Here is a 144,179-nt window from a genome sequence, read left to right on the forward strand (position 1 = left end):
TTGGGTCTCAGGTCCAGATGATTAAGCAGGTAAGTCCAATTCACAATATAGCAAAAGAGGGATCCACAAAGCACCTACACGTTTCGCTGACCCCTGTCAGCTTTGACTGACCTGTCAAAATTGTGCTGTTGTAAACTATACCTGCCAAAATTGTGCTGCTGTAAACTATTTTGTATACCTCTGTGATTTTGACAGGTAGTAAATATTGTATATGGATTAATTGTTCAGGAAGATTTATTATGCATCTGATATAATAATGTATGGCTAATGTATGGCCAAATGGTTCTGGAAGATTTATTATGTTAATACATTCAATTTCCCTACCTGGTCAATAATGTTAACATTTTTGCCTATTTTGGTGGCAACCATAGTTCTTAACACATCTCTGATATTTAAAGTGTTATGAGCACATTACATTAAAAAAAAAAAACCTTCAGTCGGTATGGCTAAAACCATCACACATATATTTTTTTAGGTACAAATCCCCCTCTTTTTTCAAGTGCCGTTGAAGATGCTCTTCCATATCGGGTATGTAATTGATATTTGTCATCAATTTTCATGCACTCTCCTCCTCGTCTGTCCACAACCTCGTTTTTAGAAGTATATACATATTTTTTGGTTCAAATTCCACAGATCTCTATAGAGCAGACATTCCCAACCACGGTCCTCAAGGCACACCAACAGTGCAGGTTTTGTAGATATCCAGGCTTGAGCACAGGTGACTTAATTAGTATCTCAGGGATTCTGATTAAACCATCTGTGCTGAAGCCTGGATATCACTAAAACCTGCACTGTTGGTGTGCCTTGAGGACCGTGGTTGGGAATGCCTGCTATAGAGAAACCAAATTTTTTATGAAATTTAAAGAATCTATTAGATCGACATACCGCTTATCTTGGTATGTAAAATGTTATATTTATTTTTTATATTTATTTGATAATTGGTTGTTATATTATATTGTATTCATATGGCATTCTGTACCACCCACAGTGTACCCCTGAGGAAGTCTCTTCAGAGACGAAACGCGTTGGGTTTTTGTCTTTGCGGTTATCCATCATTTGAATTGGAAACAAACGGATGTCTTTTTATTTTTAATAAATGTTATCAAATTGTATACCATTGTATCATTATTCACCTAAACTATTTACTTAAAGGTGGTGGTACTTGTATTAGCATCCTCTACATCAATGGATGGGTCTATTATTGGTGAGTATTTATTTAAATGTATATTTCAAACTCGATACTCTGTGACAGGTGCTAGTACTTTCTATATCCTCAGATAACCTCCGTACGAATGTATATACAGTAGCTACAGTAGACTTAAAATACCATCAACATTTATAAAGCTCTTGTTATTATGTTAATTTCATGTTGCACAACCACATCCAGGATGCACCCTTTTTTGGGATGGAAAATTGAATGAACTTGACCACCCTTCTACAACTTAAAATATATGGACATTGATAGTTCATCATGATGTTATTCCCTCTACATACCATGTATACTTTTATAGTACCGAAGCCGACTGCTGATCCATGTTCCATGTTCAGTGGGTTCAGAAGTGCCTGCAGGGCAAGCTGTGCAGTGCAAGCTGGGGGGGTGGGGGGGGGGGGGGGCTCTTAGCAAATACAAACATATTACAGTATGCTGTATGCAATATAGGTGCTGGCTGGTTATCCCAGGAACCGGCAATATGGTGTGTGTAAGAGGCATTGTGCATTGTGTGGCACCTGGGTTTCACAGGAGGCTGTGGGCAGGCTTAGGTGCAGAGTGAAGTCCTGCTGCCGCATGATGCCTGTAATACACACAGCAGTGGCGATCCCCAGGACAAGCAGTTTGTAGCACATATATTACATATACCTTCCAACATTTAGAAATCCTGCATTGGGACCTACGCGCGTCCCTACTAGCCACTCCCAAAAAGGGGTGTGGCTTCATGGCAATGGCTTGATCGTGTAGCCACTCTCCGTTTTCGTCACTGTTGGGATGCTTTGTGAGCTGCTAGCCATGCCCCCTGTCCCACTGCCTCCTTCCACAAAAACAGGACTGTCCCACAAAATAGGGACAGTTGGGAGGTATGATTACATACAGCATGATATGTGCTAAGCAGCCCCCATGCCCACTGTGCTTTCTATTAGGCAATGCATACCTGGTAGCCCACTGCTGAGGAGTAAAGCAAATAAGAGCAGGTTCATCTGCACCTTGGTAAACTATGCTGTACTGCAGTTGGGAAAGATTTAAAATGAGTAGAGAGAATTAGATGGGAAAGAGGTGTGGCCAAACTAAAATTTGCAGAGTAAAATAAATGTGTCCAGAATTTGTGTTGTTCTGCTGCAATGTTACTTCTTTTTTTGCTTTACTTACTTCTAGAAATAAGGCCCAGTATATAATGTAATGGATGTTAGAAATAATGAATAGAGAACCCGCGCACCAAGCAAAGGATGCTGCCCTATCCAAATAATGGTATGCAATACCTAATGTCATAGGACTTCTCACCAATGCAGAAAATACAACTTCTGGATTGCTCCGCACACAGTCATGATCTTGACCAGGTCTGTGCAAAATTCCATACACGCCTAGAGGTTTAAACCATTGTGCATTCCAATAAAAGACCCTACCATTGAACGTCAGACAAGATGATGATTTGAGACAAGGATATATTGGCTTCTCCACCATAACATTAGCTCAACGTCTAAGAGAACTACTTGCCTATGCTCAGACATCTGTTAAAACACTACAAAAAGGTGTGAATTAGGAAATTTCAGTGTTTTATTCTTGGGTTATTGTATTATCTAATTTAATATGCACCCAAAGAAAGACGGGATGAAAGTTATGTAAAATATGCCCAAACCAAGACCAGGCGGAAATTCCAGGCATAGCCCAAATTGTTGAACTTGTGCCATAGTTTCCTTGATAAAAATGTAATAGTGGCTGATCCTCTCTATAACTTACTTTCCAAAGGGGTTAATAGTAAATGGAATCACCATCACGCTGGAATGACAGTAGTTACTTAAATCAGATTCTGTATTTGTTCCTTATGATGAAAACCATTTTTTTCTAAATACACCTGTTGACTCACCTTATGCCCTATGAACCTGTTCTGGGGCACATGATGCCACAAGTAAAGGGAGTACACATACTGTAACTTACTACTCCAGGAACATCCAACACAAAAATCACATGGCTATGCATTTGTAATTCACAGGTAATAAGTGACTTTTAGGATTGCCGACAAGGGGCCTGATGTATCAAGCTTCAAAGAGGTGATAGAATGGAAAGTGATAAACAGCTAGCCAATCAGCTCCTACCTGCCATGTTACAGGCTGGGTTTGAAAAATGACAGGTAGGAGCTGATTGGCTGGTTGTTTATCACTCTCCACTTTATCAGTTTTTGAAGCTTGATACATCTGGGCCAAAGAAACATACCAACCTATAGTGGCCTATTCATTTTCACGAATGGCAACTTCAGCAGAATTCGGCTGTACAATTGAATACACCATCGATAGAACTTGGCCGAATATGGCCATAGAGTTCTATCTGATCGACTAATTTGCAATCATTCGCCTACGAATTTAGCGGTAAATACGACTGGAAAATAGACCTTATTTTCCAGGTATATTTGGCTGAAGCCTGCATGGATCAGTCAGATCTGTGCAATGGTTCTCTGTGTAGAAATAAGAAAAATAAATAATTTAAAAAAACTGTGTCTGTCTCCGCCCACGAGCATAAACGGCCTTGGCTCCTTGAGCCGGACCTGGTTGCAGAAATTGGTGGGGTTCCCTTGTATTTTCTATAACCATCACCAGGCTCTAAGTCCAATGGAATTATTTCCTCTTCCATTTTTGTGAAGCCCACTGATAGGAATACTATCTTAAAATCTAACAGTTTTCACCCTCCCTCCCTCAAAAAGGGACTCCCATATTCCCAACTGCTAAGAGTTCGACGAATTACTTCTGATCCTATTCTGACCAATATAGCACTAGATCAGATGGTTACTAAATTCGTAGAGAGGGGCCTAATAAAAAAGAAAGTATTAGCCACACCCAGACAAAAGGCTATGGAAGTGAGACCCACTTAAAATATGGGTAATGTAATTCCATGGGTTAACATATTCACTACTGACACGGGAACCACCATCAAAAAAGCGAAGCGTTGGTGGCCCATGATTAATCAAGATCACAAACTGCCTCTGTTAAAAAATAACAGACTACTACCTAGTTATACCAGAGGTAGAAACATAAGGGATCAAGTAGTGAAATTAGATGTAACCTCCCTTTTGAAGAAACAGCATTCTCATTTCCTCACCCAGAAGATGGGTTGTCATAGGTGCCTTGGGTGTACAACGTGTAACACCTTAACTCCTAGTAAGACCTTCAACCACCCCCAAACTGGCAAACGCATCAAGATACTGCACTCTGTGACATGTACCACCACCCACGTTATCTATATGTTGACATGTCCATGTGGCTTGTCATACGTGGGCAAGACACAGAGGCAGTTCCGTGAACGCATGGCACAACACCGCAGTGCCATAAAACAGGCACTGGCCAGCGGACACAGCGAACAAGCCGTAGCCAGACATTGGGCACAAAAAAAGCATACCATACCTAGCATTAGGGCCATCATAATAGATCATGTCCCATTGACCCTAAGAGGAGGAAATAGGGATAAAGCACTTTTACAACAAGAGTGCAGATGGATTTATTCATTGAACACCCTGGCACCCAAAGGGTTAAATGAATCCCTGGGCCTACAATGCTTTTTGTAGATGAACTAGTACTGTGTATTCCATTATGCCACTTAGGTATTCGGCGGTGCGCTGACTTGCAGTCACAGCCATGCCCCCTTTTCAAGCAAAAGATCATATTGGGGCTGGTATTGAGCCTATTTATTAAATCATTAAACAGCGTTATATTATTGCCAATAGGACTCAACGCTATGGGACATGCTAGTCTGTTGCAATGTTTTTAATTTGTATGTCGTTTTTAAGTTCCATGCAATCAGTACGTTGTCAGCTACATATTCGTTAACACGCTGGCTTTGTGTTTGTTTTTGTTTCAGCCAGTTGTATCATGTTGCCTGCCAACCAGGCTGTACTTGCGATGTGATGTCACAGCCCGGCGCCGCCGTCCAGCGTGATTGACGGAGATACCCAGGAGGGAGACTTCCGGAGCGGGCGGCGACGCCGGACAGGTGAGATCACTTGTTTTAATCTAATGTTCATTGTTACCATGCTATTTAAACCCAGTGTGTAGCATAGATTTTAAGCCACGAGCCCCTGAAGACGGGGGAGAGATCCCCGAAACGCCGTTGGGCGAAATAAAGGATTTTTATTCACCTTAAAAGCCTTCCGAGTGCCGCTTTGTGTACACCCTTATATATCTATCTATCTATCTATCTATCTATATATATATATATATATATATCTCTATCTATATATATATGAAATATGTCATCATTGACCAGGTCCCTGAAGACTTAAGAGGCGGTGACAGAAGCAAGCGGCTACTCCAATTGGAGACGCAATGGATAGCACGCCTTGACACTGTCAGACCGAAAGGTCTTAATGAACAATTGTCTTATGGAATGTTTTTTTGACATTTCCCCTTCGTGTATCCCCTGATGCCTTCATGATGTTGTTATCGTTTGCATTTATGCTCACTTTTGTATTTTTATTCACTGTTCTCATGTTTTGGTTACTAACATGTGGTGCGCTGTCATTTCAGGGCTGCCCACGCTCCCTCCGCGTCACCGTCGCTAGGCAACCTGACGCTCTGTGTATGGATTCCGGAAGTGGTGAGTGACGTACTCCCACTGAGCAGTCGCCCAACCCGGAAGCATCGAGGGACGCCGGCACGCGACGGGAGGCTTGTGTTTGGAGGCGGACCCAGATACGGCTTAAAGGTATGTGTTGTCTTGTATGTTATTGTTCATTTGCCTAGAAGACGGATTAAAGTTCCGAAACGTCGGCCACTCGCTGTGTCCCTGTGCCTTGTTTATTCAGCCCGTGGAGTGCCGTAGCTCTCGTTCTCCTGTCTACCCCCTTCTGCCTGTCTGCACCCCGGCACGTTGTTCTCAGTCTCCGGAGTGCCCTCACCGGCCTGCTACATTTGGACTGTGTTGTTCTACTTCACTGTCCTTTGAGTGTGCACCTGGACCTTTTCCATACCGCCTGCCTGCTTTTGAACAAAACCCTAAGTTCAGTGCCACCGCTGGTAGTCTTACTACAGCGGTTGATGTTTTTAACTGTTGGTGACAGATTCCCACCTTTCACCCATTGTGCAAGCGTGTCCACACCATCATGTCGACATCACAGCCGATACCCGCTGCAGCTGACAACTTTTTGGGCCCGATGCTCCCGCTAGGTGAGCGGTTACATTATTCTGAGGATGAAGCATCAGCTGCCCTATTTACAGAGAGATTGCAGGAGATTGAAGGAGCACCCACTATTGATATCTTATTCGATAACCTGCTGAAGCTTAAGAAAAAGGAAGTGGAGTTCCTTTTGCATGGCGTGACCCTCTCGGAGTACTTCAGAGAGAAGAAGATCCCGAGAGGGTTCAGAATTAGAAACATGCCCACTATAGGGCGCTACAACCACGATTTCTGCAGGAAGTGGTGTGCTATTTTGAACAATTGCTCTTTTGATTTGATGACACTAGTCATCAGTGAGGCTGCTAGAGAATTGAATGTTATCAAAGAGAAAATTAATGTATTTGAACATCAGCACTTGACTACTTTAATCGAAGACACAGAAGGTGATTGGGTTAACAAACTGTCGACACAAATATCGACTTTCAAAAAAGATTTGATCGAGTTTAAAAAGAACAAATTTCAGAGGGTCAATCGTGACTATACTGAAATGAATGTGTATAGATGGCTGACAGGCCCATCCAAGTCCTTTAATCGAGAGAGACGCCCAAGAAGGAGAGGTAATAGATCATATACTGACCGAGATTCCAATAGCGACACTAGATCATCTGCGAGTGACGCTGGGGCGAGAACAACAACGTCAAAAAACGAGATGCGCCCCAAGACTGGGGTAAAAACGAGAGCAGGAAGGGCAAAAGACAACGACCCATTAGAAGAGGCGGACAGTGTAGAAGATCCCAAGCGACGCGGCAGAGGCAAGAGGACCTAACATTCAATATTTCCAAAAGAGTGTTGTCACAGACCGAAATAGATGTCCTGAATAAAGGGATGTCTTTCGTTCCAACCAATAAATTTGATCCCTTCAATTGGAAGGTTGAGACTTTGAAATTGAATAGGACCCTTCGCCTCCGCGAGTTCTTCGCACGCGATGATATTGTGCCTCCCATCAAAACTCCATCCATCTATGACAGCTTTAAAAAGAAGTCTAGATTTGATCCCATCTCGTCCAATCAAGCAATTAAAAGCTTTACAAGTGTCTTGGAATCTAAAGTATGTATTGACCACTCTCATAAATGCAAGACTATTCATCCGAATCTCACCAAGGATGAGAGACTGGCGTTGCGTAATTTACGCTCTTATGATGATGTCATGATCCTCCCCGCTGATAAAGGGGGAGGGATCGTTATTTGGGACCTGGATGACTACAAGTCTGAAATCTACTCACAAATTAACAAGAGTGAGATTTATAAAAAACTCCCTGCGAATCCTACCACAGCTTACAAGTTAGAAGTGGACAAAATACTGACTGAAGCAGTACAAATGGAGAAGCTTCCAGCATCGGTGAGAGACTATTTGACCACTGAGACACCTCGTGTGCCATTATTGTATTGTCTCCCGAAAATCCATAAAAACTTGTCGGCTCCCCCTGGTCGCCCGATAATATCGGCGAGGGATTCACTGTACAGTCCCGTGTCCAGTTTCCTCGATCACTTTCTGCAACCCATCATCCGTGAGCTCCCTACACATCTCCAAGACACCACTGACCTGCTGGTCAACCTGAACAGATGCGACATTCTACCTCCTGAAACATGGCTTATCACTCTTGACATTTGTAGCCTGTACACCAGCATTCCCCATGAAGGAGGAATCAGTGCCATGAGGAATTTGCTGTTGTCTACATCCGACTATGTGGGCCCAGATGTGGACTTGTTCATTTCACTCCTATCACTGACCTTGAATAGGAACTTCTTCTTATTCAATAAATAATTCTTTCGTCAACGATCTGGCTGCGCCATGGGATCTCCCGTAGCTCCGTCGTATGCCAATGTGTATATGGCCGAACTGGAGCAGAATCTCTTTTTTAGATCCAATTTGTCATCTTATATTCTCTTTTACAAGAGATATATAGATGACGTCATCTTGTTTTGGGGTGGCTCCCAAGATGCCTTTGTGGAACTGATCGCTGGCATCAATGCTCTTGAGTGCCCGATCAAATTCACTTTCACGATGAGCCAAGAATCTGTTGATTACCTAGACGTGCACATTGCATTACAGTCAGGACAATTAATTACATCTATTTATTCAAAGAAGACAGATCGAAACAAGCTTTTGTTGGCTCAAAGTTTTCATCCACCGGCACTTATCAGAGGATTGCCATTCTCCCAACTTTTGAGGGTTAAGAGAATCACGAGCTCCCCTGCCGCTCTCAATGCTGACCTCTCCAAGATGCAAGCTAAATTTAAGACCAGAGGTTATTCTGATACTATCCTGACAGCTGCCAGAAATCGCATTGATAAAATCGAAAGAAGCGATACCCTTAAAAGGAAATCTGTTGATGGAGCTAAGAAAGATGTGATTGGCTGGGTAAGGTCATTCAACCCCGCCGACCAAGTGATCAAGACCACCTCTAATCTTTTATGGCCTACTATTCAGCACGACAGAAATCTGAAACAGCTCAAAAAACACCAACCTCATGTCATGTTACACCAGAGGGAGGAATATCCGAGATTGGGTGGTGAGGACGGATATTTCAAAGAGACTCCCCCCTGGTACTCAATCCAAGCCTGGAGGCTGTTATAGGTGTACTGGTTGCACTACTTGCAACTCAATGATGTCCACCAAGTCATTTTTTCATCCACATTCGGGCCATGAATACAAGATTAGGTACCCCTTAACATGTACTAGCTCACATGTTGTCTACATAATAAAGTGCCCTTGTGGCCTTTATTATGTGGGCAAAACCATTAGGGCATTTAAAGAAAGAATTGCCCTTCATCGTACCGCTATACGTGCTGCGATTAATCTGAAACCCATGGACCAGCCGGTAGCGAAGCATTTCTGCTCAGCAAAACATAGTTTGGCCAGTTTGAAATATGTCATCATTGACCAGGTCCCTGAAGACTTAAGAGGCGGTGACAGAAGCAAGCGGCTACTCCAATTGGAGACGCAATGGATAGCACGCCTTGACACTGTCAGACCGAAAGGTCTTAATGAACAATTGTCTTATGGAATGTTTTTTTGACATTTCCCCTTCGTGTATCCCCTGATGCCTTCATGATGTTGTTATCGTTTGCATTTATGCTCACTTTTGTATTTTTATTCACTGTTCTCATGTTTTGGTTACTAACATGTGGTGCGCTGTCATTTCAGGGCTGCCCACGCTCCCTCCGCGTCACCGTCGCTAGGCAACCTGACGCTCTGTGTATGGATTCCGGAAGTGGTGAGTGACGTACTCCCACTGAGCAGTCGCCCAACCCGGAAGCATCGAGGGACGCCGGCACGCGACGGGAGGCTTGTGTTTGGAGGCGGACCCAGATACGGCTTAAAGGTATGTGTTGTCTTGTATGTTATTGTTCATTTGCCTAGAAGACGGATTAAAGTTCCGAAACGTCGGCCACTCGCTGTGTCCCTGTGCCTTGTTTATTCAGCCCATGGAGTGCCGTAGCTCTCGTTCTCCTATATATATATATATATATATATATATATATATATATATATATATAGATAGATAGATATATACACACAGTCATGACTGGCAAAATGAAATACCTTCTGATTACATTACGTGTGTTTCACTTAAATTAAAAGTGACAGCTGAGATGATATAGCAGGTTCTCACAAGACACACCTTTAATATTTTACATGCCAGCGATTTACTAATGTATGCTACAGTGACGCACCCAATGTTGGATTGTGATACTGACTTATGAGAACTGCAGTTATAGAACTGCAGTGATAGCACAATGCCTGCCCCAGAGAATGAGAAAATGAGATGGGGGCATTACTGCATACCTGCAAAACTTCGAGAGGCTGTTAGCTGTCACTTACTGTGTTACACTCTTGCTGTGACTTGCATTGAACTTTGGGAACTTAAATAGTTACAGTATATACTGTATAGAACCCACTTTCTGTGGACATTAGGAGAACCGAATGTAAACCATTATAGGCACTACAGCATTAATGTTTTTCTTTAATATTTTTATATTATTAGCTGCAGTAAACGTGACTAACTATAAAATGATGCAACCGCAGTTGGTGTCTCTCAGGTTAGCTTCTGCCCATATTGACTTTTACTTGTATACACAAAAGATAGCAAAAGCAGCAAGAAAAGAAAAACCACACCCCAATGAGCATCTGTGTGCGGCCACAAAATTGACCAAGAAAAAACCTTGAGCGCTAAAAATGTTGAATCCTGCTGCAAAAAATTGTTCAACTGTAAACACATGGCAAAAAATGTCAAAAAAATTTCAGGACTTCTCACAGCTCTGAAATTTATGGGTTTCAAGCAATGTTCCCTCTAATTTTATGAAGGCTGTGTGCGGCTAAAGATTTTGGCTGTGCAACTTTGGAATGAAATTTACATTTTTGTGCGTCACATATAGAACTGGAAAATGACGTTCAGCATTTGTGTTAACTTTACTTCAAAATTATATTAAACATTTAAACATTCAAAACACAGCACACCATGTAGTTAATGGATGAAACACACATTAATTGAGTCCACAACTGCAAACAGGGACCACTGCTGCTTTGTGCGCTCAGTTGTAATGTATGTGCGCATGCTCATCAAGGTGTGTGCGCGCGCACGTGCGCACAGCTTAGAGGGAACACTGGTTTCAAGTGAACTAGTTGCATATATCACACTTATAATCCCTCTTTCACTCTGAAGTCCAAACATAAACAACAGAAGTCTCTATTTATCAAAAAGTATGTCCCAATTTTATTACATTCAGAAAAATATACAGTACTGTACATTGCTTTCTTAAAAAACTTCAATAAAAAAAAACACAGAAAAATTATAAATAAAAAATGTAAAAAACACTCCACAAAAAATACCGCTTTGCAGGTGCACAATCTGCCACAGGTTTGGATGGAATAAACAGGACCTTTAAGGATGTTTCCTCTCTATACTAGATGACTTTCCGGGATTAGATGTTATCACCGGGTATCCCGTCACAGTCAAATGCATGAACTTAGAGGACCAGTTTATGAGAGAAAGGAATACAGACACTCTCACCCAACTGTTGGAGGTCTTGATTTTTTCCGGCAGAACCTCTGAGTCCTCTGCCCGGAATGATCTTATGCACAGGATTGATGTACTGCCACTGCAGCTTTCCGTGTCCCCCTGCTTTCTGGACCTTAACCCTTGAAGGGGAGTAATGTTCCAGGTGGCCGTACTGCCACTAATGTCACCGGCGTCTCCCCTCCTCTGGTACCGGGTTCTTCTCTGGTCTCTTCAAGACACAGCCGCTAATGTGACAGTGGACTTCAGCGCGTTACTTCTATGTATGAATTAGGAGGACAAGGGAGCAGCTCCGGAGACGGATAGCCTTGATAAAGACCCGACAGGGTGGAAACGCGTTGGCAGCAGCTTGGAGTCCGTCGCTCACTGCAGTAATTACACAGGAGAGAAAGGTGACTTGTGAGAGTGGCTGATCTCCTAAATGTGTTAAGGACCCCCTTGCTGATAAGGAGAGCTGTTATGTTCTCAGTTCACAGCTCTCCTTATCAGCGCCTCTGCAAGGACCGCACATGCACCTTTTAAAAACACAGCTCCCTCTCCCCAAGCCAGCTACTGGGCATGCGCAAGATCTTGAGCGCAGCCCGGAGCCAGCAGCAGGGCTAGCATTGTCCCTGCTATGAGAATAGGTTTCCACTAGCTTGGGGCCTGTAAACCACAGGGGGATTTACAGGGACAGCTGTGACGAGCGTTGCGGTGGGCTGTTCCTAGTGCATGTTAAGTGCATTCTTAACACATTTGAAACACCCCACACACACACACATACACACACCCTTATGACCAGTGTTAAGTGCAGCATATGCATTTAACGCTGGGTAATACATCTACCCCTCAGGGCTCAACAGGGCAGAGGGCATCTGTGTCTGAATACCCTCTGAAGTCTTTCTTACAGAATATTTTTTTTTTTTTTTGAAACTTGTGTTTATTGGAATAGAGATGAAAAAAATATATCACTGACATACATTGTTTGCAATAAAGATATAACAGTGTGTAACATTCCGAGTCCATTTTGTCTGTTATTGTATTCATACAGTTTAGCAAGTAATAGCAATATCATAGTACATAAAATACAAAATTAACATATAATGTATAGTACAGAAGCTTTCGTCCATATATAGTCCCTATATGTCTAAAAAGGTGGCGTGCCTTTAGCAAGTGTTTCTGTATTATACCAGGTTGTTAATCTCACTACTTTGCGAATGTTTTCTTTGGTGGGAGAAGGTAGTGTTAGTATATATGGGAGCCATATAGCAAAAAATTTTGTTGAGCGCGACTTTGCGTCTAATGAACATTCTATCCAGTCCATTTGATACAAAAACGTCAATCGGGGCATCATTAGGGTCTTACAGAATATTTTAATTAAACTAATCTTGTAAACATTATAAAATGTAAATTCCTGAGGCAATCCGTGTTAAGTCTTCCAGCTAGGCATGTTTATACTTGTTTAAGAAGTGTTTAAAAATGACACATTAATATAACGTTTACTCTTCTATATAACATGCAAAATATATGTTATTATTTAGCCCACCACAAAATATACACATTTATATTTCCAAATGATAAATCTGCTAAAATGTAAAGTATTACCTCCCACAAACACATATATATAATATAATATAACAAAGGGAAAATGTGTCCTTCTGTCTTTCTATATAAAAACCACAGTTTACAAGCGATGATCATGAACTTTTTCATACGAGAGGAATAAAACACGGCCGAGACAACTAAAAAAATTAGAAATCGAAATTAATTACTGTTCTTTTTTTTACTGTACACTCATTGTGGGGCCTCACGGCATGTGGGTAGGGCCTAGGAGCGAGCCTTTTGTGTTGTTGTGACATCCTACAACATGTTGCTTGTACATATGTAAATATTTATTAGGGCTCATGAGAGTCTGTCTTAATTGTATGCACTGTTAATATGAGCAGCAGCAGCTTCCTCTGGGAAGGGCACAGGTCTGCCACTGCTCTGCCACCTGCTACTTGGTTGGGACTGAGAATAGGAAAGTCCCCGTGCTCCAGGAAGGATGTTTGTGTTCACCGGAGCAGTACACATAAAGTTTCCCCAGGCGTGCATTGGACTGGAAAAGGGCACGCGGGGAAGGAGTTAAAAGAAACAGCCTTAACGGCTGTGGCGTAGTTCTCCGGGGAGCAGTGAAACAGGCAGAGCTACGCAGCCGGAAGCGGTACATGGAGGTGCTTACAGGGAAGATTGGACTTACCAGAGAACCCTGAAGCCTCCGGTACAGCGGTGCTTCGGCGGGGACAGGCGTGAAAGACAGCGGGAGGCGGTGCGCATCCATATTGAAGAGAAGTGTGCCGGAGTGCACAGCTGCGTTGGAGCCGAGTTCCCCAGCTAGGAGATCCGGATCACACGTCATCCGGGAGGCGGCACGGAGAAGAAGGATTTGCAGGCTCTGAATCGACGGACAGTGTCGGGGAGTGGTGAGTAGTGAAACCGCCCTTCAGAGCCGCCCAGTACAGCCCACGGTACAGCCCATTCCACGGTCCAATCCTCCCGGCTGCTATATTGTAGCACACTGAGATATAGGCAGCGATTCCACTGCAGCTACATTGCAGGAGAAAGAAAGTCACCCCTGCGATTCAAGGATGCCAATGGTCACTGCTGTATGCCATAACACAGAACGGAAGCCACTGGTTTCTTCCAGGCCTTTGTGACCCAGGGAGAGAGAGGCTAAACCCGACATTAGTTGCTGTCAGGGGATGCCTGAAGAGGGACAGTGACAGTCAGTCCACCTGCAATTAGAAAGCACCCAGGGAGAGAGAGAGAGGCTAAACCCGACATTAGTTGCTGTCAGGGGACACCTGAAGAGGGACAGTGACAGTCAGGCCACCTGCAATTAGAAAGCACCCAGGGAGAGAGAGAGAGGCTAAACCCGACAATAGCTGCTGTCAGGGGACGCCAATCATCACAGGAACGCCTAGGCAGCTGAATACTAAGACAGAATAAACCACTGTGTCTTCAGTCAAATAACATCCTTCACCAGTATCCAATTAGCGATTGGTTATGTACTGAATAATAGAACCGCCGGACTAGACAAGTAACTGTTTGGATTGGAACTCACTATAGACTTACCTGGAACTGGGTGATAGTTGATACATCATTGCACCAGAGGTTATCTGTAAAGTAACATAAATTAGTAGCTATACGTTAGTTTCTGTTACTCCTTATTGCGCAATAAGATTATAGTTCAGTGCATTAATTAATGGTGGAAGGCCTATCACTTAGGAGTAGTAACATTTCTAGCGTTGTGTTAAGTATTGTTTGTAAGTGTTATTGCGAGCACAGGTAAGGTTAAACTGGTGATCTTTGCATATACGGAAGGATCACACCTCATTGGAGCCAGTGGATCAAGTTCCAGTATAATAAAACACACCTTATTGCTCTCTGTGTGAATATTTCATGTAAATGTACTGTTCTTCGTGATATTGTTGGCATATATCTGTTTGTTGTTATTTTATTGTTGCACAACTGTTCAATAAAACTTTCAAAGAGCAAATCCTGTGTGAATACCTGCAAGAAATAAAGAAGACCTTAAAACTTACCATTTCGGACAAGGTGACATTGTCATGTTGTTAATGTTTATTTTCGAAGAGAGCTTTAGCAGGCTATCCCAGCATTCTCAGCTCTCTGACTATACCACATTACTCTTCACAATCAGAGGTTGTGTGTAAGCAAAATTCGTTTGTTGCCAATATTACTTCAGAAATTATTTTCACAATGTTCTATTGTTTTAAAAACAAAGCGAAGATTATACTGTGTGTTTCAAATTTAAATTGATTTTTGTAAACAAACATTCATAAAATTCCAGGCAATGCCGGGTACTCCAGCTATATATAAATATATTTTCAAAACTTCACGTATGTGTGTATGTTCCAGCATAACTCTGAAATGCCTGGAGCAATTTACATCAAACTTAGTACACACATGACTTACCCACTCAGTATTTTTTTCTAGATAGTAAGACACCCCTAGCTCCCCTTTGGTGGGCCCAAAAAGGCATCTGGCCACTACACAAATTAGGTCAGGTATCAAGGTATGCTAACTCTGGAATTCCTGGAACAATTTACACCCAACTTGAAGAGCTTCCTGAAAATCGGCAAGATGGTGGCGCGAGCAGATCGCGAGGCCCAGCGTCTCCAGATACGCGGCATACTGATCATTCAGAGGAAGCATGGTCTACGTAGGGCGCATAATATCCTAAAGGACGAAACCCACCCGGCTAATGGGTTGTTTGGATTACTGCCTTCGGGTAGACGGTTTAGTTGCATGAGGAATAGGACCAGTAGGATGAGGAATAGTTTTTTCCTAGGGCTATTTTAGAAGTAAATGCTAATTTGGGTCATGGGGGGAGGGTTAATGGGATTTAAGTTTTATTGTAAATTGTCTGTGGATCATTTTGTATTTTATTATATGTATGTATTTGGATGGATGCTAAACTGAGTTTTGTCACCCTAATTGGGGTGATGACAATAAAGACATATCTAATCTAATCTAATCAATTTGGTACGCATATTACATACAATCAAGGAAAACAAATATTGTGGGGGTGTCACCCCTAGCACCCCTGTGGGGGGGTCCATGGGGCACAAAAAGTGGTCCGGACACTCCATAAAGTGGGTCAGGGAAGCAAGGTATGGCAAAGTTGCATAACAGGGGCCCATAAAGGGGTCCGGCCACTACACAAAGTGGGTCAGGAAAGCAACATGTGGCAAAGTTGCATAACCTAGAGGGCATATAAAACATTGATTGGGTCAAGATTAGGTTCTCAACCACTAACACCCACGACCCAGACACCGCTGGGGTCCCAGGGGCCCAAAAGGGGGACCAGCCACTACACAAAGGGCCTTATTCTAGTTCACTCTTTCTGACAAAATCCTTAGTTGAACAAAACCATGGGGGTTATTTTGGTTCACTCTTTCTGACAAATTCCTTCTTAGATGGACAAAACCATGTGCACTGCGGGTGGGGCAGATGTAACTTGTGCAGAAAGAGTTAGATTTGGGTGGGGTTTTACTTCAAAGTGAGATCTATATTGCAGTGTAAAATAATGCAGCCAGTATTTACCCTGCACAGAAACAAAATAACTCACCCGAATCTAACTCTCTCCGCACATGTTATATCTGCTTCACCCGCAGTGCACTTGGTATTGTCCAGCTAAGAAGGATTTTGTCAGAAAGAGTGAACCAAAATAACCCCCCATGTGCACTGCAGGGGGGCAGATGTAAAATGTGCAGATAGATTTAGATTTGGGTGAGTTATTTTGTTTCTGTGCATGGAAAATACTGGCTGCTTTATTTTTACACTGCAATATAGATCTCACTGAAGTAAAACCCCACCCAAATCTAATTCTCTCTGCACAAGTTACATCTGCCCCACCTGTAGTGCACATGGTTTTGTCCATCTAAGAAGGATTTTGTCAGAAAGAGTGAACTAGAATAAGGCCCAAAGTTAGTCAGGGAAGCAACATATCGCAGAGCTGCATAACATAGAAGGGGAAGAGGACACTGATTGGGTACAGATTAGGTTCACAGCCACTAACATCTGACAGCACTGACAGCGGGGTGAGACGGCTTTCTCCTGCTAAGCTAACACCTACTGTAGCGTGAACAGCGCTACAGACGAGGCTGATAGCATCTTGGGCTTATGCGTCTCCATGGAGACGCATAGCTCAGCCAATCAGGGCTGAGCTATGTGTCTCCATGTAGATGCGTCGGCCAATCACGCTATCAGCCTCTGTAGCACTGGAACAGCGCTACAGAAGGCGTTAGCTGTGCAGGAGAAAGCCGGCTCACCCCGCTGTCAGTGCAGGATGAGCTGGCTATGCAGGAGACAAACCAGCGCTGGACCCTGGATTGCTAAGTCTATTGGTGTAAAAGTGAGGTGTGTGTGTGTGTGTGAGTGAAATAAAGTTATACTTTTCTGTGTGTGTCTTTTCTTTTAAAATTCTTTTTACAGGTGGACTACAAGTCCCAGCAGGCTCATTAATGCCCTGCATGCTGGGACTTGTGGTTCTCCAAGTCCCAGCATGCGGGGTAGGTCTGCTGGCACTTGTAGTTCTCCTGCATAAAGCAATGTTAGGAATGCGTGAATTAACCCCATCAGGCCGGCGTCCACTGGCCACAAACGCCGGTGACAGCCCTGGGCTTCAGCCCTGGATGGGTGAAGCATGGGGGGGGCCCTTTATTGGGGGGGGTCCCCACTCCTCCAGGTACCCCGTCCAAGGCTGACCAGCCACGGTGCTCATGTTTCGGCTAGGGGACCTTATATAAAAAGTGTCCCCCAGCTGTGGCATGATGCCGCGGGCTGTTGGAGCCCGGTGCTGGTTTCAAAATACGGGGTACCCACAGATTTCTTTGTCCCCCGTATTTTTGGAACCAGGTCCGGTCCAAGAGTCTGGGGCTGGCTTCAGAAATACGGGGGACCCCTATGCTTTTTGTCCCCCGTATTTTTGGAAACAGGTCCGGCTCAAAGAGCCTGGGATGTTCAGGAGGGGGGACCCCATGCCATTTAAATAATAAAAAAAAAACCACGGTACTTGTGTATTATCACGGCGCCCCCGATATTGATCGCGCAATGTTTTTATCGCATCGCATGCCATGCATGCGATGCGATTTTAGCCCCCTATTCGATTAAAAATTGTATAATCACCCTAATGGGTACTTACAATGTTAAATGCACCCCCACACCACCCCCCACTATAAACGTGAACCCGAAGCGTGGTGAGCGCAGTGAGCCCGCGAGGGGCGGCGGTACGCGTCCTACGACCTTTTCATACCCCCACTATCCACGTCGGCGTGCAGTTGATTTTATAAAGTGTGGCGAGTGCAGCGAGCCACCGAGCCCGAAGCGTGGCGAGCGGCCGCGTATACCTGTGAAGTTATGCGCGTCCGCTCGCCATGCTTCGGGCTCGCTGCGCTCGCCACACTTTATACAATCAACTCCACGCCGACATGGATAGTGTGGGTATGAAAAGGTCGTAGGACGCGTACCGCTGCGCTCGCCACGCTTCGGGTTCACGTTTATAGTGGGGGGTGCCGTGGGGGTGCATTTAACATTGTAAGCACCCATTAGGGTGCTTATACAATTTTTAATCACATCCCATCGCATTGTATAGCATTGTATGCCATATACAATGTCATATGATTTTAAAATTGTATGGCATTGTACAATATCGCATGCCCTATGGTATGCGATGGGCGCCGTGATAATACACAAGTACCAAAAACACTTTTACACATTTTTTTACACAGGACTATGCACAGATCGCAATCTGTGCAGGGTTTTGGCCAATTTGTCTGTCAGAACCTGGTCTACATATGTGTCGAATTTTAGACACATTTTCTTGATTTCGCATCTCATTAAATATTCGAATTGTATATTTCCAATGGGAAAACATCTGTGTGCGAGTTCCGGCGCGACTAAAAATCGCACTTCCAGAATGTGCGATTGTTTTTTGCATCTCATTAAATATGTGAATTTGGGAAATAGTGCGATTTCGGGCGTTTTTGGAGGAAAAACCCCCGCAAAAAACACATTTTCGCATCCTATTAAATGTCACCCTAAGTATCTGATTGGTTGCCCATAGCAACATCCCACATGAAATAGAACTCCAATCTTAGTAAACAAGCCACATATACCATTGCTGTCTGTGTGCAAACCGTGGCTGGCACAACACAGATGAGAAACATTGCATTCCAATTATTTTCTTTTTCAGGAGAAATTATGCATTTGTAAGACCCTTAAGGTGCAATTAACCTTTAATTGTTTAAGATCCTATTGATAATGATCTGTTCTTCAGTAAAAGCATAGTAAATTAGATAAACGTGCTATACAAATTAGCTACAAGTGATTGAGTGTATTATAAATAATTCAAAAGAAAAATGCAACAGACAAAAACAAAGTGCCGACAGATTTATTACTTTTTGTACAAAGTATAAAATGTGTCCCTAACATTTCTATTGAACTTATAATTTATGCAAGCAGCAGGTTTTTTCTTCTGAGGTATTTTTATACAGTAAACAAAACATCTCCTCAATAAATAAAAATACCCTAAGGCAATGTTTAAATTCTAAACAAGGTCAACAATAAAGCGGTTCTCTAGGACGACAGACAACAGCAGTTGCCGTACATGTCTTTAACATACATTTCAAATGTTCCACAAATGTTTTTATGCAGAAATAGATACACCGTTGGAAGAAAGAGTCAAATTGCTCAGCAATTGGAAAAAGCACAAACACTTTATATAAAGTCTCCATTTCTATTTACATTAAGGCTCCTTTCAATTTTTTGGAACCGGTCATTTATCAACAATAATTTTTTATAATGTAAACAGACATACCACTCCTATGAAATATTTTATAGGGTTCATCCTGCTGACTACATAATATATTGGGAGGGTAGAGGCCACTTATATTGCATTAGGCATACAGTGCACCTGCTGTACTGTAGGCTGCCTCTAATGTAAACACAGGCCTAGGTACTGTACCTCCTGTTTGGTTTAGTAGGGAAAAAAATGGTCAATTGAGCATCTTCATATAGATTAAAAGCTTAGAAACATTAAATGGAAAATAAGGATATTCTTACACATGAAGTAAAGAATGCATTTGTTTCTAATAGGCTACATTTTAGTGTTTTCACTAAAAATCAATCTGTAAGAAAATTTGAAAGCAAAAAAATAAAATTTTGATTCATTTAATAAAATTGTACCGAGTGAATTATCAGACCAGAGTAAAGAATATCTAAACATCCATCGCTCCTAAATGAGAAGTCTCTGCCGGTTTCTGAAAGTAAAAAGTGGATATACAAAGACAATATACTGTGCTTATTGGTTGACTAGCTGGAAATTACATCTATCTGATACATTCTTCTGGGGCCTACACACAAGGTGATTTGAGGGCATTTTCTAAGCAATTTCACTGGATCGCTTAGAAAATCACTGTTTGTAGGGTCCATAGCGTTAGCGATGCATGGCCCCGCGCGACCCTATCGCCCAGCTTGCTGGATAAATCTATAATCACCGGTGAGAGCACTCAGCACTGACACATCGCTGTGTGCTGAGCGATCTCGCTGAAGCGTTCTGTGCGAGCTAGCGTCACTCAGAACGCTACAGCATCTCCCCATGTGTAGACCCCTTTGTAACAATATTATGGCCCAATAGTGATGCCAGACTCGGACTCCTCGAGGGGAGATATGATAAGGTTATACACAGGAAAATGTGCTTTCTCATATGTAGTTTACAAATGGTAAAATACTGTAGTTCAGGATATAGAATGAGAAATCAACAAAGTGGCTTGTGGAACTGAAACTTTCAGCCAAGAGATTTGCTACAGCTAAATCTTTACAACACATTTGCAGATTCAGTCCTTTTGATTTGGAGATATATATATATATATATATATATATATATATATATATATATGAAATAATATACTCACTATATATAGAAAAACATCACTATTACCAGAAAATAATGAATTCTAAAACAGAAGAATGGACCAGCTCAGACTATAAAAAGGTAATTGGCTGTTATTTTACTCTTCATTCTCATATAAATAAGATGCTCTTCCTTAAACATGATAAATAATACAAGTAAAAATTGTTATATATTCACGTTCACTAACACTGCATCAAAAAAAGAAAAAAACTCTAAATCTTTTCTCTGTAATAGTTTCTCCCCATTGAATATGGCAATAAGGTGAAGTCAGTAAATTTTGAAAGAATTTTTAAGTAGTGCCCCGACAAAAAGAGTCACCCTTTTTTTCTCTTTTCTTGCGATATATAGTAAATTGTGACTCAAGGGAGCACCACCAACAAAGAAATCCTTAGGGACATTTAGATCCTGTGATATATAACATGTTGGTTCTGAGTATTGTAATGTGATATATCCTACCGGGAGTCTGTGCTAGTCCCTCCTATCTCCTTCCTTAAACATACCAGTAGCAATTTATTGTAACAAACAACTCTAAAAGTGGTATCCAAAAAAAGCTAGAAATATACAAAATGTAAGTCTCTGTTGTAATCAACAACATCATCATTTCAATACTAAATAAAAACTGCCTGTGAGGCTTGGTCATACATGGTTAGCAAAAATAAACTCATTTGTGTTATCCATCCAGAAAGTACTATTCCTAAGAAACAAACGGGCAGATTTATTAAGCTCGGTGAAGTGTTAAAGTGTCTGTTTTTTATCACCGGCCAATCAGCTCCTACCTGTTATTTTTAAAACCAAGCCTGTAACTTCACAGTTAGGAGTTGATTGGCTGGTGATAAAAACCAGACAGACACTTTATTACTTTATTATTAGCTTAAGAAATCTGCCTCATAGATCCATTCAATTGTGTGGACTGCGTGATCTTAAAGAAGGAATACAACTACAAAAGTATTCCACAACTATGTTAATGTTATAAAGTTCTATTTAACAAACTGAAGTACCCTTCCGATCATCTAAGGCAGTGGTTCCCAAACTTTTCAATAACGGAACCCTTGATTATCAGAATTGTATTCATGGCATGACAGGCCAAAACTTTCTTCTTAAGAAATGTAGAAGTAAAATATTAAATGATGTAAATTATGTTTATAGGTCATCCTAGGTTCAATTATACGGTGAGGAATAAGATCACATCTGTTTGTGTATATATTTTATAATATGTAGCCACCAGCACTGGTTTTGAATATTATATTAAATATAAAAAATTAGAATTGGTCCTAGACCACCAATCCAGGGCACCCCTGCAAGTGTCCTGAAGCACCACAGGGTGCCATAGCACACAGTTTGGCAACCACTGGTTTTAAGGTATCCTGTGAGATGCACATATCCCAGGTTGTGTGCTTCGACTTAAAAACACAATATGTAATTGATTCAAATAATGGCCAATATGAATGAAATAAACAATACGTGGTTTGAGGGAATGATTTCCATCATTCCCAAAAGAAATGTCAAATTTCTTAATGCAGGACCAGAATGAGTCCTCAGTGTACTCATTGGTGCTTCTCTACTCATAATTTCAATATTAAGGTATTAAAACAACTCCTGTTTAAGAAAATCAGCAATATAACAATGATCTTTTATCTCTATCAAGTATCTACCACTAATAATTGTTGTCATTATTTAAAGCCACTGCTGGTATAGAGTGGCAATCCTGTCACTGTACTGTATGACTCATCAGAAAACACTGTGAAAGAAAAAGGTCTTATAGAAACCTATGTTTTGTATTTTTATATTCATACCACTGACAACCCAGTCTTTCAATACAGATTCACTCTGAGTGGCAATCACAACCATTTCTGCTAATGCGTTTGTGTCCAATATTTGCAACACTTATGCAAGTTGCAGCTGATTATTTAAAATTATGTGCGTGTTGTTGTTTTGTTGGCCAAAGCAAATGATCTATATTATTATTTTTGTTTGCAAAGCAACTCTAAAGGGGCATACACATGGAGTGATTTTGTGCTATTTTCTAAGCAATCTGACTAGATAGCTTATGGTGCCCATACATTAGTAAGACTTATTTTCAGATCTGGCTGGTTGGAACAAAAACATGGTTATGGTTGAGTGACAGTTTATCAATTTTCCAGCATTTCCAAGCAAATGGTCAACTGTTATTTGCTCTCATCCATAATCTTGTTTTTGTTCCAACCAGCCAGATCTGAAGATAAATCTGTGTGTATGGCCACCTTTAGAAAGTAAGCACAAATCTCGGTACTTATGTATTATCTGGGCTCCCATGTTAAATGCACCCCATTTTTTCATACCCCTACAATCCAACTACGCATGGAGTTGACCGGGCCGGCGCCACCACTAGGCAAATCTAGGCATTTGCCTAGGGCGCCAGCCACTGGAGGGCGGCACTTCGCCCCTCGCCTCTTGAATGGAGGCTGCAGGGGTGTCCGTGCCGGGTACCTGCGGCACTGTGTGATCTGGTGGCGGGGGTCCCTGCAGTGATGCGCGCTATCCGGCAGCCAGGCGGCGGCGCGGAAGCGCTGCTGGGTTTGAAAACATTCCGCATTCTGATTGGCTGAGATTCAGCCAATCAGCGTGCAGCGAGTTTTCAAACCCATCAGCGCTTCCCGCGCCGCCGCCTGGCTGCCGGATAGCGCGCATCACTGCAGGGACCCCGCCGCCAGATCACACAGCGCCGCAGGTACCCCCCCCCCCGATCACACAGCGCCGCAGGTACCCCCCCCCCCGTAGGCACCGGGGCGCCCCACCCCCCCTCGCCTGGGGCGCTCCGGCCCTGGGAGTTGATTTTATATAGTGTAGCAAGCGCAGCGAGCCACCGTGCCCGAAGTGTGGCGAGGGGACGCGGTCTCATAAGAAAAACGGGAGCCCAGATATTACATAAGTACCCAAATCTCTCTGTGTGTACAGAATGAGAGATAGTGGTCGAGATCTCTCATTCTGAACCACTACCTGGGCCTTTTTTTTGCTTAAGCAAACTTAGCACAAATCTCTGCATGTGTTTGTGCTCCCCATGGGAGATCTGGACACCAGGAAATTGCCCACCCTAAATAGCTTAGCAAAATTGCTTAGCACACATCTCTGTGTGTGTATGCCCCTTAACACTGGCAGAAAGATTATGCAGTTCATAGTACAACTGTGGTCACAAAAAAAGAGACACGTCCTTGGGTACATGTCCTACACCTATTACTCGAAACAGGACACACAGCATTACAAGCTTATCATACAAATAAAATACAGAACATAATAGGACATCCTCATTTGCTGTATATGTCTGCAAGCTGAAAACACAGGTTTGTGCTCTCGCTTTTGTCATATACATAGCTACACACAAAACTACATAAACCACATTATAAAATGCGTACTTGATAATAAGTGTAATGCCATTTATGACCTGAGAAACATGGTTCCAAGGCCTTTAAATGTTGTCAAAATGTTTTGTAGCTTGTCCCTCAAGTATGTCTGTAGCTATAACACAATAATATAACCTAATAAATCTTACAATAGCTATATTGCCACTCCAGGAATTTCTATAACCAGTATTAGATATTTAAGACAAAATATTCCAAAAATCTTTCTGCAAAAATAAATCTGTTATGGAAACACTTTTACAAATTATACACTAAGAACACATAATCCATCATCAAATAATATGTATTTTAAGATGGCATTTTACTATATTGCTTTTGTTCTCTTTATTTAAATCCTGCTTTTAACAGGTTTATTTAATTACAAGGTGCAAATGGCACACAATAACCGATTGCAAGTGATCATTATTGATCTGAGCAATGTACAATTATATAATTGGATAATTGGACTTTAATGTGCCTTACAAATGATGATCACTCAAAGTACTTATACCGTTTAAAGGTCAACTAAACCTACAATACAGGTTCCTTTATATAAATAGTGGCATTAACACTGCTCACACTGATAAATGCAAATATTTTTGTTCATACCTCCTAATATCGTGAAGATTGGGACAGGGCTGTATCTGCATCACAGAGATGGCATGACTAGTATATGAGGCTGCCCTTTATCCCCGCTATGGTCACCTGAAATGTCAAGATGTTTGATGTACAAGACATTCATTCACTGCTGCTTGCAATATAGAGCAGCGGGAGTTGGGACATACCTCCCAAACTGAAAGTTTGGTGCTGTTGGGTGGTAAGATGTGTGGGCTTATCAGAACTAAATATATAAAGGGTCTGTCCGGAAAGTAATGAGACTGATTTTATCACGCCACGCTGAATAGGTGCATGGCGGCACTGTAGAGTGGGATGGGTCTCCTCTACACATTCACGTTGGTGGCAGCTGTCTGTGAGCCTTTACAGTGAGATTGAGCTGTATTACTTCGGTTGAGGTTCAAGATGGAGCATTCCAACGAGCAATGATATGCAATCAAGTTTTGTGTTAAACTCTGGAAATCAGGTACCAAGCTTGCCATGCTTCAAAAGGCCTTTGGGAAGGAATCCTTTTCCAAGGCGCACGTTTACAGCTGGTTTCAATTCTCTGAGGAGGGCAGAGAAAACATTAAGGACAAACCACATTCTGGCATCATTCAACAAGCAGAAATTAGCAAAATGTGGAAAAAGTGAGTAATGTTTGAAACACTGACCATTGTTTGAGTGATAGAATGGTAGCAGAGAGGTCGGAAATTCCAAAAACTACTGTGCAAGAGATTGTGACAAACGAGTTAGCGATGTGAAAATTGTGTGCTCGATTGGTTCCAAAGGTTTTGACTCAAGATCAAAAAGACAAGCGTGGGGCAATTTCCCACAAACATTTGGAGCATGTGCAGAGTGAGCCTAATTTTTTTGACAGATTGATAACAGGTGACAAATCTTGGATCTTTGAGTACAATCTGGAGACCAAAAGGCACAGCGCAGAGTGGCACACACTATAGTCATCTCACCCCAATAAGGGCCGAATAAGTAAATCAAAGACCAAATCCATGATCATTGTCTTTTTCGACTCGAAGGGTGTGGTCAACAAGGAATTTCTACCTATCGGTCAAACTATCATTGATACATTTTACACGGGAGTGCTCAGAGAAGCAGGGTCTTCCTCGTCGGCAATGACATTCATCATGACAATCTGCCAAGTCACACATTGCTGCAAGTGAGAGTTTTTGGCCAAGCATAACGTGACAATGATGCCTCAACCAACCTACAGTTCGGATCTGGCCCCAGCTGATTTCTTTTTGTCCCCCCCGATCAAATGTGGCCTGAAAGGACACAGTTTTGCAGACCATAGACAACGTGGAAGTGGCCACGACAAGGGCACTCAAGGATGATCCGTTTAATGCCTTTCAATAAAAAATTTTTTTTTTCAGATTTAGTCTCATTATTTTCCAGACAGAACTTGAACATTGGGGATTTCTGCATCAGGAGGGTCTCTTTTTTCCTGAGCACATGACACTTCCTTTTAGTAACTTCCTTTGAGGGGCAGAATCATTTTACTTTTATCTAAAGTGAGATACTGTGGATAAAGGATACCAAATTTGAAATTAAACTTTTAAGTCATGGGAGTGTAACACATATCTTCATAAAAGCTGTAGTAACATATTGCTCTATTCTATATAAAATAAATTACACGGACATTGTGAAGTATACCTTCTTCTGGTCAATATGTGCACAGTTCCATGATCAGTCCTATTAGGTTCCCTTATACTCAACTTTGAGGCCTATTCATTGCTTCTCATACACATACTGTACATACATACATACATACATACATGCATACACTCACCCACACAGAGGCATACACATTAACTCACCAACTTTGCAATAGCATTGCAAGACAAACAGCCATATTGTGGCCTCATGCAATATTGAGGATATTGCAAACTGAAGCCGATAAGACTCTTGATTGCATGTAGGCGATGGATAAACATTAAAAGGACCATTAAATCCATCCTAATACATTCATAATGAATTTAGTGTAACCCTGACATTTTCTTTCTTTATGCCATGTGTCAAAGTTAGTCTTGCCATGGACGCCAACAGTTAAATATGTAAAAGCAAGCACCCTTATTTACAAAACATATATCAAAATCTTGTAAACTACTGTAAGTAACATTATGTACAACAGTATTAAGAATTGCTAAAGATCCCTGGCTTATTTGGCATCAGAGTGTTACTTCCATATTTACAATGTAATTCCATTTAAAATGCAGAAGCTTCAAAAAAAAATCCAATGTACAGTAAGTGCAAAAAACACTTGTACAGTGCAATAGCTATACAAAAGCATATTGAATACTTAAATAATTGTGTGTGTGGTCACCTAGCATCAATAAAAGCATAAGCAACGGCTCGGAATTAAGTTATAGAAATGAAACCTTTCCATATTTGAGGTCTCTGCAAGTGTCGTCCTTCGTTGCACACTGCACTAGGATTACGCCCATAAAACATTGTCATGCTCTGCTATGTCCATTACATATTCTGTTGTAATGACAATTACACATTATACCACACACCATATTGCACATTACACATGATGGCACACACAAAGTTCTTGGTGGCATCTCAGCGCGGTGGGGGTGGGGGGGCAGCGTAAGGGTGCACAGTGCCACACACACAAAAAGGGCAGGGTGCATGTTGACGTTTTAAAAACAGACAGGGAGTGGCATCCTGCAAAAGAAGCTTAGAGGGAACACTAATATATATATATATTAAAAAAATTTTATAACATGCAGTAGAACACTATCCGCATGAATCTTTTCCCAACATTATTAAAGAGTGAATAAAAGGCGGAGTTCTACAGTTACAGTTTGGTGGACTGTACTCCGTTTTGTCACTGAAAAACGAATAAAGCATATTCTGTAAAGGTGAGCTCTGTGTGATTTACAACAGGAATAACCCTTGTAACATTCCGTGGTTCTCACAAAGTTAATCTTAAAAAGGACAGACAACGGAAGTGCGGCCGCTAGAAAGAATACTTTGAAAAGTTTCCGCCTTTTACATCAGTCGTCTCATGTGCATCCAGAGGCGGCTGAGCAGTCCGCACTGCTGCACTCTTTGCACAACTGCGATGATCACTGTATTTAGGAAATAAGTAGGTTTGAAGTCTACAAACGCTTCTGTGTCTCGTCTCACTGTAGCCCAAATCCTTCTGTGTTGGAAATGGCAATTGTAAGCTTTTGCTTCAATTCTTTCTTTGTTTTATACGGAGGCAAACATAGTTGATTAAAGCACGTATGTGCTGTTGGCAACCTGGAATAAATGAAAAATTTATTCACGTATTGATATTAAAAAAAAGTTAAATAAAAGCTATATAGGTATATTGAAGTGTATTTATACTGAAGAATCCAGTCTGTTTACTTTCCAGTTGGTCACTTTATCATACAGTATGTAATCAGCAAAACATTTGGTAGCATGCAGATACAGTATGGTCAATAGGTTCAGTTGTTGTTTAAAACAAGCACTAGACAAGAGAATAAGGGCCGGATTCTGGTTCACTTGCAAAAGCAAATTCTCTCTCTAATGGACAAAACAATGTGCACTGCAGGGGCGGCAGATGTAACATGTGCAGACAGAGTTAGATATGGGTGGGGTTTGTACTTCAAACTGGTATCTATATTGCAGTGTAAAAATAAAGCAGCGAGTATTTACACACAGAGAGGTCAGAGGAGAATGCCCAGGAAGGATATAGTAGTAACCATACAGTACAACAGTAATGCACAGAAGAACATGCCGGAATGCACAGAACATCTACAAGAGTGGAAAAAGGCCACGTTGGGTACCACTAAGGCTATAGTGAGTACAAAGCCAATCTGGAAAGCTAAAAACTGAAACAATGTTTCTTTATCTGACAAATCTTATTTTCTGCTGCAACACTGAGCATTTGACATAAACAGCATACATCAATCCTGCCTTGAATCAATAGCTCAGGCTAGTGGTATTGGTGTAATGGAGTCTAGAAACCAAACAGAAAGCGTGTGAAGACAGGCCATAGTCTAGTACTGATATAGTGACAATATGGCCGTTGAGATGAGGCTTGATGTCTTTGTGTCTCCCAATCTCCTTTCTAGCAGCAGGGTGCAGTTGTATTCAGCACTAGAGAACATGGGTTTAGAAAAGTTAGCTTTGCTGCTAAATTTATTATGTACAGCACAGGGGATGGGCTAATTGGAGAGAGAAAAAAGCGAGAAACACTGCATGGCTACAGCAACAGTGGTGCAGAGACCCACAAGCACAGTGGTGAGACACATTAGTGGGAGAGACAAGGACACAGTGGTGAGAAACATTAGTGGGAGAGACAAGGACACAGTGGTGAGAAACATTAGTGGGAGAGACAAGGACACAGTGGTGAGACACATTAGTGGGAGAGACAAGGACACAGTGGTGAGACACATTAGTGGGAGACACAAGGACACAGTGGTGAGACACATTAGTGGGAGAGGAAAGGACACAGCAGTGAGAAACATTAATGGGATAGACAAGGACACAGTGGAGAGAAACATTAGTGGGATAGATAAGGACATAGTGGTGAGAAATATTAGTAGGACAAAAGGACACAGTGGTGAGGAACATTAGTAGGAGAGACAAGGACACAGTGGTGAGGAACATTAGTAGGAGAGACAAGGACACAGTGGTGAGGAACATTAGTAGGAGAGACAAGGACACAGTGGTGAGGAAGGGATGCAGTCATTTGGTCTACAGCATGATGGTCGACAGGTTGACATGGGAAAAGGTTGATGTGGTTCTAGGTCGAAAGGTCATTAGTTCGACAAGTCATTAGTTCGACAGTCAAAAGGACGACATGGGTATTTTCACTGTTTTTTGAGCCGACAGTCAGTATTTCATGCCCTACCATCCACTAGGCAAGCAATGCGAGCAATGCGAGGGGATGCAGTGCACTTTAAACTGTGTCCATGTCGACTGTGTTGACATTCGTGTCAACAAAACAGTCAAAAAAATCCATGTCGACCTTTTGACTGTCGACCTAGAAAATGTCGAACTAATGACCTGTTGAACTGACCTTTCGACCTAGAACCATGTCAACCTTTTCCCATGTCGACCTAATGACTGTCGACCATCATACTGTAGACCAAATGATCCCAACCCATGAGGAACATTAGTGAGATAGACAATGACACAGTGGAACGTTTGTGAGAATAGTATACTCAGCACATTATATCATTATGAATTTAGCCACACAAAGCAATGTACTGAAAAGGTCTTGAGTGCTTTGTAAACGGATAACCTGAGTAATAGTGGGAGGACATAGCAAGATAACACTACGTATTACATGATTACCAATTAGTTGGTGCTTCGTTCTTTGATATCTTGAAATTCAAGTCCGCCATCCCTCCAACTGGCACCCTGTCACTTCCTGTAGCAAAGTGTAGTAACTTCTTCTGAAGATCAAGAGGGAATCCGAGAACAACATCCCAAAAATATCTGTAAAAGTATTAATAGTGTTAGGATTCTATTGCATAGGGTTTGTCTGCCATCTAATGGTTTGATCTCATATCGATTAGGACACACACCCACATCATTATCATGTAGAACACTACTAAGATGAGTATATTTATCAATAGCTTTGTGTGTCTTGGCACTCCCACCGTGTAGTCAAGTGACTGATGTATCACACTAATACAGGCATTCCCAACTACGGTCCTCAAGGCACACCAACAGTGCACGTTTTAGTGATATCTAGGCTTCAGCACAGATGGTTTAATCAGAATCCCTTAAGTCACCTGTGCTTGAGCCTGGATATCTACAAAACCTGCACTGTTGGTGTACCTTGAGGACCATGGTTGGGAATGCCTGAACTAATAATTGCAAAGATACAGGAAAGTAAAAACGTTTTTAATAGGATCCATGACAAACATTCAAGCTTGACTGACAGATTTAGGAGGGAATGAAAAGAGATTCAATATTTATTTATTTATTTATTACCAGTTATTTATATAGCGCATACATGTTCTGCAGCACTTTACAGAGAACATTTGAACAGTCACATCAGTCCCTGTCCCAGTGAAATCATTATTCCTTACCACGTTTTCACGCGCACACATTCATTCTAGGGTTCATTTTGTTGGGAGCAAATTAATCTACTGTACAAATAGGGTTATATAACTAAAACTAACACCGTTAAAACATTCCCATTTTTAAACTTTAGGTGAGGTCCGGCATTTAACAGTCATTGGGGTTGATTTACTTAGATGGGAGTTCTATTAAAGATGGGATGTTGCTATGGGCAACCAATCAGATTGCATCTATTATCTTCTAGAAGGGGCTAAATAAAGCTGCCCACACACTAGAAAGATCTGTGATCTTAAGATTTAGCTTAAGATTTCCGAACTCTACCGACCAAGCTCCCGAACTCTACCGAGCATGTGAATGCCCCCAAACACCGAAGTGCGTGAATGTGCCAAACACCCGAATCCATGATCTCCTGAGCACGCCCGAACACCAGAATCCCTGTGCACCCGAACACGCCTGAGAGCGCGAACATGCCTGAGCGCCTGAGTTTGTGAATGCACCCGAGTCCCTGCGAGCGCACCAAAGTGTGCGAACACGCCCAAACACTCAAATGCATGAACACAAATGCACTCAAGCATGCAAATACACCCAAACACCCGAGCGCACCCCAGTGTGCGAACGCGCCCAAGTGAACAAACTTCTGAGCATCTGAATGCGCCTGAACACCCAAGCGCCCCAATGAAGCCAGATGCGCCTGAACGCACAAGAACACTTGAGTGCCCCAACTCCCAAATACCCAAACACACGAATACCCATGTCCCAAAGATAAGATCAAAAAGATCCATCTAAAAGATCAGCTGCCAATCGAAAAATTGGCTGAACGGCCGAAAAATCGCTGTAATGTGTGGGCACCTCAAGTAGTGGATTCTGATTGGTTGCCCATAGCAACATCCCATCTCTGTAAATAAACCTCATTGTATTCTCCCTCAGCAAGCTGCTGGTTCATACAAAACAAACAGCATGTAAGAGATTGCATTTGGCCCCAAACGTTTTCTTTACCATAAGCTACTTGCACTAGAGGGTTGTATTCACCTAAACTCACAGTGCCACCTACAGAGTGTCTCATGTGTTAGTAAATAGTTTAGAAAGAATTGCCTAAATGACTTCAAGTGCAACCAATATGAATTCATTAAATTATAATAACAACAATTTAGTAAATATATACATAAATAGATACATAAATTTAACAGTTTAAAAATCCGACAATTAAAGAAACAGTATTATTATTAATAATTATTTTCTCTCTTAAAATCCAGTAACCAGGTAGATAAACTTCACATTGAACCAGGGCTGAGAAAAGAACAAGCCAAAAACTCTCAAAGTGGTGGCAATACACATCTTCCCACACAGGTTATATATACCCACACTGGGAACATGCACGCGGATGTTGTGTTTCAGTTCCCCGAGAGTTCCGCTGTTTGTCTAGAAGCCTGAGATATACACTGGGCATCAGTAATCCATTTTAGTATTCATTTAATACTCCTCCAAAGCAGTTAGAAATGTAGTATTTCAGCAGAGACATCTACTACATATGTGCACAGAACAAAGATGAGCATTTGCATGAAGTGACAGCTGGCTCCTGTCTGCACAATCACATGCAGTCAACATCTAGCTGGAATTTTAGTTTAGATCATGTCTGCCACACGGCAAGTAGTACCAGGGCTTCTATATACTGTATGACTTCCCAACTAATGGTATTGCATGTTAACACATGCTGTTCCTGTTTAAGGCAAATGATCATGAATAAATATATAATAATCAACAACAAAGTTAAAAGAGGAAAAAGTAGACCAACAACAACAACACTTAATTATACTTGCTATTATATTCCAAAACATACATGAAACTTCCATAGGGATGTGGTTCATTAGGTCGGCACAAGAAAGGTTGACACTCCTTAAGGACCCTGTCGACCTAGGTCGACCGACAGACGGTCGACATGGGTTTTTTCCCCACTGTGCTTCCAGAACAGACGGTAGTTCATGCCCTACCATCCACTAGGGCAGGCCTGGCCAACCTGTGGCTCTCCAGATGCTGTAAAACTACAAATCCCTTCATGCCTTGCCACAGTTTTGCTATAAGGGAGTGTTAAAACTGTGGCAAGGCATGCTGGGATTTTTAGTTTCACAACATCTGGAGAGCCACAGGTTGGCTTGTCCTGCACTAGGGCCTGGAGGGAGAATAGAATATTGGCAAGCACATAGAGAGATGCTACGGGCTACAGTACACTTAGAACATATCCAGAACTAGACGTCTAGATCTAGACGCCTAAAAAATATTTAAAAATACATGTCCACCTTCTGCATTTTTGACCTCCGCCGGTCGACCTAAGGACCCTGTACCGTTTTACGTTGTCTTCGGAGGTACATACACCAACCCCAGGATTGACGTGAAGGGATCTAGATACCTTAACACCATCACCCATCGGGGAGACAACAGGCATTGCCTCACCGCGGGACAGCTTGCAATCATCTAGTCAAAGATCGCCTTCCCGTCACTCTCATCTTCAACACCAAGCCAACAGTTATTGCTCCCAGTTTCAACACCAACACCCAGCCAACAGTTATTGCTCCCAGTTTCAACACCAACACCCAGCCCACAGTTATTGCCCCCTGTTTCCACCAGCAGAACACCCAGCCCACAGTTTTAGCTCCCAGTATTTGACAATACACCGAACCAACCACAAAAAACCCCTGAGCGCCAGCACTCCACCCTTCTATTTTTGCCTTTGTACCTACAGGGGAACCGAGACTTTTCCCCAAGGAGTGCGGGCCGCTAGGGGTCTCCATCCTCCGAGCGCTGTGTAGTCCCCCTTGTTCTTTCTCCATAAGGACCCTATCAACCTACAGTCCCTCTCGACCTTCCGGTGTCGACCTAAGGAGTGTCGACCTTTCTTGGGTCAAGCTAACGATCCATACCCCTTCCATAAAGGTGCCTATAGTTGTTATCACTGTAACCTTTATACATCACAGAATAAGCGAAGGAGCATATTGTTTGGAGACTGATTCGTTAGTAAAGTAGCTATGGGATATACCACAAAACAACTGGATTTATTTTTATATACTGTAAGCTGGTACCTCACATAGGGCTTGACTCTGAGTTGGACACACCTGTGAAAAGAGACATATCTTCCGACTGTCTCTGCATCTGTATGGCAAAACACTGTGTAAGCATGAGCCACACAATGTGTCTGCAGTCGTAGGTTGCTACGTACGTGCCGCATCTTGTGCACACCAAGAGCGCTGCAATTCTGTATCTGTTTATGAAAATCTCTTCCACCTATCATAAGATATGCTTGCAATTGCATACACAGATATGCAAGTTAGTTTTGCCCACTGTCGCATTAGCACATGAAAGAGTACAATTCAGTGGCCGTAGTTGCCACAGAAGAATGCAACTCTGTCCAATCGTTTTCATTTATTCAGATGACCAGAAAAGTTGTCTTGGTTAAAGTTAAAATATCCCTCATTGGGATACTGCTGTGGTACAATCCCTTAGCACTGAAAGGTTTTACATAAGGTATCCTTAGAGATGTGGTGGTTTTGCAAGAAGACACAAATCTGAACAATAAGCGATATAGTATAGTACTATATGCAAAAATTGAGAACTGTCCTGCTACGGACTGCAAGGGCCATTATACAAGAATAGTGTCAGGTTTTGACTGGCCCGAAAGGGAACTGAAGGGATTCACTGGTAGGCGAAGGTGATTTTGACCCAGCCTACTTTTTTAGGTGGGTGCAAACCTTTAACACCACAGGGCAGTCAACAGCTATTGACTGACACAGCGGCAGCTGCAGGCTGGGAACGATAAGAGGAGCCGCGCGGGAGGGCTGAGCTCATGACCTCTGCTGCATCATGACATCACGGACCAGACCTGCCAGTGACGTTACGTCACACGCCGGAACTCCCCTGGTAGGCCCGTGCCCTCCCAGTCTGACACTGAATAGTGCACAGGTCCCATGCCACACACCAGCATATATATGTGCATGTTTGCAATGAAAGAAACCTGCAGAAAGCTTTGGAGGTGCATTCGGCATGTGAAATAACACTTCTTAGTTAAGTGTGGAGCGAGTTAATCATTGCAAGTAGAAAAGAAAATCAATTGTTTATATTTGTCTCTAATACAGTCCAAGTAACAGGGTGTGCGTATCTTACCCATACATACTCTACCTGGCACACGCTGTAAGGCTTTATCTCAGGGTAGTAAAACTTCATATCAGGGCTAATAGGGAGAGCTCATAGGTGTCCTCCTGCTTTACAAGTAATCCAGGCTTTCATTACAGTCGTTACATACTGTACCAAGCTACTCACCTAGGGCAGTGTTTCCCTGACCTGGTCCACAGGACCCCTAACAGTCTATGGTTTTCAGACCACCTACTGTATGTATCTGCAGAATATGCCATTAATACACGTAGAACATATTATAAAAGGGATGTAGTTATTATTAAATGTCAGCATTCTGCATGGACCAGCAGCATGGTCAACAAAATATACTACACCCTTTTAAAAGATGACCGCTAGCAATGAATACCCCTGGACACCAGCTAGGTGATCTGGGCAAGGTGAGCTTTTATGGTTCCAGAGGACATTGAGGAGTATGAGGAGATACAATCCTTTAGTGGCAGGATATTTCCATAGTAACATGAGCAGAATGAGAGTACTGTTTGGGGTGGGTCAGATATAAAGGAACAAAGAATTCCATAGCAAAATGCAGTCACTTTAGAGCTGGCAAATATTTAATTCAATTTTTGTTTCCATGAATATTTTCTTGTAACGTGTCCATTGTCATTTGCCGGCCACAATGACGAGCTACTGTACTGTTTGAGTGTTTGCCCTGTGGGCAGAGCGGTTATTGCCTGGACCTGACTGGTTAGTAATTTCCATTTCTTTGTGTATTTTTTTTTTTATTCCAACTCACCTGACTGTCAGATCTGTTCTCTGGTAGCCATCATATTGGGTATTTTTTTGGAGAGCGTGCATGTCTAATTCTGGGCTCCCACAAACAAGGATCTCCACTTCTTCTGGTCGGAGTAACTTGAACAAACAGAAATGCGCGGTTTAGTTTGGTGCAGTGAAGCCAGGGCGAGGTAGAGCTGGCTGCGCGGGTGCCACAAAATTACAGGCAGCCCTTATTATAAAAGTCACATTTACAACCATAGCAAAGCGGCAACTAAATTAAGTTGGCAACAGTAGCATACAGTATTCGCCTGCTTCTGACTACCTGCAGTAATAAGGTGCATATGGATCTTTATTCTAGTCTGCATGTGTAGAATTGTGCAAACATACCCTCCTTCAACTACTGCATATTACGCCTATATTAAAAAGCTCTTTCTCTCCCCGTACCCCCTATTCGGGGGTGCCGAACATGCACGGGTGATCCCAAAATCACCATGCACTAGTAAGCACTAGCACTGTGCACTTCCCTCTAGGTTAGCGCTTCACGTCCTTACCTCGTCCTTTTGGATGGGGTAGGACAATTGTTCACCCGCCCACCCCGGCCTTCTGGCTGGGGTCCTCTTTATTATTTATTTCTCTTCTTCTTCACGTTCGTGCACTTTTCACGTTTTCTGTAGTTTGTCACTTTTTTTGGGTAGTGTGGTCGACCCTTACGGGCCTTCCATTTCCCCAATGTGCCGAAGCTCTCGCCTTTTGGGGAGAGCTTCGGTCCCCTCGAGGACGACCCCGAGCCGCAAGGCGGAGGGAAGTCTACTGAGGGTCTCTCCAAACTTTCCGGGGGTTGAGGAATGAGGGTCTCTCTAAGCTTCGGCGAAGAGGACCCACCGTTCCCTATTTTCCCCTCTTCGGCCTTATGGTTGAGAGGGGTTAGGGGAAAAACGGGGCCCTTCTCCTTCGGGAGAAAGCCCACTTCGATCGCACGGCCCCCTTTGCACGTGTTTAGGCACAGCACTAAAAAAAAATTATGTTTGAAGCAGCATAACCAGAGACAGTGGCATTCTTACCATTAAAGCATTGGAAGAGCAGACACTGTGAAAACCATAGTAGAAAGCCGAGAACTGCTTGTAGATGGATTTGTTCAGGAGGAAATCTGCATAAAGTTGGACATATTCTGAAAGTGAAAAAAAGACAAATGTACACAGGATTATTTTTAGAGAACTCATTAGTTGATATTCAACAGTTAAACGACCGGTGGAACTGAACCAGTGGAGAAGTTGTGCATAGTAGCCAATCACAATGGAGGTAGCATTTATCGAGAACATTCTAGAAAATGACAGGTAGAAGCTGATTGGTTGCTATAGGCAGCTTCTCCATTGGTCCATTTTATAACTTTTTTCACTGCTTATTATATCAACCCCACAGTGCACAATGTTGCCAGACCAACCTTTTCTGTTGTGGTTTGTGACTGGAATTTTATCTCCACCAGGTTTAAGATTGTATGATTTAATGATTCCAAATTCCTCTTGAAAGACCTAGAAAGTAGAATTAATATACACATATTCATTATGCTAATAAGTCTATTTTGTAAGGGAAATATTTATTTTGTGAATCACTTCTTGACTACAAGGTACGCCCATGATTGGACTAATTGTTTAAGGGTTCATGCTTGCTGTAAAATAATGCGCCCATGAATGCAGAAGGGAATGTGCCACTGGGCAGATACCAGTATAAATGTATAGGAGCAGTGTAGTAAGGAGAGAAAAGGTCACAATTACTGTAAGCAGAGCGAGTCGATAAAAGATGGGAATATACTTTTACAAATACTGAAAAAAAATAGGATGGCCAGACCAAGGAAAGGAAGACAATGAATTTGAAGTTCAGCATTGGAGAAATGAATAGCTATAATGGTGCCAATGCACAGCTGAATGCAAGCTGTCCAGTATTTAGATACATTTGCAAAACTGATAGAGGAACAATAATTATCCCATGTTCAGTCTATTTCTTTGCAGCACCTTATTACTCAATTATGGACTTTTAAGAATGACAAATAAAGGAGATGCAGCACAAGGGGCTGATTCCTCCAACGGGGGCAAGATTGCTCACCAATTCTACTGTATGCATGTTGGAAGTCATGTTCTACTAGAAAAAGAGCCCACGCAGCACACTCTGCTCAGCACACGCTCACATGATCACCTACGGCACCAAGGTTTTAGGAAGCATCTAAAACACTAAATCAGGCATGTCCAAACTATGGCCCGCCAGATGTTGTGAATCTACACATCCCAGCATGCCTTGCCATCGTTTCAGCATCCACAAATAGCAAAACTGTGGCAAGGCATGATGGGACTTGTAGTTTCACAACAGCTGGAGGGCCATAGTTTGGACATTCCTGGACTAAATAAATAATATAAGGTCAGTCAGTCAGTGTTATCTACCCTGTAACACCTAGGACCATTGAGATGCATGGAGGGTTTGGCCGCACCAGCTCCTAAAAAGATTCATTATGTTTATAGTGTGCAGGGGAGGGGACATTTCCCCAGCTTTATAGCATGTCCAGTCCCACATAAAAGTCCAGGACTAGGTAATCCGTACCTGCCACATTCCCCTGGTGACTTCCTCACACCTAGTGCTCACCTTGACATGCAAGAGTAGCAACCAGGGTACTTATGTATTTGCCGGGAGCCCGCTAAGCAAATAGCTTAGTGGGCGATTTTGCGTAAGAAAATCGCATCGCATGCGCTTTTTGCATGCGATGCGATCGCATGCGATGCGATTTTGTTATGTAATTTATTCACTGCTCTCTGGCCTGGTGCGTGGTGAGGGGACGCAAATTACTTTACATGTATTCCGCTACGCTCGCCACACTATATAAAATCAACTCCACGCCGACGTGGATAGTGGGGGTATGAAAAGGTCGGGAGGACGCGTTCCGCTGAGCTCGCCAAGCTTCGGGTGGTGTGGATAGTGGGGGGGGGGGGGGGGGGGGTGCCTAAATCCCATTTTATTTCATACAAGTGTATAGTACATTAAATGGCATCGCACCCTATAAAATCGCATACAATCTCATCGCACCGCCCAAGGCCAGAGAGTAGTGAATAAACTACATAGGAAAATGCAATGCGATATTCCTATGGTGCCGTATGTATGTTAATTGGGCGCCCAGCTAATACATAAGTACTGCAACCAGCAATTTTTTACAAGTGAAGCTGCTAGTGGCGGCTTCTTCTCCATGTCAACTATCTACTCCAGTGTGGCGCTGGATGATGATGTCACATCCCAGCTTCACACTTCTAGCCCAAGTAGCAGGAGATAATGCTGCACATAAAAACATCGGGTGGGTCAATGTGGCTGCATAGATCACCCAGTGCGCCAGCCCCAGCCTTGCCTGGTATACATCTCCGGCATGTGTAGTACGAGCTGTTGAACTTTACTCTTCTGATAAAATACCAGACAGTCAAATGATAAGACATGGTATTTCCTTTTACTTCAGCCATATAATCAATATAGCAGATATTAGTCATATCATACTAATACTTAGCAGTTATTCTGCACAAAGCTAGGACCTCTGCTCAGAATAACTGAAATACTTGGGCAAAGAATATCACAGGGGCTCTTTATTACTAAAGATTAATGTGACACCAACGCTTAGTGAATTAATCAGCTACATTCTTATAACGGGTTGGGATCGTTTGGTCTACAGCAAGTTGGTCGACAAGCGTCCGTCGACATGGGTCAAGGTCAACATGGGTGTAGGTTGAAAGGTCAATAGGTCGACAACACAAGCAATAGGTCGACGGGGTTTTTCACTGTTTTTTTACCTGAATGTCAACACAGTCGACATGGACATAGTTTCCAATGCACCGCATCCCCTTGCTTGCTTCGTTCGCAATGCTTTGGGCACAGTGCCTCGCTGCACTCGGCACACTATTTTATTTTCCCACCACGCCCTAGTGGAAGGTAGCGCATAAAATACCGCCCTGTTGGCACATGTCGGCTCAAAGAACAGTGAAAAACCCCATGTCAACCTTTTGACTGTCAACCTAGACCTGGTCAACCTAACGACCTGTCGACCTAGACATGTGTCGACCTAGAACCATGGTGACTTAACGCTTGTCGATCAACCTGCTGTAGACCCAATGACCGTATCCCCTTATAACTACAGTATTGGATTGATTTTCTAAATAACCATTGTATTTAGGTGACCGTTATCATGCATAACAAATAAGGAAAAAATCAAAGTCTTGTCTGCATTCTAGAAGAGGGGTTGCCTTCTCTGTCCTGCAGTAATGTACTGTACTGTAGGATGGATGTACATATGGAAATTCCATTTTTAACTATGGTGACTGCAAAATGTATTGCTACCAAATATCAGGCAGACATGAAGAAGAGACTGACCTGAAATGTTGAATAGAAATCTTCTTCCACATTGCCTTCATATGTTAGTAGTTCATTCAATCCATGAGCAAGCTCCTGAGAACAAGAGTTTCATCTTTATAATATGGTGAGTCATTTAATTCAAACACAGTTTTATATCGGACTCATTTGATAACATGATGTGTACAGCAGACATATGCTATAACACAACACATCTGCTTCAAATACAGTATATCAGATGCAGCAGTTTCTCAGTGAAAGCTCTTTAGCGCCACCAAGAGACAAACATTGGAATATTTTCTCCATGGGACAAATGTAATCGGGTGTGAGAATCCCAAACTGAGAGATTTTGGGAGAGTTTTACCATTTCTTTAAAAGCGGCAATAATTTACACTGAAAACCCAGATTGATTTTGCCATGTAAATAATTGCCACTTTAAAAAAATTGGAAAACTCTCCCAAAATCTCCCACTTTCCAATTCTCACAACCTATATCATTTGGCCCCAAAAGGACCATATTCTTTGTGCATGTAAATACACACTGCATGTTTTAAAGGAATACTGCTGAATACTACTTTCCACGCTCTAATTAATTCATTACAACATTAACTTGGACAGTGACTGAGAACTTCTAAACACTGATGTGTATGCTGTGACCATTGCGGAGCTCTACTCCTCTACAGATGTGTCCTTCTGCATCTAGCCTTGCAGCGCGAGATATGGATCCGGACTTTGGGTCGACATGCATTAGGTTGACAGTTAACTGTATGACCACTGTTTGTCAACACAAGCAAAAATGGTCACTAATTGGGGATCTATCAGTGGCGTAGCTATAGCACCGCAGCCCCCGCAGTCGCGGGGGGGCGCTGTGCATATGGGGGCGCCGGGGGGGGGGCTGCGGTGCTATAGTAATCCCCCCGCCCCCCAACCCCCCCCGCAGGCTTACCTGTCCGCGCGTCCCGGCTCCCCTCCTGGCTTCAATCAATGCTATGGAGACGGACCACGATAAAATGGCCGCCCCATAAAGCAGACTGTTCTCTGAAACTGTCTGCAGTATGGGGGCGGCCATTTTATCATGGTCCGTCTCCATAGCATTGATTGAAGCCAGGAGGGGAGCCGGGACGCGCGGACAGGTAAGCATGCGGCGATGGGGCACGGGGGGGGGGGGGGGAGAGGGTGGGCGCCCCCCCATTAACGGTGGGGGGGGGGGGGGGGTGCCCCAAACAAAGCTACGCCAATGGGATCTATGTGCTCAAATCTACAAGTTGACACAAAAAAAAAAAATAGAAAAAATCATGATGACCTTTTCATGTGTCGGCAATTTCTGTATCACCATTTTGCTTGTTGACCTTTCCACTCATGTCGACCTTTTGTGGGACGAACTAGATAGTGAACTGAAAGGTCCCATGCAACTCCGCTAGCGTCAGGTGTCTTTATTTTTACAAAAATGTCTGACCGAGTCTATAAACAGCGGAACTTGGTACGCGGCATCCCAGCATTTCATACGAGTTAGTAGACTCTGAGGAACATACTGCAGTTATACATGTGTCACATATCAAATTAATCAGCATTGCATTGCAGCCAAGACACTTTTTGAAAAAAATAAAATAATGCCCAGTTGGCATTTCCCTAGGAACGAGTCTAGTCGATGCCTGACGTCACATGCCGTTAGCATCCGGACCCAATATGGACTGCAGTGGCCATTTGAAAAGTAAGTATTGACTTACTCTTCAGGCCTGAAGGCTGCAGAAACAATTCAATGGTCAGCGACCATGGAACGATTTCTCTCCCGGGCAGCTACATGAGAGGAGTTGTGTTCTTGTACACATCCCCTCACATGCTAGCGAGGGGATTAAGGTGACGTGGGGGGCTGAATCAGGCCCATAGTGTGCCAAGAGGGACTGTTTGGCGCAACTGCAGCCAAGAATTCTGAGGACACATTTGTATGACTGAAAGGATAATGGGCCCCTAAAAGAAGCTGTAAAATATAGGTATTGTATTATCATCAGTATTCATACAATATGACTGGATTAGGAATCCTTGGAGGTACAGGTACATGCATTTGTTTATTAGTTGCAATATGTATGCTAAAAATTATTCAATCAATAACTCACATATATATGATTACCTGGTTTCAATGAAGAGGTCAACAGTAATTAGGTTGACAGTTAATAGGTCAATCATTATTGGTCGACAGGCAAATGGTCAACATAGTCAAAAGGGTGCGTGTTACACTAATTTGGGGTCCATGTTGACAGAGTTGTGGACTGACAAATCTACAGTGTCTAGACAGTTATTAAGTAGACAAGCAATAGGTTGATAGGGTCAAAATGTCGACAATCAAAAAAGTTTGACATATTTTTCTAATTTTTTAGGTCAATGTTGACACCTGCACATGGACCATCCATTAGTCAAACACAGTGGTTCCCAAACTGTGTTTTGGGACCCTTACAGTAGTGCCTCGGGTAGGTCCTCCAGGATCAAATGAATTATGGTCAATGTAACAGGCAAAACCAATGCTTGTGAATGCCAATCATGAAATATGTGGACAAACTGAAGTAAATCTTGTCCCTCACCACATACTTAAACCTAAAGATGACATATAAACACAAGTAACTTAATTCATATTTTATTTATCAATACACCTTTTGGCCTAGGGGTGCCATGATAAAATTCTCATACTATAGGATGCCGTGATTCAAAAATGTTTGTGAGCCACTGGTCTAACGTGTACAGTGGCATGGCTCACTTCGTTTGCACACTATTACATTTTCCCTCTATGCCGACATGGATGGTGAACATTGAAAAAGTCCATTTAGTGGGAAAAATCTTTTGACCTTTTGACCATGCCGACCTTTGGAATATCGAACTTTGTTTGATAGAAATAACATGCAAGCTCCAACAAATTGAGAAACGTGCCAATTGCATATTGGGATTTCTTGCGTAAAGGATGGAAGGTGGTACGGTTTGCTCATTAGGTGGTGATACGGATGGTTCGGTGGTTGGATGGTGTGATTTGGTGGTTGGAAGGTATTGTGGAATGTTGGGGGTGTTCTGCTGTTTGAACTAAATATTGAAGCAGGATTAAATATTGTACTTACCGGCATGATCTGAGAAAGATCATCTAGAGTAACAGATCCAATGCCTACAGGAATGTTCTGGTCACAAGGTACTACAGGAGGACTCAGCAGCTTCTTGTAGCAGCAGGGCGGGAAGCGGATATCCAATGTGATGCTGTTATATACAGCCAGCCCCATCAACTTCCAATGTTAAGTATAAACTCAAAGGGGAGAAGAAAAATATCCTAACATCGTTGTTGCATCCTAATTAGAATTGTTTTTCCTGTATGTCATATTAGTAACAATAGATAGAGATGGTTAAGCGGCCATGCCATATCTGTTTTTACTAAACTGCATAAAGATATGGGAATTTTGGCAACATAGGAACATGGGAAGTTTTTGAACTAAAACTAACCACTTGCACCTGTAGGAAGATATCCATTAAACTCTGTATAAGGCCATCTGGGAGGAGGAGAGATGATAATCCCTGCTTTGCACATGTAGAGTTTTAGGTAGCATAGTTGTGGTGTATGCAGAAACACAGTAGATTACAAGAGATAGTACAGAAGAGCAAAGATCATGTGAGGAGAGGTAGATCCAGTGTACAGGGGGTACTGGAGGCCTAATTAGCAAATTAATCCCCCAAGAGAATAGGTGTAGATGTACTGTGAGGAGATCTGAAAAATAATGCTAATGGAGGTGCAGATGACCCAGAGATAGAGACACTGCAGGTGTCATTAGATAGGTAAGACGTGACCCAGGAAAGAGCTGTCAGAGGCCAATGCAGTGAAGGTTGTGCAGGTGAAGAGGGCACACATTGTTGAAAGCAGTACACAGATAGAGGAGGATGAGAAGTGACCCCCTAAAATTGTCTGTAATTGGGTCAATTATCACTTTTGCAAGTGTAGTCTAAAGACCGACTGTGGAGAGATGAGAAATGAGCGAGAGGAGTAGTGTGGAAGCACAGAGGAAGGAGACCAAGGGAATAGTAGTTGAAGAGAATGGATGGGTTGAGGAATGTATTCTTAATTTTATTGTCATTTATTTATATGGCGCCACAAAGGTTCTGCAGCGCCTAACAATAAACAAATGAGCAAAAACAGATAACGAATTACAGTACAAGACAATTTGGGACAAGTACATGGTAAATATGGATAGTTGCAAGGATGGATGCAGGGCTGGACAAACCGGTCCTCGAGATCTACCAATGGTCCATGTTTTCCAAATCACCTAGCTTATGCACAGCTGCAGTGACTAACTGTCACTTCAAACATGCTGCATTCATTACTACTGTTGGTAGATCTTGAGGACAGGTTTGGCCACCCCTGGATTGATTAAGGAAATGCTGAGTTAACAGGAAAGTCTTGAGTTTGTTTTTGAAGGAGTTGAGGCCGCACAAGCGGGAAAATTAGTTTTATAGAGGCAAAGGCATGGCTAAAGTCTGAAATTATGGGAAGTCAAAATAAGAGACTCGGTCAAATGTAATAGCCTCCGAGTTCGGCGGCAGTGTGGGTTGCTGGAGGAACTTTTTTTTTTTTTAAAAGCACCCTGGCTGCCGAACTTGGAGGCCATTACATTTGGCCACCTGTGTCTAAAACTAAGTCTAGTGTAAGTATTGCAGTTAGTTAATATAAAAAAAAAAAAAAAAAAATGATATTTATATTTTAAATATAATGGAAGTTTTGGAAAAGTGAGCCTTGGGGAAGAAGTAAGTAAAAGGGTATGGTATAACTTACTGTCAGCTGGGATTCCGATGGTCGTTTCTCAGACACTGGAATCCCCGACTGCACTCGCCACCTATTCTATACTATAGGGGCGTGGACCCCCACAAGGGAAAATAGCCAGTGTAAGTCAGGATTCCAACGGTCAGGCTACTGACAGTCAGGATTTCGATGTCAGAGAAACAACTGTCAAATACCGACTGTCGGTGGCTCTCATCTGGCACCACTTTAAAAGTGTAACACCAAATACAGTAGCATGTAAAGTAAAATGTTTTCTCTTTAATTATAAGTGAATATTTTGCTAGGCTAGTAAGCAGTTTTTGAAAGTAGTAAATAGAGACACACTGCTTTTGAGCACTCTTAACAATATCTTGACACCATCACAACACCAGTTTTCGAATTGAAAAAAGGATACAGTTCCAACCAGACGAAACTCTGAATAGTTATCACACTTAAAACTGCTAAACCAGTGGAAGTTTGAGTCTTTGTGATAGGTAAACATACCTGAAAAACAAAAGATTGACAGTAATACTATAAATGAGAAGATCTTAAAAATGATAAAACTTGAATTTTGTGACCAACCAATTATCAACACGATTGTGTGCATGCTTATATTCTGTGCACAACCGTGGCTATATCTGCATATGAAATGCTATGCTGCAGGGTTTTTCCTAAAAAACATTGTAACGTCCAATTTTGTATGCAGAGACAGCCGTGGTTGCACACAGAATATAGGCAGGACGTGTTCTGTTTTAATCAGCAAAAGATTCTTGCGCATCCTCATTGCATAGCTTTGCGAATAAGACACATTTAATGGAAAAGGCTGTACGGAGAGATGCCGGTGCCAGGGCTGCCACTAGGAATTTGGGGGCCCGGACTGATTTTCAGGAAGGCAATATTGCACTTAACAGTCTGATACGTCAACATGATAAGGGATGCACAAAGCGCTGATCAAATTAGGCAGACTGGTGGACTTCTATATAACCACAGAGGCAACAGCTGACAGATGACATTCAAAATGCTTTCAGAGGCAGGCAGTGCTGAGAAAAGATGTCCAGCTAAATTAGAGAGACAGTCAGTGCCGATGGATGACTTTCAGTATGATTGTAGAGGAAGGTAGTGCAGACATTTGATATACACGTTGGTAGACAATGTTGATTGAGGTATTTAACATTATTGGAAAATGCAGGCAGTATTGCAGTGCTCCCAGGTAACGTGATTAGAGATGCAGCTAGTGTGAACTGAAATAATCTATATAAGGGAGAGTCAAGCAGTGCTGACCTAGGACAATCAGTAAGATCACAAAGACAGGGAGTGCTGGCAGATGACAGTAAGATCAGAGAGATGACAGATGACATTTACAATGATTGGTGATGTAGGCAGTGGTGCTAGCTGATGACATTTAGCATGACTGATGATGTGCGCAGCACTGACTGATGACATACAGCGTAACTGGAGAGGAAATACTGAGTAACTGTATCTCGTTTTGGGTTGCTGGTGTACAAGCTAACAGTCAAGCAATCCAGCCAAAAAGAAAGATCCCATGACACTGGATCAGTGTGTGCACATGAAGTCTACATCTGGTAAATAAAGAGACATTGTGCTTTCCTCACATAAATAAGACTTTGTTATATTAATCATTATATATTGCGTAAACTTTTAGATTATAAAAACAAATTTACTGACAAGAGGGTAATAAGAATTTGTGCTCATCTGAATGTCATTGCATAATGCTGCAAAGATTGTCTGCTAAAGACTGCTCTCACAGAGCCCAGGTGGTCCCCACTGATCTTGCCCAATGTGCCCTGGCTAACCTTGGAACATCATGTTCATTCCAATGATAGGTCTGTTAGGAAACCTCTCTTATAAGTCTTGACAGTGTTCTTTTGTAAGGAACGTGACCCTATAACCAGATCCAATCTATGCAATATTTCTTTATGCACCTGTTCAGGACATAAAGCTGTATGAAAATCTCTAGGTCAATGTGAGACTTGGAGACCACCTTAGGCAAGAAGGCTGGATCTTTTTGCAGCACTTTATCTGAATAAGTATTTGGCATGCAGCCATACCTGTGGGTTAGATGGGCTTTCCTTATACATTTACAAGAGCAAAGCCTGTAATCTTAGCATGACCAGCTATGTTCAGTAAGGTATTTTGTAATGAGTAAGAGGTATGTTCCGTGTTTCAGAAAATGATTTGGTGGCAGCAGATAGACATCCACAATTTTTAGAGATAATAATCCCTGCTTTGCACATGTAGAATTTTAGGTACCATAGTTGTGGTTTGTGCAGATATACTTAGGTCTTATTTCAAACTCACTATGTTACTATGTAACAATCATAAATTTGCTCACAAACCCAGTAAAATGAACAAAACTATTCAGCTAAATTGTTTCAATAAAACAGGTTCAACTACAGTTTTTGTCCATTTGCTAATTTTGGGAGCAAATTACTGAATTTATTCAATTGGAGGAAAGTTGGTCTGATATATGGCCACCAAGAGTTGCAGTGTCAAAATAAAGCTGTCTAACAATTGTGGGCTACATGCAAAAGCAGTCAGTATTTACCCTGCAGAGAAAAATATAACCCATGTAAATATCTCTGCATGTTGCAGTGCAAAATAGTTTCCACATTTTCATATAATGAATTAAGGTATGCTGGTGATAATGCTCTGACTCAATAGGAAATGGATTGGTTTCCTGTTCCCTGTGACAATCACTTTGATGCAGAAAATAAGCCATATTTTCTGCATTACTTATACAGTCAGGACCATAAATATTGGGACACCAACTCATATTTTGGGCTCTATACACCACCACAATGGATTTGAAATTAACCAAACAAGATGTGCTGCAGACTTTCAGCTTTAATTTGAGGATTTTAACATCCAAATCAGGTGAAAGGTGTAGGAATTAAGTTTTCTATGTGCCTCTCACTTTTTAAGGGACCAAAAGTAATTGGACAAACTAAACAATCCTAAATCAAACTTTCACGTTTTAATACTTTGTTGCAAATCCTTTGCAGTCAATTACAGCCTGAAGTCTGGAACCCATAGACATCACCAGACGCTGGGTTTCATCCCTGGTGATGCTCTGCCAGGTCTCTACTGCAAATGTCTTCCGTTCCTACTTGTTTTTGGGCATTTTCCCTTCATCAAGTGAAACGCATGCTCAAATCGGATTCAGGTCAGGTTATTGACTTGGCCATTGCGTAACATTCTACTTATTTGCCTTAAAAACCCTTTTGTGCTTTTGCAGTATGTTTCGGGTCATTGTCCATCTGCACCATAAAGTGCCGTCCAATGAGTTCTGAAACATTTGACTGAATAGGAGCAGATAATATTGCCCAAAACACTATAGAATTCATCCTGCTGCTTTTGTCAGCAGTCACATTATCAATAAATACAAGGGAACCAGTCCCATTGGCAGCCATACATGCCCACACCATGACACTACCACCACCATGCTTGGCTGATGAGGTGGTATGTTTCGGATCATGAGCAGTTCCTTTCCTTCTCCATACTCTTCTCTTCCCATCACTCTGGTACAAGTCTTATCTGTCCATGGGATGTTGTTCCAGAACTGTAAAAGCTTTTTTAGATGTAGTTTGGCAAACTCTAATCTGGTCTTCCTGTTTTTGAGGCTCACCAAGGGTTTACATCTTGTGGTGAAGCCTCTATATTCACTTTTGTGAAGTCTTCTCTTGATTGTTGACTTTGACACATATATACCTACCTCCTGAAGAGTGTTGTTGATCTGGCCAACTTTTGTGAAGGTTTTTTTTTTCACCAGGGAAGTAATTCTTCTGTCATCCATCAAAGTTGTTTTCCATTGTCTTCTTTTGGTGTTGCCGAGCTCTCCGGTGCGTTCTTTCCTTTTAAGACTGTTCCAAACAGTTGATTTGACCACACCTAATGCTATCTCTCTGATGGGTTTCTTTTGATTTTTCAGCCTAATGATGGCTTGCTTCACTGATAGTGACAGCTTTTGTATCTCATATTGAGAGAGCAAATGTCACACCTGGAATCAACTCCAGACCTTTACCTGCTTAATTGATGATGAAGTAACGAGGGAATATCCCATACCTGTCCATGAAATAGCTTTTGAGTTGATTGCCCCATTACATTTGGTCCCTTAAAAAGTGGGAGGCACATATAGAAACCGTTGTAATTCCTATACCGTTCACGGTGGTGCCGGGAAGCCGGAAGCCAGGCAATGAAATCTGCAGTCTGGATGGGAGGGCGGCAGCGCTGATGGGGCTGTGGGGCCTGCGCAGCGTGACCAGTGACCTCGTCACTCTTCGCAGAGCCGCACTGCCAGGACGGGAGAAGCTGGGCAGCGTCTGAACACTCAGCCGCTTGCAGGCATTAGACTGCGCATGCGCAGTCTAATCCCAAAATCCCGAGACTGGAAACTCCAATCCCGGGACTGAAATACTGGCGTTTTAGGGGCCAAATTAGCCACCCTAGTCACAATATTTTGGACCGGACTGTACATTCCAGCTATCTACACTGCACAATGAGGACATTTCATTTGACCTGTTAGGATAGTATACCTCACAGCATCGCCATTCCACAAGTAATTTACCCAGTAACATGTCCCTTACTGGAAGCATACTGTACCATAGTCAGGATGGAAAATCTGTCTGATGAGTACAAGGAACCACTCCTTAGTCAGACCGCCCATGTCAAGACCAGCTTCACCTATGAAGGTCACCTTCAGTTTTTTCTTCAGGTCAGCTCGTTTTCTTGTAAGCTGGAAAAACATATCATCATTAATAGGCTTTACATGTCAGGGGGCAGTTTCATCAAAAGAAAGCTTTTACAGAACCTATTTCATCACCTTAATTGAATGCCAAAAACGTGGGCTCAGTAAAGCAGATAAAAAGGTCTGGCTCAATAAAAGTCTGACTTTGACCCAAAGTCAAAATACGAGTTACGTGTCTGCCTAACTAGATAAACTCTACTTGTTGACATTAAGAGCTGGCACATCATCAATGTCCATTTGTTTAGACAAAGGTATTGCTGGTAATCCAATATTATTTTTATGAAATGTTAGACTATTCTGTGTACACTGTCTGCCGGTAGTGTGATACTGTACCTGCTGGAAACTTACACAACATCAAACTCACTGCACTTAAAGTGGCAGGATCACCTAAGCCCAGCAGAGACATTCTGTGCCTTGAACTAATATTATGTTTTGTTGATGATCCAGATACGGACAGTGAATATGTGAACAATTGAATGGTGGCTCCTTAATAAGGACACACTTGAAATGTTACTTATAGCCAATGTTGTTCTAATGTGCAGACTATCTGTGCAATCACATGATGCACTCCGATCATGCTGCTGCTGGATCGTTCCGTAATTCGCAAGAGACCTGTGCAGATTTTACCGTGTCTGTGTGGTACAGACTTCAGCCGGCAGTAACCATGTGAGGTGGAGCTGATACAGAGGCTAAAGCTGGGTACAGACTTGAACAAATGCCCGGCAGTCCAGATTGTGTGTACACACTGGATCTACGGTATGTTAATGAAGGATGAAAACATCATGTTCCGTACCCCATTAGCATAGTACAAGACACTAGCGATATAGTGTCATGTTTAAGATGCAGCACAGCAAACCTGACTGCTTGAGCAAGCAAATTGGGCATACAAAATGGGCCTAATTCAGACTGGATGACAAAGCACATTTATTCTCTAGTGTACAGAACCATGTTGCACTAACATATCCAGAGAGAGTTAAGGCCCCCTTACACTTGTCAACTTATTGTCTCAACAAATTGAACCTGATTGACTCGAGATTTATCCTATGTGCAGGAGGTTCAATCTCTTCCAATCTCTTGGTTATACCCAATGGCAAAGGATTGTGGATTGTGTCCTACACATCAGGCACATAAGATTTTGTCAGACGGCACATCAGATCTTGTCAGATAAATTGACTCAAATTGGATGAAATCTCACAAAATCTCACAAGTGTAAGGGGCCCTTTAGATGTGGGCGAGTTATTTTGTTTCGGTGCATGGTAAATACTGGCTGCTTTATTTTTACACTGCAATTTAATTTCTGTTTCAACACACCACACCCAAATGTAACTATCTGCATATGTTACATCTGCTCCGCCTGCATTGCATCATGGTTTTGTCCATTAGAGAAAAAAAAATGTGCTTTGCGATCCAGCCTGGACTAGGCCCAATGAGCGAAGTAGACGATAGGTTGTTAAGAAATGGTGTGTAGGCCCAATATTGGTCCAGTAAGTTCCTGCTCCAAGTCCATAGTGACAGGTGAGGCTTCTGCATGCATGAGTGTCTTTCAATCATGCTGCACACAGCAGCATGCAGGGACCGAGCAATGGGCGGAGACTCTTGTTATTGGTGGCCATGATGTTGTAGGTTTTCCTGCCTGGTAAGGTTAGCAGGGGCTTAATGCTGTTAATACCAGAGGTGGGGGGTGGGTGCTGGTGTTTTAAATTCAAGGCTCCCATTTTTTGGGGCGTGCACAAAAGTCCCATCATCTACTACCCAAAAAGAACTACTTGCACTGGCAGCCAGACTGTTTAGTTTTGAGAAACCTGCTACCAGCATCTAAAAATTGTCAGCATTATAACTTTAACCACTTAAGTGGTATGCCCGAAAATTTTTCCGGCTCAGCTGCGCTGCCGCAGCGGGCTGTCCCGGAAAATTTCCGGGCATACCACTATGTAGGTGCGCGCCAGTGGTGTCTCCATCGGAGCACCACTGGTGCACTACCTTAGGGGTCCCCCCCTCACCCCTCTTGTTGGCCCCCCCCCGGGTCCCTCTGCTCCGGCGTACACAGCGATTGTACGCCGGAGCTTCTCCGCCACCAATCATCCTGTAGTGACGTAGGCTGCAGGCTCGGGGATGTTCGGGGCAGCTCGGGAGAGTTCAGTCACCAGAGTCCTCCCAAGCCGCCGTGAAACATCCCCAAGCCTGCCGCCTGTCTGATGACGGACAGGCGGCTGGGGCAGCGGTGGCAGGGGAGCTCCGGCGTACTAACGCCGGAGCAAAGGTGAGGGGGGGGGGGGCTTATGATCTGTGGTGGGTTTTGCTGGGGCAGGACAAACCTGCCCTGGTAGGTTTGTCCTGCCCCAGCAAAACCCACCACTCAAGGGGTTAAACATCATTGTTAAGCATTGTGTTTAACATTATAATGTTGCTTGCCACGGTTAAAATGATGTAAGATTACTTAGCCGATCCCATGTCACCTACCAGGCATCGTCCAGGACCATTCCTTACATTTCTGCTAACATGCATCTAAATATGATCTGCAACTCTGTATGAGCAAAATCAGGACGCATGGCAGTACGACTCAGAAGCACGCATAGATGAAAAACATTGTTAGACTGCACAGGACCAAGAATCAGGCCCATATTGTGAACTTGGTGCAAATCCAGCAATCAAAGCAGACATTTTGTGGTTGAACCAAAATTAATCAGAATATTAATATCAATATTTGAACCAATGTCTCATGAGTGATTTAGTTATCCCTGATCAAAAGGTTTGGTAAACTGCAATATATTGAATAATATACTATATAATCTTCCAATTCTGCCTAAACTTGTGTACCCCTTTAAGAACTTGGCAGTATGTAATCATCTGATGTTCATTTAATAATGTACAACTATTTTTTAAGAAAATGCATTAAAAAATATACATATATATATATATATATATATATATATATATATATATTTTTTTTTTTATTTTTTTTTTACCTCATCAAGTGAATCGCTGACCAGCTGCTGTCGTCTCACTTTGATATTCAGGAACAACATATTCATATCCGGTTTCTGCCGCCGAGACACTTTGTCCACAAGGCTTTGCTACAAAAATAAAAGAACATAACTGCAGATCCAAACTCAAAAAAGTTATTTATTTTTGAATCTCTAACAATTAAAATCTGCATAGGTTTTATCAAGATCACCTGATCCAACATTGATTTGAATCCAAATTAATCCTAATTTGACTTTAAAATGATGAAACCCAGGTTAAAATGAAGTCAAGTTACAAATCAACAGATGGAATTTGTAATGTGTACATTGTGGATCATCTCTTGTGCAAGCTTATGTCTTGCATCACACAGCTGATGTTCATAAGGCGATTTCTAGTTGGATTTTTAGTTACCTGTTACTAAAACTATAAAAGGTTATCAACTATTAATATTGAATAATTTTTCTTCATTGTTTTAAGAAAACAATGTACTGCAGCCTACTGTATATCCAACTTCTGTACTTTGGTTGTAATACTATTTTTTCGCTATACCAACCTGTACACATGTGGACTGATTCAGAGGGGGGAGCAAAGAGAAAAAATAGTATCTTTAGCAAACCCATGTTGTGCAGCAGGTGGACAGACTAAAATATGCTGTGCTACAAGATTTAGGGGCTGATTAAATTCTATGTGAGCTGTCACCAAAGTGACCTAGCACCCATGACGCAAAGCTCCTTGTGTGTATCGCATGCTGCTTTCACATCGCAAACACAGGTCGGAGCCAGAATCGTGATTCCGGGTCCCCCTCTGTATAATGGTCGACCCAGGTATAACCCTTCTTATAACCTGGGTCAAATTTCCGGATTGCTCGTCCCTGGTAATAAGGTTTGGTGCTTTCATACCACGCCTCGACCCGTGTCGTTACCTCAGCAATTTAGCAATATCCCAGGTCCGAGGTGCATTGTGAAAGGGGCCTAAATGTGCCCCCCTGAGAGTTGAGAGCGGCATGTGGAAGCTGAAATCGAAATTGAATTGTAAAATAAAGTTGTCTGGTATTTTGGAATACATGCAAAATGAGGCAGTATTCGCCTTGCATGCGATAAAAAATGTATTTGCAACCCTTGCATTGCAACAATGGCTAGGTGCAACATCACCCTTTTTTGCTTTGCTCCCAAATCTATATAAGCCACATAATGTAAAGACTACTGTATCTCTTATGAATTACTGCTAGTAACTTTCTCACCTAATATGACATGCATTAGTGCATATAGGGGGTTATTCTGGTTCATTCGCTCGGATGCAAATTCGCATCCTTGCAAGTGAACCAGATCCAGCCTTGCGAATGGTGGTACACCGGCCCACCATTCGCAAGGTGTGTACGTTCGCAATGGCTGCGAATGGATGTTTTACATAAACATCCATTCGCACGCCACTGGGACCCTCCCACATCGTTCGATGGTCGCCGACCATTGACAGATGTGGAAGGTGCACGCATATGTAAGGTTGCTTTGAGCAACCTTATATATGCGTGTAAGCTCGGAGGGAAGTGGGCGGGCAGCTAACATCCGGTGATGTCAGCTGCCCACCCCCCTGCATGTTCCCGCATTGGCCGCATTAGCATGAGAACCAGATCTGCTGCCCGGCTAAACATTTATACTTATTCATGTCAGCCAGGAGCAATATGACGAGCGACACGCATTAACATCATAACATAACTTTCCACTTGCTGGATAGTAAGTTACTAATGTAAAACTTAACTAGTAAACAGCTGTGTTTTTCTCTTTATATAATACAATACATGTCCAACTCCCCAAGTAACAGTTACTATGTTGGCACCGCGGGGAAGGTGGGTGGCTCAGATACCAGTGACCTAAAATGGGAGCTGCCCAAGTTACCAACTGTAGGGTAAATGTGGCAATAAAGTGCGGTTTATGGCTTTCAGTATTCCTTATAATCCCCTTAGAGTTCCACTGGATTCTCATGTCCTTTCTAGCTCGTGATTTCATCTTCCCCCATTCTGACCCGTATCCGTATTGGAGTAAATTTCTAATGTTCCTTGCTTAATAAATAATATTTATGCATTGTGTACAGCCACCAAGCATTGTTAGAACAGACGTGCCTTGAAGATTTACTGTGAGCGGATGAATGAGACAGCCAGAATTCCTAAGGAAATAAGGAGATTACGGGACAGAGACATGGACATTTTTCTGTAGGCAACACAGACTCGGTACCATCTTTATAGAAACAAGAAACATTCCTGCAACAGGAAAATGATTATGGGACAGATGCACTAATGGTGCGTACACACTGGGCAATTTCAGGGCATTTTCTAAGCGATCTCACTAGCTCGCTTAGAAAATTCCCCTACATTGCTCCGTGTAGTGGCAATTGCAATAGCGATGCGCGGCCCCGCACATTGCTATCGCCCATTGGTTAATATTCAGCATGCTGGATATATCTAGTTACATTGCCGGTCAGGGCCAGTGTTCTCACCAGAGAACACTGGCCCTGACAGATCACTCAATACACGTCACTGCTGTGCAGCGCTGTGAGCTGAGCGATCTAACATCGCTCAGAACGCTCTGCAAATCTCCCCGTGTGTAGACATGTTTCACTTAAAAAAGTGATAAAGTGCACAGAGCTAAACCAGCTCCTAACTGTCATGTGGTCAGCTGGATTTAAAAATGACAGTTATGAGCAGAATGGCTAATCACTCTCCACTTTATCACTTTTTGAAGCTTAGTGAATCTGGCCCTATACATTAAAAAGTGTCATTCAGGCATTAAAAAGAATGTTAAAATTGTGTGGGCACTTGTAATGTATAATCCCCAAACATGTTTCTCACCCTGCTGAAAAGCCATGAAATGAGGTTAGTGGCACAGGGGTAACAAGCTAATAGGTTACAGATTAACGGAATCTTAATGTAACAGGAAATGATGTTGATGTGCAGTTACTATACTGATCCAAATGTCATGATCTGTACACTGAATGGCAGAAAGGTCAGTGCACACCAATGCCTTTCACAATACATGTTGTTTGAATTTAAAGGCCCATACACACTGGGCTATTTTAGCTGTAAGCAGCTCACTGTTACCATTTGAGCTGCTTTCAGCTAAAAAGCCGCCCAGTGTGTATGGCCCGGCGATGAGCGCTGCTGCGCGATCCCACATCATCGCCGTATTACCAGCAGATGAGGTGCGGGGTGGACGGCTTTCCATAGCGTCCTGCTATGGTAAGCCATCCACCCCCTCAAAAATCACTTGAACTGGTGAAAATCGCTCAGTGTCTATGCACTGAGTGGTTTTCAGCACAGCCATCATTGTTTTCCATACACGCTGGGCAAAAACACCCAGTGTGTATGCACCTTTAGTAAGATTTTACTGAAAGATGGAAGCGCAACTGCTATAAATAGAGACACAGGCATTTTCAAAGTAAATTGCATTACTATAAAATTCTGCAACACAATAAAAATTTGAATTGCAAAATTGATTTTCAGCTATACGAGTGCATTGATCGTTCTATACACCACTGTGTAACAAATTCTGCAGGCCATTCGATACTCAGGATGGAGCCCCAAACCGAGGAAGCCCAGACTTATGTATGGAAAGAGGAATAGAGGTGCGCTATAGTAAATACCACTCAGTGGCTATATAGAAACCATGATACAAAATAATTAATACTTTTTAAAAACAAATGGACATTTATTGAAGGTTCTCCAGAATATAAAGCACCTCTATTCCTCTTTCCATTCTTCTTCCAGTTGTGCCTTCATTAACAGCAGGGCACTATAGGGGTGCTGCTTCTTTAAGCGAATTATTAGGGCCACAATTTTTTCTCCAGACATGTATGTTTACAATGTAAATAAGTTTGGCCTACCCGTGCAATGCTTATCATCTGATGCTCCGAGTCCTTCTGAATGATGACTTTTTTGGCGGCTATGGAGATGACAAACGGAAACTGGCAGAATGAAAATCTAAAAGAAATAAGCAGGCACACTGTTATCTAATGGAGTACAAATCATAGTCAGGCCACTTATGTGTGACACATCCCTGAGAGCTCGGGGGCACCAACCTCTCTGGGAATATTTTGCTTTATTACATGTTTCTGTGGCCCCTATTTCACAGAACTGGTTATCTATCTATCTATACACACATATATATACACTGATGGCTTATGTTTACAATAAGGTTTACTGTATTCTATTGCTTAGTTAGTTTATATGGTTATACAGCTTATTAATAGGGAAACAAAAACTACACTATAATATAAAGGTTGCTGATGTGTGGCTGATGGGATAGATACAAAAGAATAAATGTTACCATAAAAGGAAACACTAGCACTAATAGCTTTTTAGCGTGGCTGCTATTCTTGGTCACCAAATTGCTACATGAGGAGGAAGACATTATTCTCTGACCACATAACCACTTTATTATCTTGTGCCACTTAAAAAAAAGTGCTACAAAACACATTCGTTTTACTTTGTTAATATTGGGGCAGATGCATGAACTAGCATTAACTGCATATGCTGCACTGAACGCTAGTTAACTAAGGGGGAAAACATTTTTAGAAATGTATTACCAGCGCACCTGACATGCACTAGGAACAGCCTGATGATTACAGATGGCCCCTTCAATCCCCCCAGCATTTACCAGAAAGGGCGATGTATGAACAGCCTTTTAAGCCGTCCCGCCACTTCACCAGCCCATGGCTAGCATCCTATTCCCGCTGCAGAGACAATGCTAGCCCTGCTGCTGTCTCGGCATGCCAGCCAGGCAGGCAGAGACAGAGCGTCAGTCTGAACTGATGCGCTGTCTCTAGGAGGGGACATCGCCAGAGGGGGGAGATTACGCATGGCCGCTTCAGCAAGCAAGATGTTAATACACCTTGTCATTGTCCCTTCCTGCTTAGCTTTGTTAATGAGGCAAAGCAGGAAGTATTATAGCCATGTCGATAAGCCCCGCTAGAATACATGTACCCCAATATTATATATGTGCCTTTAATGTTACCAAGTAAAAGTGCACCAAGGTGCATACACTCTAAGCCATTTTCACCCATCCAATCAATTTTCCTCGTGGCGGACGGCTTTCCATAGCAGGACACTATGGAAAGCCGCCAATCCCGTTGCTCATCTGCTGGTAATACCAGCAGATGAGCGACCGGCCCAGTGATAATGCAGGAGCGCACATCAGTGTTCACAGCTCATCGCTGTGCCATACACACTGGGCAGCTTTTGAGCTGAAACCAGCTCAAATGGCAAAACTGAGCTGCTTTCAGCTCAAAATCGCCCAGTGTGTAAGGGTCTTTAGATATAGTCAGCATGGCATCTTAGTATTTACTGCCACCATGTGGCCAGTGGAGCCCCCTGCATTTTTTAGAAGATGCTGAAATGCTTTTCTAAAAGTACAGGAGAAGTTGACAAGGAATATGAGTAGCAATATTTTGGCTTAAGGTATAGGACATACTGTAGGGCTACATGTGCTAAGCCTTGAAAAGTGGTAAAGTAGAGAGTGATAAACTACCAACCAACCAGCACCTCTCATTTTCAAATATATATGTACATATATCTCTGCCACTCTAATAATTGCTTCAGTGACCAGTCCCCTAATACAACAGTCTTTACTTTACCTTGTACCTGTCCAAAGTGGGTGCCGGATGACTGCCCGACAGGATTCTGCCGGTCAGTACTCCGACATTGGAATCCCAGCTGTTTAAATGCCCAACAGTCGGGATCCAGACTAACAGGGGCTATTCTCCCATTTGGGGCTTCTTTGCGCTCACCCCCCGTCGGAGCAAAATACGCAAAATTATTAGTACAGAATGAAACTTTATCTCCATCAAGGTGCGATTGTTTAAAACCGAAGCCTTCTGCGTACCAGAAATACGTGTGCAACTCTCCAAACAACAAGGACTCCGCTAAAAATAATCAATCTCCATCCCCTTATCTAATTGCAAAACCCAGACTTTTATTTTCATGGAATTTCTGCTTTAACGCTAAATATATTGGGTTGGACAAATCATGAGCAGACTAGATGGGCAAAATGGATCTTATCTGCCATCAAATTCTAGGTTCTATTGATCGACTAAACCATTATCGGTATGCGAGTAATTCTTACACACCCACAAACATTACTTGTCTTCTGCCAGATAAATAACTTTTTAGCGTAATGGCATAATATATAGGCCGGCGAACAATAAGAACTGACCTGTGAGTGTTTCCATAAAACTGCCAGGTTTGATAGTCTTCGATGAGATCAATGTGATCCAACGTCGAATTATAAAAATCAGTGTATGGAATTAGTAGTGGATTGCAAAGTGCATTTGCAGCATCTGTGGGAGCATATTGGAAAGCATTGGAAGAAATTAACAAACATGAATAAACATTGTAGTCAACATATAATATACTTAAAGTTATGTAGAATTTGCCAAAGTTCTAAAGCAATGTTAGCCAACTGGCAGGCAAACTGACCTTTTTCATCGCTCTACGGCACTTGTGATGTAAAAGTGCCAGCATCAGGGCCGGTGCAAGGCACCGGAGCGCCCCAGGCGAGTCGGGGTGGGGGCGCCCCGGTGCCGGGGGGGGAGGGGGTGGTGGTGGTACCTGTGTAAAAAACTTGCGGCGCCGGCTTCCCTGCAGTGCTGGAGCGGGCCAGGGTGTCCGTGCCGCGGGGTACCTGCGGCGCTGTCATTGTGTACAAAGCTGGCGGTGGCAGGCGGGGTCCCTGGAGTGAATAGAAAATAACTAGCGCTATGCGCGCGGCGGCGCGGGAAGCGCTAGTTATTTTCTATTCACTGCAGGGACCCCGCCGGCCGCCGCCAGCTTTATACACAATGACAGCGCCGCAGGTACCCCCGCGGCACGGACACCCCTGCCCGCTCCAGCACTGCAGGGACGCCGGCGCCGCAAGTTTTTTACACAGTTCGCTAACCCTCCATGCTGGGGGTGAGGGGCGAACTGCCGCCCTCCAGGTGCCGGCGCCCTAGGCAAATGCCTAGAGCTGCCTAGTGGTAGCGCCGGCCCTCGTCAGCATACATAATACACATGCATAGTTATAGTGGTGCATAATCTATACAAGCAAGTCCTGACATGAATTAGCTTCTTATGGGTATATTCAATGCCGTTTTGGCGAGCTATGATGGCAAGCAGTGCCTATTGGTCACTGTCATAGCCCGCCCTCAGTATTAAACCCACCCACCTGCACTCGCCATTTCCACCTCGCTGTTTCTAAAAAGCCAGCGATATGCAGCTGGCTCGCTGCATTAGCGGTAAACCTTGCCATTCGGGTTGCGGATTTCCGTGGAACATAGAATAGGGTGAGTGGCCGGCGAGGGGGTTAAAAGGCAAGGATGGCTTGTTATCAGCAATCCTCGCCAAAAACAAGCCATCCTCGCCCATAAAACTCCCTCACCAGCCGCACTGACTACACCAGCTGCAGCCGCTGTAGGTGTACTAAGATTTGTGCTGAAAATTGTGCTCGGTTTTTGATCTTCTGTCGCTGTTATGTCTAGTTCTGTATACCCTGTACTGTTCTCTGTGTACCGAGCTGCGTACCACTTGTACTATAATAGTAATCAGTGCCGTGTGCTGAGCGGGGAAAGAAGCAGCTGTAGCAGTTGTTATTTAAACAGGGGTGTGGCCACACCCCCTCCATCGGCCATGTCTTCTGTTGACCATGCCCCTTTTATATCGGGGTAAGGCGGCGCTGGTTGTATTCAGAAAATCATTAGCTTTCCAAAGACATATAACAATGCGTGAAAACAACAGAAATAGCGTGGACCCTTATGACAGCACCCTTAAGGGGTTGTGCGATTAAACCCATCTTTGAACTTAGGTTGTCCTTTAAGATGATAATGTACTGTAGTGTGTACATTCCACTTATTGCTCAACTGATGGTTTTATATTATAATTACATTATACATTCTGTAAACTTACTTAGCAATGCTAGAACTTTGGTTGCAGATGGAATCCACCAAGTACATTTTGTTAGAGGTGGAAACTCTTCAGGTTTGGCAGGGAAGAGGCGCAAGGAAATAAACTGTAGCAGTCGGTCAACCAGTTGCTTGAACCTTTTCTGTGACAGCCTTAGAAACAGAAACCTTAATATTATACATACTGTACAGCACCATGTATTAAGTCTATGTTTAATCTATTATACACAATGATCATTTCAGTTTGTAATTTGCTATGAACGATAAGTTGGGGGAAAAAAACATATACTACAATAAATATATAAGCATCAGGAACAGAAAGCTTGTATGTGCTGTATAAATCGATCTTATATCCCATGTCTTATACTTATCTGTCTCCAAAATGTCATCCTTCTTTATAAACTTGTAGATAGCCTGGTTAATCTGTCACTGGCATTAACCCTTTGAGTGCCAAGTGAATTTGTTAAAATAGGTGTGAAAATTGCCACACAAACATTTTTATCTATCATAATGACCTGTAATGTTTACCTTATATAGGAATCAATCTTTTATAACACATTTCTTATTTGAATTTATATAACAAATGTGAGCAACGCTGGCATTTTTCGTGGATATAGGACTGAAAACCTTCCAGTAAAATTGCTCAATCTGGTGATGAGATTTTGCCTTTTTCTCACTGCTCAGTGAAATTTGCAATAGAAATTGCCAATGAAGGATTCATAATCAAATATGACTTCTATATAAATGAGAACATTGAAAATGGAAAACAATATTTTTCTTAAAACTAAAATGGGTGTTTTATTTGTGGGTTCCATCTTGGTTAAATTGTAGTACAAAACTAATATATACTGTGCAAAATAATAAGCCGGTGTTGCTGACTTACAATAGCTCAATATTAAACTATTTAATTATCTGTCCTGAGCTATTTAACAGGCTTTCAGATTTAAGTGACAGGTTGAAATAGTAGAAAATGCCAATTTCATGCCTATGATTAGGTTATTTGCCCTTTTCAGTGCTTTCACATTCAGTTCTACATTTTGGTTAATCACACAAAAAATCTAATAATTTTCCGAAACTGTGCAACCTGCATTCCCATCAAATGCATTACAGACACGAATGTTCCTTACTTTTTGAACCAGTGAATTAATAAATTGTGGTCTGCATCTGACAGGGCGGCAATTTGTCTGAGTAGATGGGCGTAGATTACGTAGGTAGATGTGCTACCGAACTGCGGATTCTGAAAGAGGACACATACAGAATAAAACAGTTAATAAAAAACATGCTGGAATAAAAAAAAAAATGGAAATAAGATTCTTAGAAGGTTTACCTGTGTCAGTATAAAGTAGGCTCTAACGTCGTCTTTTGTTCTTGGCCTAAGAAAAGAAGTTCAAATTCTAAATTTGCGGGGAACAACAATTGAATATATTGCAACTGCTTATTTGCAACACATTTTCTTAAAACTTATAAACCGGATGTTGTTACTAACGGGCCTGATTCTTCGTTGTGGTCATATCGATGCAGCTGCCTGCCATTAAGTTTGCTCAGAATAAAGGCCATTGTGTGAGAATTCACAAACAGGACTCTTCAACAGTTTTGTTACCATACCAACATTGTCTAACACTTTGAGTGCCAACATTGCTTTGATAGATCCTCAAAATTCCCACTTAAAGAGCGACTGCTCTTTTAGTATAAATAAATACAGCCAAGTCAATTCATTGAATTTTAGTTAAATATTGCACCCAAAAAAAACTGTCATTGTGAGTGGCGCGGATATTTTGAGGATCTCTCACAGCAACGTTGACACTCAAAGGGTTAAATATAATTTTGTTTTGATCGATTGATGTTTTATGATCAAATTAGCTTTAAATATCCTAACATAACATCTTTAAACAATAGCACAGCTATTTTTCCTAAAAAAGCTTTTTTTTTTCAGCTGAACCAAGACAAACCAATTTAGTAAGAACCAGTCACATCACAAAGGGGGAAATTTACTAAGATGAATTCGTAAAAAATAGGTGTATTCGTATGCAGAAATACACCTATTTTTTACACATTCATATTTTCGGGATTTACTATCTCGAAAATACAACAATTCGTACACCTATGGATGGGACATTCGTATTTGTATTTACAAATACGAATGTCTACACCATCGATAGGATACAACAGGAATCACCATTCAAAAGAATGGTGGTTCCTGATTTACTAAGCGGCCGTATTGAAAATACAGCTGCTAATTGGTGTGAAAATGCAACAAATATATGGCAGGAAAATACACTTTATTTTCCTGTCGTATTTGGCTTTAGCCTGCATGGATCAGTCAGATCCGTGCAGGCTGCAGTGTGTAAAAAAATAGAGAGATAAATAAATAAAAAACCGGCGTAGGGTCCCCCCCACAAACGTAACCAGCACCAGGCTGACAGAGTCGGGCCGGTAATTAAAAATCAGGGAACCAGACGAATAGGGGTTCCCCGATTTTTAACAACCAGCCCCAGGTCGGGGGCTGGTTCCCAAAATACGGGGGACAAAATGAGTAGGGGTCCCCCGTATTTTAAGAACCAGCCCCAGGCCAAACCAGCCCGCAGGGTAATGCAACAGCCGGGGGAGACTTTTTATACAAGTCCCCCCGGCCAAAGCATTAACCCCCTGACAGGTCAGCATGGCCAGGGGCCCTGGGGGAGTGGGGACCCCCCCAATAAAGGGGTCAATCAGGAGTCGAGAAAGTCGCCTCCTGATTGGCCGCTAGGTAAGTATCAGTATGTGTGTGTGTAATGTATGTATTAAAGTTTTATTTTTCTGTGTTGTCAGTGTGTGTTTATTTAACAATTTTTTTTACTGTGGAACTACAAGTGCCAGCGGGCCCTTTAATGCCCCGCAGGCTGGGACTTGTGGTTCTCCAAGTCCCAGCTTGTGGGGGAGTCTTGCTGGGACTCATAGTTCCACAGTTAAAAAAATAGTTTTTTATTCTATTTTTTTACACTCAATCAGCCGGTGGCCACCGCTCCAGGGCCACCGGGGACAGCACGAGGCTTCAGCCTGTTCAGGTAAGTCCTGGAGGGGGGATACCCCTTTATTGGGGGGGTCCCCACTCCCCCAGGGTCCCTGGCCAGGCTGACTGGTCAATAGGGTGATGTTTTGGCCGCGGAAACTTATATAATAAGTGTCCCCCGGCTGGGACATTACCCTGCTGGCTGGTTTAGCCTGGGGCTGGTTCTAAAAATACGGGGGACCCCTAGTCATATTGTCCCCCGTATTTTGGGAACCAGTCCCGGACCTGGAGCTGGTTGTAAAAAATTGGGGAACCCCTATTGTCGGGTTTCCTGATTTTTTATTACAGGCCCCGGTTCTTTCAGTCTGGTGCTGGTTACGGCTGTGGGAGGGACACCACGCTGTTTTTTTATTTATTTATTTTTCAATTTTTTTTTTACACCTTGCAGCCTGCACGGATCTGACTGATCCGTGCAGACTGCCTACACTAATTCGTATCAGCGGCTGTTTATATGGCCAGCTAATACGAATTAATACGACATCAGAGGGTTACAAAGCAGTCGTATATGACTAATTTGTAAATTCCCCTCCAGAACACGACTTTGCATACGGCTGAAACAGCCGTATGCAGTCGTAGTGAAAATACTCATACGAAATTTTAGGTTTTCCATTTTAGTAAATTTCCCCCAAAGTGTCCACTCGTCAGTGGTTCCTAGTACACCAATAGGCTAATTACAGGCTGCCTAACATATAAATGAATTAGCCCACTGATACCGCTTTCACACTGCCAAAAAGTTTCAAAATCCGGTATTTTTAAACAGTATTTAAAATGGGTCTGAGCCTTCACACTGCAGTAGATTACGGTTTTAAATACCCTTTAAGTACCATTCACATCAGTCAACCCGTTTAATCCCCTGAACACGTTTCAAGGCAGAATGCAGGGGACAGCCTATCACAGGTCTGTAATCTGTTGTTTTTACTAAATACCGTTTCAGAGCCATTCTCACTGCATGAAAAAATGGCTCTGAAACGTGTAGGACTCTGCTTTTTAAACATTTTGAAATATCGGTTATCTTTAACCTGTAAATCAACTCTGGCGCTTTCCCACTGCAGCCTTAAACATTTTGAAATGGGAAAAAAACGGCAATATACCGTTTAACAAGTGCGGTGTGAAAGGGGTATGAAAGTCAAGGTGCACAATTTCTAATATTTACCTTTACGTCAAATGTTTTTTATTATATTACTCCAACACTCCATAAAGATTTTTTTTTTTTCTTAACAATACACAAATTTATCTCACCCTTTCCATTCCCGTAAGAGGCTGTTAATAATTCCTTTCAGGACCGTTTTCTGGATATCTTGAGTCTGAAAGAAATATACACTTAAAAGTAACTGTAACACAATATACCCACCACAGCAATGCTGGTATAACATATGTAAAAAAAAAAAAAAAAAAGACTATTGTAAATAAAAAACAAAATTCACTTTTATAACTAGTGCACCTCATTTATACCCCTTTCACACCAGCCTAATTTCCAGCGACTAGCGCTGGTGTGTAAGGTTCCCGGGCCAAAATCCCAGCAAAAATTGCTAGGATTTCAACCCTGGTTGAAAGGCAGGGTTGTTCCCAGGTTCAACCCGGGAAATTAGGCTGGTGTGAAAGGGGTATAAATGAGGTGCACTAGTTATAAAAATGACAAGAAAGGCGGCAGATGAAGATGACGCAGCTCTCCGGTGCCCTCACTGCCGCCGGAGAGCTGCGTCAACTGCATCCACCGGCTGACCTGTCATTTGCACCCACTGCCTGTGTGGATCCCCAGCCGGCACCAAGGACCAGCAACAGGGGTGAGTAACTACTGCCATCAAGCCACCTGCCTGCCGCATCCTCCCCGCCCCCTTCACACACCAGAAAATGCAGGGACTTTTCTGGTGTGAAAGGGGCCAACCCAGGAATCGCCCGGCATGATCCCTTGGCCATACTCCTGGGTGGGTCCCTGCTTTTTCTGGTGTGAAAGAGGTATTAATAAGCACACCTAGACTTTGTGCCAGTCACTCTTGATGGCGTTCCCAGCAAACACTGTCCACCCACACCCCATCTCTACTCGAAAGCTCTGCAGACTAGTGCTAACCGATGTGTAGAGTAGTGGTACAACCTTTAAGGTGTCCACTGTGAAAGCCCATCCTTCTACCCTTTAGTCCAACTCCTTTTACTTTAATTCGTTTTCCTGTTCTATAGCAAAACCCTGCTCGGTTTAGCTTTATTTTTAGTGAATATAACTCATGAGAGTGATGGAACAAAAGGGATTTACTTTTTGTTTCGATTAATTATGCAAAATGCATTCAACAAGGGTTACTGGAGATCATCTTTGGTAATTCTAGTCCTAAACTATAGCGGTGTTTTAGAGCAGACACTTTCCACTTCCTAAGAAAAATGTATCACATTTAGGCATCTATAAAAAAAGAATCATTCACGGATTAGAATTTTTTTAATGGCAAAAGTATTTCTTACAAATAATGCAAAGCACTTTTAGGGTGGGTTCACACAGAGTACTATAGTGCGAAAATAATTTCTGCAACAGCAATTATTTATTTTTGTTTCTTATTTTATTTTTAGAACAAATTTGAGGATAAATAAGAAGTTATTTCATATCTACATGTCTTAATTAACTGCCACATTACAGATGTGTCCTTGTCCATTTAGGGTGAAATTTACTAGGATGAGAGATTCAAAAAGTGAATTTGGTAAGAAATCTCTAGTTTGTTTAAAGCGGCAATCATTTACACTGCAAATCCAGTTTTATTTTGCAGTGTAAATGATTGACACTTTAAAAAAAACGGGAGATTTCTTACCAAATCTCTCATCCTATTAAATTTGACCCCTAGCAGCAATATACAATAGAGCGTTATATGACTAGGGTGAGTGATCCAACAAGTCTCGCACTGCTCTGTTATTGATGGGTGTATTTTTTTGTTGAAATGTGTCTTAGTCAAAACACAAGGCCGTAATTAATGTGTCTGCATACGCCGCTTCCCCCCCACTCCAAAAACCTAGCGAGGGGGAAACGGTGTGTGCAGGGGGTCAGTTGAATACTGGTGGGGAGTTAAAAATATATAAATGACAGGAAAAAAAGCCAAGTAAGCACTACCTGGAAATATTAATATATACTGTCAAATGCAAAGTGTAACATACAGCCTTTATTTGTGATACTTACGGTAGTTAGTAAGGCATCATAGACAGTGTTTAGAAACTTTGTATTGATTCTGGAATCTTCAACTGTATTAACAGAAGCATTTACATCTCTCTGTGAAAATCAAACAGAGAATAATCCAGTGGTGTTGATGCAGAGGAAGGCATTATTAAATGTTAGTGCAGTGGTGGCCAAACTCTGGGTCTTAAAGAAGAACATATTTACAATGACATATCACTCAACTTATTTTAGAATGCAGTCTCAACAGAAGAGAGGATGTAGCCTTGTGTCATGGGTGTATAAATCATGAGTTCCGCCCCCCCCCCCATTTTCATCACTCTGGGGGCATACCCAGTGCTCTGAGAGTCGCCGGCAATGCCCCCTGTCCCTCTCTCCAAGCTTCAAAAAGTGATTTACAACCAGCCAATCAGCTCCTACCTGTCATTTTTCAAATCCAGTCTGTAACATAGCAGGTAGGAGCGGATTGGCTGGCTGTTATCACTCTCCATCACTTCATCACTTTTTGAAGCTTGATACATCTGGCCCCATGATTCCAAGGAAGAGATGCTGTGCACTGCTAAAAAGCTAGTCAGTGGGCCTCCCAACTTCCCCCAATCCCAGTAACGCGGTAAAAAATGTCCGAAAATGTGACTGTGCCACCAAAATCCAGACAGTTGGGAGGTTTGTATTGAGTTACTTAAACCTTAAAATATGTGCAGCTCAAAAAAAAAAAAAGCAGGAATGGGGATGCATCCATATACAAGGAAAGCATATATTTATGCACTGTAAGCTCATAATAATGTGGCCACATGTAGGGGACGTCATGCCCTATTTTTTCAAATAAAAAGAAACACAATTCCCCTCCCCACAATCTAAGCACAGCTCTTGAAATTTAGGCAGCCATTCTTTATGCTAATCTGGATAGTAATTTGCTACAGACAAAATGTCAAACTGGCTACAATGCGGTAGATAAATGTACGGTTATACACCTACTGTGTTATCAACTGCTGAATTTACTCAGCAAGTGGAATACAAATGGCATATAATGTAGACATAATAATTCGGAGAAATATGAACAGCATCACGCATCGCCTGGCAGGTAGCCTAAAATGTCACCACTACTGTAGTTACAAATACAGAATATTCAGTAACCATTGGATTAATAGAAGAATTAGGAGATACAGTGGGTTCTCAGCTCTGGTCCACAAGTACCCCCACCAGATCCAAGAAAAAATAGATCAACTCACGTGTGTACGATTAAAGAAACCCATATAACATGTCCTGCTGGGGGTACAGTGATTGAGGACTGGAGTGGAAGAACAAGAGTCATTTGAGATACTCGACGCTACCCCTCGCTGGCTGTAGCATTTGATAAATATGATAATGCTATTTATCAAACACTACAGCCAGCGAGGGGTAGCGTTGAGCCATGATCTGCTGATATGACTTTTTTAGAATTGAATAGACTCATTGGAGAACACTTTAAAGATCCTTCCTAGGAATTCAGTATAAAAACTTGCTGCTATTGGATGGTATAAATTGCGTATTTCCCAGAAATTCTGAATAGGTGCTGACTGGCTTATTTATACTGTATGTAAACTCTAAAGCAAACAGAAGCCTTCACACTTGGGATATGATGGATAAGAATAGATAAGCCATTAGACAGCAATGGGAGCAAAACTGACTATTGATTGGTATTACTTCTCATGATAACACATCTCACCGTTATGTTGCTGTGTTTTTGTTCTTTTATTATATAACTCTCTGTTGTCCCTTTGTAATCTCTTGCAGAATTTTCTTTATAAAAAAACGTTATTCACAATCCTAATAAAGACTTGCAAAGAATGCCCTAGATTACTACCTTGAATGCAGCATTTAACTCCAAGAATGAATCAAATGTGGTTAAATAAAAATCGTGCACAGCTTTCCATTCCCCTGTTGATTTCGCTTTGTCCAAGTCTAACCTGCAAAAACACAATACATATAATGTAAGAAAATTATACATTACTTGCTAATTTAACATTATTCAATCAAATTCTTAGATTACTGTTTGCTGGTATTCATAGGCAAGGTTTAAAAAAAAAAAACATAACTTTTTAGGCGTGTTGTGTGATAAAGAAGAGGCTATAGCACTTACCTGTTCCAATAAATAGATCTGCACATATGTGATGTTACCATATAAATGTGCAATAACTAATTCCAATCTTGTGGACCATTTGCCACAAGTACAGTGACTAGATGGGAAGAAATTGGAAATATTCTCATTGTGTAACTGTACAAAATAATTGCCTCCTGATCTGTGATTATCATGTGCTGGTCTGTATTTGGATCCTGTTTACTCACAGGTAGATTAATTGTAATGGACATATATTGCAAAATGGTGTTGAATTTGAGTAAAAATGGTCAAAAATAAGTCTCTTCAAAGTATTATGAGGCCTATTTGCAATAAAATTATATTAACAAATTAAAACAGGACTGACATTGTTTCCATATATACCAAATACCAAAAGGTGTGTTACATATTAATACATTTATTACACATCACTATTACAAACACTTACCTTTAAAATAATACAAAATAAAAATCAAATAAATTATGCGCATATAGGTTTCTAAAAAGAGGTGGATTGTTTTAAACGGTCTAGCTATAATATAATGTTGCAGCATTCAATTATTCATTGTATCAAATCAACTTATGCTGGATGTGGAGAGATGCAGCCGCTTGCATTGACGGTATCCTGCGGCTATATTAACCCCTTCCCGACATTTGACGTATATATACGTCATGGCCGGGATGTACTTCCCGACACATGACGTATATATACGTCATGACTTTAAACTGTCCCCGCGTCTATAGACGCGGTGACAGTTTAAACATGTCTGCTGTCCCTGACAGCAGACATGTCCCAGCATGTCCAGGGGGGGCGGCGATGCCTCCCCCCCGTCGGCGATCGCTGTGATTGGCTGTTCAATGTGAACAGCCAATCGCAGCGTTTTCCTGTGTTACCGGCGAATATGACGCTCGGTAACACAGGTGTCAATCACCGCCGGGTGGGAGGGGGCGTGAGGGGGTCACCGGTGATGACCACACCTCACCCCACCTGCCCCCAAGGCTGTGATTGGTCCGTCGGACCGACGGACCAATCACAGCCATAGCGCGTTATTTAAACTAACGGTGACTGCGCTGCAGACGCCATTCCGGTCTGGAATTGCGTGCAGAGCGGTCACCGGCCAATCTGTCGTGATACATACCTGATCCTTGCCTGATACTTGCCTGATACTTACCTGATCACCGCTGGTAGCGTGCTGCCAGCAGCTGGATGCTTACTGGATCTTGTCACTTCCTGTGTGCTGCTGCTGCAGTGTCATAGAGTGACAGATAGTGAGAGATAGTCAGAGATAGTCAGAGATAGTGACAGAGAGTGATAGAGAGTGCTATATTTTGTGTCTGCTGCACCCCCTTTTGTGCTGATCAGTATATCTGTGCTGATCAGCAACTTTTTGGGGGTGCAGGGTTTTTTTTTTATATATATACCTGTCAGTTGCACCAAAGCTTGTGCTGCCTGTGCAACTGACTGCTGCCCCCCTGCTGCCCCCCCTTTTGTGCTGATCAGTATAAATTAACTGATCAGCAACTTTTTGGGGGTCCAGGGTTTTTTTTTTATATATACCCTGTCAGGTTGCACCCACAGTTGGGTGCCTGCTGCCCCTCACTGCTAATCAGTGTTGCATCACTGCATCACTGATCTGCAGTTTTTTTTTTTTTGGAGAGTGCAGTGGGGTTTTGTTTTTACACCCACGTTGCTTTTGTGGGTGTCCTGTGGCCGCTGAGCGCTGATCAGTGACGTACATCACTGAACAGCATTTTTGGCACAGGGTAGATATAATTTTTTTTCTGCAGTTTTTTTAAATTGTTTTTTTTTTGGAGAGTGCTGTGTTTTTTTTTTTTTAAATTGTTTTTACACCCACGTTGCTTTTGTGGGTGTCCTGTGGCCGCTGAGCGCTGATCAGTGACGTACATCACTGAACAGCATTTTTGGCACAGGGTAGATTTTTTTTCTGCAGTTTTTTTAAATTGTTTTTTTTTTGGGGAGTGCTGTGGTTTATTTTTTTTAAATTGTTTTTACACCCACGTTGCTTTTGTGGGTGTCCTGTGGCCGCTGAGCGCTGATCAGTGACGTACATCACTGAACAGCATTTTTGGCACAGGGTAGATATAATTTTTTTTCTGCAGTTTTTTTAAATTGTTTTTTTTTTTGGAGAGTGCTGTGTTTTTTTTTTTTTAAATTGTTTTTACACCCACGTTGCTTTTGTGGGTGTCCTGTGGCCGCTGAGCGCTGATCAGTGACGTACATCACTGAACAGCATTTTTGGCACAGGGTAGATTTTTTTTCTGCAGTTTTTTTAAATTGTTTTTTTTTTGGAGAGTGCTGTGGTTTATTTTTTTTAAATTGTTTTTACACCCACGTTGCTTTTGTGGGTGTCCTGTGGCCGCTGAGCGCTGATCAGTGACGTACATCACTGAACAGCATTTTTGGCACAGGGTAGATATAATTTTTTTTCTGCAGTTTTTTTAAATTGTTTTTTTTTTGGAGAGTGCTGTGTTTTTTTTTTTTTAAATTGTTTTTACACCCACGTTGCTTTTGTGGGTGTCCTGTGGCCGCTGAGCGCTGATCAGTGACGTACATCACTGAACAGCATTTTTGGCACAGGGTAGATTTTTTTTCTGCAGTTTTTTTAAATTGTTTTTTTTTTTGGAGAGTGCTGTGGTTTATTTTTTTTAAATTGTTTTTACACCCACGTTGCTTTTGTGGGTGTCCTGTGGCCGCTGAGCGCTGATCAGTGACGTACATCACTGAACAACATTTTTGGCACAGGTTTGATATAAATTTTTTTTTTTTTTGGATCAAATTCCTGTTGCCTTTGAGCGCTGTTCAGTGACGGACATTACTGACCAACATCTGTGCTCAATTTTTGGCGCAGGACCTTTTTTTTTTTTTTTTTACCCCTTCAAAAAATTTTTTTTATTGGGATCAAATTCCTGTATAAAGTATTTTTTTTTCTGCACTACATACACACTACACACTACATACCCCCCGTGTTGAAATAAAGTTTGTACCCCCCCTACACTATACACGTGTTGAAACATTACACTTACAGAAACACAAAAATAAAAATGTCATCCCAAATGTCATCCCAGTCATCCAGAAGAATGTATTCAGCGGAGGAGGCATATGCCATGCTTGCCTCTGACTCTGACACAGCCAGTGATACAAGCGGGGAATTTGAAGGATTCGTCTTAAGCTCCTCTTCCTCCTCTAGTGATGAGGGACCCCCTCAAAGACGCCCCCGTAGAGCAGCTGAGACCCCCCCCCAAATGATTGATCCCGTATGGACCCCACCACCAGACAATTTTGAGCCCCAGGTTCCTGAGTTTTTGTCCATCCCAGGAATCCAATTTGATTCAACAGGTCTCAGAGAAATTGACTTTTTCAAATTATTTTTCTCTGATGATTTTATAAATTTAATGGTGGACCAAAGTAATTTATATGCCCAGCAGTTTATTGCTCAAAACCCCACGTCATCATTTGCTAGGTGGACCCCTGTAGATGCAGTAGAGATGATGACGTTTTGGGATCTGGTGTTACATATGGGCATAGTAAAAAAGCCAGAAATTAGGCAATATTGGAGTACAGATGTTCTGTACAGCACCCCACTTTACCGTATGGCCATGGCTCGGACTCGTTTTGAGACAATCCTTAAATTTTTACATTACACCGATAATGCACAGTGCCCACCCAGAGATGATCCCACCTTTGACCGGCTATTCAAAGTCAGGCCGGTCATTGATCATTTCAGTGCCAAATTTGCAGAGATGTACATCCCTGAAAAATTGTCTGGGATTTAGTGCACCCCTTCCTGGATAAAGGTTATCACCTCTATGTGGATAACTTTTACACTAGCATCCCCCTGTTTAAGGCCCTTGGTTCAAGAGGTACAGCAGCTTGCGGTACTGTGCGCAAGAACCAAAGAGGCCTCCCAAAAACGCACGTTGCCCAATTACTGAGAAGGTGTGAAAGCAGGGGAATATGCACCGAAAATATGTTGTTGGTCAAAATATAAGGACAAGAGGGATGTCCTTATACTGACAACAATTCATGGAGACAGTACCACCTCCGTCCCTGTACGAGGTACCAGTACCCACACCTCAAAACCTAATTGTATCCTAATTGTATCCTAGATTACAATAAGTACATGGGCGGAGTGGATCTTTCAGATCAGGTACTGAAGCCGTACAGTCCCCTGCGGAAAACAAAAATCTGGTACAAGAAGCTGGCCGTGTATATCATCCAGATGGCACTGTATAACGCTTACGTGCTATTCCGTTCTACCAGCCAGAGGGGGACATTTATGCACTTTCAAGAGGAAGTCATAAAGGGCCTAATATTTGGGAACCAGCAGGCAGAGGGCCCCAGTACTTCTAGTACTGGCCCCCGTATTGTACCAGGGCAGCATTTTCCTAACGAAATCCCCTCCACTGCAAAAAAGGGCAGGACACAAAAAACGGTGCAAAGTTTGCTATAAAAAGGGAATAAGAAAGGATACTATTTTCCACTGTGAAACTTGCCCCGACAAACCCGGCCTATGTATAAAGGAGTGTTTTAAAATATACCACACATCTATGGATTATTAGGTTCATCATTTCACCGTGCTTCGGGGGTCTTGCTAATGCCACATAGCACCCACCATTCATTCCACCACAATCTGAGCTGCAAAATCCAAAAATCACTCCTTCCCTTCTGAGTCCTGCCATGCACCCAACTGGTATTTTTTGGTCACATATGAGGCATTGCCATACTCGGGAGAAATTGGGGCACAGATTTTGGGGTGCTTTTTCTCCTTCATACCTTATGAAAATGAAAAATTTTGAGCCAGAACTGCATTTTTGTGTAAAAAAATGTAATTTTTCATTTTCACAGCCCAGTTGTACCAAAATTGGTGAAACCCCTGGGGGTTTGAAATGTACACTATACCCCTAGATGAATTCCCTGAGGGGTATAGTTTGCAAAATGGGGTCACTTGTGGGGGGGTTCCACTGTATTGGTGCTTTGGGGGTCTTGCTAATGCGACATAGCACCCACCAACATTCCACCAGAATCTGTGCTGCAAAATCCAAATATCACTCCTTCCCTTCTGAGTCCTGCCATTTTTTGGTCACACATGAGGCATTGCCGTTCTCGGGAGAAATTGGGGCACAAATTTTGGGGTGCTTTGTCTCCTTCATTCCTTGTGAAAATGAAAAAATTTGAGCCAGAACTGCATTTTTGTGTAAAAAATTTAATTTTTCATTTTCACTGCCCAGTTGTACCACAATTGGTGAAACCCCTGGGGGTTTGAAATGTACACTATACCCCTAGATGAATTCCCTGAGGGGTGTAGTTTGCAAAATGGGGTCACTTGTGGGGGGGTTCCACTGTATTGGTGCTTCGGGGATCTTGCTAATGCGACATAGCACCCACCAACATTCCACCAGAATCTGTGCTGCAAAATCCAAATATCACTCCTTCCCTTCTGAGTCCTGCCATGCACCCAAATGGTATTTTTTGGTCACATGTGAGGCATTGCCGTACTCGGGAGAAATTGGGGCACATATTTTGGGGTGCTTTGTCTCCTTCATTCCTTGTGAAAATGAAAAATTTTGAGCCAGAACTGCATTTTTGTGTAAAAAATTTAATTTTTCATTTTCACTGCCCAGTTGTACCACAATTGGTGAAACCCCTGGGGGTTTGAAATGTACACTATACCCCTAGATGAATTCCCTGAGGGGTGTAGTTTGCAAAATGGGTCACTTGTGGGGGGGTTCCACTGTATTGGTGCTTCGGGGATCTTGCTAATGCGACATAGCACCCACCAACATTCCACCAGAATCTGTGCTGCAAAATCCAAATATCACTCCTTCCCTTCTGAGTCCTGCCATGCACCCAAATGGTATTTTTTGGTCACATGTGAGGCATTGCCGTACTCGGGAGAAATTGGGGCACATATTTTGGGGTGCTTTGTCTCCTTCATTCCTTGTGAAAATGAAAAATTTTGAGCCAGAACTGCATTTTTGTGTAAAAAATTTAATTTTTCATTTTCACTGCCCAGTTGTACCACAATTGGTGAAACCCCTGGGGGTTTGAAATGTACACTATACCCCTAGATGAATTTCCTGAGGGGTGTAGTTTGCAAAATGGGGTCACTTGTGGGGGGGTTCCTAACTTTTAGCATCTTATGGTGCCTAGAAACCTACATGGTGCCTAAAAAATAATCTCATAAAAAGGAGGCTCCAAAATCAAGTAGGTGCTCCTTCTATTATGAAGCCTGTGGTTTGGTCAACGTGCACACTAGGGCCACATATAGGATATTTATGAAAATAAAAGAATTGGGGGAATAAATTTTTAGTCACATTTCTCTAGTAAAATCTACTGTGTTCCTTAGAAAAATGTATTAAAATTGCAAATCTGCAAAAAAAATGAAATTTTGAAATTTCACCTACACTTTGTTTTAATTCCTGTGAAACACCTAAAGGGTTAACAAACTTCCAAAATGCTGTTTTGAATACTGTGAGGGGTGCAGTTTTTGAAATGGCATCATTTATGGGGGTGTCTCACATACAAGTCCCTCAAAGTCACATCAGAACTGAACTGGTCCCTAAAAAAATCAGTGTTTGAAATTTTCTTGAAAATTTGAGAATTTGCTATTCATATTTTAAGCCTCCTAGTGTCCAAAAAAATTAAAAGGATGTTGAAATAATGATGGAAACATAAAGTAGACATATGGTCTATGTTAGTTAATAACTATTTTGAGTGGTATGATTATTTGTCTCACAAGCAGAAAATTTAACATTTTGAAAATTGCTAAATTTTCCATTTTTTTACGACATTTTGGTATTTTTCACAAAAAAACACAGACTGTATCGACCCAAATTTACCACTAACTTGAAGTACAATGTGTCACGAGAAAACAATCTCAAAATCACTGGGATAAGTAAAAGCAAAAAAAAGTTATCCCCACTTAAGTGATACCTGTCAGATTTGAAAAAAGGGCTCTGTCAGGAAGGCAAAAACATGCTGCGTCAGGAAGGGGTTAAGCGTATTTAACAGAATCTCAAGTCTAAATATGTAGTGTGCACTCTAGGATTTTTGGAAGGGCAGGGTGCTGACCACCAAGCAGGGCACATGTTTCAATTAGGAGGACACATTTACATTAAAAATTGACATGAGAAAAAAAAAATCATATATAAAACAATTGCACACTGCGCCAGGAATACACCCATTACACATGGTCACACACTGGTATGCCCATTACACATTATGCCAAGCACTGTAATTAATACCCATTACATATTATGCCACACAAGTGCCGGTTACCTAAATGTTGTTGCAGGGGTTGCTTGCTCGTTGCCCAGGGGGTATTGAATGCTCTTTGCCCAGAAGGAATTACATGCTCATTGCCCAGGTGGCTGGAAAAGCTGGAAGAGCTGACACTGCTCAGCAGCATTTCTGCTCTTTCAGCAGCATCCCATCCCCTGCCATGCTGACAGGCCGCTCAACTCCTTGGCTGAGAGTGGCTTGTCAGCTCTTCCAACCGCATCCTGTCCGCCGCCGCTCTCAGCAGAGGATTGGACTTCAACAGTATGAAGGGAGGCACTCGGAAGGGCGCACAGTAAAAGCAATTTAAAGGGCAGAGTGGCTTTACAAGTTAAAAACAATGGGCAGGGCGCAGTGCCCTGCAAAAATAAACTAGAGTGATGCTGCTCCTGACCTGGTGCTCAGAGGAGAAAAATGTGCAGCCACCATAATAGACAGTGACTGCTGTGCGGCTTTCCACCACGGAGAAGGTTGTGCACACAAGCTAGCACTCTAATGCTACTAAATGAAATAATGCTTAGCTTGGAAAGGAACAATTATTCCCTTGCACTGAGTTGCGAGTATAGAGGAATAGCAGCAGCCATTGACCCAAGAAATGCAGGGGGGTGGTTTCTCCGATAAATAACGATATTGCTATTTATGTAGTGCTTTCTCTAATAGGATCCAGGGTGCTTTAAGTAATTATATGCAATGAGTCCTGATCTCCTCCAGCACAGAACTGGTGAAAACTATTAAGCGGTATTACAGTGCGGAAATGTTTGTGCACCATACTGTACAGCAAGGCGTGCCCCATGGAAATCCTCTCTGCCGCTCCAGATCTGCAATATGCGTTCTCTTTACTAATTAGTTTACACTGCAAATGGTCAACAAATCATTTCCATAGCAGCATTCTGTATGTGTTGACATATCTATGTCGACTGTGTTTGTGTCAACCATTTGGTGTTGACCTAGACACTGTCAACCCTTTATAGATTTAACCACATTACAATAATAGGCTTCCTTCCTCAAAATATCCTGCAGACTCACACTCAGTTGTGCAGCAATGGCCCCCTCAGACCTCCCGGTGGCTTGGAGGCGCTGGGTGGCTTATGGGCACTGGGTCTGGGGGGGGGGGGGGGGGTCACATTACTTATAGTTACCCCACTAACCCGAGCCTCCTAGGTGAGAAAGCAGCCCTCCCTCATCTCACTCGCTTCCCAACCTATGAATGTCATCAATAAATACCCATCTGCCACAAACTGCAGCATTGTGCAGGGCTATTATGAAGCAAGGTGTCCCCACTTGCCCTTACACCTCACCCAGAGGAACGGCATATAAAAGTATGCTGGAAACAAATCCACATGCTTTGGCAGAATATAGGGACACCTGCACGAATTGAAATCAATTTGGTCTTAATTTATCACACGCTCATTAAAATATTGAAGATTGGTAAAAGGGAACAAACAATTCGAATGAGCTAACAGCATGTGCGGTTTCTTTCTGGAACAAGTGCCAGGTATATGCGGGAAGCTAATGTCTCCCTGTCTGTACAGGACTGAAGGGAGCCGTGCAATTACTGCTATTTTCAGCAGTCTTGTGCTAATTTATCAGCCATGTGCAGCCGCTGACCTCTCTTTTGACCGACGTCTATTTTTATTCTTGTTTATTGTCCCTTTTGATTTGTTAATCAGTAAACTAATAGGACACAGCTTCGGCTCTTTTACCATTTCATGCATTCAGAATTTCTAACAGCTCTTAGGGCAGTATTCAATGAGAAAAATTTGCAGTGTTTTATGGCGAGTTTGTGCTATTTTCACGTTGGAAGGAGCATTTTGCTCTCCAAAAGTGAACCACCCTATTCAATGTGATATTTTCGCCGTCTTTTTAAGTGATTTTCGCCGTGTCTCTCCGTGTAGCAATTCTCCATCTTTTCATGGAGAACTGGAATGTGAACTTTTAAACTAAAAGGTTTTTTTTTTTTTTTTTTTTTCTGTGAAGGGGCATGTTATTTTTATTCATGTGCTTATAGCACATGAATATATATTTAATAAAAAAAAAATATTTAAAATTTTTTTTTTTTTTTTTACACAGAGCAGCCAGCAGGGGGCCGGAGCTCTCGAGCAGCTCATTAGATATTCATATATTCACTGCACCCAATCATTACATATGCACGATCGGGTGCAGTGAATACTGGGTCCCCCGCTGGCTATAGGGGGGGGGGGGGGGGGCAGCTTGTGCTGCCTGGGTCCCGGGGAGCCCTTCTCCCCTCCACATATGTTCTGGGCCAGCCAGGGAGACTTTAATCTCCCTGGCTGCCACCGTTCCCCGTCTCCCTGCCAGCTCCCTGCCGCGGACGCTCATCTGCTGCAGGGGTTAAGACACGCCGCGAGTGGCGGCGAGTCTTGATCACATTGAATAGTGGGAGCAGGAGTGGCAGCGTGCCCCCCGGAACAGGGCGAGTGCATGGCGAGAGAAAAAATCTCTCGCCATGCATGGAGAATTTTTCTTATTGAATACTGCCCTTAGTAGTTTCATATATTTTCTATAAATTATAAAATGAAATAGTCAATTTGAGAGGGAAACAAATATCTGCTGCAGTCCCCTCCAAATCCAAGAGCTTCTTAATATATTTGTGGGTGCCCCATGAAAACATTATTATTGTTTTGTTTGTTTTAGAGATATCCACACATTTTGTTTAATGACTATGGTACCGCTTCAGAATGCAATGTAGATTTGGTACTTGTGTATTTTGGCAGCGCCTCCGATTTCCATCGCGCAATGTTTTAATCGCATGCCATGCACCCGATGGCATGCAATGCGACGCGATTTTTGCCCCTATACGATGAAAGATTGTATAAGCACCCCAAAGGGTTCTTTTAAGCACCATAATGGGTGCTTACAATGTTAAATGCACCCCCACGCCACCCCCCCACTATAAACGTGAACCCGAAGTGTGGCGAGCGCAGCGCGCCCGCGAGGGGCAGCGGTACACGTCCTCCAACCTTTTCATACCCCCACTATCCACGTCGGCGTGGAGTTGAGAATAGAAAGTGTGGCGAGCGCAGCGAGCCCCGCGAGGGGACGCGGATACCTTCACAGGTATCGGAGTCCCCTCGCGGCCTTCACAGGTATCCGCTGCGCTCGCCACGCTTCGGGCTCGGTGCGCTTGCCACACTTTCTATTCTCAACTCCACGCCGACGTGGATAGTGGGGGTATGAAAAGGTCGGAGGACGCGTAACCGCTGCGCTCGCCACGCTTCGGGTTCACGTTTATAGTGGGAGGGTGCATTTAACATTGTAAGCACCCATTAGGGTGCTTATACAATGTTTAATCGCATCGCATTGTATGCCATATACAATGTCATACAATTTTAAAATTGTATGGCATTGTACAATATCGCGTCGCATCGCATACCATCGTATGCCTTATGGTATGCGATGGGTGCCGCCAAACTACACAAGTACCGTAGATTTTTACCGAGCAGAACGATTATTGGCTGACTGCACCAATGAATCATGGCCGCACTGCACCCACGCGCAGTGCGGTCAAAATGGGAATTTATTTTGCAAAGCGATTGACAGACAGGGATCATTTATTGGGAGTGGCGGGAAAAACAAAGGCATGTTACAATCAACAAATGCAATCCTGGACATAGGTAGGACATATTGGATCAGTGTCTCCTAGTTAATATACGCCCGCCACTTAGTTATAGTATGAAGTAACTGAAAGGCTGGGCTCCTGCTGTGCCATAAATTCAGCAACAGAACAACTACTGGGGAGGTGGGTTGGGGAGAAAGAGAAAGGACAAAAGGAAGGAGAGGGAGAGAAAGAGAGGAGAAAGAGTGAGTGAGTGAGTGAGAGGGAGCTCAGGGGAAAGAAGTATGGGAAGCATTGGAGGAAGAAAAAGAGTAAAGAACGAGTAAGGGGGAGAGGAGTAAGAAAAAGTAAGGCGAGAGATCGAGGGAGGGGCAGATGAGGGAGAGAAAAAGAAATGAGTCAGGCACATTTTGTACAAATTTACAGCACTTCCTAATTAAGCTAAATGCACCGCCCCCCCCCCCCCCCCCTCTCTTTCAGTGACGGGTCTTCTCCCACAGTGACCCGCTCCCATGCTCGCCGCCGCTGCTGCCGGGCCTCCCACAGCCTCCTTTCTCCCTGCGTACAGCCGGCACCGCCTGTCTCTTGCCCCCCACCCGCATACAGGCGGTGCTGCCCGGCCCCTATTTCCCGGTGCATAGTCGGCGCTGCCTGCCTCCTGCACCATTCGTACTGGCGGAGCTGCCGTGCCTTCTGCTCCCCATGTAGAGGGGGAGCATGGTGTCTAAAAAAGAGGGCGCAGGGGTTGTCTGCTGGGCACTCTGCCGGCCGCCCTGCAGGCAATACAGGCCAGCCCAGCAGAGGAGAATGGGAATGGCCCGCTGGAAATTGACCCGGTATCCCAGTGTCCCAATCCGCCCCTGTTTGCCACACTTACTTATGTAATACCCCTTTCACGCCAAACGCCTGACCCGGGATGTTGTTGGGGAAACCTGCTTCCTGGCTTGGTGTGAAAGGGACCACATACAGTAGGTTCAGTTTTCTCAGAAATTCAACCGTCTTACTGTTGTCTTACTGTTGTGGTTGGGAATCAAAGAGATTTGAAACTACTTGGTGTTTCATCTTATCAACCGGTCTCTGATCGAAAATCAGGTGATATCATTGCTGAATCTTCAGGGGCATGGTGGGCCACATAAATATAAATATGCGCCAGAGTAACGCCCTCCATACACTATTTGACTTCTCAGAGGGAAAAAGTCATGTGCGATATTATCTTATGCATGTCATTTTGTGTACAATATATTGTGTGTGCTCCCATTCCCTGCTTCTGTGAGACTGGCCGAGCCGAAGGTCAGACGTGCAGCACATCCAATCTCTGACTCCAATCAGATGCCGTGCATAAGTTCGGATGTCAAACACATGCGGTTTGGCCACTTTTCACCAGATTTCTAGGCCCGTTCCTTTGGATTTGGGTGAAAAGTGGACAAAATCGCACTAGTGTATGGCTAGCTTAAGACTTCCACTAATCTGCTAAAGAACCAGGCTGGAAGTGGTCATCACTGATGTCAGAGGCCCACTCAAAAAATGCCTTGGCACGATGGGTATTCACAAACACACCCAGAAAACGCCATGTTTCCCCCGAAAAATGCTAACTTCCTGTCAATCATACTGGGACTGTAATGCGTATGGATATTTGCAACTAGGGTACGCACAATGCAAAGGCTGCATACACTCAGATGTTCGATAAATCGGTTGGATTGCGAATCTGATTAGAGATCCATGCTGAATGTCCAAAGTATGGGTTTCAAAATAAGTATATTATAATTATTATAATATATAAATATATATATTGTGAAAACAAATTAAAGAGGAGATGACAAGCCAAGTAATTTGAAGAAAGAAAGGGCCAAACATATGTCATTTCAATGTAGGTTGCTCACTGGATGAACGTAGTGTCTGGCTAAAATGAAATCTGAAGATAAGTGATATATACACACAAATCTATAAACTAGATTTCAATTTGGTACTTATGTAGTACCAGGGAGCCCACTAAGCAAATTGGTTAGTGGGCTATTCTGCGTAAGGAAATCGCATTGCATGTCCCGTTTTAGTGCCATACGATGCGCGCAATGCGATTCAACTGGATCTTCCGAAGTAATTTATTCACTGCTCTCTCGCCCCGGGCTTATCACATCGGAATGGGATCATTCGTCAGACTGCATTTAGGTCTACAGTCATTAGTTCTACCCCACTAGGTCGACCGGCAGGAAGGTCGACCTGACTTAAGGTCGACATGGGCCAAGGTCGACATGACTTAAGATCGAATTTGCATAAAGGTCGACATGAGGAAGGTCGGCTGGTCATAAGGTCGACATGGGTTTTTCACTGTTTTTTTGATCCGAATGTCGACACAGTCGACATGGACACAGTTGGCAATGAGAATCGGACCCTCGCATCACTCGCGATGCTTCGGGCACGGTGCCTCGCTGCGCTCGGCACACTATTTTATTCTCCCACCACGCCCTAGTGGATGGTAGGGCATGAAATACCGCCTGTCGGCACATGTCGGCTCAAAAAACAGTGAAAAACCCATGTCGACCTTATGACCAGTCGACCTTCCTCATGTCTACCTTTATGCAAATTCGACCTTAAGTCATGTCGACCTTGGCCCATGTCGACCTTAAGTCAGGTCGACCTTCCTGCCAGTCGACCTAGTGGGGTAGACCTAATGACTGTAGACCTAAGTTCATTCTAATAGATGACCGCATCCCATCACATCGCATCTCACTCAAAATATGCGATCGATTTTATAGGGTGTGATGCCATTAACTTTAGTGCACTGCAATGACATGCAATGTGATTTTTAGGCACCCTCCCACTATCCACGCCACCCCGAAGCGTGGCGAGCGGCGGCGGAAAACATCCTCCCGACCTTTTCATACCCCCACTATCCATGTCGGCATGGAGTTGATTTTATATAGAGTGGCGAGCACAGCGACCCACCGAGCCCGAAGCGTGGCGAGCAGACCCGTATTACTTTACATGTATTCTGCTTGCGCTCGCCACGCTTCGGGCTCGGTGGCTCGCCACACTATATAATAATACCAACTCCATGCCGATGTGGATAGTGGGGATATGAAAAGTTAGGTCTGGGGGACGCGTCCTGCCGCCTCTCGCCACGCTTCGGGGTGGGGTGGATAGTGGGGGGGGGGGGGGGTTAGGAACACATTCACACTTGCCATACCATACATCTGACACAGTAATGACGACATGTGTTAAAGATGAACTTTAAATAAGATTAATGATAATTAATGAAGAAAAAAAAAGAAGAATAATAGAGTCATTATGAAGGCAGTGCATTTGCCGTGGGAAGCAGCGGCAGAGCATGGAGAATGCGGCGAAAGGGATTAGTAGCGCCCAGAGTCTTCCTCTACATGAACTCTTCCAGGTACGACTCCAATTTTTTGCGGGACGTGCCTTTTTGGCACTTGTTTCGCCATTTACATGCCCCCCACAGCCGCTCAAGGTTTTGCGTGTCAACCCCTGACTCTACAAAGTTAAATCGATGGTTCACACATGCGTATGGTTATATCCTGCCTGCTGAAGCTGCTCCGTGCAGGATATGGCTCATATCCTGCCTGCTGAAGCTGCTCCGTGTTGTAGGCCCTCCAACAATCCGAATAGATCATCGAGCAACTAAATCGTTGATGGCGGCCATCAATGTACTGGCATCTCTCTTCTCAACTGCAGTGACAAAGCAGGCACCGGTCTCCCTGCAAATCCCTCCAAAAAGCCACTGCTGAGGCAGCATCCTTCCCACATGATTTTTATGCTTCATGAAGATGTTTTAGTCCACTTCGACCACCATGCCGGGACCGCCAATTTGCCTATGGGTCTGGGAAATTAAGTCCATAGTGCATGCCTCCCACATCAGGCGTTGTACTGTACTGCAGATTTGATAGACATGTGCAGTTCCCGGTCACAATACGCCACACTTGTCATCTCCTCCACCCAGGAATAGATAAAGCGGACAAGTGTGAGGAAGGGTAAACGGCACCCCGGGAACCAGTGCGCCGCTCTAAGGCTGACCTTTTTGCGGCAGGCCTTAATGTGTCAGCACCACATGCTTTCCTTCAGGGAAAGCCGCATCGGATGCCCGTTCACACAATTTTGCGTGACCAGCAGCAACTGGTGGCGCTGGAAAAACATTACATCCTCCTCCTCTGTATTTGGCAAGGTGAACATGGTGACTGGTTCACCTGCCATCACTGTCACCTCTGTTGCGTTCTTCCTGATGCAGCCATTACTGTCAGTTATTCACCTCAGACTGAATCTGACAGGGACCGGGAAAACTTACGCAAGTTCTAACTGACTACGCTATTTGCGTAGCTTACACTTATTCTGAAAGCACAGCGACGATAACTGCCAAACGTCTATACCATATTATCTACTGAGATCGCATCGCACGGCACTAAAACGGCCCGTGCGATGCGATTTCCTTATGCTAGCGTACGTATGTTAATTGGGCGCCCTGGTACAACATAAGTACCCAATCTTTTTTTCTTTATAAAAAGTGAAGTGTTCTACTCACGCAATGAACACTGTGGATAATTTATATTACAGGAGATGACTGAACTCCACATCAAGGTCACATTTAATAACGGGGGTGACAGGGAAAATGTGACTCAGTGATGGCTCTTCTTTTTGTGATGTATGTTGACATTTCAGTAATGTGACCTAAAAGCCCAACATTATACAAGCTAGTGTCCACAAAGTAGTATCTGATCATAGGGATTACCAGATGCATGCATTTAAAAAAATAATAATAATCATAATGTACAGTATGTGGATTTGCAGACATTATTAGCTGACAAATAGCAGAATGTTCCTGCTAAAAACAACAACTTAGAAGTTCTGAAATAAGTACTGCTGTGTCTAAGTACCATGATTGTTCAAATCATAGATATGAGGTTTCAGTGGTGCAGAACCAATGATTAGCTTAAGCCTGGGAATAAAAAAAATAAACTTTTTTATAAAAAAAAACAAAACTGAAAAGAATAATTTAATATTTCAGAACAAAACTTCTATACAACGTAAAATATTATTTATATAGCGGCTGCATATTCGGTTGTGTTTTGCAATTGGGAACAAAAGCAATAATAAACCTAAACTATTACAGAGAAGCAAGGTAATCCTTCTCAACAGTTTATGCTGTGTACACACTGTGAGATTTGACATAAGGGGTGACATTTAATAGGGAGTGATTTTCTGTTTTTGCCGATTTTTTGCACAAAAACGGCCGAAATCGCACGTTTTTCAGAAATCGCCAACTTAATGGGATGCAAATTGCGGCAAAAATCGCACTTTTTGCCACAACTTCGCACATTCTGAAGTGGCGATTTCGCAATTCGCATCCAGATGTTTTCCCATTGAAAAACATACATTTCGCAAATTTAATGGGGTGCGAATTTGGAAATCGCCCCCCAAAAATGTGCTAAAAATCGCCAAAAAAATAGACCAGGTTCAGAAACATGCACAGATCATTGCGATCGGTGCATGGTTCTGGTGTAAAAAAATAAATAAAAAGGTAAAACAAAAAAGTGAAAAGGTAAAAAAAAAAAAAACGGCGTGGCGTCCCCCCTCTTGAGCATAACCAGCCCCTGGCTCAAAGAGCCGGTCCTGGTTTCATATAATCACAGGGACAAACAAGTTGGGGTTCCCTAGATTTTATAAAACCAGCACCAGGCTTAAGGGCCAGTCCTGGTTCCCAAAATACGGGGGACAAAATGAGTAGGGGTCCCCCGTATTTCAAGAACCAGCACCGGGCCCAACCAGCCAGCAGTGTAATGCCACAGCCGGGGGGAGACTTTTAATACAAGTCCTCCCGGCCAAAGCATTCACCCCCTGACTGGTCAGCATGGGCAGGGGTCCTGGGGGAGTGGGGACCCCCCCAAAGAAGGGGTCCCCCCCTCCAGAACTTACCTGCCCATGCTGAAGCCCGGGGCTGTCCTCGATGCCCCTGGGCATCGAGCTGATTATTGTGTAAAAAGATAAACTATTGTATACTGCTGTGGAACTATGAGTCCCACCCAGCCAGCAACACATGCAGGGACTTTGAGAACCACAAGTCCCAGCATGTGGGGGCAATAAAGGGCTCGCTGGTACTTGTAGTCCCACTGTAGCACAAATAGTTAAATAAATACACACACACACTTCCAGTACAACTTTATTACACACGGAGCCCATTCATCCATACTCACCTACTGTATGTTGATAGAAGATCGGTCCCCTTCTCCAGTAGAATCCACTGGGGTACCTGTGGAGATAAAACATGAGGTACTCTTTACCTAGAACGGCGCCCGCGATTGGCATCGGGGGTAAAAAATCGCGGGCATCGCGGGTACATAAAAAACGGGTGCGACGCGATGCCCGCGATTTTCCCATAGGGATCAATGTTAAAACTGTGATTGGACGCGATTTTACTGTTAAATGCCTCAATGCCCGCGATTTGGCCATAGGAAACAATGTTAAATGGGCCACAGAGCCCTAATAGTGCCCTTGAACTGTGAAATGGCCCCCACAATTGTTAACGCCACCCCACGATCAACGTGAACCCGAAGCGTGGCAAGCGCAGCGAGCCCACGAGGGGCGGCGGTACGCGTCCTCCGACCTTTTCATACCCCCACTATCCACGTCGGCGTGGAGTTGAGAATAGAATAGTGTGGCGAGCGCAGCGAGCCACCGAGCCCGAAGCGCGGCGAGCGCAGCGAGCCCCGCGAGGGGACGCGGATACCTTCACAGGTAAACGCGTCCCTTCGCGTGCTTCACAGGTGTCCGCGTCGCCATGGACACCTGGGAAGCCCGCGAGGGGACGCGTATAACTGTGAAGGTATCCGCGGGGCTCGCTGCGCTCGCCACGCTTCGAGCTCGGTGGCTCGCTGCGCTCGCCACACTATTCTATTCTCAACTCCACGCCGACGTGGATAGTGGGGGTATGAAAAGGTCGGAGGACGCGTACCGCTGCGCTCGCCACGCTTCGGGTTGACGTTGATCGTGGGGTGGCGTTAACAATTGTGGGGGCCATTTCAGACTTCACGTGACTATTTGGGCTCTGTGGCCCATTTAACATTGTTTCCTATGTAAAAATCGCGGGCATTGAGGCATTGAACACTAAAATCGCGTCCAATCTCACTTTTAACATTGATCCATATGGGAAATCGCGGCCATCGCATCGCACCCGTTTTTTAGTGCATTCGATGGTCGCGATGGGCGCCGTTCTAGGTTAAGAGTACCAAACATACTCACAGACGTCTTCCGCTCTTCCCCGGGAGCCCTGCAACACTATAATCATGGTCCGGTGTTCTGTTTACATCTGGGGCTCCGCCCCCAGACCGGGTCTTAGGCCCACCCACCAGCCAATCATGATTTGGGACAACCCCCATGCCGGTCCATGATTGGCTGGTGGGCGAGATCTAAATCTCGTATGCAGATCGCATAGGTTTTTTACCTTGCGATCCCGATGCGCGCTCCTGTGACAGCACAAATCGAAACCCAGATAGACAGGGCAGCAATGACTATATGTAGTACAAATCTAATGCAGGTTGTATAATTTGGATGTATATAGTACAGAGTTAGCAAAGATTGCATAGCACTCGAATAGCAAGGGAATCTCACCATGTGTACACACTGTCTATCTGGGTTTTGATTTGTGCTGTTACAGGAGCGCGCATCGGGATTGCAAGGTAAAAAGCCTGTGTGATCTGCATGCGATCTATGATCTGCATGCGATTTTGACTATATAGTCAAAAGCTAATGTCACATCTCACCGTGTGTACACAGCATTACAATCTACAGTATATGGCAACAATATTTTGCATACTCATTAAACCAGAGTGTAAGGTGAAAAGTGCTTGCTGGGATACATAATCACAGAAGTGTTTGTCAGGGTACAGATGTTTTTTTAAAGTATAGATCAAGAACACAAGTAAGTCTTGTGTGAACGGTGTTGAATGATAAGTGTATAGAACAGCTTAAGAAAGTTAAGGGAAGTGGATGGATGGCTAATTTGATAAGGTTATCTGTAGAGGCAGATTTGTAATTGTTCACACGGTACCTACATCTATACAACCAGGGATGATGGAAACCAGTTTCTTAGCATTTTTCACTTCACTAGTAGACTAGTTTGCTCGGTACTCTTTACTTAGAAGGGCGCCCATCTCGGCCATCTCGGGCATTGAATGCACTAAAAAATCAGGTGCGATGCGACAGACGAGATGCCCGAGATTTCCCATAGGGAACAATGTTAAATGTCTCAATTGACCCGATTTTCCTGTTCAATGCCTCAATTGACCCAATTTTTCCATAGGAAACAATGTTAAATGGGCCACAGAGGCCAAATAGGCACCCTGAAGTGAATAATGGCCACCCGAATTGTTAACGCCACCCCACGATCAACGTCAACCCGAAGCGTGGCGAGCGCAGCGAGCCCGCGAGGGGCGGCGGTACGCGTCCTACGACCTTTTCATACCCCCACTATCCACGTCGGCGTGGAGTTGAGAATAGAAAGTGTGGCGAGCGCAGCGAGCCACCGAGCCCGAAGCGTGGCGAGCGCAGCGAGCCCCGCGAGGGGACGCGGATACCTTCACAGGTATCCGCGTCCCCTCGCGGGCTTCACAGCTGTCCGCGTGCGCTCGCCACGCTTCGGGCTCGGTGGCTCGCTGCGCTCGCCACACTTTCTATTCTCAACTCCACACCGACGTGGATAGTGGGGGTATGAAAAGGTCGTAGGACGCGTACCGCCGCCCCTCGCGGGCTCGCTGCGCTCGCCACGCATCGGGTTGACGTTGATCGTGGGGTGGCGTTAACAATTCGGGTGGCCATTATACACTTCAGGGTGCCTATTTGGCCTCTGTGGCCCATTTAACATTGTTTCCTATGGAAAAATCGGGTCAATTGCATTGAACAGGAAAATTGGGTCAATTGAGACATTTAACATTGTTCCCTATGGGAAATCTCGGGCATCTCGTCGGTTGATCGCACCCGATTTTTTAGTGCATTCAATGCCCGAGATTTTTTACTAACGATGCCCACGATCAAAATCGTGGGCGCCCTTCTAAGTAAAGAGTACCGTTTGCTCAAATATATAGATACACAATCTCATGATTTTCTATATCTAACATACAGATGGCGGAAAGGGACTACATAAGACTGGGATGCACGTGCATCCCAGTCACTCGGCGGCTGTCTCCGCTTCAGGGAGACGGGCAGGGTTAGGGGAGGTTCGGGGCAGTGGTGAGGACCGGGGAGCTCTGTCGGAATGGGGCGCACGAGCGTCTCGTGCACATGCTCCCCCTTCCGACAGCTGGCGGGGCCAATCGCCAGTCCCTTCAAGCATAAAGCGGTCTCCATCTGTATAAACACACACACACTTTAATATTGTTGTTGGTAACAACTTATTGGGAAACCGAAATACCGAAAAGAAACCCATGCAAACACAAGTAGAATATACAGTACAAACTCAGTGCCATGAACTCAGTGCTAACCATTACACCAGGCATGTCCAAACTATGGCCCTCCATCATGCTTTCCCACATATTAGCGCACAGGGAATGCTCAAACTATGGCAAGGCCTGCTGGGATGTGTAGTTTCACAGCAGCTGGAGGGCCATAGTTTGGACATGCCTGCAATACACCATCTGTGCTTCCCATGACAGAATCGGAAATAAAAATAATGGGCCTGATTCAGCACTGGTCGTTGAGTCTCTAAAAATGCTCAAGCCCTCAAACTGCGGTCGCACAAAGTAAAATGTGACCGCTGTCACTTGATGGCAATAATGCAGCTTTGGGAGGGTGGCGGCGTAGTATTGGGTGGGCGTGATCCAGACAATGGAGGTGTGTCCGGACCATTTTCATGGCAGCTGCATGACATCACATGCAGCTGCTGAGAGCCATAAAATGGTGGCCCAGAGCTTGCATTCACAGCTAGGCCGCACAGGCAGGGGCTGCCCTAGTTATGCAAGAGCTTGCAATTCTGCGAAGCACTCACATTTCTGCGATGCGCTTGCAAGTGTTTTGCCATGTGCTAGACGGCCTTCCGCATGCTAGAGAATGTTTTGGGTAGAATTGCAACTGAAGCTGAATTATGCCCAATACTCCGAACTGACTCTCTTGCAATAAGAGTTAGTGACTCCCTATTCCCATAAACGGCACACTGATCATGGAAAAATGCACTTTGAAATACAGATAAAGAATCAAGACAGACAGATATTTATATGATACTAGCTAAGCCCGCTCGTAGCAAAAGCTTTGAAAACTAGTCTCTGTGTGTTTCTGTATGTGTGAAAGATGTAGTTTCACTCGCTGCTGGCAGATGGCAGTGTTTCGGTTACACACGGACACCAGACATATAGATATATAAGATAGTAAAGCTTTCCTGAATTGCAATATACATATGAAGGTGACATGCTCCTCTCTGCCTCTAGGTGTCATTGCGGTTGTATGTATAAACAAGGGAATGGGATCATTCGTCAGACTACATTTAGGTCTACAGTCATTAGGTCTACCCCACTAGGTCGACTGGCAGGAAGGTCGACCTGACTTAAGGTCGACATGGGGCAAGGTCGACATGACTTAAGGTCGAATTTGCATAAAGGTCGACATGAGGAAGGTCGACTGGTCATAAGGTCGACATGGGTTTTTCACTGTTTTTTGATCCGAATGTAGACACAGTCGACATGGACACAGTTGGCAATGAGAATCGGACCCTCGCATCGCTCGCTTCGCTCGCAATGCTTCGGGCACGGTGCCTCGCTGCGCTCGGCACACTATTTTATTCTTCCACCACGCCCTAGTGGATGGTAGGGCATGAAATACCGCCTGTCGGCACATGTCGACTCAAAAAACAGTGAAAAACCCATGTCGACCTTATGACCAGTCGACCTTCCTCATGTCGACCTTTATGCAAATTCGACCTTAAGTCATGTCGACCTTGCCCCATGTCGACCTTAAGTCAGGTCGACCTTCCTGCCAGTCGACCTAGTGGGGTAGACCTAATGACTGTAGACCTAAGTTCATTCTAATAGATGACCGCATCCCATAAACAAGATACACAAACCCAACATGACTAGAATAGTGGTGCATCATATTTTTGGTCCAAGGACCAGTTTGGGGAGGTAGTACTCTAATAAAGGAGCCACATTATATGAAACTTGCTTAAACATGTAAAATATACAGAATTTCCTAATGGGAAAAGTGGAACCTCTGCAGTTCTGCAATTCCACAGTACTGACCTGAAGCCACAGCACTGCACTAAAAAGTCTCTGCATCCATCACATCTGCAGTGTCACCTCATCACTAGGTCGACAAGCATTAGGTCAACCACTGAAGGTCGACAAGACTGAATGTCAACAGGGTCATTAGGTCGACATGTATGCAGGTTGACAGTCAAAGGGTCGACATGGGGTTTTCACTTTTTTTTAGCCGACAGGTGGTATTTGATGCCCTACCATCCACTAGGTCGTGGTGCAAGAATAAAAGTGTGCTGAGCATAGTGAGGCATCGTGCCCAAAGCATGGCGAGCACAGCGAGGGGACGTGGTGCACTTTTTAGTGGTGAACCCCCCCATGTCGACGTTTTGACTGCCGACCTTCATGCATGCCGAGCTAATGACCCTGTCGACTTTCAGTCATGTTGACCTAATGCTTGTAGACCTAATGTCTGCCTATCCAATGATCCATACCCATGTATAGGACTGCTCATATACAGTAAAATATGAACATATTAAATGTGATAAAACACCAGACCCTTTGGATCAATTTGCAAGATAGGCTGTATTAGCCTAATTGTGTCCGTTCCTAGAATTCCCTGGTATTAACCCTTAATTGACTGGCTGCATAAATTGTCCCAGATACCTCAATTTGCTGTAATAGCTGCGGGGGGTGGCATTGCCCATACCATCCGGTTAACGTCCATATGAAGTGGAGGTGGAGGCCCAATGTTAGTAACAGGCAGGTGTTTCTCCTGGGGAGGGGTTTGCATACCCACAAGCTGTTGAGGTATCTGGGACAATTTATGCAGCCGTTCAATTAAGAGACGTTAATACCAGGGAATTCTAGGAACGGACACAATTAGGCTAATACAGCCTATCTTGCAAATTACTCCAAAGGGTCTGGTGACTATTTTATATATATTTTATTACGTTTAATATGTTCATATTTTACGGTATATGAGCAGTCCTATAAATAATATTTATTTTATAGACAGTTTATTAAATTTCTTATTTAACTATGTAAGAGATGGACAATGTCTAGGTCGACAGTGAATAGGTAGACACCTCCAAATGATAGACATACTATAGGTTGACATTGACAGAAGGTCGAAATAGGCTTAAGGTCCACGTGGGTATGGTCAACACACGGTTTTTGGGTGTCTATGTCGACATGGACACTGTGTAAGTGTAGCGAATCCCCTGGCTTGGCGCACGGTTATATTCTCACTCTATGCCCACTTGGATAGTAAAGTATGAACCAAGTCGATCTACACTAAATAAAAAGAAAAGTGAAAACGCATGTGGACCATGCCCATGTCGACCTTAAGCTTGTGTCGACCATCTGACGGTGTAGACCTAGTCACAGTCGACCATTACTGTTGCTGCCTCTGACTATTATCTACATTACCGTAATCAAAATCACTTTTTTGTTTTCTTTTCCAGCTATATATAGATTATACTCATCCATTAACAACACACAAAGTAACAGTTCCATCAAAGATCAGTCGTGTGTGACTGCTGAATGTACCATAATTGGCTGTAATTTGGGTCCTTTGGCGGTTCTAGATCTGCTGGAGAAATAATAATAATAATAAAAAAATTACCACTATGGATAAAATGTTTGGGTCGTGATTTTCTGCTTTCCATCATAAAAAGCATGATGATACCTTTGTGGTACAAATGGGGACGAGAACAATGCCGCAGCTCAATCATTTGTCCAAAGGATATTTTTACACCACAGTGTCCACATAGTAAGGATTACAGCGATAGACGTGACTCGCCGCACAGCCACCTTAACCCTCTGCGGTGTCACACAGCATAAGCCACCTGTACTGCTACTCATGACCTTTACAAACCTCTGACATTTACAGTAGCTGCATGCTAAAGAAATGCTTTTTTACACTGTAATAACTTTCCAGGAGCACTTCGATGCTAAACCCAGCCCCCCCCCCCCCTCCGATTATGCATGATGCTTTCTCTACATACCTTGAATCACTACATTCCCTACAATGTTTATTCAAGTTGATGAACACACACATTTTTTTGCATTCATAATAATTATATAAGTCAATGTAAACTTCTAAAGCCTAAAGACAAAGGGGTTCGATTCAGGATCGCTCATTGCAATCAGAATTTGGCCCCAGGTTGGGGTTTGTGCATTTCTGTGTATGTGCAGACCCCGCCAGGGAATGTCTTTGGCGAGTTACAATCTCGCCGGGTCATTCAGGGTATGGCAGCAGGAGAACGCCAGGCATTTTATGGCCGTCCCCATAAAAACGCTGGGCGTTCCCCTGTAGAAGCAGGCGTGGTGGTGACTGCTTAGGGCTGGCAGCTATTGTCACATGACGTCAGCGCCAACCCCGTCTTCTGCGAACAGCGACAGGAATAAAAGTCAGTACCATCGAACAATTTCTCTCCCTTTCGACCACACGCGTACACATCCCCTTGCATGGTACCGAGGGGATTCTGCGGCAGGGAGGGGGGACGGGTGTTTGGCCGGGCAGCGTTAACCCTCTGGCTAAGCAGTGAATGACCGCTGCTTAGCAAGTGAACCTGAATAAGGCCCAAAGAACACATAGAAATAATAGCAGTTAATGTGGCATAAAGAATTGTATTGCGTAATTTGTCAATAGTAAAAAAAAAAAAAAATATTAGGGACATTTCCAAGAATGAAAACTTTTGGGGGTAAAAACCCTTGGTACTGGTTTCCTAGCACGGCGTCCGTCGTGGGTCATCGCATACCTTAACTTAAGGTATGCGATGGGACGCAACCGACGCGATTTCAGGGCTATTTTTAGACTTTTCCCCGACAATTAAAAAATCGCGTCCATCGCATGCCTTAAGTTAAGGCATGCGATGCGGACGCGATCTTACATAGGGAACAATGTTAAATGGGCCAATGGACCTGATTTTTCATTGTATACCCACCCTTATGGGTATTTGACATGACAAATGCCCCCCCATTGTTAACGCCACCCCACGATGAACGCCAACCCGAAGCGTGGTGAGCGCAGCGAGCCCGCGAGGGGCGGCGGTACGCGTCCTCCGACCTTTTCATACCCCCACTATCCACGTCGGCGTGGAGTTGACTTTATATAGTGTGGCGAGCGCAGCGAGCCACCGAGCCCGAAGAGTGACGAGTGCAGCGAGCCCAGTGAGGGGACGCGTAATAACTGTGAAGTAATGCGCGTCCGCTCGCCACACTATATAAAAAATCAACTCCACACCGACGTGGATAGTGGGGATATGAAAAGGTCGGAGGACGTGTACCGCTGCGCTCGCCACGCTTTGGGTTGGCGTTGATCGTGGGGTCGCGTTAACAATGGGGGGCATTTGACCCATCAGGGTTGGGAAACAATAAAAATTGGGGCCATTTAACATTGGGGCCAATGTAAAATCGGGTCTCAGGGACCATTTCACATTGATTCCAATGTAAAAATCGCGTCGATCGCATCGCATGCGATTTGGTTGCATGCGATGCTTTAGACGCAATTTTTTTGGACCCGATGGATACAATCTTGATCGCAGGTGCCGTGCTAGAAAATAAGTACCAAACCCTTTAAGCCCTTCGGGGTTATTTAATCTTGCTCATTTGAGCTATCCAAAATTCCTATTTAATGCGGCACTGGTGTGCTGCCCTGGGGTGGCTGGCCTTCACCGGCTTTTACGGGGTTCAGAACCTCAAATTGAAATTTAGTATAGGGGCCCCCAATATCAGAGATGCCATGACGTTGGCTTGGAGGCATAGCATATTTTTGCAAATATATGTAACTAAGATCTCATAATTTTCTATTACCATAGAGTCTGTTACTTATACCCATTTGTGTACTGTTTAACAACCCGTTATCGTGATTTATGACCAATGGTCATTATCACAGCATACAAGTAAAGGGTGTTTTTATCAGCCGAAAAGTGTATCTGCAATCCCATGATAACACAAGGGGTCTGGAATAAGCACCCCATCCCTCTCCAAGGGAATCTCAGAGAGGGGATGCTGTTAGACCTTCAGGGAGCGGGGCAATGCTTTCATGCCATTAGCCCACACACCCACCCAGCCAAAAAAACAACAACACAATTTCCATTTCAGAGAGGGGGTATCAATTATGATGTGATTCCTGGTATTATCTCCCCATTCTGACTGTTGGGAGTAACCGTAACTTCCTAGAGAGTATGCCTTAGGGACATATTGTTTCTAGCTAAATTGTGGGAAATCCCTGCAAAATCTAAGCATCCCCAGCTTTTAAGTAAGAGGGGCCGAAGCAGATATACCCCATATCCAAATGAAATGCAGCCACCATTACTCTATCGCTCTGTTTCCAGCTCAACGATGGATAGACTCTTAGTGATGCCCGTGGACAGATATAGTCCCAAAGAAAAGCAGTAGTCATACCATAATGATTTTATGAAGTCTCCATTCCAAGAAGTGATAACCACTTAAGCGGCCTGCACACGGGGAGATAAGTGTTCTGAGCGATGCTAGATCGCTTAGCACACAGCGCTGCACAGCAATGTGCCGCCGAGCAATCTGTCAAGGCCAGTGTTCTCCGTAAGAACCACAGCAATTAACCTGATTTAGCCAGCGTGCTGGATATTAATCTCCGGGACAATAGTGATGCGTGGGTCCGCGCATCTCTATGCCTACGCCCCTAACCAATGTTCCCTCTAATTTTACAAAGGCTGTGTGCGGCTAAAGATTTTGGCTGTGCAACTTTGGAATGAAATTTAAATTTTTGTGCGTCACTTACATATAACTGGAAAATGACGTTCAGCATTTGTGTTAACTTTACATCAAAATTATATTAAACATTTAAACATTCAAAATACAGTACACAATGTAGTTAATGGGTGAAACACACATTAATTGAGTCCACAACTGCAAAAAGGGACCACTGCTGCTTTGTGCGCTCATTTGTAATGCCTGTGCGCGCGCTCGTCAAGGTGTGTGCGCGCGCACGTACGCACAGCTTAGAGGGAACACTGCCCCTAACCCACTGAGCAATGTAAGGGCATTTTCTAAGCGTTCTAGTGAGATCGCTTAGAAAATTGCCAGGGATCGCTACGTGTGTAGGCCCCATAAGTCAAAAATCTTATCTGATCAGCCTAAAGGGGCCTACACACAGGGAGATTTGCTGAGTGTTCTGAGTGATGCTAGAACATTCAGAAGCACGCACGGGGCCGAACATCGCTATGCCCTACATACTGAGCAATGTAGGGGCATTTTCTAAGTGATCTAGTTAGATCAACCCATGTGTAGGCGCCATAAAGCGCAACAAATGTGTCACCTTCTTTATGACCAAAGATCTGGATATATATTCCATTTACAGTATTTGCATACAAAATGTGAATCGGCTAGTTAAAGTGATCAGTCTCTGCCAATTTAAAGCATGAGTTGGATCTCATTATTCCGCGACGACTCATATCTCTTGAAAAACAACAATGTGCTCTAACAGCGCGCACTGAACTGTATCTTTCGGGTCAACACTTATGGAGGATTTTATTATATTTTCAAAAACATTCATTAAAATTCAATTCAGCATCAAGCACCTATGACTCAGACATTTAACGCTTAGTAATTATTAAAGAGACGAGATTCAATAAAAATGTGTACAATACTCCATTACAAGTCTGCATATAATTAAAAGTGTTATTGTTAACAAATTGTGGTTTTCAATTTCAAGTATTATATTAAATAAATTGATATTGTTAGGTTTGAAGTGTTTGATTTAAGTTTTCATACATTATCTGCTTCTGTGTAAGGCCAACCTTAAAATGACAACGAAACAATGAAATAGCAAGTCTTATGCGGCATACACACTGGGCGATTACAGCCCCATTTCTAAGCGATCTGGCTAGATCGCTTAGAAATGAAGCACGGATCGCTCTGTGTTTATGGCCCCCAGCAACGGCAATGCGTCGTCCAGCGCGTCGCTATAGCCGGACTTGATATTTCAAGTATGCTTGAAATATCTAGTCATCGCCAGTGTTCTCTCCCCAGGAAACACGGGCATGACAGATCGGTCAGCACACATCACTGGTGCAGCACTGAGTGCTGAGAGACAAACGATGCTAGATTGCTCAGCACAGAGGCTCAACTCGCCCCTTGTGTATGGGGAATTACAATTAATGGAGACAAGGCAAATTTATAGCACATAAGTCCATGTTAAAAATTTATTTATCTACATTAAGGTCTGCTTTTGTTTTAGCAACATATAAAAATAGTTTGCTATCTTTACGTAAAGTTTTTTCCCCAGGGCACACTTGGCAAGATGATTATGGTCAATGACTTAAACATAACTTTTAATGTACATAGCCTCTAAAATGGTTTTTTTCTGAGAATAAGGTATGTATACACTTACTGAAAATCATATTAAATTAAAATAGTATGTCCACGGGTGGTAATCGATTCAGAGAAGGCCTCTGGGCTTGATTCAGAGACAATAATGCATGTGCAGCGGCAACTTTTTGCGGAATCGAGGTGGCACAAATATTACTTTCAGCCTGTCCTCTGCGTACTAGCATGTGCCAGAATGTGCAAGCCCTGGGATGCCGACTTACAATATACGTGGACAGTGCAATTCCACTGGTTGCTCTGAACACTCCACCATCCAATGCAATAAAGCAACCCATATTTTTCAGTCTATGCACAAGCAGGGGAGAAAGTCCAGCCCTAGACACACCTCAGAATCTAGAAGTCTAGGTTATTATGTCCTGGCTCTACCGCCTAAATACTTCCCGATGATCAGCTCCAGCACGTTGCTGCCCCCTGTGGCCGAACATGGTCTCTAGAGGTTACGCAGCGGCACTCTTTCTGCTACTGATACTGGAGTCCTACAGGATCCAGTGTAGGAATTAGCTGAACATAACTCCTATGCCATTGCTGCCATTATAATAAAGCAGGGACAATGAGAACTATGAAAAATATCTTTAATGTCCACAAATGTAAATGTCACGTGAATGTGAATGTTAGATACAGAGAAATATATATTTTCTGTTTGAAAAGTTTAAACAAAATTGAAATGTTATCATGACTGATGCATTATTCACATCGTTAAAAACTGTAATCTGCCAGTGACTGAATTACATAGGCAGTGACATTCTGAGCACTCACGCAGTGACATCTCCCATTACAGCTGAATCCATCAGGATTATACAAAAACTAGTATGACTGGAATTCACGCAGAACATGTCCAGGGAAGTAAAGACAGATGACGATTGGGCACAATCTTCTGGAACGGTGTAGAAATGGAAATCTAAGGTAGGGCTGTTATAGTATAATACCCCACATAAATTGCACTGGGTCTGTGGCTGGCTATTTGACCTGGTTTTAAACAGCCACAGAACTTCTTTAATGAATATGCATCTTTGAATTAAGGGATAGTTTAGCTATGCAACTCCAAAACTGCATTGCAACGAGCGTCAACAGGAGAAAGATCACCTTTTAATTTGGAGTTCCTGAGTTGGTGACAACCTTTTAGCAGTAGTAATGTAAAACCGTCAGCATATAGTGCAGTACCTAAGGGATACCCCACCAACTGAATAATAATGTATTAAAGGTGTTTAAATAGTATAATATGGGCAATAAAGATAACTCACATTTTCCTTTCTCTGAAATGTGGAGAAGTAAGTTTAATAATGGCCCTTATTCTGATCGGTGCGGCCCGATCAGAAATATGCGGTGATGTCCGTCTTGGCGAATCCCCGCCTTCCATACGGATCGCCACCTCCGTCCGTATGCGGATATGTGGCGGTCCGCATGAATGTGGACGGGGATACGCCTCCTCCATGGTGGGAGCAGCCCCTGCATTCGATGGTCGCTGAACATCGAATGCAGGGCCGCACGCTCCACCAGGTCCCGCAACACAAGACCACACGGACACTTGTCCGTGTAAAATCTTGTATGGGGGCGGGCAGCTGACATCCGGCGATGTCAGATGCCCGCCCCGTACCCACGCGTCACGGCCTCATTACCATGCATACGCCCCGCGTTTGCATGGGAACGCCCATGAAACGCGGGGCGTATGCATAGGGTAATGAGGCTAAGTAGCCCCTCACGCCCCTCTACGCCCCCTGTGCGGCGTATAAAGAATCCATGCGGCGAAACCGCCTGCACATGCGCAGAGTGACCTCTGCACATGCGCAGACGATAAACATCGGCGGCCCGTACGCAAGCGGGAATATCCGCACCGATCAGAATAAGGGCCAATATGAGATATGCATTATGGTATGCAAGGGTGTAGCTACCATAGGCGCAGCAGCTATGGGGCCTATAGTAGAGCGAGGGCCCTCATTCCCTGTCAAAGTTGCATGTGTTATATACATTTTTTATATTGATTGGTACATATTGGCACTTACAGCGCCTGAGGTCTAAAGTATAACTAGTTATGAGTCTGTATTGTGGTATAAAATGAGCAGTGGGGGTATTTTAATTTTACATAATATTAACTGGGGGCACTGTAAAGTGGCAAAATAGCACTGAAATCACTACAACATAATGTGAATTGGGGGTACTGTTTTTCTTAAAGTGTACTGGCAGCCCTACAATGTGACATCATGTGAACTAATGCACTAGTATGGTTCATAAAATGAACTAGGGCACTTATAAAGGGCATAAAATGAACACCTGCTGGAGAGAGGAGTCTCTCTAGAAGTGGAGTCAGAGGCCCGTAACGCTCTAGCGATGATCCTGAAGGTAATTATGGAAAAAATAATAATAATTTTAACTGGCAGATGGTAGTTGGAAGTGTTTTATCCTAATCTATTACCTACTTATGTACACACTCTGTAAATCACAATAGATATTTTTAGATGTATCCCAAAATACTGCAGAGGCAGAAATACACATGCTGGTTATCATTTTTCATTTGTGTATAAAATCTGTACAAATAAAAAAACTCTGACACCTTAGAACGCCCTCCTGTAATGCCAATAGCCTCATATGCTGTCTTTAGGGACACTTGCTATCTTATTTTGCAAGTTTTTGGCATTTCGCATGATGTCCACACACGTCACATAGACTGCACCTTGCAGAAGGAATGCAAGGTGCCCACGACTTTATGCTGATTACTGAACTGGATGAGTTGTTCCCAAGTTAGCCCAATAATATAACAGATGTGTCCTTATTCCCCTAGCACTTCTGCATCATATGGCGATAGATGCTCTCATGACTTAGATGCTGTGGCACAGGTAGTGATGTGTACTTTTCTACATGTTGTAATTGTATACAAAGTGATCACAGTACACCCAGCAGCAGCTGTAGCCCCTGGCCTGATACATACAGCGTTACCGATCCACAGGGTAACCAGCCAGCACATATACTACATACATCAGAACATGTATGCTTATTTGTGCTAAGCAGTATCACCTGCAGAGTGTGGTTCGTGCTGCTGCCACTACCAGGGACATTAGATTAGTACTTTATTAAATAGGAATCATTATAGTATCTACATAAGGAACTATACGAGGCATGGCACAGCCGCTTGACCCGACAGAGGATGCATTAAGCCATAAGAAGTGATAAATTGGATAAACCGTGACTGAGGGGGGTCGATCCTATTACGTGCGGATGATTCATGAGTGCGAATCATCACGGCACCAGACGCACTTTACGGCGGGCTGAATTCGCTTAAAAGCACACGCACCTCCATAGGGGGGCGAGTAATTTTAAGCAAATTCGCCCCAGCGAAGGGTGCGGGATCGGCTTAATTCGAGTGCTGTCTTCAGCGTCCAAACACCTGAAAACGGCACCAAATGGCACCTCGCACCCTTCGGACCTAATAGGATCGACCCCAATGTACCAGCTAATCAGCACATAACTGTTATTTCTCAACACATTCTGTGACATGACAGTTAGTGGCTGATTGGCTGGTCCTTTATCTCTCTTTATCACTTGTTAAGGCTTAATACATTTGGCCTAGTGTGCCAGAAGACTGTCTAACTAGCATTCCTTATCTTGAACATTCTCCCTATCCGGTGATATTATGCATTAAACAGCCGATAAGTCTAAAATAATTCTGGGACCAGCCTGAATATAAATCATATTGGCGGTCATCGCTTTTATACAACTAATGTCAACATGTTTGAAGCATGTTGATGTTTAATATTTAACAAATTTGCATTGAATGCTTAATGAAGCAACACTGGTGATTAGTATGTGGAAGGCTACTTAGCTGAAGAGTAATGTTTTAGCTTAGTTTATGGATGTCCTATTGTCAAAGCCTATATGAACCTATCATTTCATATTTTGAGCTTTTTTACTTTATTCACCGGATTATATCTTAAATTTGTCTGCTGGACATCTGTGTACAGAAAGCTAGTCCATGCCTGCCAAAAGGATCCATGATGTCCAGCAAAGATTTAAGTGGAATCTTAAAGCTGCCAGCTAGTATTATCTCAGTTTATTTATTTTGCCATGGTGAGGGCTTTCTGATTAATGTCAGTGTTTCTACTGTCGCCTGTTCATAAATAAATCCATTCAAGTATTCCAAATGTGCAGCAAATACATAAAAACATTGAATTTGATGGCAGCTTAGAACCTCTTGACCCTTTTCAACCATGTTTCTTAGGTCTATGAAACCATGTTTAAATTGCTCTACTGTCTTAACCTTTGCCACCTTTGACAAGAGGCTATTCCACTTATCCACTACTCTTACTGTGAAGTGATTTTTTTTTCTCAAAATTTCCTTTGAACCCAACATCCTCCAATTTCAGTGCATGTCCTCATGTTCGAATACTCCTCTTCTTTTGAAGAATGTTTCCCTTCTGTCCTTTGTTTAAACCCTTTGTATATTTGAAAGTTGTTATCATGACCAGTGTTTCCGTTCTCTGCTTGAAACTAAACATATTACAGGAAGATCTTTACGTTTTTCCTGGTAAGTTACAACATGTAAGATACACACGTAGGAGAAAAGTTATAGAATACATGATTTTGTAAAAACGAAGAACTCACTGGAAATCCTTGAGGGGCCTGATTCGTGCTGGGATTTGTGGTTCAGGCAAGATGGGGGCTTTCATCTCTGGAGGCAGTGTGTCAATCGAGATTCGCTGCTTTTGTCGGACATCAAGGCAAATTGGCGGAAGGTCTCTTACTGCAAAGCAAGACAAAGAAAAAGGTTGTTGTATAGAATTTATGTAACAGCAATTCACTTTCTAGTTATTCAAGTCATTTTCAAATTGATTTAAAATGTATAAACTGTATTACAGTATGGATTTATACCTATCATTTACATGCATAAATTAAATTTAAAAAAAATGCATAATTCTGAAATCCTAATATTACTAAACAATGAGTTTCAATTTAATTTTGAAGTATCTGAAATGGAATGTTTAAATCACAAATTTTGCTCAGGACATAAAATCCTTTGTAGTGTCAAATACATCATAACAGGAACAAATTTATACTGTTTTAAAGCAGGTTTGAATTAATTTGACTTTATTTGTTTATTTTAAAACCTGGCCTTGCCTTGTTCTGTTCTGAAAGACCTGCTGTCAATCACATGCAATTTGGGCGCTTTTCATGTGATTGATGGCCGCAATCACATAAAAAGAACCCAAATTCTGTGTGAATCGCCCTCGTGTATGAGGCCTTAAGTGTTTCCCCAAACCATATGACCATCCTGGTCTTTAGCAGAAGTGCCATAAGAGTCATGGGAAGCTGATCAGCACAGATCCTTATTAAGGGGCATTTTCGTAGAAAGTTGTTACAATAATTTTGTTTTTCATTTTCCAGAATTACAAGGCAGCTAGTTTAATACCGTTCTACCCTACTTTTCTATATTAATAAAAGGAAGAGCAGATCAAACTATCAAATTGTAGACTGCAAAAAAACTAAGCAAAATGTAAAAAAAGCTAAAACTGTACATTTTATTTGTGAAGCCCCTTTCTCTATAAGATTAGCATTTAAATGCCAGTCTCCCTGATGGTAAGAGCACTGTCTAACTGTATTGTATCTGTGCAGTAATTATGTTATTTGAATGTGCATCTATTTTGCATAGTATAAAAAGTATTTGCATAGGTTAATTCATGACTAAATATACAGTTTGTACACCCTTATTATACAGCTATGTTAAGTCATTTACATTTGGTTGTTTTCCATTTTATGGACAGATACAGGGCCATCTTAACAGCATTCTAAGCCTTGGGCAAAGCAATGCACTGAGGCTCCATGTCCTGCCCCTTCTCTCCCATGCTTTCATACAGTGCATGGCTGTCAGCACTCTGATTGGTGGATAGCTTCAGGAAGCAGAGATGGCTACTAAACGTAATCACGCCTCTTTTCAGACATCTATTGAAGAAAGGACAGAACTGATAAAGGCAGACTGATTATGTGGGGGCGGCTTTGAAACCATATTTAACTACTCTCCAGGAAGTTGTGGTAGACTCATGGTTTTTTTGGGGAGGTCTTACCACAACCCTGGAAGAGTGGGTGCCCCTCTCGCAGATAGAGTGGGAAATCACAGGTCCTTACAGAGAGGGCAGTGATAAAATAATACAAATTGACAGAAATTTTAGCCCCGCCCAATCCTCAAGGACCCAACGATTCGCAGAATTTACCATCATCAGGGCGTGGCTTAATGATGCACCCATTTGGGCCTGCCTCCAGAAAGGTGTTTTTAAAAGTAAGTGAACTATGTACTTAGGATTAGTGTTTTGGTGTGGCTACGTGGCAAAATCTGTCATTCGCTAAACAGGGCTATTTTGATAGTTGTATTGTGAACACATCTGTGGTTTACATGTCCAGTTATAAACGGCTGTAAATCCTAGTGCTTTTCATACTCCCCTCTGAGAGATATGACAGACAAGTATGAAAAGAAGAGGAGGGGGTGAAAATGTAATTTAATGACATGAAGTTTTTTTTGGGGGGGGGGGACATGGTACATCATGGGGGGCATCCTAATACACTGGCCATCTGGTTTTCACATAGGTAGACGCTGCCGTTTGGCACTGTACAGAATCACACTGCATCCCTTCCTACCTATTACTCCTGCAGGGAATTACCTGATTTATTGGGAGGCCAGCACAGCACTAAAGACAATTTGAGGAGACTCTCTATGGAAAGTATTATCAACAGATATTTATACAGCGCACAGGTATTCCACCACGCATTTACACAGGATATTTTGGCATTCACATCACTCCTGGGGACATGAAATGTAGGTGGCACTAAATATGTGAAAGAAAAATTATTGCGTGGAATTCAAATTCAGTCCCTGAGATAGTACTCAAACTTTGTTTTTAGGTTTTAAAACCTTGTTTCATGCACAAAGAAAATATATTTATGGGCATCCTGGACTATGTAATGGTTAGCATTCATGTCTCCCAGCGCTGAGGTCACGGGTTCGACACCCATCATGGCCCTAACTTTGCGGAGTTTCTATTTTCTCCCTGTGGGAATGGAATAATCCATTATCCAAAATACTTCTGGTCCTGAGCATTTTGGATAAGGGATACTCAACATGTAGTAATGTACATTTTTGAAGCGTGGGAGAAAAGCCACACAAGCATGGTAAGTGTAAATAACTTCCACAGGTCTAAGACCACATAATTTTCAGGCCTAAGACCACAGTGCTGTGAGGCAGTAAAGATAGCCACTGCACCAGGAGAGCTGGTAGTAGGCCACACTTGTGGATCCCATCCCCTTCTTGTACTAAAGAGGATTGTGTGCGTCCCGATATTGCATGCTGATCAGTGTGGGACGGGACTGTGCTGATGCAAAATCTAGAATGACGCCCATCAATACTTTTCCCATAAACCTCACAAAATTAGGCAAGGTACAGTATGCTGCAATGTATTGCTCTCAGGCTGTAGATATTCTTTCCTAGTTAATAATTGTGTATATTATTACACTGCCAGTTGCCTTTTAAATGTAATAACCACACACTTGTTTTCATTTAAACCCCTGCTGCTATTGTCAGTACAGATGGCCCCCCCATGTCTATAGCACGGAGCGCCTGAGTGGGAGATCATGATGGTGTGCTGTATGCAGTCTGATTTGCGTGCTCTGAATTTGTGAATGAGAGAAGTATTACAGATGGGAAGCAATCAGCCGCCGAGTATGGAACAAACTATACAAGCCCACACACTCCCGAGCAATAGGTTTTAGAGAAATCTTTCCCCTCTGTTTTCACAGCTAGAAATTGGAAAGACATCACAGGGATCTGGATTAAACAAGACAAACCAAAAGAAAAATAGATGCTGGAGTAAACAGAGCTTTATTTTAGTTTTAACCCTGTTAGTCTGTAATGAGGCTATTGTGGAGAAGCAGAGATGTTTGCAATCGTGCATGTGGCAAAGCCAAACGTATATGTAGTTAAGCTGCAGTAAATCTGTTCTAACGATTTTCCATGGATGCACAAGAGTTGCAAATTCAGGGGTTATATAACTGGAGCGCTGAGTGAAATAGATTGCACAGCATAACATTAAATAGAAATTACTGCCATCTGCATAAACACTGTCCAATTTTTTTTTTTTTTTTGCATCAAAAATACATAATTAGATTTGTGGCCTTTCAAAACCAATTGCTATTTAGTTTACTTTTTTGGCTTCTACTGATCTGATTCAGCAGTCTCTAGAAATAGATTCTGATTCATTTCTTTAAGGGAACATTAACATCTGAACATGTTTACGTTTGGATAAAGACATTTCTGCAGGAGAGAGGGCCTATATTTACACATGGCAGTCAGCCACGAGAGTGCCTCTTGTGGTCTTTCTGGCCCCACCACTGGGACATCCCCTTCCACAGTCCCATCTAAACAAATGTCTATCTGCAGTACGTAAGGTAACGATGCAGAAAGAACCTGGGTGAAGCAGTTTTAGCAAAAGCATATAGCACATTCTCAGTAATTAAAATACTAAATGCATTTATTAAGGATCGCATATACAACGCAATCTGGGCAGAATATTAACCTGGGATTGCGTGTATATATATATATATATATATATATATATACATATATATATACACACACATACATATATATATGTACACAGAAAACATGGCATTATGTCTCAATACATACAGTACTGCCATTTGCGCAACCGTAGGGCTACTGAAATGGTCGATCATTGAAGCAAATGTGTACAATGCTGCACACACGTACACAGTTTCTGATATTTGTCAGGCTGTCGGTGGCATCTCAATTCACTTCCACGTGGCGGCAGAATTACCATATTTTCATATATTAGCTGCATGTGGAAATGCAGTTGTGAATATATTAACATTCAGCTGGCTCTGGTTGCAGTATTCGCTGGTACAGCTGTGCACACAATACTTACCACTTTTGGAGTTGGGTATAACCAGCTGTGTAGGTGAGCATCTGTTCCCAGCAGCTTCTTTCTTTTGGTTAATAGTTGAAATGAAACTGCTAAGCGTGGAGAACTGTCCCTTCGCTCCCCTTTCCATCGCCTGTAATTAAAAATAAAAAGTATTGTAATTACTGAAAAATTTGCTTTGAAAACAAAATAGCATTGCTAAGGGGTAAAGAGGAGACTTAGGGAGGAATTCAACTGTTGTTTCCAATTGTAAAGCACAACGGAATATGCTGCACTATATAAGAAACTGTAAATAATAATAATTATTATATTATTATTATTATTATTATTATTATTATTATTATTAGTGACTTACCACTGATCCAGAGTCTAAGCTCCAGCAATGGCAGCCCGGTTCAAATTGCCTGATTCGCCAAACTTTGGTGTTTGGTGCGATTTTGCTTACGATTTGATTGGGATCGAATCGAATTTGGATCAAAATGAATAGTACAGTACACAAAATGCATTAGATTTGACTATATAGTCAGTCTTTCCTGCCAAGATTATTTTTCTATTCGATTTACACTAGACGGGAGCGGGCACTGGGATTGAATCTGCATCAAATGTAGAAAAACCATTAGATTTTCTATTAGATTTTGCTTCTAGAAGCAAAATCAAATAGAAAAATAGTGCAGATCTATTACAATGATGCACAAAATCCTAGTTTTCTTTGGATATTATTAAACCCTGCACTCTATCAAAATAACAGCATTATATTTACATAGAGATCAATAATATTCTTAAAACGTTACTAACTTTACATAATAAAATAATCAAAATATTATTCACATGATCTTGGGAACATGTGTTGATATCATCAAGCAAAGCCAAAACAACATCAAAAGTTTTTTTTTTTTTTTTTATATATTCTGAGATCAATGGTTTCTAAACAAAGGAAACCATACCATGGGAAACGCCTGCTATAAATAAGTATAATGATGAAGACAAGGGTTTGTCTCAGTGGGTTTTATGTTACTGTATATATATTTTTTTTTTTTTACTTTTCCTTGGGAATTCAATAGTTTTTTAATTACGGTACAATCTGATGCCACCATTTCTGCTCGCCCCCTCATTTATATACTTTAGACCAGTCTACACACTTTGCTCTGCTAAGGCTGGTGCTTTTGGGCACAACAATTGCCAAATAAACAATAGGCTCCCGTCAGCAAACAAACATTTGCATCTCAAGTGGTGGTAGACGGGTGCAATAAAACATTTGAACCACCCCGTATTTGTTGGTAGAATAGCATGAGCAAGAACTAGTAGTGCCAGAATAACCAAAGCACATGGGTCATAAAAAAGGGGGAAGGTAACTAGCCACATGGAAAACATAGAAAAATGGTAGGACGACCACTGAAATGTCAGGCCCGGGGTTACCAGACTTTAGGGTAGGATTTTAAGAAGCTATGAAAGATGTTCATCATAGACTCATCCCAAACTTTATTCAAGACTGCCTACATAAATGGGAGAGATGCCGGAGAGCAAGCAGAGGCAATCAGGCATGTGGTCACCAATATGAAAATACCTTATGTAGATACTAATACCCCTTTCACATCGCAAGACGGATCGGGCACGGGATTGCGATCTAGCGTCCGACGCTTTCACGCTAAAACCAGGTCTTCAGTTATACAGAGAGCGACCCGGGTTTAACACCTCTTATAACCTGGGTTGAATTTTCAGGTTGGTTGACCAGGGTTATACTGCGGTGCTTTCTCTTTGCACTTAGACCCAGGTCCATTTGTATCCAACTCTGGAAAAACGCAGGTCCGAGGTGCGGTGTGAAAGGGGTGTTAGTAGGGGTATGGATCATTAGGTCAACAGGCAATAGGACGACATGCGAAAAAGGTCAACATGGCTTTAGCTCAACACAAGAATTAGGTCAACATTGGGAAAGTCAACAGTCAAAAGGTTTGTTACCCTTTTTTTGTCCCGAATGTCGATACACTCGACATGGACACCGGAAAAAAAAAAGTGTACTGCATTCCACTACGCTCACCATGCTTCAGGCTCGGTGCATTAATACACTCGGCACACTATTATATTCTCCCACCACGCCCTAGTGGATGGTAGGGCATGACATACCACCTGTCGGCACAAGTCGATTGAAGGGGAAAAAAAAGTGAAAAACACATGTTGACCTTCCCAATTTCGACCTAATGCTTGTGTTGACCTAATGACCCGGTCAACCTAAAGCCATGTTGACTTTTTTCATGTCTCGACCTAGTGGCCTTATACCATTACAGCTGTTGGGACATTCAGTGGCAGAAGGACGATACTTCTTGAGGTGGGTAACAGCCATACTGGTCACACAAGGAGGGAATTTGAGTAATCTGAAGAGAATGGTTACCATAGGGACACAGGCCTCAAAGTCTGGCATTATTTCTTTATAAGCAATTTACCTTCTACAGCTTCAACGTTGGACACTTTTCATCACACTACTGCCCCACTCCCACCCCTTCAATAAAACTTTATTCAAATAAATTGATCTGGTTATAATTACAAAACATTACATTTTTAAGACAAATCCCTTTCCCTTACTAAAGGGTGCTCCTTCTACCACAAGCTCTTGGCCAGCCAGTAAGGTTACTTGTCTATATACAGTTGCACTGCCTCCTCTTGGCAAAATAAGTTTTATTAACATACTGCCAACGCTCAGGCTGGCAAGAAGCAAAAACGAAATAAAATGCATTAGTCTCATTAAATTCTGATCCCTATTGGGAGAAATCAATTTTTTCCTCAAGACTTCAGTTTCCAGGCTGTTCGAACAATAACTGAGCAGGTCTTTTATTTACCAGAGTTTACATATATATTTTTGCTGTAAAGTGTATTGTAGGGAAGACTACCATGTTCTGTTCTGCCTGTGGTTTAATGAAGCACATTGAGAACAGCACAAAAGCACTTGCTTGAATATGTTAAAACTGATGGAACGCTAAGCAGTTAGGAATTACAGGATGAAATCATCAGATAACACATGGTTACGGTATAAGATGTAGAAAATGTATAAGTTGACAGTCCCTAGGTCGATCCCTAATGGTTGACAGCTGGAAAAGGGCGACATATCATAGGTTGACAGTGACCGCATACTATAACACATATATAATAAGGTTAAAAAAAAAAAACACTAACTGGGCATCCCGTGACCCGCCCATGTGCTCAGGTGTCGACATTGAAAACCTCATGTCGGCATTTCCATATGTAGTGTAGTTGTGTTGACCTTTTACCCCACATCAACTTTGTGCATGTAGACCTTTGGGGGTCGATGTAGACACTGGGGGTCGATGTAGACACGGTCACTGTTAGTTAGATAATATCAGTATTTGCTAGTTCCTATATCCAGCTCTGCAGTCTCACATTTTTATGTTAGGGTGATGAGCTAACACCATAAATCATGTACTGACTGCAGCAGCATTCCATCACGGTGTCCCATAGCAACAAACAGCCGACTTTCCTACTACACAGATTGCAGAAATAAAACAAGCTTGACTTTTTGACATCATCTTATCTACAGTATGTCAGCCATTGATAAGAGACTGGGGCCTACACATGGGGCAATTTCAGGTAATTTTCTAAGCGATCTTTGAGTGTTGCTATTGCCTGGCGATTTGTCCAGCATGCTGGACGAATGTAGTTAATCGTCGGTCAGGGCGGCCAGAGTTCTCACTGGAGAACACTGGCCCGGACAGGTCGCTCAGCACACAGCGCTGATACATCACTGTGTACTGAGCAATCTACATTGCTCAGATCACTAAACAACATCTCCCCGTGTGTAGGCCCCTTTAGAAATCCACACGGTACTAAAAAGTTAGCACTCTATCCCTTCACAGTTAAACAAAACACATTAGAACTGTAGGGACAGGTGATCTATCACAATAACTATCCAAACACATCGGACACACACTGGGGTTTAAAACTTGCTGAATCCTTCTTCTCATGTCCTTCACCGCACCACTGCCTTCAGTACCTTGATATGTCCAATTTTCCAGTTGCAAACTCATTGCTAAGTCACCAAGTTTCAATCCCGGGATTGGATCTTCCAATCCCGGGATTTCGGGATTATATGCGCATGCGCATATCTAATGCCGGGCAGCGTCTGAGCGAGTGCTCAGACGCTACCCAGGAGTTCCTGATCCCCAGACTGCAGTCTGGAGCGGGTATGGGCAGTCCGACCTGCGCAGCGTGACCTCTGACCATCACGCTGCGCAGGTCGGATTGCCCATACCTGCTCCAGAATCATCTCTGACCTGGACCGGACCTGGCAGCGTCGGACGCCCGCCCTCCGGGCGGCTCTGCTGCTGCTGCTACCGCCGCTGACGCCTCCTGCTCCTGCCCTGTCTGACCTGCTCCCGGCCGCCGGTGTGAGTAAATGAATGTGCGGGGCGGCTGTAGCGGGGGGGACTGGGCTTCTTTGTAGCATTTTTTTTGCCTAAACTGATTAGAGATGCCAATCCCGGGATCCCGGTAATCCCGGGATTGAGCATTTTTCAATACCGATTCCCGGGATTGAAAAAATGCCCCGGGATTGGCATCCCTAGGCCGCATTAAGATGCCCTGGACATCCAAAATGTTCCCAGAGAAGCATTACTGCTGTATGACATCTCACACTCCCAAAGTCCCTTTGATAGGATAAAAAATGTTTGGACATACAAAAAGGTCTCAACCACTGTATGTGGGCAGTCCGTTTACTTTAAAGGTGACTTGGGTATTAAGCTTACTTCCAGAAGACCTAGAGCCGTATTCCGACTTGCAATCAGCAGCAAAAATATAGTGCTATGGATTGTTTGAGGAGGGTCCTTGCCTAGGGCCCCATGAGGTGTAAATCCACCTCTAGTAATATAGTGTTCATTCTAGCACCCACCATCTTTGAAAACCCACGCAGTTCCTCTTCCCTGCCTGGGGTATCGCTGTCTGCTGTGGTGTTTCTAGCACTGGTCTGGTTTTGCAAATCAGGTTTCACTGTGAGTGTGCGGCGTGCATCTCAGCCGCCCCCCCCCCCCCCCCCCCCGCCATGCCGTGTAAGTACAGTCGGCTGCTAGAGCGGGGATGGGACAGGACTGGATGCGCCTGTAACAGCTGACAGCCGCTCTCAACAGGAGAGGTGAGCAGGCTGACAGCGTGGCGGGGGTACTGGATGTGGCTGGAAGAGCTGACACGCTGCTCAACTCAGAGCAGCGTGTCAGCTATGCCAGCAGCATCTCATCTCCCACAGCTCAGAAAGCCCGCTCACCTACTATGTTGAGTGGCATGTCAACTTTTTAAGCCCCTGGACAACGGGCATGAAGTGTGCCCCTGGGCAGAGAGCATGAAGTGCCCCCTGGGCAGAGAGCATGAAGTGGCCAATGGACAACCAGCATGATGTGCCCCCTGGGCAGAGAGCATCATATGCCCCCTGGGCAGAGAGCATCATATGCCCCCTGGGCAGATAGCATCATATGCCCCCAGGGCAGAGAGCATCATATGCCCCCTGGGCAACCAGCATGAAATGCCCCCCTGGGCAACCAGCATGAAATGCCCCCCTGGGCAACCAGCATGAAATGCCCCCCTGGGCAACCAGCATGAAATGCCCCCCTGGGCAACCAGCATGAAATGCCCCCCTGGGCAACCAGCATGCAAACGCAAGCCCCCTGTGGCAACCAGCCTGTAGGTAAGCAGCACTTATGTGGTTTAATATGTACTGGGCATTACGGTGTGTGTGCTATAATGTGTACTGGGCATCACGGTGTGTGCCATAATGTGTACTGGGCATCACAGTGTGTGTTGTATAATGTGTACTGGGCATCACAGTGTGTGTTGTATAATGTGTACTGGGCATTACGCTGTGTGCTATAAGGTGTATTGTGCATAATATGTACTGGGCATAATGGTGTGTGCCATAATGTGTACTGGTCATAAATGTGTCTGTCATAATGTGTACTGGGCATTACGGTGTAGGTTGTATAATGTGTACTGGGCGCTATAATGTGTACTGGGCATAATGTAGTGTGCCATAATGTGTACATGGCATAACGGTGTATGCCATAATGTGTACTGGGCATAACGGTGTGTGCCATAATGTTTACTGAGCCATGTCCTAAATTTAGAGAAGGAGAGATGGCGAATTTGTGCATCTCTAGACCCTTTTTGCCAATTCAGATTCTGTCGATATAGATAGCACTGGTCATAAACATCCCATGAAGTTAAATGTTTCCTCATTAGAGCTGCTCCTGGCAATTCTATCGCCAATCGGCGCTGCTTGTCATCCGGCAGAAAGGGGCTTGCGCACCCCATTCTACTGGAGCCGTCACCGCTGCCCACACCACCCCAACCCTGACACTTCCTGTTGCCATGTGAGACTCTCCCGCGTGCCCGTCAGATACAGCACCTCTCCACCAGCATTCACCATCTGAGAGAATCTGGCGACTCTCGTAGCGCCTCTCAGCCAGCTACCTCTGTATAATTTATTCTAGTCCACATCCTCATATCTTAACCCCATTGTACTACAGAACTGTTGGCACATCTTTCCTCCTGAAGCTTTACCATCCATGCATATCACATCTTTGCCATACTTGTTAACAGGCAACTAAAAGGGAATGTGGCCAAGATATGTGCGAAGAGTGTTCACTTGGAAGGACTACAGATTTTCTAACACTGACTGAGGATGTCGCTGAGGATAGGTGGGATCACGCATAGTCGCCAGTGACGTAGCAGGTACAACCAAGACCGGTGGTTCTCAAACTGTGGGTCCTGACCCCAAAGTGAGTCCCCACCTTCTAAGCATGGGGTCACGACTCCATGTTGCGGACCATCAGGCTGATGACTTTTCTAATCTCAGTCAGTGATTCAAGGAGTCTGAAAAATCTGTTGCATTGTCTGTTATTTTAACTCCAATCATTTTGTGCCACCACAATGCTGCCATGTATGTGTTGTCTGCTGACTACACACGTGATGTGATGACCTTCTGCAGTACCTTGTCAATCTTTTTATTGTCTGATGGGGTCCCAGAACAAAATAGTTTGAGGACCCCTGCACTAGACGATGTGCCCCATATGCCGGTCCAATCCTCCAAATTGGAAAATATACTGTATCATCTAGTGCGTAACCAGCTTAAATCTGAGTGCTGACAATTCCATGATTTGAAACCTAGCATCTTGTTTGCTTTCCCAAATGCAGTTCTGACATAGGGGGTTATTCTGGTTCACTCCTTCTGGCAAATTCCTTCTCAAAATGGACAAAACCATGTGCACTGCAGGTGGGGTAGATGTTACTTGTGCAGAGAGAGTTAGATTTGGGTGGGGTTTTACTTCAAAGTGAGATCTATATTGCAGTGTAAAAATAAAGCAGTCAGTTTTTTCCCTGCACAGAAACAAAATAACTCACCCAAATCTAATTCTCTCTGCACATTTTACATCTGCCCCCCTGCAGTGCACATGGCTTTGTCCATTTAAGAAGGAAATTGCCAGAAGGAGTGAACCAGAATAACCCCCATAGTATGGAGTTTGTTATGTGTCATTATTTCGCTGTAGGATGAACCCATGAACAACTAAGATAATGGCTAAAGTATTACATGATGCTGCACAATGCTGTAGCAGTCCTTTTGGTTCAAGATGCCAGCGACTCTATGCAAGTCACCTACCCAGGATTCAGGAAAAGATCTCTAGACCATTATGCCCTATTTGGCAGTTTGGTGTCAAATGTGTTGATACAGACTGAAACAACTGGGAGCATAAAGACTTTTGATTAACTTGAGTCGATTAGCGACAGATCTGCAAACACTGCTGTGTTGCAAAGCTGCAAAGTAATTAGCATAAAACTGAACCATGCCCTACAGTATACTCATATGGAGAATATATCCCTGGAGAGGGATCAGAAGATTCCTCTCATGCAGCATTACGCCCATGCAGTGTCAAAACATTCAGTATCATTTATTACCAAGTATTTATATAGCACATGCATATTTCAAGTCTATTAAATCATTTTAAGCATTATATAATAAGCTAAAAACCAAACGTTTCAAATATCCCAATATCAGAGGGTAAGTCCAGTATTGCTGGGACTGTCCTGCTCTCCCACTCATGGGCTGCAGTATTACACATGGGGAGTGTTGGGGGGAGCACAGTCATCGCTGGGAATAGAAACCATGCGCATCTATGCAGGGAGAGTCTGGGGACAGCCCATATCTCGGGTAGCGCTGGGCACGCCTGCACAGTGATGCACATTGGGGGGGGGGGGGGGGGGGGGGGGAGGCCTTGCCCCATTCCAACCAGTATCTGACTCCTAGTTGGAGCTCCAGGGTCCCGATTCTGGAGATATAAAAACTACAGTATGCTTGATAAATGACATACTATACAACACAGATATGTAAATGTATTTTATTGTGTCATAAAGGGTTCTTTTTAACAAAAACATTTTGCATTCAGTTATGTAAAAACTGGAGTTTGTGCATAATTTTATGGGGGTTTTTTTTGTTTTTTTTTGCTATATTCTAATAGCATAATGCAGGAGATTTCACTTTAAATTTCACAGGCTTAATCACAGGCTTATTAGCGCTGTAGAACAAAGTCCTCATTATTATCAATAGGGATTACGGTTTGACCCCATGTATAAATTCTGAAAAACAAACTTTGTTTACGTTTGGCCACATTAGTTTACATCATGGGGCCAATTCAGGATCACTTGTTCACTTGTAGCAATTAGAAACCGGCCCTATTCCCAACAGCTTTGGCGACTTCCACACTTGCCGTCCCTTTCGCTGCGGGGAGGGAGGGCCAGGGGAAGATGGGGGCGAAAACAGGGCTCGCCCATGAGAACACCAGCATTTTATGGGCATCCCCATGAAAACTCTTGGCATGACCATGGATACACGTCACAGGACGTCAGCCGCCTGCTAATATAAGTAAGTTGACACTGATTTGCGAAGGCAGCTTACTGAGCCAACCTGAATTAGGACCCAAATTCGGATACTGTAAACTGCTTAAAGCCTATGGCAGGTATGTCCAAACTATGGCCCTCCAGCTGTTGTGAAACTAAAAGTCCCATCATGCCTTGCCACAGTTGTGCTATTAGGGAATGCTAAAACTACGGCAAGGCATGCTGGGATGTGTAGTTTCACAACAGCCTGAGGGCCATAGTTTGGACATGCCTGGCCTATGGAGACATGGCAGCAGAAGGGAGAACCTTACAATCCCAGGAACCAATTCTGTGCTGCTGCCCAGTGTCAGATTCCAAAATCCTGGAGATAAATCTGTCAGGGAGAGCAGTTATCACTAGGATTGTCATTGCAGGTTTTACGTTGTATATGGCAGGAACATTTTCATTGAAAATTAAAATATCCACTGTGAGATGGAACGTTAATCCCGACAGTTCCACAATCATTAATACAAAAGCCCATGAGAGGTTTTCTTTTTATTGTTTTAGCCAGTATATTTCACACTGTGGGGCAGATGTATTCAGCCTTAAAAAGAGATCAACTTGAGGGTGATAAATGTCCAGCCAATCAGCCCCCAACTGCCATGCCATAAGCAGTGGTTGGCAAAAATGCCAGTTAGGCACTGATTGGCTGGACATTTACCACTTTTTGTCACATTTGCATTTATCCATTATTTCAAGGCTTAATACTGTACATCAACACAAATTCACATTGGACACCAAAATTAATGCAGATGTAACCATTTTTGATTGAACTCACATACCTCCTACACACCCCATAATTTCAATCTGACTAATGAAATCAAATAACTGTATTCATTTGAGGATTCCAAACATACCCAGCAGTAGGGTTTATAATAATCAATACAACTATATTAGAAAAACACAACAAACAAGGCAATGAGCTACTTTACAAGCTACAGTATATAGTTTTGGATTTAAAACTTGTTTTTTAAGTAAATCAGCTAAATGGCGCATCTACTGTATAAGAAGACTACTTCTTATACTGTACTGCAATTTTAATTCTTCTTAATACTCAATATATCCTGTTTGGTGGTCCAGGGCCAAGTTCAATTATGTATGGTCAATGTAATAGGCAAAACCAGTGCTTGTGGCTTCCAATCAAACTATGTGGACAACCAGAAGCAATCCTGTACCCCACCACATATCTGAATCTAAGCATGAGGTACAAACACCATTTACTTAATATTTATTTTCCAAATTTCTCAATCCGAAAACTGAAAAAAAAAAAAAAAGATAATCTAAGGTGCAGGGTTTTCAAAAAGTTTGGGAACCACGGTATTAGTTGAACTGGAGCAACTGAGGATTTAATGTTAGCTAAAGAATACTGCACTTAACTAATATGCCATGTTATAGGACAGGAATTGGTTAGACGTGATTATTATTTTTGGCCATTATCTTATTTTTGCCTATTCTGCAGGAAAAGCAGCACTTACACAGAAAATATCTCTGCTAAAGCTGATTATATATAAATGGATCATTTTTCCAGACTTCCGCTGTAATTAGCTGAGGGGTAAAACCCATTTTTTTAAGGTTAGCAGCGAATCTAACTTTGGGATAGAGACAAAAGAGATGAAATAGACAGAACTATATAGATATAAAAACTGACTGACAGATATATACTGTAGATACAGTAGAAAGATAATACACTGATTTTAGCCTGGACTCTATAGTACTGACCACAGTCAGGAGGACCAGCACTACTGTGCAGTGTAGCAGGGATGTGACCCCAGTGTTCCCCTAGGAGCCCTGTCCGGGGTGAGACATGCACTACTGTAGTTATACACCCTAATAAGTTGTACAAGTACACTACAGAGTTATATAGAGCGATGTGCCCGGAGCCCGGGTGCTGGCAGATAGTTACCCCGGCGGCTGCACGCAGGATGGGCGGCAGCCTGTAGTCTCTCTGCTGCGGTCTCTCCAGATGCTCCTCTTCCCACTGACTGTCTGCGGTGAGCGGCTCACACCTGGCTGGGAGTGAGCCCGGCTGCCAGGACATCCTCACCAGAGCTGGCCGGGGCTATGCTGCTGCTGCCTCAGCGCCTCCCCAGCCCGGGATGCAGGAGGAGGAGGCGGAGGAGTGCCGGAGAGAGTCGTGTATGCTCTGCCGGGAGAGCCAGCTGTCCGCGACGCATGTCACTCAGCTAGCAGCGGCGGCAGGTGGCCAGCGCACCTCCATGCTGCCCCGCACGCACATCGCTCTCCTCGTCCGGCATTGGGGGGCTGATGGAGGGAACTACGCTGCACCTACAGCCCGAGGCGCCATGTTGTTTATAAGATGTTCCTAGAGACCGGCTTGGAGACAAGGGGGATGTCTTTTTCGGGACCCCTGATACGTACTTTGCGCAGCGAACGACGCGCAGCTGCTGTGCTGCCTGTTCCGTAGCTGGCGTAGACTGCTTTGGTGAATTGGGGGAAAGAGTGACTAACGTGCGGTGTCAGTGTAAGATCCCTCCCTGCAGCTGCGGCTGCCAGCAAGTGATAACACACCCGGCTCTTCCTGGGTCAGGGCCAAGGAGAACTCACCCTTTCCACAGCTTCCTCTTCATTCATGTAGTCCCCGAGTGAGAGGAGCTATTGCCCTGACTTTCTTTCTTCCTCATAAAAATGGGGGTTGCAGATTGGCACAGGCAGGGGAATGACATAGTTTCTGCCTGTGCTCATATCCTGAGCAGCCACATCATGCAATATAACCACTTCATCTCCACAGCCAGCCACCCCATGTCACAGCATCTACAGCCTGGCCTGTCCTGCAGACACAGGATGATGCAGGTTGGGAGCAACAGAGGCAGAACTGGCACTGGGAGGCAATGGAGTTATCTGCTGCAGGGCCCCTGCTCCCAAGGGGGCACCTCTCCTCCCCTGCTAGTTTAAATCAGTTAATTGAAAATCATCGACATCGCTTCTGTAACTGATATCTGAAATGTGTGTTGTCTCTCTCTTTGTAGAACACATACATATTTCAGTATATATATATATATATATATATATATATATATATATATATATATATATATTTTTTTTTTTTAAGGTTGTGTGTCTGTGGGGGAGGGGGCATGTACACACAGTGTTCTCACAATAACCTATAGAGCAGAATATTGCTCCAGCACAACAAATACTCCCTAGAACTAGGTATCCCAGCCCTCTTAGTATTTGGACAGATTTGTTACCACAAACTGGAGACTGAGCTTCTGGATCCACTCTCAGTACTATGCATGACTGTGGCCTAGCTGTATTTTCCCTATGGAAAGTGTTACTCAGATGTCCTACTCTCAGAAGTCAGCGAATAAAACATTTCCACTTACAGTATTTTTATTTCACTTGGTCCACGTTACAAAAGCGCAGCATTTCGAAGAAGAAGTATTCTGACACACGGGAGTAAAATAAAGTGAGATCATCTTCTTGGAAGTTGTCTGGAGTTTATATTTGGACATGAGAGAGACATCTGCCCCGAACTAACAAGAAGTGCAGCTTTATAGATTAACTAATCTTTAAAAGGCAATCAGCATACCATTTTTAGCAAAGGGGGAACAGTTCAGTGTTGCTGAATAACTGCACAGTTGCCAGAATGATGTATTCGTTTAGTTACTGCTAAGAATAAACAGTTGCTTAATGCTGAGCTTCCCAAGCGTTTAAACACGGACCGTAATGTTATAATACTTGCCCAGAAATATTGCTGGAAAACAAGCCTATTTCTGTTGTGTGAATGACATATTGTGCTTTTATTGGATCGGAAAAACAACAGGTTATTAGCATTTATTGTTGGGTAATGGTAATACAGAGTTTTGGCACGTAACGATGTACAAAACAGTGGCTAATAGGAAAATATAGCTTATGATGCCAGTGAGCTTGCATTTTGCAAGGGTAAAGTTGTACAAGGTGCACTGGTGGCAATGGAGGCAGTGTTACTTTTTGCAGTAACCACCATAATCTATAAATTTTATGAATAAAAGTCTGTCTGGGTCTATACACACACTGGGCGACTATGCGCAGAGTGTATGGACAGCGATGATTGCGTTCATCGCTGGGGGGAAAGCCACTCAGTGCATACACACTGAGCGGCTTTCCCCATGCCCGGCGCTGTCAGTGGGGAGAGGACGGTTTTGTATAGCGCAGAGCTATGCAAAGCCGTCATTTCCCAGCGATGATGCGGGAGCGCGCAGCAGCACTCACCATTCATCGCCGGGGAATACACACTGGGCGGCTTTGAGCTGAAAGCCGCTCAAACATGCCGTTTGGGTGACTTTCAGTTTAAAGTCGCCCAGTGTGTATGGGCCTTTAGTTTGTTTGCCTGACTGCGATAAACTCTGTAACCACTGAACCAATTGCCAGGAAGGTTTTAGATTAAGTAGCATCAGAAGGACAAAATGGACCCTGGGCTCAGCAAACCTGTAATTACCCCCCATTTGTACAGCAATCCCAGCCACTGCTTTCTCCCCAAATGTTGCAGCATGCAATTATAATGCAGGACCAATTCTACACATGGAAATGGAATTAAACTATTAGGTTTACAAATCCAAATCAGGCCTCATGTTGTTTTCTAGTTTGCCTGAGGCTTCATTAGATTTAAGGTCCATACACACTGGGCGATTTTGCCACCTGCGCCTGCCAGCTGTACCCCCCAAGAAGACCCAGCCTTATATAAGTGATAATGCAGGGTAGGGGGCATGTGTGGCATTTGCCTTAACATTGACCAACTCAATTTTCGGGAATACTGGGAATCCAGGGATTGAGCATTTTTAAATTCCGAATCTCTGGATTGAAAAAATGCCCCAGGGATAGGCATCCCTAATTATGCACTAGGTACTGGAGTATGCTTACTTCAGCTTTAGAAATAAATATTCTTTGGGAAGCTGAACCCGGCACAGTTTATTAGAGGAGGGGATGTTTGTTCAGTCTCTTTCTCTTGCTATTGGAGCAGTCGAGAAGACACATTTTATACCCCTTTCACACTGCACTTGTTAAACGGTATATTGCCGTTTTTTTCCCATTTCAAAATGTTTAAGACTGCAGTGGGAAAGTGCCAGAGTTGATTTACCGTTTAAAGATAACCGATATTTAAAAACGTTTAAAAAGCAGAGTCCTACACGTTTCAGAGCCTTTTTTTATGCAGTGAGAATGGCACTGAAAAGGTATTTAGTAAGAACAACAGATTACAGACCTGTGATAGGCTGTCCCCTGCATTCTGCCTTGAAACGTGTTCAGGGGATTAAACGGGTTGACTGATGTGAATGGTACTTAAACGGTATTTAAAATGGTAATCTACTGCAATGTGAAGGCTCAGACCCATTTTAAATACCATTTAACCCCTTCCTGACAGAGCTAGTTTTTGCGTTCCTGACAGAGCCATTTTTTTCAAATCTGACATGTCTCACTTAAGTGGGGAAAACTTTTTTTTGCTTTTACTTATCCCAGTGATTTTGAGATTGTTTTTTCGTGACACATTGTACTTCAAATTAGTGGTAAATTTGGGTCGATACAGTCTGTGTTTTTTTGTGAAAAATACCAAAATGTCGTGAAAAAATGGAAAATTTAGCGATTTGCAAAATGTTAAATTTTCTGCTTGTGAGACAAATAATCTTACCACTCAAAATAGTTAATAACTAACATAGACCATATGTCTACTTTATGTTTCCATCATTATTTCAACTTCCTTTTAATTTTTTTGGACACTAGGAGGCTTACAATATGAATAGCAAATTCTCAAATTTTCAAGAAAATTTCAAACACTGATTTTTTTAGGGACCAGTTCAGTTCTGATGTGACTTTGAGGGACTTGTATGTGAGACACCCCCATAAATGATGCCATTTCAAAAACTGCACCCCTCACAGTATTCAAAACAGCATTTTGGAAGTTTGTTAACCCTTTAGGTGTTTCACAGGAATTAAAACAAAGTGTAGGTGAAATTTCAAAATTTCATTTTTTTTGCAGATTTGCAATTTTAATACATTTTTCTAAGGAACACAGTACATTTTACTAGAGAAATGTGACTAAAAATTGATTCCCCCAATTCTTTTGTTTTCATAAATATCCTATATGTGGCCCTAGTGTGCACGTTGACCAAACCACAGGCTTCATAATAGAAGGAGCAACTACTTGATTTTGGAGCCTCCTTTTTATGAGATTATTTTTTAGGCACCATGTAGGTTTCTAGGCACCATAAGATGCTAAAATTTAGGAACCCCCCCATAAGTGACCCCATTTTGCAAACTACACCCCTCAGGGAATTCATCTAGGGGTATAGTGTACATTTCAAACCCCCAGGGGTTTCACCAATTGTGGTACAACTGGGCAGTGAAAATGAAAAATTAAATTTTTTACACAAAAATGCAGTTCTGGCTCAAAATTTTTCATTTTCACAAGGAATGAAGGAGACAAAGCCCCCCAAAATCTGTGCCCCAATTTCTCCCGAGTACGGCAATGCCTCACATGTGACCAAAAAATACCAGTTGGGTGCATGGCAGGACTCAGAAGGGAAGGAGTGATTTTTGGATTTTGCAGCTCAGATTCTGGTGGAATTTTGGTGGGTGCTATGTCGCATTAGCAAGACCCCCCAAGCACCAAGACAGTGGAACCCCCCCACAAGTGACCCCATTTTGCAAACTACACCCCTCAGGGAATTCATCTAGGGGTATAGTGTACATTTTAAACCCCCAGGGGTTTCACCAATTTTGATACAAGTGGGCAGTGAAAATGAAAAATTACATTTTTTTACACAAAAATGCAGTTCTGGCTCAAAATTTTTCATTTTCAGAAGGTATGAAGGAGAAAAAGCACCCCAAAATCTGTGCCCCAATTTCTCCCGAGTACGGCAATGCCTCACATGTGACCAAAAAGTACCAGTTGGGTGCATGGCAGGACTCAGAAGGGAAGGAGTGATTTTTGGATTTTGCAGCACAGATTTTGGTGGAATGAATGGTGGGTGCTATGTTGCACCAATACAGTGGAACCCCCCCACAAGTCACCCCATTTTGCAAAGTACACCCCTCAGGGAATTCATCTAGGGGTATAGTGTACATTTCAAACCCCCAGGGGTTTCACCAATTTTGATACAAGTGGGCAGTGAAAATGAAAAATTACATTTTTTTACACAAAAATGCAGTTCTGGCTCAAAATTTTTCATTTTCACAAGGAATGAAGGAGAAAAAGCACCCCAAAATCTGTGCCCCAATTTCTCCCGAGTACGGCAATGCCTCACATGTGACCAAAAAATTCCAGTTGGGTGCATGGCAGGACTCAGAAGGGAAGGAGTGATTTTTGGATTTTGCAGCTCAGATTCTGGTGGAATTTTGGTGGGTGCTATGTCGCATTAGCAAGACCCCCCAAGCACCAATACAGTGGAACCCCCCCACAAGTGACCCCATTTTGCAAACTACACCCCTCAGGGAATTCATCTAGGGGTATAGTGTACATTTCAAACCCCCAGGGGTTTCACCAATTTTGATACAAGTGGGCAGTGAACATGAAAAATTACATTTTTTTACACAAAAATGCAGTTCTGGCTCAAAATTTTTCATTTTCACAAGGAATGAAGGAGACAAAGCCCCCCAAAATCTGTGCCCCAATTTCTCCCGAGTACGGCAATGCCTCACATGTGACCAAAAAATACCAGTTGGGTGCATGGCAGGACTCAGAAGGGAAGGAGTGATTTTTGGATTTTGCAGCTCAGATTCTGGTGGAATTTTGGTGGGTGCTATGTCGCATTAGCAAGACCCCCCAAGCACCAATACAGTGGAACCCCCCCACAAGTGACCCCATTTTGCAAACTACACCCCTCAGGGAATTCATCTAGGGGTATAGTGTACATTTCAAACCCCCAGGGGTTTCACCAATTTTGATACAAGTGGGCAGTGAAAATGAAAAATTACATTTTTTTACACAAAAATGCAGTTCTGGCTCAAAATTTTTCATTTTCAGAAGGTATGAAGGAGAAAAAGCACCCCAAAATCTGTGCCCCAATTTCTCCCGAGTACGGCAATGCCTCACATGTGACCAAAAAGTACCAGTTGGGTGCATGGCAGGACTCAGAAGGGAAGGAGTGATTTTTGGATTTTGCAGCACAGATTTTGGTGGAATGAATGGTGGGTGCTATGTTGCACCAATACAGTGGAACCCCCCCACAAGTCACCCCATTTTGCAAAGTACACCCCTCAGGGAATTCATCTAGGGGTATAGTGTACATTTCAAACCCCCAGGGGTTTCACCAATTTTGATACAAGTGGGCAGTGAACATGAAAAATTACATTTTTTTACACAAAAATGCAGTTCTGGCTCAAAATTTTTCATTTTCACAAGGAATGAAGGAGAAAAAGCACCCCAAAATCTGTGCCCCAATTTCTCCCGAGTACGGCAATGCCTCACATGTGACCAAAAAATTCCAGTTGGGTGCATGGCAGGACTCAGAAGGGAAGGAGTGATTTTTGGATTTTGCAGCTCAGATTCTGGTGGAATTTTGGTGGGTGCTATGTCGCATTAGCAAGACCCCCCAAGCACCAATACAGTGGAACCCCCCCACAAGTGACCCCATTTTGCAAACTACACCCCTCAGGGAATTCATCTAGGGGTATAGTGTACATTTAAAACCCCCAGGGGTTTCACCAATTTTGATACAAGTGGGCAGTGAACATGAAAAATTTCATTTTTTTACACAAAAATGCAGTTCTGGCTCAAAATTTTTCATTTTCAGAAGGTATGAAGGAGAAAAAGCACCCCAAAATCTGTGCCCCAATTTCTCCCGAGTACGGCAATGCCTCACATGTGACCAAAAAGTACCAGTTGGGTGCATGGCAGGACTCAGAAGGGAAGGAGTGATTTTTGGATTTTGCAGCACAGATTTTGGTGGAATGAATGGTGGGTGCTATGTTGCACCAATACAGTGGAACCCCCCCACAAGTCACCCCATTTTGCAAAGTACACCCCTCAGGGAATTCATCTAGGGGTATAGTGTACATTTCAAACCCCCAGGGGTTTCACCAATTTTGATACAAGTGGGCAGTGAAAATGAAAAATTACATTTTTTTACACAAAAATGCAGTTCTGGCTCAAAATTTTTCATTTTCAGAAGGTATGAAGGAGACAAAGCACCCCAAAATCTGTGCCCCAATTTCTCCCGAGTACGGCAATGCCTCATGTGTGACCAAAAAGTGGCAGGACTCAGAAGGGAAGGAGTGATATTTGGATTTTGCAGCACAAATTCTGGTGGAATGATGGTGGGTGCTATGTCGCATTAGCAAGACCCCCAAAGCACCAATACAGTGGAACCCCCCCACAAGTGACCCCATTTTGCAAACTACACCCCTCAGGGAATTCATCTAGGGGTATAGTGTACATTTCAAACCCCCAGGGGTTTCACCAATTTTGATACAAGTGGGCAGTGAACATGAAAAATTACATTTTTTTACACAAAAATGCAGTTCTGGCTCAAAATTTTTAATTTTCACAAGGTATGAAGGAGACAAAGCACCCCAAAATCTGTGCCCCAATTTCTCCCAAGTACGGCAATGCCTCACATGTGACCAAAAAATACCAGTTGGGTGCATGGCAGGACTCAGAAGGGAAGGAGTGATTTTTGGATTTTGCGGCTCAGATTCTGGTGGAATGAATGGTGGGTGCTATGTGGCATTAGCAAGACCCCCGAAGCACGGTGAAATTATGAACCTAATATTCCATAGATGTGTGGTATATTTTAAAACACTCCTTTATACATAGGCCGGGTTTGTCGGGGCAAGTGTCACACTGGAAAATAGTTTGCTTTCTTATTCCCTTTTTATAGCAAACTTTGCACCTTTTTTGTGTCCTGCCCTTTTTTCCAGTGGAGGGGATTTCATCAGGAAAATGCTGCCCTGGTACAATACGGGGACCAGTACTAGAAGTACTGGGGCCCTCTGCCTGCTGGTTCCCAAATATTAGGCCCTTTATGACTTCCTCTTGAAAGTGCATAAATGTCCCCCTCTGGCCGGTAGAACGGAATAGCACGTAAGCGTTATACAGTGCCATCTGGATGATATACACGGCCACCTTCTTGTACCAGATTTTTGTTTTCCGCAGGGCACTGTACGGCTTCAGTACCTGATCTGAAAGATCCACTCCGCCCATGTACCTATTGTAATCCAGGATACAATTAGGTTTGGAGGTGTGGGTACTGGTACCTCGTACAGGGATGGAGGTGGTACTGTCTCCGTGAATTGTTGTCAGTATAAGGACATCCCTCTTGTCCTTATATTTGACCAACAACATATTTTCGTTGCATATTCCCCTGCTTTCACCCCTTCTCATTACTTGGGCAATGTGCGTTTTTGGGAGGCCTCTTTGGTTCTTGCGCACAGTACCGCAAGCTGCTGTACCTCTTGAACCAAGGGCCTTAAACAGGGGGATGCTGGTGTAAAAGTTATCCACATAGAGGTGATAACCTTTATCCAGGAAGGGGTGCACTAAATCCCAGACAATTTTCCCACTAACACCTACGAGGGAGGGGGGGCATTCTGGCGGTTCAATTCTTGAATCCTTCCCTTCATATACCCTAAACCTGTGAGTGTACCCTGAGGTGCTTTCACACAGCTTATACATTTTTATGCCATACCTTGCCCTCTTACTGGGAAGGTACTGGCGGAATTTAACCCTTCCTTTAAAATGTATAAGGGACTCGTCGATACAAATAAATTTTTCAGGGATGTACACCTCTTCAAATTTGGCACTGAAATGATCAATGACCGGCCTGACTTTGAATAGCCGGTCAAAGGTGGGATCATCTCTGGGTGGGCACTGTGCATTATCGGTGTAATGTATAAATTTAAGAATTGTCTCAAATCGAGTCCGGGTCATGGCCATACGGTAAAATGGAGTACTGTACAGAACATCTGTACTCCAATATTGCCTAATTTCTGGCTTTTTTACTATGCCCATATGAAACACCAGACCCCAAAACGTCATCATCTCTACTGCATCTACAGGGGTCCACCTAGCAAATGATGACGTGGGGTTTTGAGCAATAAACTGCTGGGCATATAAATTAGTTTGGTCCACCATTAAATTTATAAAATCATCAGAGAAAAATAATTTGAAAAAGTCAATTTCTCTGAGACCTGTGGAATCAAATTGGATTCCTGGCATGGCCAAAAACTCAGGAACCTGGGGCTCAAAATTGTCTGGTGGTGGGGTCCATACGAGATCAATTATTGGGGGGGGGGTCTCAGCTGCTCTACGGGGGCGTCTTTGAGGGGGTCCCTCATCACCAGAGGAGGAAGAGGAGCTTAAGGCAAATCCTTCAAATTCCCCGCTTGCATCACTGGCTGTGTCAGAGTCAGAAGCAAGCATGGCATATGCCTCCTCCACTGAATACATTCTCCTGGATGACTGGGAGGACATTTGGGAGGACATTTGGGAGGACATTTGGGATGCCATTTTTATTTTTGTGTTACTGGTAGTGAAATGTTTCAACACGTGTATAGTGTAGGGGGGGGTACAAACTTTATTTCAATCCGGGGGGTATGTAGTGTGTAGTGTGTATGTAGTGCAGAAAAAAAAAAAATACTTTATACCAATAAAAAAAAAAAAATGAAGGGGTTAAAAATAAAAAATTTAAGGGGTTAAAAAAAAAAAAAAAAAAAAGGTCCTGCGCCAAAAATTGAGCACAGATGTTGGTCAGTAACGTCTGTCACTGAACAGCGCTCAAAGGCAACAGGAATTTGATCAAAAAAAAAAAAATAGATCAACCCTGTGCCGAAAAAGATGATCAGTGATGTACGTCACTGATCAGCGCACAGCGGCCACAGGACACCCACAAAATCACAGTGTGTGTAAAAAAAAAATTAAAAAAAGACCCCACAGCACACACACAAAAAAAAAAGGTGATCAGTGATGCGACACTGATTACCAGTGAGGTGCAGCAGGTGCACAACCTTTGGTGCAACTGACAGGTATATATAAAAAAAAAAAAACCTCTGTACCCCCAAAAAAGTTGCTGATCACCTCAGATATAGTGATCAGCACAAAAGGCGGGGGCAGCAGACACAAAATTTAGCACTCTCTATCACTCTCTGTCACTATCTCTCTCTATCTCTCTATCTCTCACTATCTATCACTCTATGACACTGCAGCAGCAGCACTGACAGGTATATCTATATATAAAAAAAAACCTGCGCCCCCAAAAAGTTGCTGATCAGTTAATTTATACTGATCAGCACAAAAGGAGGGGGCAGCAGTCAGTTATATAAAAAATATATAGCACAATCTGTCACTATCTCTCTCTATCTCTCTCTCTCTATCTCTCTCTATCTCTCTATAACTATCACACTGCAGCAGCACAAAATATAGCACTCTGTCACTAGGCCTCTCTATCTATCTCTCTCTCTCTATCTCTCTCTATCTCTCTATCTCTCTCTCTCTATAACTATATCACACTGCAGCAGCACAAAATATAGCACTCTCTGACACTATCTCTCTCTCTATCTCTCTATCTCTCTATCTCTCTCTATCTCTCTCTATCTATCTCTCTATCTAGCTATTACACTGCAGCAGCACAATTTCACAGCACAGGAAGGCACAAGTAGCAACAGGATCCAGGAAGCATCCAGCACACTTCAAGCACAGATCAAGCAGTGATCAAGCAGTGATGAAGCAGCGATCAGGTAAGTATGGAGCAAGGTTCTGGTCAGTATATGGCGGCAGGGGGGTACGGTGACCGCACTGCACGCTATTCCAGACCGGAATGGCGTCTGCAGTGCAGTCACCGTTAGTTTAAATCCCCCTCCTTGGCTGTGATTGGTCCGTCGGTCCGACGGACCAATCACGGCCTTTGGGGGCGGGCGGGGTGAGGTGGGGTGACACCAGTGTCACCCTTACACCCCGCGGTGATTGGTGCTGTACTTTACAGCACCAATCACCTCTGATCCCGTGTCACCGGCGAACGTTATTCGCCGGTGACACAGGAAAACGCTGTGAATGGCTGTTCACACTGAACAGCCAATCACAGCGATCGCCGACGGGGGGGCGGCATCGCAGCCCCCCCTGGGCATGCACGGACATGTCTGCTGTCAGGGACAGCAGACATGTTGAAACTGTCACCGCGTCTATAGACGCGGTGACAGTTTAAAACCATGACGTACATTTACGCCATGTGTCGGGAAGTGCTTCCCGACCATGGCCCTTATTCTGATTGATGCGGACTTTACCGCGTTCTTACGGATTGCGTCTTTACGGCGTCTGCGCATGCGTGGAGAACGCTACGCGCATGTGCCACGCCTTGACTCGGTACCAGTTCGGACAAAGACCGTCCAGAACTGTTCACCGCTATCATTCGGGAAATAGGGGCGTATTATGGGCGTCATGCGGAATGACACATGGGCGTAGTTTCAAAGTGGGCAAAACGGGGCGGAAACATGGGCGGACACGGGGGAGTACACTTATGTTGGGGGGCGTACATTCGGAAACCACTCCGAATGCACGCGATCAAAAAGGGCAGAAATGTGCGGTGTCCACAAGTGTACTATTGCTTTGCGGACACCACTCGTTCATGCGGTAGGCGAACGTACGCCTAATGACTACAACCATTAACACCTGAACCCAATAGAATCTACTCCTTTACTCATTACTCACTAATAGGCCGCTTGTCAGTGCTTTAATTGAAACCATTGCTGCTTCAAGGAAACCTTAGTAATCCCCCACATATGCTGTACTTGTCCCACACTTAAAAACTGCTAACAATGGACATGACTGAATATTAATACTAACAATACACATGTGTATTCGACATGTACTCATGAAACCACACATTTTGGGTAAAGTAAACACATTTATTTATATTCATGTCACACTCAATGCCAGTGTGATGCAAAGACCATAAAATAATACATACAAACAATAAACAACATGGCAGGAATGCTGCAAAATAAATAATAATACAAAACATATATAATTGCACACAGATGGACTCCAGCACCTCCTATGTGCCACTGCACATGCAGCCAGTGGGAAATGAGGAGGCTGCTGGCCCTTCTACAGCAGGGCAAGCTGCACCTGAGCATTCAACAGCAGGGCACCCTACACCTGGCCCTTCTGCAGCAGGCCAACCTGCAGCTGGCTCATATGCACCATCAGCACAATCATTTGGAACACAACCGGGGACTTCACAAGATAGTACCATGGCCATCACTTCAAGTACAGCTGACAGTAATGGCAGGCAAAAGAGGGCAACAGGGGAACCAACCACTAAGGACATATGAAGCAAGGGCTCATCTGGTTACCCTGAGCACGTGATTGGACACAAGAAGCTGACACACACAGCACAATGGAAGATTTGGGAACACATAACGGCGGAGATTAATGCAGCCACAAGTTCATTTCCGACCACGTTTGGCCTTGGTAGGCTCCTTGGCCTGTGCAGCAGCTCTTCGGGGACGGCCAGATGCTGGGGCAGGTGGAGCAGATGATGTGGAGGGGTTGGCTGGTCTACCCCTCCTGCCAGCAGGGAGTGTTTCCGGTGGTAATGCACCAGAAACGGATGACATTAGGACCCTGTTGCTGGTAATCAGCTCCACCATAAGCTCATTATGGTGGAGGAGGAGATCATTTTGGCGGGTGGCTTGCTCGGCCAGCACCTGAGCACTTGCAGCCATGGCCTGATGTGACTCAGCCATGGCCTGCATGCTCGCAGCCATGGACTGCTGGGTGCTGACCAAGCTCGCCAGGATCTCCTCGGTCCTACGCATCCGTTCTGATGCCAAGTCTCCCTGCTGGTTGATGTCCCCAAGCACCTGGGCCAAGGCGGCCAAATCGGCTTGGCCCGATGCCTGCTGCTGCACAGGCCTACCTCTGGGGCCAGGTGGCACGGACTCCTCCACCTCCTGAGCAGAGTCCTCACCAAGCGGTGGGGTGTCTGTGGGAAAAGATAAACACAATTAGGAGACATTCTACGATAATTACTTGCCCAAGTTTATGGCATGACCAATATTTACCTTCCAGAAAAGACGCAAACACTTCAGCTGGGGCCTCGCTATCCATCGTGCTCACCCCCCTGATCTCCTCAACTGCTATACAGCTCTCGGCCATCTCCTCCAGGGGGGTGAGCTCTAGCCCTGATGGCATGGGCCCGGCCCCAGATGTCTGGCTGTGTTCCCACCGCTTGGTCATCTTCCTCTTCAGGTTGGTTTTGAAGTCCTGCCACCTGCAATGTAAGTTGACATATTAATACATGTCACTCCCAATGTTAGCTGTTGCAGCCATTGCTCTGTGCTACATATTACAACATGTGATTAATGTCCCATATATAATATTACATGCAACTATGATATCAACCGTTACAATACACATTCACAATCACCCTACTCTAACTCTCAACGAAATAACATGGCAATAATGTATGTGTATCGTAACAACCTCACGGCCCATTTGCTAAATGCATCTAAGCATCAATTCAATCATTACTTGGCTATTACTGGCCACATGTATCACAAAACAACTTGCCTCTTCTTCACATGGTCCGTCTCACGAACTTGTGGCGCTACTTCATTAATCTCTGCCGTTATCTGTTCCCAAATCTTCCATCTGCGTGTGTGTGTCAGCTTCTCCGATGGACACTCAATCCAATCACGTGCTCGGGGAACCAGGATGGCAAGCTCCTGTGCTTCATATGCCTTATTTCTTGTAGTTGGTTCCTCTGTTGCCCTGGCTCGCCCCTTGCCACGTCCCTGGCCACGCCCCCTGGCACCAGTCGCTGCACTTGAAGTGCTGGCCATGGTACTACCTTGTGAAGTCCCCGGTTGTGTTCCAACCAATTCTGCTGATGGTGCATATGAGCCAGCTGCAGGTTGGGCTGCTGCAGAAGGGCCAGGTGTAGGTTGCCCTGCTGTAGAATGCTCAGGTGCAGCTTGCCCTGCTGTAGAAGGGCCAGCAGCCTCCTCATTACCCACTGCCCGCATGTGCAGTGGCACATAGGTGGTGCTGGAGTCCATCTGGTCAAATAGTTGCTGCAGCACTGGGTCCACCTCTGGTTGTGATCCAGACATGTTAGCAACAACATTGTCACCTTCTAATACACCTTTATATACTGTTTGTGTATCCTGTTTGGCGGACATCAGCGGCAGCTGCGTTCCGTGCGTGTGCGTACGTCGCTGTTTTTTCGCGCCGCATACGGTGGCGGAAATTCCATTGTGTAAAACCTGGCGAAAGTTCGACATGAAATACTGGTCACCAATGCTAACATTGCATAGAATCTTCTGATAAACCTGTGACTATTGCACAATACACATGCTATTTGCTAGCATGACATGACATTTGAATTATGACTACTGTGGTATTGTGGCGTTTTATTGCAAGCTAAAAGTAGCCCAATCCCTTAGCTAATCCAGGCCACAAATCATGCAATACTCATCTCTACTGTTATAGACCACACATGTGAGAGCCCTATAAATAGTGAGTTGCTGCTAGAATCATTTGTCTCCAGATCTGGACTTGTCAGGGTCTAAGGTAAGCTCTTCCATGCTCCTTGTAGATATGATATCCATTAACAATGTAAGTGTATGAATGTATGCACCATTGCCTCACTGACTACAGATTGTTGGGCCAGCAAAGTGCGTGTATAATTATTGCAACATGTCACATGTTCACTATTTCACTCACAGGTCTTAAACATGTGTGGGTTCATCTATTGCAGGACAACATGTCCCAGCAATAGATGAAATGTCTCATAGTACATGATGTCGGCAAAAAATGCTGACACCTTTATCTGTGTGTTTTGGACGGTGTGTATTGAGTTCATATTATTGTGTCATCATTAGAGAGTCAAATGGATCTGCGGGATTACACGGGGCGGCCATCTATTGTACGTATTGAAGGCTACAAATCAATTTGGAGTCTGATATGGCCATTATGTGCATAGGTGCATCAGTATTTATGTTCATTTCTTTATAGGTTGCAGAAGCTATTATGCGCTACATGGAGAGGAGGCTAAGGGCACTTGCGGCTCTCCCCACTCGTCGCCCAAGGAGGCCAGGACGTGCTAGAATCTATCGCACACGGGTGACTCTGTTTGCTATGCCCGATGATGAGGTACTTACTAGGTACCGGTTACCCCCAAATGTAATTCTGGATCTGCTCAACTTAATTCAGAGCGATTTGGAACCTCTACACGGGATCACGACAGCAATTCCGCCTCACACACAGCTGCTGGCGGTGTTGCATTTCTGCGCCTCAGGATCGTTCCAACAAGTAGTGGCAGTACTTGCTGGAATATCTCAGCCGGCCTTCTGCCGAATCCTGAGGCGTGTGACGTCGGCCATGTTCAGGCGCAAGGGGCACTTCATGGCCATGACATTTGCCCCCGAGACCCTGCGCAGAAGCCAGCACGCCTTCCAACAAATTGCTGGCTTCCCTAATGTGATAGGGGCTGTGGATGGCACCAATGTACCATTTGTGCCTCCATCTCGAAGTGAGAAGATATATAGGAACCGCAAATTGTTCCACTCACTGAACGTGATGGTGGTATGTGGCCCATCCATGGAAATTCTCGCCTTCAACTCGAAGTTTCCCGGAAGTGCCCATGACTCTCATGTCATCCGACAAACCGGGATATGGCAAAGACTCCAAGAGCTGGAAGGCCGTGATGCGTGGGTTCTGGGTGACTCCGGTTACCCATGTACGCCCTGGCTACTTACGCCGTACAGCTACCCAGCACCGGGCCCACAGGAGGCATTCAATGGGGCGCATGTTGCCACCAGGCAAGTGGTGGAGCGCTCAATTGGCCTTTTAAAAGGTCGATTTAGAGTGCTCCACCGCACTGGTGGTGACTTGCAATATGCGCCTGAAATGGTGTCGAGGATCGTGGGCCTGTGTATATTTCTCCACAACATTGCTGTGCGGCGTGAGATACCCTTTGATGAGTGGGAGGTACCATCTGAGCCGCAAGATCCGCCCATGCGCCCATCCCGCGCCCCTGAATGCCGGAGGGGATACCAGCTGCGGGACTCTGTGGCGCAAAGATACTTCAGGTACATGTTATTGAGTTGACATAACACACCCATTTTAGTCACAATCACCCCTTCAAATAAGTCCAGTGTGTTAGTTGTCAGTGTTACAAAACGAACATTAGCCAGCCTGCCCTCCTAATGGCAAAGAAATAGGAGATATTTAGCATATGTGTTTAGTTTTGGGGGAAGTTCAATATAGGTGCTAATTATTATACCTTGGACAAGGGATCTTATGTGTTTGTTATATCTTCATTATTGTAGTTGATACTATCCCTGATGACTGGTGAGTACATTGATTTATTCTATCATGTGTTGGGGATTATTTCCTGTGTTGATGTATGATTTGTTTGCATATATAGATATATATCTATATATGATGTTGGAATTTATTCACATGTTTCAACATTTCAAGGAGCATGCAGGCAGGCAGGCAGGCAGGCAGGCAGGGCTGGTGTATAATGCTGGTTTCAGGATACCTGCAAGTGTGTGTATGTGTCTTTTACACATAAATGTACGCATACACATATATGCATAGAGTAAGTAATGCTAACTACAGCTATGCCTTGCTAAGCTATAGCACGCGTTGCTTGGCGGAGCGCGGCCTTATTGGATTTGCTAAGGGCATACACACTGTGTTTTATATATATCAGATTTGTTCATTGGCATACATCAACACTACGGTTTTGAAGGCATGCGAATTTTTCACCATTTGTGTTGGCGCAGAGACGCTGTTAATGTAAAAATGAACAATAAAGTTATTATCACAAATAACTGTGATCAACCAATGCCACCACCTGATTGGTTGATAGATGCCATTGTCAACATGGCGGAGACACGAAGGGCAGAACCCTTCACGCATGAGGAGCTCAGGGTTCTTGTCTCCGTCATGGAGACAAGGCTGGGCCGTGCGGGGCCCTTCATAACAAACCGCCATAAGCGGAGGGCGTACACAGCGGCAGGGCGCCGAATTTACGCCCGCACTCGGGTGCGGAGGTCCCTCGGGCAGCTGGAGAGGCGGTGGTCGGACCTCCGCAGGCGCCAGCCCCAGCTGCTCACACAAATAAGGGGCGAAATTGCTGAATGTGAGTATTTTAGCTATGAAATTTCGCACTTACAACATAGCATATATAAGCAATAAAATGTGTCTCATGATAAGTGGGTGTCCATGGGTTTAAAAGTCCATAGACTCTTATGTGTGCTTCTTCCTGGTTAACATGCAGTCATGTGCCTTTTATATGTCATGCCATAGCATTGAGGATTCTGATGCATACAATGTGCCCAATCTAATATGTGTTACACATTGATAAATGCCTGGGTTGTAATGTGTGAACAAATGACTAACAATCACATAATAATTTAAATGTCACAATTTGGAGTCCATTAACAGTAAGGAGCTACTTTCCTGCATCGTTTGCCATCATTATCACCCTTCCATGTATGTCTTGTTATGGATGAATAAATGTGCCCCAATGAGCCGACATTGACCATGATGTTTTTTTCTACCACACAGCACGAGCCCGAGCCCGACAGGCCCGTGAACAGGCGGAGGCAGGCCTGGCCCAGGACGAGGCCCAAGACCCCCAGGAGGAGGTGGCGGCAAGGGTGGAAGAGGAGGAAGTGGAGGAGGAGCAAATGGTGGAGGAGGAGGTGGTGCGTGAGGAGGTGGAGGAGGAGGAGGTGGAAGAGGAGTTTGTGGCGGAGGAGGAGGTGTTGGTGGCGGAGGAGGAGGTGGTGCTGGTGGTGGTGGAGGAGGAGGTGGAGGAGGAGTTGGAGGAGGAGGTGGAGGAGTTGGAGGAGGAGGTGGAGGAGGAGTTGGAGGAGGAGGTTGTTGTGGTCGAGGAGATGGCGGAGGAGGGGGCTGAGGAGGCCACGGTTGCCCCGGACACATCAAGTTCCGAGGGGGAGGAGGCGTGCCAGGCACCGGACTCGCCGCAGATCGGTATGTTTACATAATGCATCATTCATGAAGTAGTTGTACTGGTATATGTTATGTAGCACTGGTGATTAAAAATTTTGGGCACATACTAATCATATAGACCCCAAAGTGGGTAGCTACAGATACAGGTACGGGTTAGATGGGGAGTCCAAGGCATCCCTTTCATCCAGGACACCTCTCAATTACACAGGTTTGTGGGATGGGTTGGAGGTCCATTTGGACTGCCACATAACCGTTGTAGTTAAACAGGATCCAGGAGTAAAGGGATGAGTGGATCATTTGTGGATTAAAATCACCTGCTGCAAGCGTAGATTATGACCCATCAAATAGTGGCATCGATATTGTTGGTGAATGTTATTTATAAACTGTAGGATGTATGCTCGAAATGGAGTATGGGCCGGCCTACCTTGGAATGGCGTCACAAGTTGGCAGTGTCCCCGGAGCCTCCTCTACCTAAACCCCCCCTGTAGTTCTGATTTATTTTTGTCACTCACAGAATTGTAGGTTGGTTTAGACAGAATTATGATTTAGAGGATGTGTATTGTGCATTCCTGACATTTGCATAACTCCCATGCCACCAACCATCACTGAACTTAGACTGAGCAGATTGTGACAAGTTGTTATTGACGTAGGCCATGACCTGCTTGACATTGGTTAGTCATGGGTGGGTTGTGACTGAGAAGAAACAATATGACTGTTATGTCTTCTGCAGAGTTAAGGGTCGAGGGCAAAATAGACAGTATGTAGTAAATAAGTTTGCATGTATGTATATATGTATGTGTCATATATATTTATCTATGTGTGTCTCTATCTCTCTACATAGATAGATATATATCTCTATATATATATATATACACACATGTCACCTAGCATTTGTGCAATTTATGTCGTAGTATGTGAAATGTATGCATGAATAACATGACTAATTTTTGCCCCTTTGACATGCCCACAGATGACACCACACCGGCAGATGAGGGGGTGCGTGGGGCCCTCCTGCGAGCAGAGCACCATCTCCGGCTCCTTCAAGCCGACTTGCAGGACCTAAAAGACCTGCTCATTTAATGTTTCATTTTTTTTTTTTTTCATTATGTTAAATAGATATTTTAATAAATTCTTTATGCAAGTTCACAGTTGTTGGTTTTATTAGCACTTTAAATAGTATATGTGTAGAATGTTTATAATGTTTGACACAGGGTGTAATAGAAACCATTGCACTTACATTGCTGTAAGGGTTAATGTGTGCTATGCATGTGTTAGGCATGCTTGTAAGGATATATTGGAATCTAATTGATTCCAATTCCAAATAAGCTGTTTTTTATGAGGGTAGGTAATTGAATAAGTGGGTCATGTGATGTATTGCAGAAGATACTTCATAGTGGGTTGTTTGGCGGAAATCCTCCGCTTACGTGCGGTAGCACCGCTTGGCTCCCGTTCGGATGCGGTATTCCCGAGCATACTCTGTAATACTCTGTAATACCGTGCCGAATCGGAGTGTTTCTCCCGCACACGCATGGTTTGTATGTCGTCCGTAAACACGCCCTGTTCTTAAAGAGTGAGTCCGTCCGAATGCGGAGGACACGTGGGCGTTTCTACGGACGATGGCCGCATGCGGAAAAACACCGTGGCGTGCGGACCGCTCCGTAAGAATGCGGGAATTTCCGCACAGATCAGAATAAGGGCCCATGACGTAAATGTACGTCAAATGTCGGGAAGGGGTTAAAAATACCGGTTTTTGAAACGTTATGGCAGTATGAAAGCGGTATTAGACTCATGTACACCTACACTGATTACAGTATTGCCATCACCTGGAGCATTCCTGATTTAATTTTCTGGACTACATGGGCATAGCCATGTGGGATCCAGTCAGGTGAACATTTGATCCAATCAGATTATGATTGCATGATCTCTGCATCGAATGACAGCCATGAGTGTAATATTAAAATTGCTCTGGGTGCCAGAACATTCCCATAACAACACACTTCCTATTAAAGGTTCGCCCTGGGTCCTGGTGACCATACACAGATGCAATTTTGTCCAATTTCACCCGACTTTGATATGGTGGCCCCACCCTGAAAGTCCCTCCTGAAGAGGACAAATGAGAAGTAAGTATGTATGATGGCAGCCCCTTTACAACCAGCAACAATAAGGCAACATACAACAAGGTTCAATTGTCAACCACTCACAGTGCTCCCCCCTTTCAATAATGACCTCACAAAACTGCACTCCTCACAGCACTCTGTTTCCCTTCTCTCTTTAATAAACTGACAGCACACAGGGCCCAATTCAGACCTGCTTGCTGTGTGTTTTTGCAGCCTAATGAACAGGTTAAAGCCATCTCACCGAACACAACCCCCCCCCACCGCCTTGAGGCCAAGCCCAAGTGCAGGGCTGCGAACAGAAGTGTACACGTCCGTTCGTATTCGGCCACACAGAGAAGAATTCATTTGATGCTAAACTTACCCCTTGCAGCCGCCACACATGACTCAGTGCCAGCAGAATGACCTTATTAGATCCTCCTTGTGCTGGGCTCCTCACCTATCATTGCTCCCAGCCTCATTTCTAGATCGGACCTTATTCTAGATTGGGCCTGCCATTCTTGGGAATGTCACAAAGAGAAGTTTTTTTTTCTTATTATTTTCCAATCCTTTCCTCACCCTCCCCTCCCCCCCCCCCCCCCCCCATCCCATTAGAAGAGAAGTTTTGTAGGCTGTTGAAAAAGCACAAACCACAGAACTAGCTGCTCCCATGGTACTAAGGGCCTAATTCAGGTTGTTGCGCAAAAGCAAAATCTCTCTCTAATGGGCAAAATCACAGGTTCTCACTGTCGGTCCACACAGTTTTGCTGGTCTCCTCGCAGAATCAAGTGTAAAAATTAGCTCCACCTGTGGATATTTTAAAACGTGTCAGTCCGTAATGAGTGCACTTGTCAGGTGACCTGGAAAACATGAACTGTGTGGGGTTCTGAGGACCGAGTTTGAGAACTACTAGACAAAACCATGCTACACTGCAGGTGGGGCGGATGTAACATGTGCAGAGAGAGTTCCATTTGGGTGCAGTGTGTTCAAACTGAAATCTAAATTGCAGTGCAAAAATAAAGCAGCCAATATTTACTCCACACAGTAACAAAATAACTCATCCAAATGGAACTCTCTCTGCACATGTTACATCTGCCCCAACTGCAGTGACCATGGTTTTGTACAAAGAATGAGTTTGCAAACCAACCTGAATAAGTTTCACACATCCAAGCTGTAATAGCAACTATGCTGTACTCATGGTCGGACTTGCTGAAACGCTGAAAAAATAACCAAGGTTATATTTCTGAGCGCTTGATACAGTGGGTGAGATTTAATAGGATGTGAGATTCAGAAAGTGAGAGATTTGGTAAGAAATCTCCAGTTTTTTTAAAGCAGCAATCATTTACACTGCAAAACCAGTGTGATTTTGCAGTGTAAATGATTGCCGCTTTAAAAAAACCTGGAGGTTTCTCACCAAATCTCTCATTTTCTGAATCTCTCATCCCATTAAATCTCACCCAGTGTGTTCTCTTTATAGCGGCTGCTTTATTTTAGAGGATAGTCAGTCCTCACAAAAAAACAGAACCGAAAGAAATATGCTAATGGGAACAACCCCATGAGCATGAAAAGCAGCGCTCAGTAATAAAATACATGAAATAATCACACAATAATAAAAGGAACAGTAACTAATTGATAGAGTTGGTCTGAGGTTTAAAGTAGCCACATCAGTATGCGATGGGTCTGGGGACACATGTTGTAGCCATATTTTCCAGTTGTATATGGAGGTAATAAGGGGTATCTGCGGAGGTGTTTATATTTACCAAGCTGTTTGCCACAAGTTGGATAGAGAATTATCCTTAGATGTATGTAGTCCAATGCATTCCTTGTCAGAATTCAGTACTTTTTTAGGTATAATGCAGTTCCTCTAACAGAAAAAAGTCCACCTTATACAGTAGAACAGGGGTGGCCAACCCGCGGCTCTCGAGCCGCATGTGGCTCTTTCCTTGAGAAGCTGCGGCTCCTTCAATCACCTCCGTCGCGCAGGTATCGTGCAGCCCATGCCTCCCCACAGTAAGCGGCTGCAGTGCATAGTGGGCCGGCAGCGGGGGCACCCACCGCCCCACCCCTACCCTCCCCATATATGATGGACATCTGGCGTTGCCTCCCCCTCCCTGAACAGCTTGCGGCCAGCGGCACCCTCCTCCCCGCCCAGCTTTAAAATGTTCCTGTGCACACTGTGCAGTGTGCCGACTCGGGGGGTCGCGCTGCGTGTTCCTTGTGGGAAGTGTGGTCTACAGCAGATGCAGCACGACCGATGAGCCAACCAGCAGCAACAGAGATGGCAGTTTAGTTGAAGAGCTGTGGCCTTATCAGTATCATCTATCAGTAAGTTTCCCATTGTTACCCAGGGTAGATGGCCTTGTGCTGCAGCCTGGCGTTGTGTTAGGGTAGAGGTGAGAATTTCATTACATGTATTGAGCCACAGTAGAGCTGCGTGTGGGGGTAGAGTTTAAGTATATGTATAGCGTTAGAGGCAGCAGATGGATGTATATAAGAGAGACAGTGTATGTATGGATATATGTATGATTGTATAAAGGAGGCAGTGTATGGAAGGATGGATGAGAGTGGTGGTGTATGTATTGTATGTATGAGGGTGTCGGTGTATGTACTGTATGTATGAGGGTGGCGGTGTATAAATGTATGCATGTAGGAGGGTGGCGGTGTATAAATCTCTGTATGTATGAGGGTGGCGGAGTATAAATGTATATATGTTCCTGACGTTGGCTCTTCGGCGTCCCTAAACATGTTTTTTTGGCTCTTTGTCTGTGTTTGGTTGGCCAACCCTGCAGTAGATTGATATTGTCCTGCTCGTATGGAATAGATCCTAGGCAAGTCCCCAGAGTTACTTCTCAGGTAAAATGGCAAACCACTAACGCGTTTCCCTGCTCAGGCTAGCAGATTTATCAAAAGGAACTTTTTTTTTTAGCTAAAGGTTTTGTGCATGGGAGTGGGATAGTGCTGCAGCTTCACCTATCTGCCAAAATGACAATGATTAATGGTGCTGAGCATTGGGAGCCAAGGCACACCGACTGCACAAGTGTGCAGTGCATTACTGGAAGTTGACTAAATCCCATGAGATTGCACAAGAGGTCAGAGGCTTGTGCTGAGCTCTGATTGGTGGAGCTCATCACATGCTTCTCAGGCCCATGTAGGACAGCAGCACCGGCCTCGTCAAGAGAGGGTTTTTAATCAAAGACAGTGCTGAGCCTGTGAGTTCATTCTGTGTATATATATATATATATATATATATATATATATATATTTATTAATCCCCTCTGCAGTTACCCATTGACCAAGTTTATACTGCCTGTTTTGACTGTGTAATATTCTCCCGTGCAGTAATGACAAGTGGGAGGGGCCTCCCCTGCAGTGACCTGGGCCCCCTGAAGGCTTAATCCGACCTGGGCCTGTAATCAGAATCAGTTTATCGCCAGGTGTATAAGTACAAGATGCATAATACACAGGAATTTGTTTCCGATAACTACCGCTCGCTGTGAAAATACATTACATTACATTACATTACATTAGACCATACAATAAGACAATATGCAACATGCCAGAAATGACATAGGGAAGGGACATGACAGATACTTGACTATGTGATCGGGGACAGGTGAGGGCTACGCTAGTGAGGAATTGACTAGGATGGCCGTTTGGGGAAAAAAATGTTTCTGTGTCTAGTCGTCCTCGCAGGCCTTAAGCTGTACCGTCTGCCAGATGGTAGCCTCCGGAAAAGGTCACGTGCAGGGTGGGACTTGTTCTCAATTATCCTGCCAGCGCGTTTCAGGACACTGGCATGATAGATGTTCTGAACTGCAGGGAGGTTTGTGCCTATGATTTTCTCCGCTGCTTTCACGATTTGTTGTAGTCTATGCCTGTCGTGAGCTGAGGCCGAGCCAAACCAGACTATGATTGAGGAACAGAGAACGGATTGGATGATAGCAGTGTAGAAGTGCATCAGAAGCTCCTGTGGCAGTTTAAGCTTCCTTAGTTGGCGAAGAAAGTAAAGTCTTTGCTGGGCCTTCCCTGCTATACTCGATGTTAGGACCCCATCTTAGGTCCTTTGTGATCGTGGAGCCCAATAATCTGAAGGATTCAACCGTAGTTACTACGCTGTCCTCAATAACAGGATTCAACCGTAGTTACTACGCTGTCCTCAATAACAAGTGGGAGGTGAGAGTGTGGGGTCTTTCTAAAATCAATGATCATCTCAACTGTTTTTGTTTTGTTTAGCAGTAGATCGTACATGCTGCACCAGGAGGTCAGCCACTTGACCTCTGTCCTGTAGGCAGACTCATTACCATCTGTGATAAAACCTATCAGTGTGGTGTCATCTGCGAATTTCAGGAGCTTCACAGAGGTGTCTGCGGAGGTGCAGTCGTTGTTGTAGATAGAGAAGAGAAAGGGAGAAAGAACGCACCCCTGCTGTGCGTCTGTGCTGGTTGTCTTGGCCTCCAAGATGAATTTTCCTGCCTTGACTCTCTGTACCCTGTCCATTAGAAAGTTCGTCACCCATGAGCACAGCCATTCTGAGACATCTAAGCTGCACATTTTTGAATGTAGAAGATCAGGGATGATAGTGTTGAAGGCGGAGCTGAAGTCCACAAATAGGACCCTCACATAGCCTCCCGGAGAGTCCAAGTGCTGCATTAAAAAAAGGGTAGGCCGAGATTCACAGCATCTTCCACCAATCTATTAACTCTGTTGGCGAATTGCATAGGGTCGAGGAGGGGTCCTGCTATGGCTTTCAGGTGAAACAGTACCAAACGTTCCAGCGCCTTCATCCCCACCGATATTAGTGCAACCGGTCTGTAATTGTTGAAGTCACCAGAGGGGCAAGGTTTCTTTGGCACAGGGATAATAAATGAGCTCTTGAAGCAGGCTGGGACTATCCCAGTAGTGAGTGAGTATTGAAGATTATTGTGAAAATTGGTGCTATCTGGACGGCGCATATTTTTAGGATGGATGGTGCCACACCGCCTGGCCCTGGTGCTTTCCTCGATTTCAGGCCCTTGAATAGCCTAGTGACCTCCAATTTTTCCACCCATAGGGGAATCAGGGAATGCTGGGGGAGAGGTGGGGTTGCTGCCAGAGCAGTCCGAGCGGCCCCTGCTGTTGCATGATGGGGAAAGGTGTCGCTGGGGGCGCAGGGCTTTTCAAACCTGCGGTAGAAGTGTTTCAGGCCCTCTACTAGCTGTTGACTGGATGGTGGGCTCTAGCTGGAGACCGCCTTGAGACCTTTCCACTCTGGGGGTCATTCATAGAGAAGTTAGACACAAGCCTATCTGCATATCGCTTCTTAGCTGCCTTGATTTCCCTTGTGAGGGTGTTCCTGGACTGCCTGTATTTGTTAATGTTGCCGCTGTTGTGAGCTTCCTCCTTTACAAGGCGTAGCCACCTCAGATTGCCAGTGAACCAGGGCTTATTATTTGCATAGATGCGGAGAGTTTTTGGTGGTACGCATAAGTCCTCGTAGAATTTAACATAAGACGTCACAGAGTCTGCCAAGTCATCAATCCTGTTTAGGATTCGCTGCACATTCGGCAGCGTTCCGGAGGGCTGGAGCATTCGCTGCTAGCCCTCCTTGTCACCCTATTCAATGCCGCAGGGGCTCGCTGCCCCTGACAGTGATTTTAAACCCCTGCGGGAGCCAGGGTACAGTGGCAGGCAGGGAGATGGAAGCCTCCCTGCCTGTGCCCGAATGTGTGTGTGTGGGGGGGGAGGGCTCCCGGGGACACAGGGGCGCTGTGGAGGGAGCCGCTGCACTGGTCCCGCTCATGCATATGTAATGAGCGAGACCAGTGTGAAGTGAATATTTAATGAGCGGCTCCCTGCCCCCTGCTGGCTGTGTAAAAAATATATATATATTAAAAATTAAATATATATTCATGTGATGCAAGCACATTAATAAAAATAGCATGCCCCTTCACAGAATAAAATTTCAGATTTTTTTACACCCCCCCAAAAAATAAAAACCTTTATTTTAAAAGATCACTTTCCAGTTCACCTCAAAAAGATGTTCAATGCAAAATGGTGAATCATGGCGAAAATCATGCTGAAAGCAGTTCTCCATCCTAGCATTGAATACACTCTCGGCGAATCACAGTGAAACCCCATTGAAATGCACCAGCGAATTGTAGCGAGCATGAAACGGAGAACTGGCCGGCATTCACTGTTGCGTAATTTGTATGTGGTATATAAGAAACAGTTAATAAATAATAATAAAAAGATTCACGGCAAGCAGTGAAAACAGCCCAAGTCGCAGAAAAATAAACGGTGAATCGGGAGCATTGAATACTGCCCATTTTGTGCTGCTAATGGTACCATAATTATTATTTTAAACTGCATTTTTATGGTAATTTTTAGTAAAAAAAAATGTTACTTTACATCCCATGTTATGTGTTTTTTTTTATTTCTCTCCTCAGCGCTTTGAATTCTTGGTATTTCTATTCTCAGGTCTGTCCGGTTAGTGCTGCACTGCCCGGTGATAGTTGCACACTGCTGTCCTATTACTCGCTGTCTCATAACATTGGCCCTTATTCTGATCGGTGTGGCCGGAGCCGATTATGCGGCCAGGACCGTGCGTGCGAAACCCCGCCTTCCATACGGATCGCCAACTCCGTCCGTATGCAGTAAGAAGCTGGCCGAACGGACCGCACGTGTATTTTTCACGGAATACGCCTCCTCCATCTAAGGGAACCTCCCCCATCATTCGATGGTCGCAGACCATCGAATGCAGGACCGAGTGCTCCACCAGCACCCGCAACCTCAGACCACACGGACATTTTTCAGTGCAAAAGCAGGGATCTGGGCGGGCAGCTGACATCCGGCGATGTCATATGTCTGCCCCCTACACGTGCGTCACGGCCGCATTACCATACGTACGCCCAGCGTTTTCATGGGAACTCCCATGAAACGCGGGGCGTATGCATATGGTAATGAGCCCAAATAGCCCTTCACACCCTTCTCCACCCCCTGTTCGGAGTGTTCACATATCATGCGGGATTTGGCCGTACGCCCCGCTCACACATGCGCAGAGACGC

The 144,179-nt window shown here is 43.6% G+C and overlaps 1 protein-coding gene across 2 annotated transcripts; it reads right to left on the bottom strand.

Annotated features, from left to right (window-relative positions):
• Positions 1-23,576: 23,576 nt before the first annotated feature.
• HECTD2 (HECT domain E3 ubiquitin protein ligase 2) lies at positions 23,577-117,908 on the bottom strand. 2 transcript variants are annotated; one of them, XM_083149021.1, is made up of 21 exons: positions 117,691-117,908; positions 106,207-106,336; positions 101,882-102,020; positions 68,602-68,704; positions 66,765-66,854; positions 64,853-64,917; positions 61,892-61,937; positions 61,692-61,801; positions 60,569-60,717; positions 58,842-58,965; positions 56,515-56,611; positions 52,644-52,751; positions 49,533-49,665; positions 45,328-45,416; positions 43,234-43,392; positions 40,155-40,229; positions 37,204-37,291; positions 36,824-36,930; positions 35,782-35,897; positions 30,132-30,275; positions 23,577-28,085 (listed from the first exon to the last, which is right to left on the bottom strand). In XM_083149021.1, the coding sequence occupies exons 1-21, from the start codon at positions 117,715-117,717 to the stop codon at positions 27,965-27,967; spliced, it is 2,220 nt and encodes a 739-aa protein (XP_083005147.1). In that variant the 5' UTR covers positions 117,718-117,908; the 3' UTR covers positions 23,577-27,964. The 2 variants fall into 2 exon arrangements, with proteins under 2 accessions (XP_083005147.1, XP_083005146.1); XM_083149020.1 differs by lacking the exon at positions 117,691-117,908 and adding an exon at positions 117,029-117,561.
• Between the last annotated feature and the right edge of the window lie 26,271 nt (positions 117,909-144,179).

This window comes from Crinia signifera, chromosome 6 (genome assembly GCF_055691185.1).
Source record: "Crinia signifera chromosome 6, ASM5569118v1, whole genome shotgun sequence".
Taxonomy (NCBI): Eukaryota; Metazoa; Chordata; class Amphibia; order Anura; family Myobatrachidae; genus Crinia; species Crinia signifera.

Excerpts from the sequence above, each read along its gene's own strand:
- HECTD2 (XM_083149020.1), bottom strand. The coding sequence starts at position 117,163 with ATGTCCTGGCAGCCGGGCTCACTCCCAGCCAGGTGTGAGCCGCTCACC. Across the intron at positions 68,705-101,881 it reads AGGCCCCTCAAGGATTTCCA|GTTAGACTTGGACAAAGCGA; the intron begins GTGAGTTCTTCG and ends GTGTTTTTGCAG. Across the intron at positions 52,752-56,514 it reads AGATGATAAGCATTGCACGG|CAAAGCCTTGTGGACAAAGT; the intron begins GTAGGCCAAACT and ends TTATTTTTGTAG.